General features: G+C 53.5%; 7 protein-coding genes and 1 long non-coding RNA gene across 25 annotated transcripts in view; 5 read left to right on the top strand and 3 right to left on the bottom strand.

The window, feature by feature from the left end:
- The window catches only part of CFAP157 (cilia and flagella associated protein 157), a 14,867-nt gene extending 4,069 nt beyond the window's left edge, over positions 1 to 10,798 (top strand). The window contains exons 3-9 of one of the 2 annotated variants that reach the window (XM_065572265.1): positions 3,679 to 3,832; positions 4,468 to 4,735; positions 5,091 to 5,221; positions 7,050 to 7,200; positions 9,132 to 9,319; positions 10,040 to 10,205; positions 10,397 to 10,798. In XM_065572265.1, the coding sequence (XP_065428337.1) occupies positions 3,679 to 3,832; positions 4,468 to 4,735; positions 5,091 to 5,221; positions 7,050 to 7,200; positions 9,132 to 9,319; positions 10,040 to 10,205; positions 10,397 to 10,492 (1,154 nt within the window). In that variant the 3' untranslated portion in view covers positions 10,493 to 10,798. The remainder of the gene's footprint in view (positions 1 to 3,678; positions 3,833 to 4,467; positions 4,736 to 5,090; positions 5,222 to 7,049; positions 7,201 to 9,131; positions 9,320 to 10,039; positions 10,206 to 10,396) is intronic. The other variant, XM_065572264.1, reaches the window with a different exon arrangement.
- Positions 10,729 to 18,797, bottom strand: PTRH1 (peptidyl-tRNA hydrolase 1 homolog). 5 transcript variants are annotated; one of them, XM_065572268.1, is made up of 5 exons: positions 18,549 to 18,684; positions 14,860 to 15,079; positions 13,790 to 13,889; positions 12,235 to 12,280; positions 10,729 to 11,555 (listed from the first exon to the last, which is right to left on the bottom strand). In XM_065572268.1, the coding sequence occupies exons 2-5, from the start codon at positions 15,026 to 15,028 to the stop codon at positions 11,343 to 11,345; spliced, it is 528 nt and encodes a 175-aa protein (XP_065428340.1). In that variant the 5' UTR covers positions 15,029 to 15,079; positions 18,549 to 18,684; the 3' UTR covers positions 10,729 to 11,342. The 5 variants fall into 5 exon arrangements, with proteins under 5 accessions (XP_065428340.1, XP_023961902.2, XP_065428339.1 ...); XM_024106134.3 differs by having other exon boundaries at positions 18,485 to 18,614; XM_065572267.1 differs by lacking the exons at positions 12,235 to 12,280; positions 18,549 to 18,684 and adding an exon at positions 18,714 to 18,797.
- Positions 18,798 to 18,821: 24 nt separating this feature from the next.
- On the top strand, positions 18,822 to 29,592 carry TTC16 (tetratricopeptide repeat domain 16). Of its 2 annotated transcripts, none has more exons than XM_065572262.1 (12): positions 18,822 to 20,781; positions 21,441 to 21,615; positions 22,988 to 23,078; positions 23,397 to 23,540; positions 24,104 to 24,204; positions 24,304 to 24,433; positions 25,784 to 25,998; positions 26,187 to 26,428; positions 27,498 to 27,639; positions 27,762 to 27,927; positions 28,793 to 28,935; positions 29,235 to 29,592. In XM_065572262.1, the coding sequence occupies exons 1-12, from the start codon at positions 20,631 to 20,633 to the stop codon at positions 29,422 to 29,424; spliced, it is 1,890 nt and encodes a 629-aa protein (XP_065428334.1). In that variant the 5' UTR covers positions 18,822 to 20,630; the 3' UTR covers positions 29,425 to 29,592. The 2 variants fall into 2 exon arrangements, with proteins under 2 accessions (XP_065428334.1, XP_065428335.1); XM_065572263.1 differs by having other exon boundaries at positions 20,057 to 21,140; positions 21,437 to 21,615.
- Positions 29,033 to 37,531, bottom strand: TOR2A (torsin family 2 member A). The gene is made up of 5 exons (XM_065572266.1): positions 37,268 to 37,531; positions 35,059 to 35,324; positions 33,863 to 34,038; positions 33,398 to 33,525; positions 29,033 to 32,557 (listed from the first exon to the last, which is right to left on the bottom strand). The coding sequence occupies exons 1-5, from the start codon at positions 37,401 to 37,403 to the stop codon at positions 32,313 to 32,315; spliced, it is 951 nt and encodes a 316-aa protein (XP_065428338.1). The 5' UTR covers positions 37,404 to 37,531; the 3' UTR covers positions 29,033 to 32,312.
- A 3,545-nt stretch (positions 37,532 to 41,076) lies between these two features.
- On the bottom strand, positions 41,077 to 100,937 carry SH2D3C (SH2 domain containing 3C). 6 transcript variants are annotated; one of them, XR_010593607.1, is made up of 12 exons: positions 100,755 to 100,937; positions 90,075 to 90,738; positions 77,655 to 77,694; positions 54,937 to 55,065; positions 52,032 to 52,480; positions 50,734 to 50,858; positions 48,654 to 49,219; positions 47,285 to 47,400; positions 46,432 to 46,603; positions 45,263 to 45,448; positions 44,049 to 44,255; positions 41,077 to 42,273 (listed from the first exon to the last, which is right to left on the bottom strand). XR_010593607.1 is itself a non-coding variant. In XM_065572260.1 (12 exons), the coding sequence occupies exons 1-12, from the start codon at positions 100,876 to 100,878 to the stop codon at positions 42,098 to 42,100; spliced, it is 2,880 nt and encodes a 959-aa protein (XP_065428332.1). In that variant the 5' UTR covers positions 100,879 to 100,930; the 3' UTR covers positions 41,077 to 42,097. The 6 variants fall into 6 exon arrangements, 4 of the variants coding, with proteins under 4 accessions (XP_065428332.1, XP_042710119.2, XP_042710121.1 ...); XR_010593608.1 differs by lacking the exon at positions 100,755 to 100,937 and adding an exon at positions 95,678 to 95,812; XM_065572260.1 differs by having other exon boundaries at positions 45,337 to 45,448; positions 100,755 to 100,930.
- LOC135976481 (uncharacterized) lies at positions 91,807 to 103,224 on the top strand. The gene is made up of 3 exons (XR_010593609.1): positions 91,807 to 91,945; positions 93,506 to 93,559; positions 103,097 to 103,224. It is a non-coding gene; the product is annotated as an uncharacterized LOC135976481 (long non-coding RNA).
- A 3,850-nt stretch (positions 103,225 to 107,074) lies between these two features.
- On the top strand, positions 107,075 to 116,300 carry CDK9 (cyclin dependent kinase 9). The gene is made up of 7 exons (XM_005293447.4): positions 107,075 to 107,262; positions 108,279 to 108,360; positions 109,174 to 109,264; positions 111,151 to 111,317; positions 112,126 to 112,297; positions 112,460 to 112,608; positions 115,099 to 116,300. The coding sequence occupies exons 1-7, from the start codon at positions 107,171 to 107,173 to the stop codon at positions 115,462 to 115,464; spliced, it is 1,119 nt and encodes a 372-aa protein (XP_005293504.1). The 5' UTR covers positions 107,075 to 107,170; the 3' UTR covers positions 115,465 to 116,300.
- Positions 116,301 to 116,910: 610 nt separating this feature from the next.
- Positions 116,911 to 136,268, top strand: FPGS (folylpolyglutamate synthase). 7 transcript variants are annotated; one of them, XM_065572038.1, is made up of 17 exons: positions 116,975 to 117,043; positions 117,736 to 117,796; positions 117,892 to 117,967; positions 124,374 to 124,502; positions 124,733 to 124,786; positions 125,091 to 125,155; positions 125,269 to 125,383; positions 125,966 to 126,043; positions 126,159 to 126,220; positions 126,676 to 126,778; positions 127,112 to 127,189; positions 127,718 to 127,865; positions 129,452 to 129,553; positions 130,527 to 130,677; positions 131,159 to 131,234; positions 132,183 to 132,249; positions 132,837 to 136,268. In XM_065572038.1, exons 3-17 carry the CDS (start codon positions 117,929 to 117,931, stop codon positions 133,712 to 133,714), a joined length of 2,145 nt encoding a protein of 714 aa, XP_065428110.1. In that variant the 5' UTR covers positions 116,975 to 117,043; positions 117,736 to 117,796; positions 117,892 to 117,928; the 3' UTR covers positions 133,715 to 136,268. The 7 variants fall into 7 exon arrangements, with proteins under 7 accessions (XP_042710124.2, XP_042710125.2, XP_065428110.1 ...); XM_042854191.2 differs by lacking the exon at positions 117,736 to 117,796 and having other exon boundaries at positions 116,954 to 117,043; XM_042854190.2 differs by lacking the exons at positions 117,736 to 117,796; positions 117,892 to 117,967 and having other exon boundaries at positions 116,911 to 117,043.
- The last annotated feature ends 939 nt before the right edge of the window (positions 136,269 to 137,207 follow it).

Raw genomic sequence — 137,207 nt, 5'->3', positions numbered from 1 at the left:
GCCCCTCTCCAACAGTTGAGGCTGTCTGGAGGTGCTGCCTTCCATGCCTTGCTCATTCACACCTCATTCATTCAACAGGGCAATTGATTAAGAGTGGGGGGGGGGGGGAGAGCTCTTGTTCTACTGCTAGCAAAAAGACATTTTCTTCTATCTTATTCTATCCTTAGGGGCTATAATATTATACCAAGGGCAATGCAAAGTTTTTAAATGAGGCTTTGATACAAAGTCCCAGGATACAGAGGTCACACGTGGGTAGACCCACCACAAGGTTATATGAAGAGGCACAATGTAAAGTTATATGAAAATTATCAGAGATTGATCTACATTATCCCCCTTTTGACCTCTCAAGAACAATTCTTGAGTGGTCACCATATAAATCTTTTGTATTTGTTGCAAACAAACCAAACAATTATAACCAGGTTAATATAACTAAAACCATTACAATTGACTAAACACCAGATATAACAAACACAAATGCAAACAATTATAATAATTGGAAATACAACAAAACCATTATCATTACAATAATTGGGTACATTGACAAACAAAATGAGGCCCAAGTTTGATGCTGCAATAGCCATTAAACAATAAAAGTCACTGAGGTCAGGACCTTTTTAAGCACACACAACAAATAAGATTTTGTAGGAGTACCGCAGTTGTTATGCAAGGTTAAGCTGATTTGGACTTAAACTAACATTTAGTTGCTAAAATGTTGTAGAATTCCCTATTTTTAACAGTTGTTCTCAGAGGTTTCTGGGGACCTAAAAGATGGGGCCATACAATTATGGGCCAAGGTCTTACAGGTTATGGGGGCCCAAGAACTACCCTTTAGGGCTTGGGGAAGTAGAATCAGAGTGCATAGAGGAAAGTGTGGAATTAATAATACAAGCAAATGTAACTAACAATACAAATGTATTAATAACAAAAATTAACAACAAAATGACTATTAGAGAACCTAACAAAAAATAAACCTGATGCATTGGGGACCAAAGTTTTTTGGACACAAGTGATGATTGATAAATTGGATGGACATGGGGGAAGTAGAGAGAGGAAAAGACATTTGCCCTGTCTAGTGTAGTATCCCCTCTCTCTCTGGACCCAATGCTAACACAGGACACCACCAGAGACAGACACAGAACATGCAACACAGAACACTGAACACAGACTTTGTCATGACACTATAACCATGGTATTTTATAACTCTTCAGCTGGTACCAGCTCTTCTGATGTTCTGGTTCAGATCCTGAAAGATAGAAGCTTGGAAACAAATTAGCACAGTGCTTTTACCCTGGCAGAACCTGCTTGGTCTCTGCCACAGTGTGTTTGGTACTTGGGGCTGCACAAATGCTAATTAAATGGTGCATTTTTTTGTGAGTGTAAACCCTCCCTTTTTCCCAGTAAAAGGGCGTTAACACTCCATCTAGAAAAAAAATTTCTGTTTTAAAATCTCCAGCCATTTTGCCATGGCCTGGAGATCTGAGGCAGAAGCAGGCACTGTTGTTAACTGTTTCAATGGCATTTTGGCCCTGGGAGGAGGAATTTACCCAAATATCCCAAATATCCCCCTTCCCAATCTCCAGAGGGGTCCCAAAGGTCTGCCCCCTTCTGGGGTGTTAAATGTTTCTTCTCCTGATGTTACTGCTGCTGTAAGATTTGAGAGTGCTGTATTAACTTTCTGTACCCAACCTGTTTTCCAGTTTCTCTATATGTTGCTTGCCTGGGCCCGATCCTGCTTTTTCCAATAAACAGTTCCTTTCCATGGGCACAAGCCTTGTTCCACTACCAATTTAGCAAGGAGGGTGGGCTTTCCAACTAGCCCCCACCCTTCCTGGTTCCGTTTCTTAAACATTTTCTTCAAAATTGTGAAATTACCACAATGTTACTTACAAAAAAAAACCAAAAAACCGCACAAAACAAAACAAACAAACATAAACCACACTACATCGCCCAAACTCCTATATCCTTCAGAGTTTGGTTTAACAGAACAAGATCTGTATCTTATATTTTTAACCCACTCTGGGCCAGAGGGAGAGACACTAAGCCTCCCTCTGTATTACTCGGTCTGCTACCACCGAGGGTTCATACACCAATTATACAAATCCTTCCCCGGATTAGATCCTTCCCCGGATCAGAGTGAGAAACACTAAGTTCTCCTCTTTAGCTCAGTCTTGCTACGGCTGAGGGTGTATGTACCTCTATAACACAATTTAAACCTAAACTCCTATATCCTTCAGAGTTTGGTTAATCCTTCCCCGGATTAGAGTGAGAAACACTAAGTTCTCCTCTTTAGCTCAGTCATGAACACAATTTAAACCTAAACTCCTATATCCTTCAGAGTTTGGTTAATTAACTGAAAGTTTACACTCTTTTTCCTATAGTGCCAGGCTTGCTAAAGCTGGCGGTGTGCACACCAGTTTTATAATAACTGTGGATTTTATGCTTGCTCCCCCTTTCGCATTCTCCACCAAAATGTTGTACTTAAAGTACTGCACAGGATCTTTTTAGGGGGAATAAGGCAAAACGCCACATTTATTAGTAATACATGTATTCATTAACACTGTATTATATGCATATAATATATATTACACTTACACTCACACACACACACAAACACACTCCGTCTTGTTGTTACCAATTAGTTGCTCCCCTTAACTTCACTGGCCAGGTGAGTTAGATGGGGGAGGGGGTGGAGCCGGGCTTCTGCCGATCCGGATCGATGCTCCCATGTTGACAAGACGAGACCCGGGGTCCTCTGCAAGACACCTCACTTTTATAGCAGCTTTTTTCTTATGCAAATCTATACCAGATTCAAACTCTGTGTCTGTGTTCATTGGTTCTTTGTGCTGCTTTCTTTTGAGTGTTGTTCCAATGCTGCAAAAAGGGTGTTTCCAAGAGAAGGTGCTTGCTTCTAACCCCCGAGGACGTCAGTATGTCTGCTTGTCTTTAATGAGCCCACTTGACACGCTTTATTGTCCTTGGGTCTGGCTCCCAGCCCCTCTCCAACAGTTGAGGCTGTCTGGAGGTGCTGCCTTCCATGCCTTGCTCATTCACACCTCATTCATTCAACAGGGCAATTGATTAAGAGTGGGGGGGGGGGGGAGAGCTCTTGTTCTACTGCTAGCAAAAAGACATTTTCTTCTATCTTATTCTATCCTTAGGGGCTATAATATTATACCAAGGGCAATGCAAAGTTTTTAAATGAGGCTTTGATACAAAGTCCCAGGATACAGAGGTCACACGTGGGTAGACCCACCACAAGGTTATATGAAGAGGCACAATGTAAAGTTATATGAAAATTATCAGAGATTGATCTACACCACCACAATGTGGGTTGTGGAAGGCACCTTTCCAGTGCTGGAGGCTCCTGTCTATTGCTGGTCCCCATAGCAGGTACAGCCTGGGCAGCCTCAGGGCAAGCTTTCCTCATATGCTGGCCCTATATTATTGATATTACAGCAGTACCATTGTGCTAGGTGCTGTACAAAAGTACTAAAGAAACAGTCCTGGCCTCACAGAGTTTGCGATCAGGGTGGTTAAGAAGATGCAGAATAGGAGTGTGGTGTGAAGAGCAGTTGGGGAGAATCTCACAGTAGGGTTTGCCGGCTTGAAGCACTTTGCTTCCCCCCACCCCGTGGCTAAGCGTGGTCCTTCTGGGGTCCTAAGTGATCTCTGTGGCAGGTGGGAAACTGGCTGCGCTGGAGGAGTTCAGGATCCAGAAGGATGAGCTCATGGGCAAGTTTGCAGCCCTAGAGGAGCAGCTGAAGAAACAAGAGGACGATCACAAGGAGTATATCTATAACCTGGAGAGAAAAGCTGTGCTGGACAAAGACAGGTCAGTGCCAGACGGAGACTGACTGTGTGTAATTCCCCACTGTAGTCTGAAGGTGGGAGTGTGGTCTCGTGGGTAGTGCCAAGTGTGGGACTTGGGAGCCATGGTTTCTGTTCCTGGCTTTGCCACTGACTTGCTGTGGGACCTTGAGCAGGTCATTTCACCTGTTTCCCATCTGTAAGATGGGGATGATATTCGGGGGGAAGAGTGAGCCTTGATGACTGGGAAGTGGTTTGAGACCCTGGACTGATGGTACTCAAGAAGGGCAGACGGCTGGGATTCAGGGAGGGTTCTCTCCCTTGGGTGAGTGGGATGCCAAGAAAGCTACCTTCTGCAGCCTGGTGGTGGATGGGTGCTGTGCAGGGAGAGTTTCCATCTAGGGAGGTGCTGGGAGAGCTTCCCCAATAGACAGGCAGGAGAGCTCCTTCAGCGGGCCTGGGGGTGAGTGGAATGGTGTGAAAGCTCTCTTAGTGGGTGGAGTGCCAGGAGCACTCCTTCCCTCGGGCTGGTGCTAATCCTTTGGACTGGGGTCCGATTTGCTGGGGCTAAGGCGTTAGCAGCTGCGGTGGGCCCTGCCCCAAGAGTGACGTCCTTCTCTGTGTGTCCTGTGTGCGTACGCGCACGCCCCACCCCTCCAGGCTGAAGAAGGAGATGATGCAGCGTGTTAACGTGGTGGCAGCTGAGTTCCGCAAGGTCTCCAACAGCCAGATGGCCGAGACCACCAAGCGCACCATCCGCGAGAACGTCGCCATCAACGTCCAGCTGGCCAAGATGTCCGATCGCAGCTACGACCTCATCCAGGAGAACGACATGCTGAAGGAGGCCCAGGCCGAGATGCAGAAGCAGCTGGAGATGCTGGAGCACAATGAGAAGCAGATGGCCAAGAACAGCCTCAGCAATCAGAAGGTCAGAGCTCAACCAACGCACAGAGGGATGCGGGGTGCTGAAGCCAGGCTCTGGTTCTGTCACTGCTCCAGCTTGTCTGCACCTAGGGACCATGTGGTGGCTTTCAGGGGCCTGGTCTCCTCATTCCCTGGCAGCGCTATTGCCCTAGAGTTCGCTCAGACCCCCATGTAAGTGCAAGTGGGTCATCACTTGGTTGGCTCATTACCATGGCAGTAGGGACCTGACAGTGGGCATGGGCAACTTGCAGCCTGTGTGTGCAGCAGTGAGGGGGATAGGAAGCCTGGTCTGAGGCTGGTGGCTGAGACGTCCCTCTTGTCTCCTGATCCCGAAGCTGTGTTCCTGCTGCTCATTTCAGATGATTTGGATGCTCACCAATAAATGCAAGGAGCAGCAGGTGCTGGTGGATGAGTACAGGCAGCAGAAGGAGGCCATGCAGCAGCTGAAGGCGGCCCATGAGATGCTGCAGAAGGAGAACCAGGCACTAAGGTACGTGGAGCAGAGCGGAGGTCACAGCAAGCCGTTGGGGTCCCAGCGGCAGAGCTCATTTCCGTGCTGCAGCCGGGTCTTGTTGCAAGGCCATGTAGAGGCAAAGTAGAGTCCTTGTGCTGTGATCCCATCACATTTCCCAGGCTAAGTGTGGCCAGGCCAGGTGGGGTGGGAGACCTTCAAGGAAAACCCAAGTATTACAGGAACTGGGGGCCGTGCTTCAGAAAATGGTGCTCTGCCTTTGGAACGGCAAGCTCAGTGTGGTGCTGTATTGCCAGCTCTTCCACGCCACGCACAATGCAGAGCCTGACTCCAGCGGGCAGGGGCCTGGAAGCTCAGTTCCACGGGAAATTCCCACATTTCGAAAACAGGTTTTGTTCTGAATAAAAAAAATTGAAATTTGTAACAAAACAAAAATTCCAATCGGCGTCTACTTGGGGCTGCGAACATATTTCATTCTGATAATGTGGAATCATTTTGTTTCAATAAGGTCAAACATTTCAGTTTTGACTTTCTCATTTTGATTCACTGAATGTAAACGTTAATGTTCTATTAAAATATTAGTGTTGTAATATCAGGCATTCAACACAGTATAGAATTGAGTAGATATTGAATGTTTTAGGATGTCTACATGAAATTAATCAAAATGAGGAAGCCAAAAGGAAACATTTTGCCTTTTCAAAACACAACAGGAAAGTCAATGGGATTCATTTGGACTTCTTCCCATTGAAAATGTTGTTGAAATCGACACAATTTGATTTTGACGACAGTGCTTTTTTCGATGGAGAACTGTGCTGTGGGAAATGTTTTGACCAGGTCTAGTCCTGACCCCTTGTGCCCATGAACCCCACAGAGTGGGGACTTGGAAGAGTTGTGTTAACCGAGGTATCCTGGCTCAATGCCCTCTGCAATTGCAATTTGACCGGGGATTCTTCTTCACTTCCTGACCTAAACTGCCATGCAGTGTTGTGGTGCGTTTTTAAATAGTTGCCACTTTTCACCCTAGAGGAGGCTCCATTTAAGTGTTGAGGGAAGTGGTCCCTGTATATCCATTCACCTGTTTCACAGGGCCCTTGTGACATTTAACAAAGCAGTATCTGTACAGCACTTGGAGCCCTTTGGATGGGAGAGACTAGGGAAGGGCCGAGTATTATCGGGATTATGCTTCCCCTGAATGTGTCTGTGTCACCTAAACCTGCTCAACCCCCTGACAGACTCAGCAAGGCTCTGTCATGTCCCCCCACCCCTCCAGAAGAGCTGCTGCGCCTGACCCTGCCCAGAGGTCCCCAAAAGGTGTTCCCAGGCACTTCCCAGGGGGTGTAACTCTTGGAAAGTAAACTCTCTAGGAGACCTTGCTTCCATAGATGTGCAGAGGGGGCTTAGCCCACCTCAGCCTCTCTGGGGACCTGACTTAGACACACATCTCCATGGAGACCAGATTTAGACACACCCACCCGTGCTCACGTATCTCCCTGATAGGCTGACTTAGACAGACAGGAAGGCGGACAGAGACATATACATACGTCTCCCTGGGATCTTGGCTTGGATGGCTAGACAGACAGACACGTGCACCTATCTCCCTGGGGACCTGACTTGGCCAATCAGACAGACACATACATGCCTGGGGACCTGACTTGGATGAACAGACAGACAGACCTCTCTGGGAAACCTGATTTAGACAAGTGCATGCGAATGCGCACACAGCTCTCTGGGGCCTGCTGAAGGGGATGAGCACTTCCCTAGAGCACCTGCACTCCAAGCACCCCCAGGTGAAGTGGCTATTTGCTGTTTCACCCCTGGCTGTTCTTGTCTGGCTCCCTCCCGGCAGACAAGAGCTGAAGGAGCTGAAGGAGGAGGTGAGGAGGAAGATGGTCGAAGGGCAGAGGCAGGCCAAGCTCCTGGAGGAAGAGCAGAAGCTCAGGAAGAATGCAGAGAGGATCTTGAACCAGGCTGTCCAAGCCCTTAAGGACCTGCTGCAGGTGAGATTCACACAGTCTCGGGGATTGGGGTGCACGTGTTCTGGTGGCTGCTTGGCATTAAACAGGCCAGAGCCCAGCGTGCTCCTGAGATGGCGACATTTCCTTGGTTTGCGCCCAAAAGCTAGAATAGAACAGACGCACCAATGGACATAAGATCACCGGGATCACGGAGGTCAAAGGTTAGGAAAGACTTGAGAATTAGAAAGGGAGCAATATTGTCTGCAGGAGCCTGGGAACCAGGACTCCTGGGTTCTATTCCCAGCTCTACCACTACGTCGCTGTGGGACATTGCGCAAGGCACGTCGCTGCTCCGTGCCTCGGTTTCCCCAAGTGTAAAATGGAGATGATTATACTGACCTACCCCATGGGCAGCTGTGAGGCTTGGGCTGTTAATGTTTCGAGGTGCTCAGAACTCTTTCCAAGGAGAGTCTGTAGAGAGCAAAGCGGTTCCATTAAGAACCGGGTAACACAGGTACAGGCAGCAAACTGTTGGGAAACTCATGAGCTCTTGTAGGATAAAGGAGCTTGCCCACAATTAGATGCCCCTGACTGAGAACTCTTGAGCCGTATTGTTTATCTTGGGTACTTATATGGCCCCCATTAGTAGGACCTGGGTAATATTCCCCCCCCCAACACTCCAGTGAGGCAGAGCAGTGCTACCATCCCCCTTGTACAGATGGGGACCTGAGGCACAGAGAGACTAAGTGACATGCTCAAACTCACACAGGAAGTCTGCGGCGGAGCTAGGAATTGAACCCAGGCCTCTAGACACTCAGGCTGGCCCCCTAACCACTGGACCATCTGCTGCCCTTGTCCTTGGCTCAGTCCCTATCGTGAGAGGCTGGCTCATGGGGCAATTCCAGAGTCCTGAACTATCTGGGGTTTCACGTCATGGTGCTGTGTTGACTTGGCCGGAATTGATTTTGCATCAGGCAATGAGGATGTTGTGTCAATTAGGGAAGACTTGACATTAATAGGAATGGATTTTGCATCCATTCGGGGATGCTGTGTCACTTAAGGTAGATGCTGTGATAATCTGGGAGAGCACAATGGCCTGACCATGGTGTTGTGCCTCCAAGCACACATTGTGGTGAGACGTCATGGCACATGTGCCGTGCCTCGTGAGGGGTCTGCCCTGACCACACCCAGAACCCTGGACTCTTTCAGATCTGAGCCACCAGCATCTTGCTCTGTACAAACACCCATCCCGGACCTTGGCACTGAATCTTCTGTGGCAGCTGTTCCCAGCTCTTTATTTTGCACCAAACCAGGATGTGTCAGGGCTACATTGGCTGGACTCTCTGTAATTTCCCTTCTCCCCTATAGGGGGTGCTAGACTGTGGTGTATAGTTGGAGGGTAGTCATGGGGGAGGATGGGTCCATGCTGCAGGCTGCTGGGGCAGACGCCCTAACCCAGCACGTAAATGGTGTTTATTGCCGGTGGGGGCTAGAAATCCTCCTGTTATGCCAAGCGCTGAGGCTCTTACTGAACCCCTGGCTGCATCTGAGTGAGGATCCGACGACATGTCCTGTGCTGGGGGACAGGAGGCCTCCAGCTGGGGGGAGGTGGAGTCGGTGGGGAAGAGCCAAGAGATGCTGGGCTACTGTTCTGGGCAACCCCACTAAAGTCTGGCTTCAACCTACAACCAGCCCAACCCCCACCGGCTCCGGCTCCCTGCCCGCTGTTCTGAACGGCCGTAGGGCCTGATCCTTTGTTAGATGGGCACTTCCCTCACCTACTGGAGCTGCCAGGTTCTGGGTGCACTCCGAATGCAGGAGCCAGGGCGATGGTAGTGGAGACTGAACTGTGGGGCTTCCTCTGCCTACAGTGGAGGTCCAACCCCTGTGCTTTCAAGTCATGGGGGGGAGCAGGAGCTGCAGTGCCATTTCCCCTCCCCTCAGTTCACCTCCCCCGCTTCGTCGCCCCACAGGAGAGGCCGTCTGATGAGGAGGATGGCGACTTTGACATGATGTTCCAGCTGCGCCACCAGGAGATGCTGCGGAGCCTGCTTGGGCTGCTGAGGCGGGGGACCACAGCTGGGCCCACGCATCAGGAGCAGGTGTTCGGGCCCCAGAAAACGGCCAACAGGGAGCATGGACTGGAGTCCCCTGCAGAGAGGCGAGTAGGAAATGCAGGGAATAGCCCCACTCCCCATGCAGCCCCTACCCCAGCATCTCTTCGCACCCAAGAGAGGCAGGTCCCAGCTGGAGGCCAGGCCAGACCCCCAGAGGCAAAGGGGAGAGAAATGGGCTTGTACCTTTTTGGCCTCTATAGTCCTGTGTGACACGTGGTTGCGTTTGCGCCTTCCAACTCTGTGATGTCATAAAACCTGCCTCCCTGCTCCTGTGATGTCATGACTCCCATCTCCCCCGACTTCTCCTAGAGCCCTCCAGGGGACGCATGGCAGATGAGACCCTCAGAGATCACCTTTAGCTCATTCCCCACAGGCCACCCACCAGCAATCTGACGGCTGCAACCTCCCACCCGCACTGACCTGCGCTGGCTCCATCTCGCTCTCCTTGCTGATCCCTTGAGCGTGCAGTTCTCCACTCTGGTCTCTGATTGTCTGCTTGCCTCCCCCTCCTCCCCCAAATCTGGCTGATCCTCTCTGGCGACCGCTGTGCACAGTTGCCTTCAGCGCCTGTCCTGGCTAAGTCTGAGCTGGGGAGGCTCGCCCTAGGAGGCACCCTACCCTTACTCTACTTCCCACCTTCTGCAGTATCTTCCCGCCAATGCCGTTCTAGTCTCTGCCTTCAGGGCAGCAGATCAAATCCTGGGCTGCGGCATCCCCCCCCCATGTCCCGTGGTCTAACCCAGCCCCTTTCTCCTCCGCTCCAGCCAGCTGCACCCAGCCCCAGGCCTCAAGACCTCTCCCGTCATCTCGCACCACTTGCTAGTGCAGCGGGGGCAGGGGGCGCAGCTCTTCCACAGCATGAGCAAGACGGGTCTGCTGTCCAAGACCACCCGCATCGGGACCGTCCGCACCTACGCCAGCGCCACGGAGGTGAGGGGGGCTCGGGCCACTGGGGCACGGCTGGCTGCAGGGCAGGGGTATCCTGGGAGGTTAGAAAGCGAGTCGCCCAGGGAGGGCTGGGCAGGCTCAGCAGAGAGGCTGAGGATTGAGGTGAGCACCAAGACTGACTCCCACCCGGCCCCTTGTCCCTGCTCCTAATGGTTCCCTCCATGGACCCACAGGGTCAGGGGAAGCGTATCCAAGCGCCAGAGGCATTGGCCTGCCCTGCCCCGCCCCCAGAGAGGGATGGAGTGACCGACCGGCGTGACAGTGTTTGAATCACTGCCCGTTTCCCAACAGCCACTGATGACTTCCTGGTCGGAGGAGAAACGGGTGAAGCAGCAGCCGATTCTGCCCCTGCCAGAGATAGCGGCCAGACACTCCTTCCAGAGCCTGCTGACCAAATAGGGACACGCTGGGAGGGAGGGAGCTCCCCTTCCTGCCAGCCGATTGCTCCCTCCCCTGCCCCCAGCACCTGCGTAGAGGAGAGGGACTGAACGTAGATGGCAAAGCGTGTGCCGACTGGGCGCCTGGGTTTATTGTACAGTCTATGCAAAACTGCCCTATAAAACCGATGGAGTTACTGAGGTGCCTGGCTGGGGACCAAGGATGGACAAGGCAAAGCTGAGACCAGGCCAGACACCAAGTCCCAGACCTGTTCTGCAGGGGCAGGGACAAGGTGCTGCTGGGACACAGTGATCCCAAGCTGGGCAAGGAGGCAGGCGCCCCTGACCACGACAAGCCTCCAGCTGGGGTCTGGGGTGGAGCCTGGTTGGGGCTTGGATCTCTCTCGGGCTCCTCCTTACTCCCCATGGTGCTGCAGCGCCAGGCACGGGCACTTGGCCAGGTGGAGCCAGGCCATCTACCGGGCTGCCTTTGCCAGCGCTAGTGGGGTTGGGAGAAGCCTGTCACCTGACAGGGGGGTGCGGGGGGGTGCAGGAATAGCACCTGCTTGGCAGTCCGCCACCTCCCCCACCAGTTTCATTGCCAGGAGCTTCCTGGGGTCAGTGCTCTCTGCTTAGCTCCCCCAGCCCACCCCGGCAGCTGTGCCCAGAGGCCCATGAAGGAGTCCAGGACCACTGCTTTCCGTCAGCACCATATTCATAAAAACTCCCCCAGCTCCTGGGGTTAAGGAGGTGTCCTGTCCCCCGTGTCGCCAGGGGGCGTGTGGTCCTTGCCGCTGCTCCTCTGCAGGATGTGTTCCAGCAGGAGGTCGGCCGCCTGCTCCAGGATGCGCTGCAGGACCTCGTGCTCAGCGCTGGTGAACCGGCCCAGCACGTAGCGATCCACCATGGCTTCCCCCACCGGCCGGCCGATGCCAACCCTGAGCCGCACCATGCACTGCAGGGAGAGAAGGGGATGCAGTGTGTGCTGTGTGTAATCTCCCCCTCACCACCTGCATTCACCCGAGCTGGGCTCTCGGGACACCGTGGCAGTCGCTACAAGGTGCTAAACATGCTTGGCACAGCCTGGAGCCAAAGCAGATACTGGAGGCTCTGACGTGGGGCTGGAGGGCAGGGGAGCTTTGAGACCCTGGTTAGCCAGGGACCAGTCAAAGGGGGAGCCTGTGGGGTGACAGGGAATCCTAAGTGCTTCACTAGAGCCCCGAGCCCCACACGGCAGAGATCAGCAGCAGTGGGGGAGCTGGGCTTGTGTCCCGCTCTGTTCCTTTGTCTCCCTGGGTTCAGGCTGGGCTCCAGCTAACATGAGCTTGGAAAGAGTTTTGTCCAACAAACGCAGTTAAGTTGGTGGGCTGAGCTCCCAGCCAGGCCATGTGGTTCCACTTTAGGTAATTGCTTCCACGTTCGGGCTCATGGACAAGTCAGAAACAAGACTCCTGTGAGAAGGGCTGGGCTGGGAGCGGGGGATGAAGGGCCAAGTCTGCTAACACAAACACAAGGGGAGGCTAAGGCCTTGGGGGTGGCTCCCAGGGGGCTCTGGGGCTGGGGAGAGATGGTGCTTTACATATGCACTAAGATGTGTGCATGATAGAGCTCTTCACCCTGCAAGGCCGACTTACGTCTGAGTGCAGGGAGCTGATGCAGGAACGGACCCCGTTATGCCCCCTAAAGAAAGCAGGACAAACCAGCCGTCAGAGTAGGTGAGAACCCCAGAGGGCTCATCCATGGGATACACACTAAACTCTCCCTCCTCTTTGCTCTGTACGAACAGTAACTGCTCCCAAGCCTGGGGCCAGCAGGGACGCCCTGTTATCCCCCTTTACATAAGACCCAGGCACTGGGCTTGTTTACGCAGAGTTGCACTGATTTACCGAGAGGTGTGACATTACCCCAATTTAGTTAAGCTGGTGCAAAGCCCACGCGGACACTTGGATTTCAGTGTAAGAGCAGCCTAGGACGGTTTAGCTTATTCCGGTTTAGACTAAAGCACAAGTCACTCAAAGCAACACTGGGAAACTGATGCAAAGTTGTGCAGAGGAGGCCCCAGGCAGGCTTGCCTTGTCTTGTCGTGCAGCCCGCTGAGCACCAGCGGCTCCCAGTGACTGCACCTGGAGTTCTGGGTGCTCAGCGCTTCTGAAAATCAGACCCTAAGTGGCATGCCCATGGCCAGAGGGGCAATCAGTGTCAGAGAGGAGCTCATGATTCCCAGTCCCATACTCAGAGCAAGCCTCACTCACATGCAGCAGCCTCTGATCTGGGCCAAACCCCCTGGGTGACCCACTGCCACAGGGTATTGCCAAAGAGGGTGCTCGACTAGGGATATGGCTGTGCAGATACAGAGCATCCCTTGCCCTGCACCGAACTCCCCAGCAGGGGCTCTGGCACCCAATGCTTTCAACTGCTGGAGAAGGGCGTATACACTGCACACGCTGTCTGCACTGGGCAGGCCTGAACACAGCCAGGTATGGAACATGTGGTAATAAGAGGGGAGACCCCCAGGGAAAAGTGTGTGGCTAATATAACTAATTCAGAAAGCAACAGAGAGTCCTGTGGCACCTTTAAGACTAACAGATGTACTGGAGCACAAGCTTTCCTGGGTGAATACCCACGTCGTCAGGACTCTCTGTTGCTTTTTACAGATCCAGACTAACACGGCTACCCCTCTGATACTCGATTCAGAAAGGTCACTCTTCAATCAAATATCACTGTCACCACAAACACGGGTCTTGGTTCTGTTAGGTCTCAAGTGTCAATTACGCTAGGATACGTGTGACTCAGGGAGGTTGCCTAACACCACTCTGGGCAGTGTCTACTGTATTTTATCACAGCAGCCTGGGCACCAGTTGTGTTCTGCACACCTAGTGCCAGAGCCCACAATTTGAGGCCATCCCAATGTACTGAAATATCTCTGGTTTAACTGGTGCTTTGAACTAGAAACTGCAGGAGGTTGGGCAGACAGCAGAGTAAACCGATGTCAGTTAAAGCTTGTAAAAGCACTACAGAAGTGACCACAGCTTAGAAAGATTCTGCCACCGATCTGCTGCCACCTCTGCAGTCCTGGGGGTGGAGATGGGACAGTCGCAGCCCCAAATGCCCCTGTTAAAACGCACAAAATAAGATGCAGCTCAATCAAATCTTTCAAGGTCATTTTCCACAGGGGCTTTCCCTTCGTACCTTGCGCTGCCTCCCAGCTTTATCGCCATCTTCCCCAGCGGCTTGTCCAGGTCGTCGTGAACCAGGTAAATGTCTTCTACCCCGAGGTCGTAAGTTTCAGCTTGAGAAAGAAACAACGCACAAGAAGTGAGGGGAAATTAAATCCATCTGTCACCATCCCACAGCCTCGAGGACCTAAAGAAGGACACTGCAGGTGTCAGTGGAAAAAAATGACAGGGGACATGGAGGGCAGGAAGTGCATAGCAGGGATAGGGGGCCTTCTAACCTCAGGAATGCACTATCAGCCATGCTGGCAAACGAGCTGCACACGCTGTCACTGGAGCTGTCTGATGTCTGCACCACATGATACTGCTCTACGCCGCGATTGTCTTTTGGCCAAAAGTACTTTACAGTCCACACCACTGAAACACAGCGGACTGGAAGGTCGTAGCCAACTAGCTTGCAGCAGGCTATGCAACAGTGTGAGGAGCGGAACTCACAGCCCAGCACGCCAGGGAAAAGCCTGACTGTTCTGAAAACTGCCCTGGGATTTCTGATGTCCATGCAGAGCCCTCGGGACCTTGGTTCCGAACCCTGCCACCTGTTTTTTCCTAGCGATGCCAAAATGGCAAATTGCATGGAACTCAGTTAATCTTCTCCACCTCCCAAGGGTGGTGTGAAAAATTAGTAATGGGTTTAGGAGAGTGTGTGTGCACCGCCCTCTACTGGACAGAACCAGATATGGTCTACTGTGTGTCATAAGCCCTATACTGGAAATGGCTATTCTCCTTTAGCTCAAGCGATAGTTTCTTGAGCTTATTGTCATGCTGCCTGAATGGCCATGGAACAACAAGGAAGTCCTAAGAGGCCTCCGAGTTGTTACATCGTTGTCTCCATGGAAAAGAAAAAGGAGACGGACCCTGGCAGGAGCGGGCCCTGTAGTTCCAGGGCAGGTATTTCAGACTTGTTGCTTACAGTCCTGAGTGGTCCCCTGGGGTTAAGAAGATGAAAGGTGAAGCACAAAGGTCCCGGGAAGGCTCGAGTTGTGTGTGTTGCTCAGCTGGCTATTGGAAGTGTTCGGAGTCACTCACCAGCGCTTGCTACACTGAGTCCATTGATGTTCATGAGCCGCCGAGGTTTCATCAGCACCAGCTCTGCTTCCTCCACATTAGCGATGGTCACGTCTGCACAGCAGCGTCTGTCCACTTTCCACTGGGCAGCAACGTTCAACTTCTGGGCCAGATGATTGAGCACCGCCATTCCCACGTTATGTCGGGTTCCTCGCAGCCCATAATTCCCCAGCCCTGCCACCTGCAAAGAGGACCAGCAACCGGTGTTACCGGGACTCTCTCTACATCAGCATCCAACCAACCAGAGTCACTGGAGCCAGCCCTTGTGGTGTAGTGAGGATCATAGTTGCCCTCCCTGCAGCCCTGCTCCTTTCACGACCAGGGCAGGAAATTCACCCAGCAAAACCAGCTGCTTCCCTTTAGAAGCAGCAAGACAATCACCATCGTTGATTACTGTAGGGCCAGACTCTGTAGGCACAAGGGCCTGTTGCTCTCTTGTTAAACAGAACTGAGATGGATTTAGTGCTGAGATTGAGTGAGATGCTCAAAATGAGTTTAGTGACCTAGGTGATCCCTGTCCCCCCACTCATTCCAGCTGTACCGCCCATCTCCAGGAATAAGAAGCCATAGGATGACTAAGAGCCGTATCTGTCCCGTGATTTCTTATCCGTACGTGGGGGAGACAAAGTCCCTTAGGTAACTGCAGTTGGCAGAGCAAAGAGCATAATCCAAAGAAGGTGAGTTCCAGCTGTGAAATCACAGTACATTGACACGGTGTCGTAAGATCATTTTCAAGGAGAAATGGCAACATTTATTACTTGTCTGACTGTAGTGCCGAGGGAAGGACCAAGATCCCATTGTGCTAGGTGCTGTGCAAACAAGTCCCTATCCCAAAGAGTTCACAAACCGATGATACAGTCAGATGGGTAGAGTACAAGAGAACAATGAGATGATACCAAGTATTTTTTAGGCATCAAGGAAAAGGAAAGATTTAAGGAGGGATTTGCATGTGGATAATGAGGTAGCTTTGTGGATGTTTATCGGGGGCGTCTCCTAAGCGTGTGGCACAGCATAGGAGAAAGCGGGCGATAGGCTGGCACCATGGGCCGATCAGAGGTGGGAGTCAACATCTCCATAGTGAAGGATGGAGGATAGGCCATGAAGGGCCTTGAAAGTGAAGACAAGCAGCTTATATTTGAAGAGAGAGAGAACGGGAAGATTCAAAGCCAGGAGTGACGTAGTCAAAGTGACGGACTAAGAAAATGATCTTTGCAGCAGCATTCTGAACAGTTATGAGCGGGGCAAGACTGCATTTGTCAAAGCCAGAGAGAAGGATATTGCAGTAATTTAAATGCAATGATGAAAGCCTGGACAACAGTTTTATGTGTGTGGATGGATAGGAAAGGCTATGTATGAGAGATGTTATGCAGAAAGAATTGGCAAGACAGCCTGGATGTGAGGTCTGAGAGGTCAGAGTCAAAGATGGCACCTGGGTTATGGATCTAAGTGACAGTCAGGATGGTGGTAGTGTCCACCGTGATCAAGAAAGGAGATGGTGGGGAGGGCGTGTGGGGAAAGATTCAGAGCTCTGTTTAGCCGTGTTGAGCTTGAGCTAGATATCCACCAGATGTCCGAGTCAGGATGAGATTTTAGTTTGGAAGAAGAAGACGGGTCTGGAGTAGAAAAGTAGATCTGGGAGTCCTCAGCATAGAGCTGGTAGCTAAATTTGTGTTCACAGATGAGATTACCCAGAGATGAGAAGGGAACCAAGGACACCCACAGAAGGAGTGAGGGTTGAGGAAGATCCTCCAAAGGACACACTGAAGGAGCAATTACAGATCAAGGAGGAGAACCAGGAGTGGATGGAGTCAGACAAGCCAAGGGAGGAGGAGATTCCAACATCCTGGCTGACAGGCGGATGACAGGTCAATGAGGTTGCAGTACTGGTTCTGACTTTTGGCTAGATAGAGGTTATTAAAGACTTTGGTGAGAGTAGTTTCAGTGGAGTGCAAGGTACAGAAGCGGATTGGAGAGGATCTGGGATTGGATTGGAGGGGAGGAACTGTAAACAGCGCATTCGATGAGTTGAGAGATGAAAGAGAGAAGGGGTGGTAGTTGGAGAGGCAAGTATGGTGCACTTCTATACAATATGACATTGGATAGTGACACTATCACATTTGACTATGAGACATTTGCAAAGCTTAATGCAGTTGTGAAAGTGAGAGGTATAAAGATTACCAGGAAATATAGATTGAAGTGTGGGGTAGCAGGCCTGAGTCTTGTTTGTTTTCTGTTCATTATTAGTTTATTAGAAGATGGGTTGTGAATCTATCATCCATGGAACCCTTTGTGGTGGGCAGCAAAATACATTATTTTGGGAACCAAGTAGCGTGTGTATTGTGGGACAGCTGGGAGGGAACATAAAAATTGCCAAAACAGATCAGACCTGTGGTCCCTCTTGATCAGTATACTGCTGCTTATGGGGCTCAGACCCCATACTTCAGAATAAGACATCAAGGTCCTTGTAATAGTGGGCAACTAGAAAATAACCTGATCATGGGGGAAATTTCTTCTTAACCTGTCAAACATTGGCTTTGGTCTTGAATTGTCACTCCCCTTGCATATTTTATCTTATCCAATGTCACTGTGAATGTTCTCATTAGTCATATAAGGGTCAAAGGGAGGAAGGTTCAAGAGATGGAATTGCTCCTACAAAGTACATAGTCTACAGAGTCAGAAAGAGGCTGGAGAATTTATGACTGGATTATGCTATTTGTTAACTTCTATTTTGTTCCACTCAAATACAGTTCTGAATCATGGTTTTAGAATTAAAGGTGTGTATCTATATGCAGATGCAGCGAGTTGGCACATGGGGTCACATCTGAAACTGCTGTCTGCAAATCGGTACAATCTTGGGACCTGTGCACTGATGCTCCCCCCCCAGTATAGAGCCTACTGGGTGCTTCACGACACTTCAGATCTGAGTGTACTTTCTCCATTTCAACAAGGGACAGTATGTGGAACAGAAAACCGGCCTTCCAACAAGTAGCCAGCACGCCCATGGGCTAGCGCTGCCCAGAGCTATTTCTCCTGCAGCTTGGGGAACCTAAGGGGCTGGTCTGGTCTGGTCCATGGGCTGTGCTTACATCCTCCAGCACAATAGTTCTCAACCAGGGGTCTGCGGTCCCCTGGGGGGCTGCCTGCTGGTTTCAGGGGGTCCGCCAAGCATGGCTGGCATTAGACTCGCTAGGGCCCAGGCAGAAAGCTGAAGCCCCACCATGCAGGACTGCAGCCCGGGGCCCCGAGCTCCAACACCTGGGGCTGAAGCCTGACAACTTAAGTTCCATGGTGCCCTTTATGCCGTGGGCCCCAGGCAACTGCCCTGCTTCCTACCCCTTAATGCCAGATCAGATTTTACATGGAGAAAAACAGTTGTTGTGGCACAGGTGGGCCGTGGAGTTTCTACAGCGGGGGGGTGGGGGGGTGTCTGGGGCCCAGGCCCCGTTTCTCTGGCGCTCCTGGCTCCCCCACGGGACCTGCTGCCTTCCATTGACCCCCATCCACCCCGTGACCAGGAAGTGATCCCTCCTCCCGCGCCTGCTCTCCCCCGGTGACCCCGGAAGTGTTCCCTCCGCCCACTCTCTACCAGGACCCGCTTCCCGGCGGCGCGCGGATCGGTCTCGCGGTGGCTCATGGTGCGGCTCAGTAACCTCCCGAGGCGCTTGGGCAGCGGCCGCAGCATCCCCCGCTTTCCCCCAGCCGAGCGGCCGACTGGGCGCCGCTGAGATCTCAGGCCACAAGCACCCCTTAGGAGCAGCCTCGCCGCTTCTAAAGCGTCACGCCCACCGCGACCAATCACAAAGACCGCACCCTACCACGTGGCAGTGCCATCTTGTTTGCGGGCAGAAGGGATTCACACCACGTGGTTTGATGGGCGTTGCCATTTTGATTATGGTGCAGGAAGGGCGCAGGCCACGTGGTCTGCAGACGTGGCCATCTTCCTTGTGGGCGGAAGTGCTCAGCCACTGTAAGCCGGCTGCCCTTGGTTTCCTTTATGATAGGTTGACCAGATATGAGGACCCTTTCGTTTAATCTTTGCTGGTCCCTTTATCAGACTGGAAGAGCTGGTGACTTATGTAACGCACCAAGCGCCTTCAACTGCTTGTTTGTTGGCAGAGCTACCAGGCACAGGATTCATGCCTGGAGGCTGCGTCAAAGCTGGCAGGTCAGACCAACCTCCTTGACCTGTCTGTCCCATGGTGTAATCAGCTTTCATGCATTTGTAGCTGATGAGGGCCGTGTATCACAATATCAGTCACGCTGCATGGCACTAGTACTGGACAAGGATGCCTCAGAAAAGTCTCCCTCAGTTGACATTTGGGCAAGAAAAAAAGTTCCATCACTACTATGGGATGAACATCACGTTGTAATGATCCACATTATGGGATTCCCTTCTCAAATTATTTTACCCATTTGGATCATAGATGTAAATGGCAGCTTTAAACCCAGGTCCACATGGCTGTTGAACATACAGAAGTAATATGGAGCTGGAATCTAAGAGTCAGGACTGCTGGGTTCTATTGTTTTGGTAACATTCCTTTGTGTTTCGGTTTCTATAACATGGGGTTAATACAGATGTAAAGGAGGAAAGTGAGGTTTAATTCATAGTAATATATTTTTTAATGAAACTTCCCTTCTTTTCAACCAAGCATCTTAAAATACTTCACATATATTTAAGAAATGAACTCCCAAACCTATTGTCGTAGGAAATTATTGTCCTGCTTCAGCTGGTAAAATGAATCACAGAGAGATTAAATGACTTGCCCAAGGTCACACCAAAAGTCTGTGGCAAAACCAGGAGTAGAACCTAGGAATCTCAGTGGTATGCCCTAACCACATCTGCACCCATTTTGAGATCCTTGGATGGAAGGTGCTAGAGAAACATAAAGTATTATTAGAGGATAAAAATCCTGGAACTCTGATCACTCTATTACTAACAAAGCTACCCTGGAAATCCCTTACAACTAGTGCGATGTACTGTTACCACTGGTAACAGCTGCTCTGGTGGTAGCAATGGAGGAAAATTATAGAGATAACAGGTTTCTGTAGACATATAACTAGTTTAAATGGCCCATCACCTGCCATCTATTTATCTAAGGTACTTATACAGCCACCATTACAATAGTTCCACTGTTGGTGGAAGCACTAGTGTAGACAAGATTCAAAGTTGGCAACTCTTGTGATTTTCTTATGCTATGATTTTTGGTGTTTATCTTAAAGCCCCAAGTGCCAGACTCAGGTTATTTCCTGATAATTTAATTGAAAAAGGAGTAACTTTATAGCCCTCAGGCTGGGGAGAAAAGCTTGAAAACTTGGCCTCTAAATGTCCCCAAACCAGAAGGCCAAGTGCAAAGAATCCCAAATATATTAGTGTTAAAATCTCCTAATTTTTAAACCAGTTTCATAATTTGGGGCGTGTCTTGTGATTTTTCAAATGTTTGCATTGGCAGTGGAACCAGACTCCTGACGGCTATCGGTATGTTTAACATCATGTCATCTAATCCGTCTCAGAATCCCAGGGGGTAGAGTAGGGTGACCAGCTAGTAGGCGTAAAAAATCAGGACACGCTTTTTTGGAGGGAGGGGATATTTATAGTTCCGTATATAAGACAAAGCCCCTAATAATGGGATGACTGGCCACCCTAGGGTAGAGAACATGGGTGACTGCAAAAGTCTTGTCTGCTCCAGACACCAGTGGAGCAGTGCTGGTGGAAAACAAGTGCCCACAAGCCCATGGTGAGACAGTGGCAGAGCTGGGAATGGAACCCAGGAGACCTGACCCCCATCAGACAAGCCCACCTGCTCAGGGGCAGGTTCACCGCCTCTCCTTCCCAGCTGGCTGCAGTTCGATGGGACACCAGGATTTTGCCCATCACCCAGGTTAGTGACTTCAGCATGGGAGGGGCTGTTGCAAGCCCTGCCCCTCCCTCCCAGGTAGGGTGACCAGACAGCAAGTGTGAAAAATCGGGACGGGGTGGGGGGTAATAGGAGCCTATATAAGAAAAAGACCCAACAATCGGGACTGGCCCTATAAAATCGGGACATCTGGTCACCCTACTCACAGGCCGGGCTCACAGGGTGCCATGCGAGCGCAGCAGGGATCCCGCCTTGGCCACGGAACCTTCTCACTCTAGGCCCACCCCCTCGGCCCCCAGCTGCCTGGATACCGCCTGCCTAGCAACGAGGGACACGACCACTGGGATGGCAGCGGCAGCCCCGCAGGAGGAGCCAGGGCAGAGCAAAGTGAGCACTGCTGCCTGGGCTAGGCGTCGGAGGGCACAGAGCTGGGGGGTAGAGGGAGCTGAGAGGAGAGGGGACAGAGGGCGACTGACGCAGAGTGGGTGGGCAGAGGGAGCTGGGAGGGGGGGCAGAGTGCCAGGTGCAGAGCTGGGGTGAGGGGCAGAGAGAGCTGAGACAGGTCAGAGGTCACTGGGGGTCAGAGGTCACTGGGGACTAGAGCTGTGGGGAGGTGGCCAAGGGCAGAGACCCCTGTCAGGGTGGTGGAGAGGAAGAGTGACCATTAGCCCCTCTTGCTGCAGGTAGGACTGGAGATGAAGACAGAGACTAAAGGACTGTTCCCAACTGCTGTGTCCAAAGAGAATCTCCGGAAGAGATCCCTGCGACAGATCTTTGGGTCCAGCCAGACTTTGCGAGACCTTAAGGACCCCAGCGGAGTGAAGTCCCCAACAGCCATTGTGCAGAACAGGATACAGGAGCAGTGAGTGTCCAGCAGACACTTCTTACATTTTCACTGTTACAAACGCCTGCTTTCTTGTCCATGTCCTGCAAGGAGGCTGGGAACCAAACTTTTAAGAAACCTTACTTAGTGCTGGTTCGAGGTCCTGGAATGACAGCCCTGGGGACTGGTGTCTGATTTATCCACAGATCAGGTACCGCATGGGCTGCAGCTTCCTCTGCCCAGCCATTGTGCCCTAATCCTGCTCTGGAGGGTTCCCTTCTGTGGGCAAGAGGGAGGTCAGGCTGAACAGCCTGCTTGGTCCTTGGTGTCTCTGTTGAGATTGCCAGCTAGGACCCAGTAAGAGCCTGCTGTGATGGTGTTACCTGTCCTCTCTGAACTGAAATGAGACCTAGCAACTTAAGCTGGGAATTTTCACCAGAAATGGCTCCCATGCTAGGTAATTTTCTGAAAGTGAGGGCAGATTATCTGCAGTTGAACTGCCATCTGCCAGTTGGAATACTGTCTGATGTTTCACTGTGCTGACTGCCCCTGGATTTCCTCACATCAGGACAGGCAGAACAGGGACAGTCACCCATAGCCCATCTTACAAGGATAAAATGTAGGAAAATCATAGGTCCTCTAACCTCCATGACAGACTCTCAGCTCTATATGGTGAGGCCACCAAACAACCATCAGATGGCTTCGGTGACTACCAAGCTGAGGAGGATATGAACTAGTGAACTAGAGATGATAGCCTCTTTATCCCATTACTAGTATCTACTGTAAAAAGCAACAGAGGGTCCTGTGGCACCTTTAAGACTAACAGAAGTATTGGGAGCATAAGCTTTTGTGGGTAAGAACAAGTCTTGCATCTGAAGAAGTGAGGTTCTTACCCACGAAAGCTTATGCTCCCAATACTTCTGTTAGTCTTAAAGGTGCCACAGGACCCTCTGTTGCTTTTTATAGATTCAGACTAACACGGCTACCCCTCTGATATTAGTATCTACTGGTAATCCCCAGTTCCTGCATTTTAGAATCTGTTCTCCCTGAGCATATGGGCAGTGGGGTCACCAGAGTGCTGCAGAATCAATAGGTGGCCAGTGCTGGTCAATTAGCAGAGCTGTGGTCCTGCAAATTTTCCTTCTTGATCTTGAGACGGCTCAGAACACTGGCTAGTGTGCTTGTAGACAGTCACCCTCTTTTCTCCTACTTCCACCCAAAGCTCTCCATGTGCTTAACAAATAATGAATTAAGCCTCGTAACACCCTTGCAGATAGAATCGTTATCTCCAGTTTACAGGTGGGGAAACTGAGTCAGCGCTCCCATGGGTCTGTGACTGTCCTAAGGGCTGTGCTGCAGGGAGGGGAAATGTGCTTCTGCATTAGCTCATAATGCTGTCTTCTCATTACAGCTGTCGGAGAGGGAAGGAGTTCTTCTCCCAAGGCGAGTGGGAGAAAGTTGTCATTTGTTATTCCAAAGCCATTAACCTGAACCCCCAACAGGTAAGAGGATCATGATTAGGCAAGGGGGAATGCAGAGCAGGCATAGTTAGGTGAAGGTACAAGCCCACCTCGCATGGCATGGGGAATATGGAGTTCTTCAGCAAGAAGGACAAAGCCTGTAATGCTCTTGCATTTCCAAGATTATCAAATGAAGAATGTCATTGGGGAGGTGAATATTGGCGTATATTAGAATCTGTCTGGGCGGGATTGCGGTGTTGAGTCTCAGGGTTAGTTTCAGTGTGTCTAGATAGAGGATAAACAGGCTAAGAAAGAAAGTTATCCTAAAGGACTGAAGAATGTCTGTGGGTGCATTTGCAGGTGGAGTTCTATGTACAGAAGGCAGAAGCCTTTCTCCAGCTCTGTGATTTCCAGTCTGCTGTGCTGAACCTCAGAAAGGCGTATTCCTTGTCCTCTGCAAAGGAAGAATATGTAGAGCGCATGGCCTTCATTATTTACCTGCAGGTGAAGGGTACAGAATAGCCCCTACCAGCTGGCACCAGCCTTCCCCTTCCCCATCCCCACCCCGTGCCTTTCCTTGATCTCTCAGTATCAGCATTAGAACACTGGGTCTAGTGACTGACCTCTGATCTTGAGGGAAATCTGGAGATGCTACTTGAAGTGGAAGTCAACATGAGCTTGGATTTCCAAGGGAGAGTCCTTTGTGCATATTTATATTTGGGGACAGGGGATTCTGTCCAATCCTTCCTCTCTGAAAGGTTTCATGTTTCTACTGTTCATATTCATGGCTAGTCTGCTGGGGCCCCCTCTCAACATGCTAACTTATTTGCAGTACGGGAAGAGCCAAAAGTCCCGTTTGGGGTTCATGCATGCTCAGTGCTCTCCAGCTAGGAGGGAGTGGTATTTAGTGCAGCTGCATCTCCTCTTAAGCAGCACTTCCATTCCTGGATTGGTTGGAGAGAGAGAGAGAGAAAGAGAACGCTCTGTCTGTCTCTCTCGTTAACCTGGAGCAATGGGCAGGTGGCCTGAGTCAGACTGATTCTGTGCTGTGTGATTTGAATCCGCAGGGCCAATGTCTGTTTGACCAAGAGGTCTATTGGGATGCTTTGGAGTCCTTCACTCGAGCCTCAGAGCTGCAGCCTGACAACTCACTCTATCGCAGGAGGAGGTAAACTGGGGTTTGCGATAGGGAATGTCTTTATCTTAGCCCCTCGAACAACTGTATTCTTCACTGGTACTTTATGGTGCCCTTTCTTTCTCTTTCTAGCATTGCCTGTCTTGCAGCCCTGAACAGATACCATGACTGTTTTCGGCTCGTCAATGAAGAGCTGGATCAAGACTCAAAGAACCCAGATCTGTACATCCTGAGAGCCAAGCTGCATGAGCACTTCTGTCGGGTAGGGGCACCTACTCTGCCCAGGGTGTGCTGGCTGCAGGGAATTGTCACAGAACAGTCATTCCTGTCCCCACGTGGCCGACAGAGTTCTCAATCTGCCGGACAACAGTGGGGCTTAACCCTTTGCTGGGTGAATTGATAGTGACCTAAGTAATGGGAAGCAACAGCATACGTACAAGGCTGCATATGGATTTCATATGGAATTGCTTCCTAAGGACAGAGAAGAGCTAAGTTGCTCTGTGGTTAATCAGTTAGCACAGGGGTCGACAACCTTTCGGAAGTGGTGTGCCGAGTCTTCATTTATTCACTCTAATTTAAGGTTCCGCGTGCCAGTCATACATTTTAAAGTTTTTATAAGGTCTCTTTCTATAAGTCTATAATGTATAACTAAACTATTGTTGTATGTAAAGTAAATAAGGTTTTTAAAATGTTTAAGGAGCTTCATTTAAAATTAAATTAAAATGCAGAGCCCCCCGAACCGGTGGCCAGGACCCGGGCAGTGTGAGTGCCACTGAAAATCAGCTCGCGTGCTGCCTTCGGCACGTGTGCCGTAGGTTGCCTACCCCTGAGTTAGCATAAAGCATCAAATTGGTTTCAAGAGACGTGATTCTAAACCTTTCCAGCTACTCTCACTCCTTTTGGGAAACTGATTGTTTTTATCCGTTCTAGGTGACAGCCTCCTGGGCTGTGGGATTCCACACCTCTGGGGCAGGGCTCTTACCTTCCCCTCCCGTTTGGCCGTGGACTCCTACACCATTTGGGAGCCTTCTCCCTCCTTGGTCTATAAAAAGCAGGGAGAGAAATGAAAGCAGAGCCTCACTCTGGGGGTAGCGTACTCTTCTTTTATGAGCGATCATACATTTCTTGGCTCAGCAGAAGTGAAGTGCCCTCAACCCTGAGAGGATCAGAGATAGTAACTGGAGATCTTATTTCTGTTTTGTATTTCCTGTTAGAAATGGGATTCTTCTTGCCCTGCACCTGCAGAAGCAACTGGTGCCCTCGGTTAGAAACCAGGGTCTGAATGGTAGGATTCTGGAGAATGCATTGAGCCACCTGTTTTATCAGCTGCTCACAGCGGTGTGGCAAATGCATAGACAGAACGAGACAGATCAGAGAAACTGCCTCCTGCCCAGTGTAACCAAGTGGGCAAGCACCAGACTGGGAGTCCGGAGATCTGGGTTTCTAGTGTTGGCTCTGCCACTGATGCAGTGTGTGGCCTTGGGCAAATCGGTGTCTCAAATTCCCTGTCTGCAAAATGGGGATAACCATCCCAAGTTCCCCTTTGTCAAGTGTTCGGTAACAGAGGGAGGAGAGTGCAAGTTCTTAGTATTCTCCTAATCTCTGTTTCCAGGCTACCTTGTGTTACCAGGACGTCCAGGAGGCCATTGTGCTGGAGCCGCGGCACGAAGAAGCTCAGATTCTAATGCAGAGGCTTCTGAAACGAGCACAGCAAGCCAAGAACCAGGCTATGAATAAGGCCTTGAAGGGAAACCTGAAGGATGCCCTGCTCAAAATCACCTTTGCCATAGAGAACAGCCCCTTTGATGCAGGGTACTTCATCTTCAGGTAGAGACCCCATTGTATCCAGTCCTCACTGAGGTGGCTCGCGTTCACATCTGTGACCCACTGAGGGGAGTGGGAGTCTGCACTAGTGATTGGGTGCTGGTTCCAGGTTCTGAACGCCCCAATCATTTTCATTCTCCTTAACTATTGGGCTCTAATCCTCTCTCCCTCCCTTCTTCCCTTCGTGGCAGAGGGACTCTACACAGAAGGGTCAAAGACTTCAACTCAGCCATTGATGATTACCTCAAGGCCACAGAGCTCTGTGAAGAGGAGGGAGCTGTGGCCATGGAGGCGCAACGGCAGCTCCTGCTCACGTACAACGACTTTGCAGTGCACTGCTATACTCAGGGCTTCTTCGAAGAGGCAGTGCTGCTCCTCAACAAAGCCCTGAAAGGGGAGAAGAACGAGAAGGGACTCTATGTCAACAGAGGAGGTAGCAAGGCTCTTCCTGGGTGGCGATTGACTTTGTGGGAGGATATCCTGGTGGGATATCCTCTCTCTCACCTAAGAGTTATCCCAAGGAACATTTCTGGTTCTAAGGGAGTGCATGAGTGAGTGCGCTGACAGCAGTGGAACCATGTAGTTGTGTATGTACGGGTGCACACGTGAGGGGGGATATACAGTGCCTATAGCTACCCTGCCTGGGATGCAATCATGTTGGGTCTCATAAGTAAAGCATAGTCAGTGCTCAAATGGGAGACCTTGAAGGGTGCTGCAGATGGCATTCTTTCCTCCCATTCTCCTGTACCAGGGAGGCAGTGGTGTCTGAGTAAAGGACTGGGAGCTAGATCTCTGGGCTTCTATCCCTAATTCTGTAAATGATTCACTGCAGGATGCAGTCAGTCACTTAACTTCTCTGCACCGTTTTCTCATCTTTAAAACGTAACTAATACCTATTGCATGGGGGGTTGTGAAGATTAATTAGTCAATGCTTGTAAAGCGCTTTGAAAATGGAAAGTGCTGCGTAACTACTAAGTGTTAATGATTATCACTGACTCATTCCCCACCTGTGGTACTGGAAGCACCTTCTTAGCTTGGGCCCTCACATTCCCATCTCATCCAATTTATCACCAGGAAAGATCCCATGGAACTTTTTGCAACAGTTGAGGTTGTCACCTTGTTAATTCCAAATTGGAAACTACATTCTGCCTCCCTAAAATCCCACTGTAGTTTGCTGATTGCTACATGGTGTTTCTAAGCACTGTTGAACTGCTGTTGCATTCCACCCTACAGGTGGCTGCATTTCAGTGAATAATATCTAGATGTCCTATAGCACTGTTTGTTCAGTTGTTTCTCTGTTTCTACAGAGCTTTTGGAGCCTTCAGGATGGGAGGCACTGTAGAGACATGTTGTTGTAGCATTTTATATAGACTTGGAGAGAGACAGAGAGCAAACAGGACAGCATCAATTACTGGCCTTTGTAGCAGCTATAACATCCCAAGACACTCAAATACTGACCTCAGCTTGCTGTTTGCTAAAGTAATCTGTGTGCTCCACTTCAGACTGCCTCTTCAGGCTGGGAGAGCTAACCTTTGCCTTGGCGGATTATCAGCAGGCGCTGGAATTGAGTCCAATGGACTTTAGTTTGCGAAGACGCGTTGGTATGTTGCTGGATGAACTAGGATTGCAGGAGCACAAGCAGAGGTATGTTGGAATGGCTCACTGGACCTTACATCCAGTTGACAGAGTTCTTATCCCCCCTAGCTCACGCTGCCTAGGGATTCAGCAGACGTGACTCTTCTGTTTCCCTGTATCTTTTCCCCCAGAAAATACCAGCGGGCAGTATACTGTTTCTCTGGTGCTATCGAGAGCAACCCTCGCCTGCCACACTATTACCTGCACCGGGCCAAGAGCCGCCTGTTCCTGCAGGATGAGATGAGTGCTAAGGAGGATGTGATCATAGCTCTGTTGCTGGACCCTGAAAACGAAGCGGTACCTCACTGACACTGACCAAGTAGTGAAAATCTGTGACACCCTATTCATTTGGGCCCATAGTCCTTGTGCCGTCTCCTGGACACGCACACTTAGACTGCAAGCTCCTTAGAGCAGAGACAGTCTTTTGTTCTGTGTCTGTACAGTGCCAAGCACAGTGGGGTCCTGGTCTAGGACCAAGGTTCCTTCACACTACAGTAATACAGAGAATGATGATTAGGGTTTGGGGTTTGCAGCATTTATTTGCTAAAATTAAAAACCTAAGGAGGCTTTTTTTCCTGCTGCCTATAAACCAAGAACTCCAGTTTCTTGTCATGTGTTTTCAAGCTGCTCATGATGCATCTGGCTTCAGAGCATGCAGCCCCCTGTGACTAGGAGCTGTCAGGAAACAAGACCAGGGCTTCAGTGGAAAAATAAAACCCCACATCCACCTACCGTGCTAGCTAAACAAAGTACTGCATGCCGTTGAGTATGCCCCTCCCCGAAAGGCTTTGGTGGATTAAATATTTCTTTACATTTAAAACCAGAATTTCTACACTAGCAAGATTTCATTTGGATTAAAAAAAAAAAATTAACACTGAGGCTCATGCCTCATGGCTGTAATACTCTGGTCTGATTCTGGTGGTTGGATTTGGGGTAGGATGGCTATTGGCCCAGGCAATGTACATTAAACTAGATGATCTGATTGTCCCTTCTGGCCAAAAACGCTAGAACTATATTTTTAATGTAACTTATGCAAGTGTTTGGCTGCTCTCATGGGAACTGCACAGCTTAATCCTTGCAGCCCTATCTGGTGATGGAAGGAGGAAGAACGTTTACCTTCAGCACACACCTGGCCATTCAACTGATCTCATTCCCTCTGCAGGTCCTACCTGTTATGACCAGCCTCTTTCCAGGACAGCCCATCCAGGATATTATTAGCAGCAAGATTGCAGAGGTTGCCAAAACAATCTTGGAAAGAAAGCTTCAAGCCTGCCCCTACTCCAACAGTCGAGCTAAACTCAAATGGTACGGAGAAGCCAGTGGGCACAGGTCTGCTAAAGTTGTTTTGAAGATCTAATAAGCAGGACCCAAGTCAACCACAAAATTTGCACTGATTTCAATGGAAGCAGGAGTGACAGATTTATTCCAGATAGTTTTTTTGTCCCTTTGTGATCCTACAAGGACAGTAACTTGCCATCTTTCTGTAGACTGTGAATCTTGTCACAAGGACTAGATCACAACGGTCTCTGAGGGGATCTGTTCATGCATCACTTTTTGCAGCTACTCTGCAAAGTAAGTTCTCTGCCTTATGTGCGCCCCTACAGGCCACCTGGAGCTCTGGAGGATGAACCAAAGGAACCAGGTGCTCAGAGTGAAGATCCTGAGAGAGCCCTGCAGGATTCAGAGAGCGTCATCCGCCCTTGTGCCACAGAACATGAACTGTACAAGCAGATAGCCAGCTCCAGAAGGACAGTGAGTAAAGTAAGTGAACCTGTCTTGGAGGAGAAAAGGTGAGAAGGCAGGAAAAGTCAGAGTACAAAAACTGCTCCAGCTTCATGTTAGAGGCAGCACCTGAGCTGCCTGGGTTACAGACACTAAGCTGTGTTTCAATGGAAAGTAGGTGCATTTAGACTCCTTTCCTGTTACCTCGGCTCTAATAAATATATGGCTTCTCTCGCTTCACTTTCTCTGTAGCCCTCCTGTTTTTTCATCTTTATTTTTTTGGTATCTCCACAGACATCCTTTCTTCCTGCAAGGTGTGGACCCAGCCATTGTCCAGGTAGCCTAGGAGCTGTCTTCCCAAGCAGGAAAGCCAGCTCTGCCAAGAATTTTAGGCAATTTTCCCGGAAGTCACTATATTTCCAGACTTTGCTGTCCTACAACCTAGTGCCACAGAAGGGTGCTGAATTTATAAGGAACTTGTAACACTGCTGCTTTAGAGGTGAACATCTAAGGGGCTGTTCCTACATAGTGATAAGATTTGGACAGGAAAGCAGACGATCTGTGAATGATCTCTGCGCACTGCATTAATCTGAATGCAGGCTGAGCAGGAGGAATGCTTTGATTAGGATAAACTCTTAAACCAGAGGTGTTAATCTAATGCAACTCACGCGGGGTGGCTGACATACATATGCCATGTATTGAAAGTTTTGTGAAGTTATGCCTGTCCCTTGTACCCCAAACTCTCACCTCAATTGCTCTGACTTGGGTGGAGAGGAGAGTGCTAAACCTGGTTTCCAAAACAACAACAAAAAGGTTTCCGTTTCAATTCGTGTTAAAACAGATGAGGAAGTTGACCGTGAGAACCCGAGGAAAAAATGACTGTGGCAACTGGGTTCTCCCTCTTAAGATGAAAATGTCACTGCTAACTCTCTGGTTGTACGGTGAAGTAGAAGATAACATTTGTTCTAATCCCTCTGTTGTGGTTTTAATGGTCTCCTGAGCAACTCCTTGGGCTTTTAAACAAAGGGACGTATGTGGCAGAGAAAACAGATGCCAGTGCTCTCTTGGCGTTTAACTTTGACAGAGAGCAGCTGAGACTTCACCATTCCCTATGCCAGCTGTCCCCACGGAGGATGCATGGGTCCTGCTTATAGTTGAGTATGGCCCTTTCACTGGTCTTTTACACCAGAGGAAGGCCACTACTCTTGTTTTCCATCATCAGACAATAGATATTTCTTCATGTCCCTGCCTGAGTTAGTTTTGTCAGGTCAGGCAGCTGTTCCAATGCATTATGCAGGCTCATAGCTACCTCCTTTCTAACATGACAGCTGGAATCCCAGTAAGGGACTGCTACTCATGCATGGTTTTTCAACAGATTTATTTTAAATTAAAAACAATGAACAGTTTGGAGGAGGCAGAATGTTTGACTGTAAATCTGTATCTTGGTCCAACTCTATCCTGGGCAGGATAGGAACAGAGGTAATAGCACTGGCTCCTTCTCAACCAGACTGTAGGTTGCTCTAATGCTATACTGAAGAGACCTTCCTGCAGCAACTGGCCTGAGAGTTCCTGGAGCACTTTCTGCCTCGACCCAAATCTGTTTGCTCAGATGGAGCTCACACTGTTTCCTCTTACTGGATGCAGGGGAGCCAGCTGCTACACAGCGAAAGGGCAAAGAGTGCCGTGCTGGTCAGTGATAGCAGAGCTTCGGGAAGGAGATTCCTATGAATTATTTCCAACCCCCAGCAGCATTTAAGTATGATACAGTAAGCTGCATCTGAGACACTGAATTGGAATGGAAACTGGCTCTGCCGGGACAACAGGTTCCCAGCAGTGTCCTATCAGAACGACAACCTCCAATATATAATATGCAAGAGGTTCAACACCTCAGCTGGGACACACTCATCCCAGCAATGTAATACCGCACAAGACCAATACCTGGTACTTAAAACTATTAGTTAATGCCTAGTCTCCCTGCGAGGTAGGAATCACCATTTTTATATCTGGAAAGACTGACATGGGTGGCTCCTAATTCTTCCCTGGCAGGATGCAAGTAATTGCCATTGAATCAAAGGGAGTGACCTGGTATTCTGTGGTGAAGAAATGTCCAGGGAGGTTAAAGGCCTGGCTCAAAGTCACACCCCAAGTCATGGGCAAAGCTGGTAGCAGAAATCACACACTCCTTTCCCCCTTATGCTAATGCACTCAGGGATACTGCAGTTGGAATCTTACCTACGAGTACCTATTCACAGTGAAAGAAAACCTGAGAAAAGTTGGCTCTTAACATTTACCCCAGAGATTTAAGATGAGACTCTGGTCAATCTGTTTAGAATGTTCACAGGGCAGTGTGGCAGGCTCTAGGACATTGGGGCCTTCATACTGAGATTCACATTAAAATACATGTTTAAAAATGCCATTAAAAAAGCACTAGAGGGTGAGACTCCCTTGTCTGCAGCCCGGGGAAGATCATTCATTGGAGCTAGGCCAGAGAATCTTGACAGCTGCCCAGAGAGTAACGGGGAAGATCTGCACAGTTCCAGCTATCAAAGGGAGGTGGCAGTAGCCAAGAACCCTTCCCAGCCACTGATACATCCCAGCCTCTTCCCCTTTGGACTCCACATACACATCACGGTGGTATTCTTGGCTGTTCTGTGTTCACCCTCCATCAGGGCAAAGAACAGATTGATAAAGTGCTTAGAATCAGGTCAGTGTGCCCTTTGTTCCCAAGACTGCATCCGGCAGTCTCTGCCTGAGGGCTGGAGGCTGCACTTGTCCTATCAGAGTTCCACAATCTGTTGCTCTTCATAGTCATCCCTGTTGTACTGGGCACAGCAACTTCAAGTATTCTTAAACTCTGCTCCTCTGAATCTGAGCAAGTATATGGGTAAACTTATCCTCCAAGGGCTGCTTACCAGCTCCTCAACTGTGCGCTACTTTGGAGAAAGACTCTTTCTCTCAGGTTAGGAGAAGAAGGTGACGCGAGAGGCCACCGTTTTGCAGCCTGTTGATGAGAACACTCTCTCCTCTTCTGGGAAGTAGGGGATGCTGTCAGCAACTGCCTGAATGATGTCCTGCTGTACCGTTAAGCCTTGCTGGGTGAGTTCATTCACCACACACTGCTTCACGTGGTGTTGCTTCAGTGGGAGAAAGGGCACAAGGAGATCAATGAGGTGCTCCTCGATGATTCCAGACTTCCAAAACCCATCTGCAGGAGAAAAAGGGGAGGCAAAGAGCTTTATCTTCAGAGTCTCTCTCAGTTCTATGGAATTCAACCCTGTTAGCATAAGAGATGCCCCCACCCACTAGGAGGAATCAGCTATCAAAGCCAGCACCACCAGAGCTGGTTTCCAGGAAGTCATAATTAGAGCCTTGTGTGGATACAAAAATTTGGATTTGCATCCAATCCAGAAGCCACAAAGATGGTAAACCATGCGACTGCATCCGGAAATGCAGATATCTGTGGCTATAAAGTGGATATCCACAGATTTCTGGGTACTATGACTAGAGCCCTGCAAGAGACAACAGATCAGATTCAACTGAGGGAGCTGGATCCATCTGTCGTCCACTAATAGTAGTCAAGTCCAGTGTTCTCCAAATACATGGTTCTTAACAGCTGTACTGATACTTCAGATATACCAACCTATGTTATGCCCAATCCCAAGAATTGCCAAGCAGGGAAATAAAGGAAATCTCTACGTACTCAGCACCTCTCAGGATCAGGCCCTTAATAATTAGCTTCTTACTGGGCCCCACTACCCTATCTGCCTCCTATTCAGTCGTGGGTGCCCCTTCTCCCAGTGGAACTCTGTTAAGTATGGTAATGTTTCTGTAGGCTTGACCAGCAGAACCACTCCTTTCATCTGCCAAAGCAATTAATCCAGGTCCTAACTCCACCTCAGGCTTCTCCCTGAAAACTGATAATAGCTTGACACATATCTGTAAAACACTGTATAAATATCATTGGCTTATTTGAAATAGGGTCTGGCTCCCCCTGCTGGTGAGCATGCTCACTGAAAAGCATTTCCCAGTTGATGGAAAGACTTACTATTGGGATTTTCAAACACAGCTTCTGAAACTGCAGATTCCAGATCTTGCAGGCTGATCTCTTCCCGGTCCTTGCGGGCATACCAGAGATCCAGCACCATTCGATTAATTTGTTCACCTCCTCCGTTGCTGAGCAAGACCAAGACAAGAAATTACCAGAAAGTTATCCCATGACATCAATATTGTACTCAGTGGCAGTGCCTCATTCTGCAGTGAGTATGGAAGCAGCCTTAGTTGGCCTATGAAGACTGCTACAGAGGTTGCCAAATAGTGGAAAAGACAGAGCACTATGAGACTATGTACCTTTGCAGACTGAAATGAGTTGAGATCTCATGGATCTGACACACAATACCTGCTCTGGGTGATTAAAATAGGGAGGAACTTACCAACATTTGACCAAATTAGTAGCAATGCATTAGAATTATTCCCAACCCAGTTATACTTGCTGCAGAGGGAGCTCTCTTACCTTATGAAAATGAAGATCGCTTTTCTGTAGTTGGTTCCATACATAACCCAGGAGGGTCCAAGGAATGGTATAATCACATCGATCAGACCTGGGTGCATCTTATCCATCTCATCAAAGAGAAACACTGATCGGCCACAGTTTGTCAAATTCCCCTGGATCCAACTCTTCAGATTTTCCTGGAAAACCAAACCCAACCAACCAAGCCAGTTAGGACCATGAATTTGTTAGAAGAGCTTGAGCTACCAAAGAGCTAAGCTTACATGAGAACTACATTAGCCTGGGCTAATAATGCCAGTAATAGCAACCTCCAAAAGCTGTTGTTCCTTAGAACAGCACTTGTGATGCTCTGGCTGGAAAGAAGGATTCACTTTGTACATTGCAAGACTGACTACCATTGATGAAGGTTCCCTGGTAAACGGTTTTGCTCTTAATTCAACATGGTGAATTTTGCCTAATTTAATATAGTCTTACTAATACAAATCCATTTAAAGAAGAAATATTGAGTGGATTAAACGGCAATTCAAGAGCTCCACAAGTTTAATAGTCAGACCCCAAAAGTTACTGAACATGTACTCGCTCTCCCTTCACTCTATGCTGAGACCAGCCATTAGTATGGACACTTAGGAAAATATACTTTAACCAAATTGAGATCTGGTGTAAGCAGGTGAGACTCTTCTGATGTCAGCTACAGATGTTTACACCACCAAGGCTGCAGCTGGTCCAATATTTATACCATTCCATATTTTAATGTACAGACTTTCTGGTGGAATGCATTAGTCTTCACTGAAGCGCTTTTTCCAACAGAGGATTTTAACTCAAGTTTTTCTTTAGATTCTGGGCAATGCCAAGGTTAATGGGAGTACAATCAAGTAGTTAGAGCAGAGGGCTGGTAATCAGGAGCCTAGGTTGTATGGCCACTTCTTCCACTGACTTGCTGTGTAACCTTGGGCAAGTCACTTGCCCTAGTTATATCTCAGTTTTCCCATCTGTAAAGCTGAGATAGTATCCCACAGGCTTAATTAGTGTTTGGAAAGCACTGGAACAGTTTCAGATAAGAGGTGCTATAAAAATTGCACTTTACAGTATGTGTTGGAAGGTAGGAGAAGAGTCTCAATACTTATCCAATGGCTGACTAGATAATCATAAGAGGAAATAAGTCTTGTAATTTAGCTTTCACAGGCAGCCTCCACTCTTACCTTGTACTGCTCGATCTGTTCAGCGTGAGGAAAGTGCACTATGGGGGAGAACTGGTGGACATATGGACTGCGGAGCCCATCTTGGAACAAGTAGCGGACCAGCATGGAGCTCACGTAGGTTTTGCCTGTGCCAGTCCAGCCATGGAAGGACATCACCAGAGGTTTGACAGGATCATGATTCTGTAAAAACTCTTTCACTCCTTTCACCACCAATTGCCTCACTAGGTGCTGCCCAACCAGGTTCAGGGCCAAGTCACACTCCAGACCTGGAATGAATCCAAAACAAGATTTAGAATATGTTGAATTAAGAGATGGAAGTTATTTGGGCTGTTATTTGAAGCCATCTCTGCCCTCTCCCCTCAGATGCTGGGTTGGGGGATATTTCTTTCTTTGGGATAACTTCAGTTGGCTCAGGACCTGTCTACACTTAGAAATATACTTCTTTTACTTTACCAGTATAGTAAAAACAGTGTGGATGCATTTTTATCAACATAAAACTGCTCCAGGAACTGAAAAGCTATACTGGCATTAAGGCACTTTTATAGCAGTGTAACTGCATTCACACTATAGCTTTTACTGGTATAACTAGTTTAAGCAACAACAAAAATCACACCCCTAACCAACAGTTACATACTGGTAAAACTTAAGTGTAGGCCAGGTCTCACAATGGTAGTAAAAAGTCTAACAGGGAGTAATGGGATGCAGTTAAGAAAAGGAAATACTATGATGAATTTCAGGGGATATTGGGTGGAGGAAAGGTCTCTAGAGGGAAGTTCCATTACTTTAGACATTTGAAAGAAGAGTGAACAGAAACACTGAACAGACTGGAAGGAACTGTCCAGGGAGCAGGGTCCCTATTCAATGCCCGTTGAAGTAGATGGGCATCTTTCCAACAGGCTTTGGAGCAGGCTCTAGTCAACACAAAACGGCAACTCTCTGAACATCTGTATTGCTGTGGCCCTGAAGGAACTGGTTTTAGTGTGAGACCTTAGAGAAGGGGCAGCCTTCCACTTCCTCTCTAGGGATGCTCTCAAAAGGAGCAGCATGTCACAATCATCCAATAGCCACATCTCGCCCTCTGCATCTGTGCTGGGGGCCTGCTGATCTAGTGTCTCCCCAGGGTGCGAGTCACCCCGTAACGGGGGCTCACCGAGCAGCAATCAAATGCACGTTATTCTTCATACAGGCTCCTTAAATGTACAGCACTAGAGCGCTCAGGGGAGGGGTGCGTGAAAAGATCCCCTGCAGCTGGGTGTGCACCCCAGGGGACGGGTCAGGGCAGCCAACACCCCGCCGCTGGAGGAACCATCCTCCCCTGGCCCCTCAGGGACCCCCAAGGGCGGCCCCTCAGTCAGGGATGACCCGCTCCTCAGCTCCCCCGATCCACCCCCTTCCCTAGCTGCTCAGGAGCCCCTGCCCCCTCCCCCTACAGAGACCCTCCCCGGCTCTCCCTCCCCCCCCAGGACCTCCTCCCCCGGCTCTCCCTGCCCCCCCGATCCCCTCCCCGCCCCCCCGGCTCTCCCTGCCCCCCCCGATCCCCTTCCCCCGACAGTCCCTGCCCCCCGGATCTCCTCCCCTGGCTCTCCCTGCCCCCCCGATCCCCTCCCTGCTCCCCCGGACTCCCTCCCCCGGCTCTCCCCGCCCCCCCATCCTCTCCCCCCGGCTCTCTCCCCCCCCCCGGCTCTCCCTGACCCCCCCGATCCCCTCCCCGCTCCCCCGGCTCTCCCTGCCCCCCAGATCCCCTTCCCCCGACAGTCCCTGCCCCCCGGATCTCCTCCCCTGGCTCTCCCTGCCCCCCTCCCTGCTCCCCCGGACCCCGGCTCTCCCTCCCCCCCCGATCCCCTCCCTGCTCCCCCGGACTCCCTCCCCCGGCTCTCCCCGCCCCCCCATCCTCTCCCCCCGGCTCTCCCTGCCCCCCCCCGGGACCTCCTCCCCCGGCTCTCCTTGCCCCGCCGATCCCCTCCCCGCCCCCCCGACAGTCCCTGCCCCCCGGATCTCCTCCCCCGGCTCTCCCTGCCCCCCTCCCTGCTCCCCCGGACCCCGGCTCTCCCTGCCCCCCGATCCCCTCCCTGCTCCCCCGGACCCCTTCCCCCGGCTCTCCCTGCCCCCCGATCCCCTCCCTGCTCCCCCGGACCCCTTCCCCCGGCTCTCCCTGCCCCCCCGGTCCTTCCCTCAGGCGCGCCGCGGAGTCCCGGCTCCCCCCGCTCACCGCGCACGTCGGGCCGGAAGTCGCACTCGCAGGCGGCCGAGAAGCTGCAGCGCAGGGCGCGCAGGTCCCAGGGGGCGGCCGAGCCCGCGGCCCCCAGCAGCAGCAGGAGCCGGAGCAGCACAGAGCCGCCCCCCATCCCGCCGCGCGCCGCCTCCCGTCCCGGACCACAGGTCCCAGCCTGCCCCGCGCGGGGCCCGGCTCCAGGCAGGGCGGGAAGCGACCGCCAGAGCCGCGGCTGCCTCGGCGCTCAGGGGGAGGAGCCAAAGCGGGCGGGGTGGGGCCTGAATGCAGGGAGGGGCGGGGCACCTTGGGGGGGTGGGGGGCAGTGACCAGGGTCCTCGGGGTACAGGGCCCAGGGGGAAGATTCCTCCCGTGGGGCTACCCAGTGCACTTCCTATTGGGGACCCCGTTCTCACAGCAAGCCTTTGAGTGCGCCCCCCCTTATCAATTAAAAATGGGGAGGGGGGGGTAATTTAATCTAACGGGGCTCAGGCTGTCAGCCCCGCACAGGGCTGACAGACAGCTCGTGACACCCACCTAGTAACCTTGCGATCCCCTGAGGGGGCGTGACTCCCAGTTTGAGAACCCCTGATTTCGTGTCTGGTGTCCACACTGCATCCCAAATGAGCAACTTCAATTCCCACAGGTGCCCAGCAGAGCTCTGCCTCTACCCCCAAAAGTGTAAACCACAACGGAGGGAGAGCATTGCAGCAGGGTGGCTTGGTACCAGATCTGGGTATTTCTGGGATCAGCCTGATTTTGGAGTGGTCCAAATGGCTCAGGCCTGGATCATGGGGTCTCAAAATAACTGGGAGCCCAGGTCACGTTGCCCTCTTTAGTCAGTGTTGGGATGCATGTGTTTGCCCCGCCAGACAAACTTGCATTTGTGGGAACCTAAGGCAAGGGCGAGGAGAGAGGTTTTCACCTGACATTTGAAATGAGATGGAGCAGCGATGAGGGGATGAGCTAGAGAGAAGTCACTCCACATGACAGAAGCCGTACAGGGGGAACCAGCACCTGCTGCACTCATGGATGGGTGCAGCTAACAGAGTCTTCCAATACATGCATTCGGCATAGCACAGTGAGGATCTCACTTAAACTCACACCTGGTGATTAGTACACAGGTAAATTTGCTATTTCGGGGTATGGGAGCGCTCCTGGGGGCCCCCATTTTCATCCTCTCATTTTGCCTTGTGCACCTGGGCATTGCAAACAGGTTCCCTTTAACAAAAAAGAGTTTGAAGCAGCTCTTTCTGGAGCCTGTCCATCCGCCCCCCTCCCAGCACTGAACAGAGGAGGTTGCTGGGAAGATCACTGAGCATGCCCCTCTTGACTTAGGACCGAGTATAGTCACTCCTCAGCGCTTGCAAGCCTGCTGGTTTGGGGCAGGAGAGGACTCTAAGGACCTGAGCTCAGGCGGATGGCTGGCAGTGTCAGGCTGTTGCCTTTTTAGCAGCGAGCTTTTACTGGTAAATTACCCCCTCCCCCTGCTGCCACCCCCCCACAAGACACTTTGACAGTTGTTTGCAGTGTTGTTGTAGCCATGTTGGTCCCAGGGTATGAGGCTGTGTCTACGCTAGAGACCTTACAGGGGCACAGCAGTACTGATGCACATGCACTGCTGTAAGATCTCTCGTGTAGCCGCTCTATGCCGATGGGAGAGGACATAATTAAACCACCCCCAGCGAGCGGCGGTAGCTATCTCAGCGGGAGAAGCTGTGTGCTGTGCACATTACCATTTATGCTGGTGAAAATTATGTTGCTCAGGGGTGTGTTTTTTTAAAACCCCTGAGCGCCATAAGTTTTGCTGCCATAAGTGGTAATGTAGATATGAGAGAGACAAGGTAGGTGATGTAAAAGATTCTATTGCCTCACCTGAGTGCTGTGCACAGAGGCGTGTATGTTGGTTTAACTTGTGTTGCTCAGGGCGGTAGTTTATTCATATCCCTAAGCGACATAAATTATACCAGCATAGGCTGAGGTGATAAGACACTTTGAGTTACGCAACTCTAAAAGCACCACGGGGTGGCGCCTTCTCACTAAATCAGTAGCTCTCCAATTTTTTCCAAAAGATGCAGCACATATTGTCTCTTGGCTTCCTCCTCTCCCTGCACAACCTCGTGGATCTTCTTCCATTCCTTTCGCAATCACAGCCGCAGCCGCAGCATTCCAGCAGCAGCCACAGCAATTCCAATGGGATAACAGAATTCCCCAAACCCTAGGTTTTGAGTTGTTTTACTTTAAATCGGCTTTGGAGCCCATAGTCCAACCATTAGCCAGAGCAGGCTGGTGTGGTCACCAGAATTACAGCAAAGCAAAAAAATGTACAAGCCCATCAGGAGTTCTAAGTTCTGGAGAGGTTTTTACCCTGCAGTTGGCTGAAAATGCCAGACCCAGAGGATGGCTGGGTGATAACCAGCAATGATCATTTATGAACGGATGGGTAGACAGCTTGTTCTGGTGTAAAGCAAAGAAGATGAAAAGGTGGATAGGTTTTTAGAGCTAGGTGTTGATGACACCCTCAGGTGTCTGTTACATGCTACAAGTTGTTGCATTCAGGGCTGAGTGGGTTAGTTCCAGCCCTACAGACTGGGCTACTGTTTGATAATGTTTTGAAGCCCTTAGTGGACCTCAAACTCTGGGGACCATCTGAGTTTGAACATAAGCTGATGATCGTCCCCACTAGGCAACAAACGCATTATCAGAAGAAGCCCACTGAACTTTTGAAGGTATGTGACTGCATTGTCCTCAGAAGGAGCGCTGCTGTGCCTAGGATACATCGCAGATCATTTCCCCCATCGTCTTTGAAAGGCATGTGAAATGCTTCCCAAACAGCTCTCCAGCCTCGAAGGATACTCAAGGAGCAGCACTTCACAGTCATCCAATAGCCAAATACAGCCATGAGTACAGAAAGCCCCTAGTTTGAACAGTGGTAGTACCAGCCTTAGGAGGCAATCAGACAAGAGTACCTGACAGCAGGCTTGAAACAAGAGCTGAATTAATTGGATGAAATTTGAGACTATCTTTGTAGAAGTACAGAAGCACTGCTCCACTGGTATAGAGCATGGTGAGAGAGAGGGAGCGTATGTGGGACTTATTCAAGTCTGGCCTGAAACATCTAACCCTCGATCTTGGTGCTACTCCTGATGGGAAAGGATTAAATGGACTCTGCTGACTCATTGTTGCTGGTGGCTCATTGCTCCATTTGGATAAAGGAGGTGGGAGTGACCTTTTGGGGAGACAGGATCTAGGGTGTGGGCTGAACAGTTCTGAAGGAGGAACCCTAGGAGCAGCCAAGTGCAGTGAGAAGGCTTGATGTGAACTCTGTTACGCATTGGGGTGAGGTTTTGACTCTACATTGTGTTTAGACATTTTAGGTTGCGAGCAGACTCCTTACAACCAGGGCAACATTATCGTTTTCCCGCTATAGTTGGCTTGTCTGTTAAGATTGCATTAGCCAAATTAGGACTTAATGGGTCAACTTAACTCCGTTGAGTCAACTGGAGTTACACCAGGAGGGAACAGCAGGAACAAGGTCAGCTTCACTACGTTCCTGCCTCCATCAGGTGCAATTACTATTACTTAATATGTTCTCAAGCTGTTCCCACTGCGACTGTTCTATTTGTATGCCCCAGGTGCATTAAATTTCTTAAGTAATGCCAACAAAAGAAGAAACACCATCGATGCTTGGGGCACAATACATAGACACCACCGACACTTGGGGCGTCAGTACAAACGCACCTTGAATGGTACGAGCTTGTGTCACTATAGAAAAGTATTTTAAAATGTTCTCCAAAGATGTGAGTCCATTGAGGAAGAGCATAAAAGTTTATTGTATGTAAGAACCAAAAACAACAACAAAAATACCCCACTTCCCCCATGATCTATGTACACTTATTTACAAGACGAAATGACGCGAGCATAATTATTTACAAGAACGCCCTCACAAGTCTGTACATCAAGAAGTAAATGTGAAATTTATTTACAGGCAGAATTAAGAGGCCTCAGACAAGACAGAGAAAAGATAAAATATCTGAGGCCAACAGGCTGTACGAGTGGGGGCGGCACTGGGTGATCATAGCAACTGGACCCCACGTGGCTGAGAACCAGCAAGGCTGAATGAAGAACACAACGGTAATGAGATACCTTGTGATTGCAGGGCCAGAGGAGGTGGATTTCTGGCTTCACAGGCATCTTTGTGTAGATCAGCTGGGATGCACACACTGGCCTAAACTACAGCTGAGAATCAGCAGGAGGTATCATGGCTGGGAGTGATCAGCGCTCTCCTTCCTCCATAAATGTGCCGCTCAAAACATTTGCACCGGGACTGCCCAGGGAATTTCGATAGGATGTTAGTGGGGAGGGTCCGTTAGCGAGATTTCACTATTGATTTGTATTGGTGGTTGAGGAGGGGAGATCACTGCTTTGGGTGGAAATTAAAATGCAGCCTCCTGTAGTTTGCATGTGCGGAGCACGGATGGATCTATATCATAATAGCTGTTCTGGGCTCCCTCCCCCATCAGTCTGGCATGCTGGAACTTTTCAGAAGGTTTCTCTTCTCCAGAGAGCTACAGCTGTACCCATCCCAATGCCGCGATTTCACTTCTGGTCAGTTCTTTCCTTTGCAGATGTTAAATGCCAGCTTTCTTCCTCACGCCCTTGCGCCTGGCTGGCTCCCCTTCTGGGTCTGTGGTACCCACAGCTTCCTAGCCCCCATGGCTGCATGAGGAGTGGGCTGGCTTGCAGACTGGGGACCTGGTTACTTGGCCTCTTGAAGGACTGATTGGTGCCACCCTCCCCCTGTGAGTTTAACTCCGAGTCCCACGTCGGTTACAGTTCACTGAACCGCACAGAGGGCTCCAGCTTGTGGGACAATGCAGTGAGGACCTTGTCGAATTTCTCGTAGCGTTCCCGCTGGCTGCTCTCAGCGCCGCGGCTGCCCCACAGGAGACGCATCTGGAACTCAGTGCTGAAGATCTCAAGGAGCTCAGCCTTGCCCTGGAATCCTGCAAAGGACACAAGACCCAAGAGCGTCAGAGAGAAGCCAGCCCACCAGGGGACAAGCTCACCACAAGCATGCTCTGAACCACCCTAGCCTAAATGGGGCAGCAGGAATTCCTCTGCCCTTCCAGGTCTCCGGGAGAAGCAAACTGGCCTGGGGCCATGAGCTCAAGAGAGCACATGGTAAAACGGGTTATTCCAGGAGCAGGGTTGGGAGGTTTATGGTTCAGCCACACAATGCCGGTCTCTATCCTAGAGAGAGATTGGCTGAAACATGGACCTTCTTACTAATAGTCCTGCAATAAGCTACGAGTTATTATCCAGTCCAAGGCCTTAATGACGCTCTGTTCAAAGTCCCTTCAAACACAATGGGCCAGATTCTGACCTGACGTGCAATTCAGGGTGACCAGATGTCCTGATTTTATAGGGACAGTCCCGATATTCGGGGCTTTTTCTTATACAGGTGCCTATTACCCCCTACCCCTATTTTTCACACTTTCTATCTGGTCACCCTACTTGCAACTCACGATTGCTGGGAACCGCTGTGTAACCAGCTTAGGAGAATCTAGGGGGAAGCGTTGGAGGTGTGATGGGTGTTTACCCCATGGAGGCAATGAAAGTTAATGTGGCTTGGAGAGGCCAGTTATGCTACCTGGCTGCACCTGGAGGGTGGGCCAGGCCTATCTGATGATGAAGCCCAGCTGGGTGGTACTACAAAGACAGGAAGTCTGCAGCAGAAGGTGCTGCAGGAAGAGACAGTGAAGAATTCTGCAGTCACTCCCTGGGACCAGAGAGTGTGGGAGGGTCAAGGAGGAACCCAGAGGCAGAATTGGCCCTGGGATCCTCTCCTGAGTAGAGAAGTCTAGCAGGAAGCCAGGAGTTACACAGAACAGCCACTGGGGATGGAGCAGGCTCTGGTGGTGAGGAGCCCTGAAGATAGGGCAGAATATGGACTTCCAAGGAGAGAGCCCAGGGAGGTGTTAAACTGAGGAGCAGAGAAGGATGAAAGGTCAAGCCCAAGGACAGCAGAAGTGGGTTTCCGTTTGTACTTCGATTTTGTTGGGGGATTCCAGCGGGAGCCCTGTATGGCCTGGCCCTGAGAGAAATGTAAACCCGGAGAGGCTGTGGGAGGGGCCAGCTGATAGGCTACAGTAGGAAGGGAGGCAGCAGAAAGGAGTCTGACAGAGCAGACCTTGGCTGCTGGTTATAGAGTCTCTTGGACTGGAACGCAGACTAGAGGGAGGGCCTGGAGTCCCTACCAGTCCCTGGGGAAGGTGGTGTGAGGCCCATTAGATGGGGATAAGGACAGTGGAGAGCCCTAAGAGAAGGGTGTGAGGACCTGGGACTGAAGAGCTTTTGTCAGGATGCTGGACTGTTGTTGAACTTTCTGTTATGCTGGATGGGGTGAAACTGACCTGGCTGGAGCTCTGAGTTGGAAGAGGAGATGGACCACTGCAGGTGGTGCTGATGAGAACCTTTTATGCCACACCCAGCCACAAGGGGGTGCTCCAGTGGTGAGTCCCCTTTTCCACAGGGGTAAATGCAGACCACTTATTTACTGCCAGCAGCCTGGCATCCCCACTTCTGTACAGGAGAACGGCCCCAGTTCTGACAGCGGGGCACCCTCTGTGGTGTGGAACCAACTTCACAGGGATGGGAAGAGGAAGATCTAGTGTTGTGTGGACCTTCCCCTTGCCAGTGGGATATCTGGTGCAGCCTGGAGGGGCTCTTTGGCCCAAAATGAGTTGGATATCACAGATCACTCTCAATGCTTCCTTACCCTGAAGCTTCACCTCTGCGTTGGTATGGTACAGTCCCCCGTGATGCGCCACCATCCGCGCTGCTTCCAGGTGAGCCATGACAACCTCCACGCCATTGTCCGTGTTTTCCCAGGGCTCAGGGCTGTCCAGGAGCGCAGCATCCCGCTCCAGGAGTGTAATAAGGGGCACAATATGAGGGAAGGTGGTGTTGGTCAGCGGAGGGCCTTCTGCGAGAGAACAAGAACACACCCACATCCTGAATTCCCTGGCTACTGCCTGATGTTTCAAGAGCCAAAGGGGCCACTTCATACGCTCACCCTCAAAGTTTCTCATGGTGAGAGGTGCAAGACTGAGAGCCCTGTGGACCGGTGCCCTCCAGATAGCTACAGAACAGGTACAGTCTGGACAAGATTCCCCCAAACAGGCACTTCCCAACATGCCCCAGTCTTTACCCCAGAGAGGAGGGAGACCCTCCCAGGAGCAAGAGGGCAGTCCAGTCCTTGGTCTCTCACTACCAACAAGGGGGTCAGTTAGTACCAGTTATGGCAGTTTGTGTGATGTGGACAACTCTCCTCTACAGACAGGTCTGGGGCAATCAACTCATTTCACCTAGGTCACTAAACAGAGGAGGCAGGACTGGTTGGAACGGGGAGGCAGGCGTTCCGGAGCACACGGGTTGTGGACAAGTGAACAGCTGGACTCCATTAGCTTGGGTTGCAGCTTCTGCAGGGTTTTGCACCTTCTGCATCCTAGCAGCAGTGTGCAAACGCTGACTGTAATGCCCTTGGCCTTGCTAGGCAGGGGGAAGCTCATGGAGGAGGAAGGATGGACAGATCACAGGCAGCAATCCCACCCTGGCAGTCCCAGTGGCGTTTGGTGGCCCATGACTTCAAAGGTCTTGGAAGGAGCTGCTGCTGCCACAGGGTGGAGTTAGGTCCCAAGGGGAGGGGAGGAGTAGAGCCACCAGGGACTGGAATGGGGAAGAGGGGGCAAGGGGAGGGTTGAGTGGGGTAGGAGGGATGTTTTGGGTGACTGGCAGAGAGCCCATGGTGTTGGGGCTGCCCCTTTCCAGGGGGCTCTCACTATGGAAATACCCATCAGGATGACGAAGAGTCTGGCAGGAAGCCAGGTGGATGTAACTGGACACACCTGTTTCCCCTCACTCGTTCAGTGGATGATATGGGAAAATGGGACAGGGGCTAGCCCATCCAGAGCTCCGGGGAATTGTACGGACCTTTGAGAGGGCGATTCAGAGCAGAGCACAGGGGAAAGAGAAATGCCAGGCAAACGACTCTTCCTCCCCGTTACCTTTTCCTTCATTCAGGCTCTTCAGGAAGGGCTTTAGCTTCTTCTCATAGAGGATGGCCCCCTCGGTGTGCCGCTGGCGCAGCGCCATCCAGGTGTGCTCTAGCCGCGAGATCTGGAAGCAGCAGCAAAGGAGGGGTCTGACCACGGGACTGGCAGCAGCATGCTCTCAGCTCTACAGGGACTGTCCCACTAACGCACTGGGATTCCGACTCTCATGAGGGACCAGCAGCACCAGCTAGAGCTGGGGACAGACTAATTCTGGGTGGATCTGCCAAAGCACCTCAGTCCTGAGCTGCAGCCTTCCTGCTATTCCAATCCAAGGACACCCAGGCAGCTCAGCTAACACGCCTCACTCCTACCCTGCCACACCTCCTCCTGCGCCCATCTAGGATCCCCCACAGCTTTGCTATAAACCTCGGCCCTAACTTGCAGCCTCCCCTCCCGGTCCCCTCTGTGGACTCCCTTAGTTGTGCCAGCTCTCTGGGCATCTCTAAGCTTGACCGTGCAGCAGTGGTGAGAAACTTGAGAGCTCATCAAAAGAATTTTTGCTTTGCTGGTATTTTGTCCTTCCTCCGTGGCTGGTGACGGACAGCGAGAGAGATGGGGAGGGCAGGGAGCAGCTCCAGCTCCTTTGAACTAGGGGAAAGTGAGTTCCCAGCCGGGCTTGATTTAAAGTTGAATTCTATCTTCTGAAGGGAGCAGCTTGGATTGCGAGATGCTGGAGCCTTAAAGCAGCGATTGTATCATATTGGACGGCGACTTCATTTCCTCCGAATAATACAGCCCGGCAAAGAATACCAAATCATGGCTGTATGGGACCGGGCCATTTTCGGGGGTTGGGGATGTTCCCATCCTCGCCATTTCCCTATAGCTCTTTTCTACTCTGCTTCAAGCACTGTTCTGAGTTATACCCAGGATGAACTGGACCCCGTGTCCCCCACAATATTCTGTCTCCACTCTTCCCCCACCCCAACGTGCTGGCGTTTGGGGCTCCAGGAGCCTGAGGGATGCAGTGAGGTGTGTGTGATTTGGGGAGCGGGGGTGGGAGAAGAGGCCAGGCTGAGCCGAGCGCTTGCCACAGAGGGGTTTTGCTACCTGGGTCATTTCCAGCGCATTCATCACAGCAGCAAAACTGAACATGTTCCCCAGGGTGCTTTTCAGCTCGGCAGCCAGCTGGATGGTCTTGTGCAGCAGGGCTGCCCTCTCTTCCGTGCTGCCTGTGCAGCCCAGGATATCCACCGCAATCATTATGGACATGGTGTGGAACCTGACGTGAGAGGAAACAGAGAGGCTGAGATGTCAGATGAGGAAGGAAGCAGAGGCAAGGGAGTTAGGAGGTGGCGAGGGGATATGGAGCGTCTTGGCCGCTGGTTCAAATCTGACCCAAGTGGGGAGTGGCCAGAAGATGTCCCCATCATGACGGCTCTGTGGTTCCCCACGTGCAATGCATTGGCTGCCTCAGTCCAGTGGGACACAACTGGAGGCCTCATCCGCAGGTTCAGCAGAGAGGCTGAGGACTGACTGGTGCCATGGAGCCTGGACTCCCTCTAGAGGTGGCCCATCAAGGTCAGGTTTGAGGCCCATCGGGAGGCCAGCACTGGGTGTGATGCTTGCACTGCAGCTGCCTGGGGTGCGTGGCTAAACTGAGGATTTCAGTCTCGAGGGCCATTACTCTGGGGCCTGTCGCTGTCGTTTCAATAATCCACTGAAAGCAGATTGGGGGCAGAGCATTGTACGGCGACGGAAGCTGCATTCGGAACCACAGGCCAAACTTGCCAAATCTGGTGGCAACAGGTAGTCCCCGAGGTCCAGAGCAAGATACCGAACCGAGTGGGGCTGAGCCCCACAGCTTTTCTGGAGTCAGGCAGGGTTGCCTGGGACAGGAGCCAGGGCAGCACTTGCTTTCCCAAGTCCTACGGGCCCCCTGCCCCTTTGCTTCCCAGCCTACCGTTCTAGGAGGTCGAGTCGAAGTTGATGGCCGTGGGGCAGGGTGAGCAGCTCCATGCCTGAGCTCACTCCCATGTGCCTCTGCATCTCCTTGGTAACACCCAGTATCCTAGCAACCTGCAACAAAGAGGGAAAGCAGCTGAAGCTCCTCGGATTGAGGGGAGGGGGCTTGGCTTGGTGCAGAGAAAGTTTTCGCTCTGGACAGGCTCCGCTATGAGGCAGCCACAAGCTTAGGTCTTCCTCCTGCCTCACCACACACCAGGCTCAGCCAGGAAAGCACTGATGCTTGGGACTCCCTGAGCCGCTGCCAGCGCGGGGTTTACACACACAGGGCACGCCAAGAGATGGACAGTACTGCATGGGTGTGTGTGTGAAGGTACTAAACCCTGTGAGCAAGTGGAGATGCACCCAGTTACCCCAAGGGATGAGTTTGGCCCTAAAGCCCAAGATCCCCTGATGTCGAGAACCAGTGTCCAGACCCTAGATGGAAACAAACTCTGGAAGTGAAAGGGCCTGGACGGGGCAGGCCGGTGGCAGGTGTTTGAGGACAGAGTCTCAGCAGTGTCCTTGGTGGGGCATGGCTAGCATGGAGCCTCTTGAGGCACAGGTGGGAGAGTCAGGAGATCTGGCTTCTAATCTTGGCTCTGCCAATGACTGCCTGGCTTGGGGCAGGACACTTCTCCCTGGTCCCCAGATAATCCTGCCCTACCTCACGCACAGGGGCCCGGGAGGAATGTAATGGCTTTGAGAATGGACAGTGCTCTTTGATTACAACCCAGCCCTAAGAAGCTGGCTCCCATCCAGCCCAGGGGTGGTGGTGACCAGGGTGGGCCCAGCTGATCCCCAGTAGATGGCCTGTGCAAAATGAGGTGGATTGTCTCAATCCAATTCTGGGTGCACAAGTCCTCACCTCGCAATGAGCTCTCACGTAATTGGCACTGATTGTCCATTTGTCAGCGGTCTCAGAGAGGCCAGGGCTGAGTGGGACCAAAAGAGACTCAACTCCCCTCATGCCCCTAGAGCACTGGTAATACTAATTTGCCCCCACAACACCCTGAGAGGTCAGCCACACACATGCATTTTACATATTGGGAAACTGAGGCACGGAGCACTGAAGTGACTTGCCAAGGGTTACAGAGTCACTGGTGGATCTGGGATTAAAACTCAAAGATGGTCAATTCCAGCTCCGTGCTCAGTCCACCAGACCCCACTCATCTGCTCAGCTGGCACCAGATAGGTCTCTTTGAGACGCTACATTCTCTAGTTAAATGTCAGCTCTTCCAACAAGCCCAGCAAGGGAGGGGTTAGTTCAAGGCAGCAGGTCATGGGAATGACATCGCCCTCCCCACCCTCCAAATCTCCAGTCATACCAGGCAGTCCACTTTGGTGATGTGTCTGGCAAGGGCCTTGGCATCCACCTCTGCCAGGAGCTCCTTCACCTTCTTAAGCACAGCCATTTCCAGAGGCTTGTTTTCCAGGGGGATCAGCAGGGACTGGAACGCCACAGGGTTGAAAGACGAGCCCATCTCCACAGTGGGTGAGACAAAGCCCACAATGTCCTGCTCCCTTTTCATCCTCTGCCCTGCCTCGCTGGAGCCGTTCTCTGCAGTCACCCTCTGACCCCCCTCCACCTTCAACCTCTCCACATAGCTCTTAGTGGGGAGCGGCTTGGTGTCATGAGTCGGCCTCTCCTGGCCGACAGGAGAGGTGGGGTGGAGCTGGCAGTAATGCCCTGTGTCCGGGTCGCTATAGCTGTTAACAGAGGGGGAAGGAGAGGCCGTGGAGTACCCATGGCAGGGAGTGGAGTGGGTGCTATCAGCCAGGTCTGTCAGGGGGTTGTTTCCTGGACACAGCTGTGGCTCGCTGGATCTTCTTATGACAGGAGAGGCTGGGGTAATGCCACCAGCTTGACCCCCTTGGGGCTTTAGCCGAGTCACTGCAGAGGGAAGAAGAGACCCAGTTACTGTAGATCAGAGAAGAGACATGCATCCCAGGCACACGCATAAACATGCATGCTGCAGGCCAAACCGAGAGATGCAAGAGACCCAGCTCTCAGATAGAACAGACAATCTGGATCGGGACCTATGAAGTTACAAATATCTTTGTCATGATCGTAAGAACTTCTAGCCAGTCAGAGGGCAGAACTTTGAGCCCATGTTATATTTGAGGTTGCCAAGGACTGGCAGAAATTAGAATAGTTTCTAACAGTTGTACCACCCTAGGGTTTAGTCCCCCCGTCTCATTCCAGACTAGCTGATTCTTTTTAAATGGTGGTGTGGTGTAGGTAGTTAGGAAAGATTGAGGCCCTTGTTTTCTGTGTACTATTCCTTTAAGTTTCTAAGATCTGCCTCTGTGCAAAGACAGCAGCCATTGTGTTCTCAGAGTGGCTGCAGCCTGTTACATAGGAGATTCTCACACTCTGCTCTCTCTGACTGGACTTTCATTCTCTCTGGATGTTTTCCCTTACTCTGAAGAGGGGTTATTTTAGACAGTTGGTGTTGCATTAGCAATAAGTGATGCAGCAGGCAGGTAGAGTTGTAGGAAAGAGATCGGTCATAGGGTGACAGGCCTTTTGGAGGAAATTGGGGCCGGTTTACCCATGACTAAAGCTGGTGAGACAGCCTTGGGGCTAATTGATTGCCCAGGGGCTAACTGATCATCCAGCCGGCTGGTTGGTGCTTAACTGCTAGGTAAGTACCGGATTTGAATATAAAGGTCAGCAGAACTCAGTTGGAGAGGAATCAGTATGGTGATCAATTGGGGACAGAGAGCTCTTAGAGAGGAGACCCCACAATGCACAAGGGGAGCGCCTCCTAAACCAGTTATGGGAAGGACTGTTGAGAACTGAACCCCAGTGCTGGGTAGGAGAGATGGGAAAAATAAGCAAAGTCCTGATGACAGCAGTATCCTGAGCTCCAGAAAGGAGGACTGAGGGTTATTTATGTAAAGAGAACTGAAGGACTGGCGAGAACAGTACCCCAGCTTCCAGGAAGCTCTTTATCCACGGAGGATCCAGACACCGTGGAAGAGGGGGCACCCCAACAACAGAGCTAGGAGTGGCATCAGACTCAAATTGAAGGTCGTTCCCTGTTTGGGACATGTTTTCTGTTGATTAGTCGTTCTTTGATACAAAATTGTTTTGGACTTACAAACTCAAATGGGGAAACTGAGGCAGTATCCATAGTGTGGCACCTGGCCACTAGGGCTGAGGAAGGGGTGAAGCCTGACTCATTGACAAGATCTGTATTAAGCATGTAGAGGCCAGTGTTATGTGCCACAGGGCTGGTGTCTATCTAGTAGCAGCCTGGCCCACTTTGCATGCCTGAGCCTCTGGTGTCACACCAAGCGAAGTACCTCCCCTCTTTCCCCAATTCCACTCTTCATACTATGGATAATGCACATTTGAGTCTCTGTGTGTGACTGCTTTCCACGGGGCTGAGGGATTCCTACCGGTGCTGTAGGCCGGAGACAGTGGGCTCTCGGAGATGGGAGACATTGGGGAATGGAGATCTTGGATTTGGTCCACGCTGACTGCGCAGTTCCGGATGACGTCTCGATGATGCGGTAAGGATACGCTGGGGCGGGGTAAAAATAGGTCAAGTCACTGATCCCTCAAAACACATGGCTCCTGTAGACGCTCCAGGGTAGATGCCAAGGGACAAATTCACAGTGTAAACACGTGCAACTGTCAGTGAACTTGTGTCTGTTTGTGCCAGCAGCGAATTTGGTCCCTAGGCTTCAGGGGTGGCTGGGGTAATATGCCCACACCCCAGGAGAGGGCACACAGGACTTGATTTTCAGGAGAGCTCCGCTCCCGTTTACACACCAGCACAAGCAGCCGGACTTTCAGAAGTATGTGGTAGGGAAGCTCTGCTGAAAGTCCAGTCTGTGGGGATGGGCTTTTCAAGAGTGCTGAGCACCTACGACTCCAGCTGAAGTCCATGGGAGCTGCAGCTGTTCAGCACTTCTGGAAAGCAGGCCATGATTCTCTAGGAAATGCTCAGGACCGTCAGCGAATTCAGGCCCAGCGCGTCGGCTCTGTAGGACCAAAGTCAGAAGAGAAAGGTTTGTGCTAGTTGTGTATTAACAGTCAGTGACAGCCGTTTGCGTTTAACCATTCTCCTCTCCCCAGCCTGTCCCCACCCTCCCCTAGAGGGCCAGTAACCCAAACCAGACACATGGGGCTGTGCAGGAGAAATAGCCAAGAAATGAGGGGAAATTGACTCGTTTTGGTTTCACTGCCTACGCTGACCGGAGGGCAGAACTGAGCAGTGAAGAGTAAGTGAGAGTTTGACCGTTCTTTCCATTTCCCATCTCTGGAGTGCTTGGCAAGGCCGGGGTGTGTGTGTTTTTTTTTTTTTTTTAAGATCCAATCAAATGAAATTGGCGGAACGTATAACCCTACCAAGCTGGTCGGGTACCCTGTGCATGCTTGCTGCAGCTTTAACTGATCTGACTCACTGGTGACGCTAAGGGGTGTTCGCTCAAAGCGCTCTGTGGCTCTTAGCGAGGAATGCAACCAGTTGCTGATTATTCTGGTGTGTTGTCCAGCAAGTTGGGGGCTGGGGACTAGGAGTTGGGATTCCTGGGTTCTAGTCTGGGCTCTGCCATTGATTTGCTGTGTGATCTGTGGCTAGTCATTTCCCCTCTTGGTGCTAGTCTCCCCGAATGGAGATAATCCCAGGGATGTGGTGAGATGCCAAGGTCCTCTGAGACCCTTATGTTCCGCCTTTCACTTATCTCGTTACCTGGTGGGGCACCCCTCGCCCCTGGTGATCTTGTCGGCCGTCAATCCGTCCGTCATGGTGATGCTCCGCCTCTTGATGTGCCCCCCTTTCTGGCTGGCGGGGCTGTGGGGCCCGCTGTGCTTCCCATTGGCTAGTCCGTAGCTGGCCTCCAGGTAGCGCAGCGGGAAGGTGCGGTTGATGGGGCAGTAGACGATGGCGCCGCTCTGCTCGGAGACGGCTTTGCGGTTCCCCACGTAGAAGCGCACCAGGGCGGGCACGTTGTCAAAGCTCTCCTGCTCGAACAGGTACTGGATGTGGGTGCGGCCGTCGCTGGACTTCACCATCACCTTGTTGATCTTGAAGTGCAGCGGCTCGTTCCTCCAGCGGCACGTCAGCACGTAGTCCCCCAGGCTGGTGAGCGAGTCACGGATCAGGAAGTCCCCGTTCCTCTGGACCAGGCTCTCCGACACCTGGGGACGCAAGGCGGAGATGATCAGACCTCCCCTGCTCTGGGTGGGGCTGGCCCTGGGGTCAGCAGGGCCTTGGGCCGAGTGAGATATTGGGTGGGCGCCACCAGAAGCAACTTTCCATAACCTGGGTGGGGGATGGGTGTCAGCGGGGGATAGGGATCTGTGGGGGGAGTGGCGGGTGGTGTTTGGATCATGAAATAAATTCATCCTGGAGGGGATGGAGAAGACTTAGGTGCATGGTGAGAAAGAGGGAGATGGCACTAGCCTAGGCCCAGCCCTGGGCCCCGATTCTCCCCTGCCCTGCACCTTGTGCAGTCATTTACAAAAGTGCTGCAGCTCTGACTGGGTTGCGTTTTGCACCATGTTGCACTGGGGTAGGTGATTTCACCAGGTGCACGGCAGTGGTGAATCAGGCCCCTGATCCAGGCCTCTCACGTGGCTGCAAGGAGCTTGGGGGAGCTCTGCTAGCTTCCTTCTCAAAATGCTCCTTGTTGCATGAGCTAGAATCTCAGTCCCATCCCCTGAAACTGTGGGGTGGGAAGAGACCTGCCAGGACACAGAATGGGGGCCAGATTCATGGAGTTTCCTAAGATGGGACCTATGCCCCAGTTTTAGGCTCCGCTGAGATCCACAAAACTCTCACGGAACCCTATAGGAGCCTAAACTCCCTCAGTGCCTAAGTTTTCAGGGTAAAAGTTCCCTTGGCACCTCGGTTTCTGCCTCCGGAAATGTGCACTGCTGCCTCCCTCTAGACCTCCAGGCACCCATCTGCCACCATCAGAGGGAATCCCAAACCAGTGGAAGGCAGGCGTTTGTCAGCCTAAGTCATGCACAGGGCCCGATCTGGTAGGGTGGCCTCTCAGCATGCCGACTGAATCAGGTGCCATTCAAAATCTGGCCAGATGAGGGGATGGGGGTAGTGCCTACCTTCTAATTTTTAGTCCAGTGGTTCGATCGCTCACCTGAGTGGTTCAATTTCTCCCCTGCCACCTAGGTAAGGGGGGGGCAGGCTCTGAACGGGGGTCTTCCCCCTCTCAGGCAAGCACTCTAACCACTGAGCTAGGGGATATTCCGATGTGGGGCGCTCTCAGTATCTCCCGTTGAAGCTGTTCCATGGGGGATAAATAATGAAGAGTGATCAGAGCAGGGGGGCTGGACCCCATCACCCGAACCGCTGAGCCACAGAGTCAGTCTCTCTCTCTCTCTCTCTCGCCCAACGACCGTTCTACTGTGGATAATGACTGAAACAGTCCTTGAGCCAGAGAGAGGCTGACTCTAGAGCCCAGGTACCTACCTGGGAGGTGGGAGACCCAAGGGCCAATCCCCCTGCTCCAATCACTCTTTGCTCTGGGCTAAAAGTTATAAGGTGGGTGGCGGCTCCTCCTCCAGCCATTTGCATATGAAGCAAGGGAGGCGCCTAATTCATTCCTGCAAGAAACCACTTAGGTGCTGAAGCCGTCTGGCTCCAGGCAGTGGGTTCCCATTTGTGGATCACCAGCATGGACAAGTGTTCCCTTCAGCCCTGACATAGGCGCCTATCTTTGACAGAGGGGCGGGGCTTAGCATACATCCCCCTGGTCGGGATCTCCCATTGGTGAGCTCAGATGGCTCCCTGCCTAGCATGCTGGCTTTTATGAATGGCATTGTAAGGTGTCTCTCTCCCCAGGTTACTGCACAGGGAGCCTCGGCGCCAAACTTGTGGATCACTGTCCTTTCTGCCATTTTTTTTTCTAGGCGCCTAAAAGTTAGGCCAATGCCGAGTGTTGCAACACCCATGTCCCTTTGTGCCCACCCCAGAACAGAGCAAGATTGTCTTGTGGGGCACTTGAGTTCCTCCTCCAAGCATTCATCTCCCCATCTGCCCCAAGCTAGACCTAAAGACTATTGGGAGGGGCGGGGGGAAGAGAGGCTGGTTCCACGGCCACTCAAGTGAGTGGAGAGGAGCTGAGGGGACCCTTAACTGGGTGGGGGTATTTGTATCATCAGGGTTCAAGGGAACTGCTTGTGCCCCCAAGTGCTGCTCAGAATGGTCCCATGACCACATGGCCAGGCAGTGTTGCAGCACAGATCCACGGAGGCAATGCAGACTGGCCAGCGACCCTTTCCCAGTGGAGTGGGTTCATGTGAGACCAGCCTGCTCCCTCTCTCTCCACCTCTTCCTGTCACTCTATAGGTCTCTGTCTCTCTTCTCAGCCCCAACCAAGATCATATCCCAAGGCTGCCTGAAGGGGAAATCCAGCCATGAGGTGTCCCAGTGCAGGGGGCAAGAGCGTCCTGCCCTCTCCTTCCAGTCCTGCTGCCAGTGGCAGAATGGGCAAGGTGTTGAGTTCAAAGCCCCACTGCGGAGATGGGCCTTAGGGTGTCTCTTGCTGCGCTAGTGCTTGAGGCCAGCCCGGATTCTCCAGGGCAGGCAGCCAAGGCTTGGGGCTTCCAGCAGCAGCCCAGCTCCCCCTCACCTCTCGGGGGATGCGCCCATGGTACCACACATGGCTGCGCAGGTCCGTGCTGCTCAGTTTCAGCTCCTCCTCCAGCTCTTTATGAAGCTTCTCCGGTGAAGAGTCAAGGATGTACTTCTCCTTGGAGAACTAGAAAGAGCACAAGTGCACATCAGCCACCACTCCGTTCCTCTGGACATGCCAGGAACCACCCGAGAACAGAACCAGCACCCAAGGAGTTGCCCTTGGCCGGAGGAGAGGGCCCATCCTAGACACACCAGATACCCCAAGGAGATAGGAGCCCCACCAGCTGTAGAAGGATCCCCTCCAATACAGAGCTGCCACCGCACAGCAGAGATCCACCAACACCGAGTTACGGATGGCAGCAGTGTAAGGATGGTTTGTCACCAACAGAGATCGGGGCTTGTGGTGGGGGAAGGGGGATGATGTGTAAAGAGAATTGTCAGCTAACATGAGCTGTACAATGATCCTGTGCACCCGGTGACGGGAAGGTGCATGGATGTGCTGTCTGTAGTGGAACCCGAGATGACAGCTGGTTTCACGAGAAGGCTCTTGTGAGGAGCCCTTCACTCTGCACATCCCCTGGGGCCAGCTGTGCTGCTTCACTGCTTTTCTTCCTGGATTGATTGCGCCTGTGTTTGTTCACACACGCGCTCGGGGGAGGAGAGATGTATTGATGCCCCTGTTCCTCCGCTCGGGCAGCATATGCTTCTCTCAATCAAAGCACCTGCAACTCCCCTGCAGTGGACGAGAGGTCCCACTGGACACAGCCTCCTCTCTGCCCTCCCTACTCTGCCACCAAACTGTATGACATCACTGGGTTATTTCTGTCTGTCAGAGTCCCAGCAGGCCAGGAGCCAATGACGCCAGTGCAACAGAAGGCAGAGCTGCTGGAGGAAGAAAGGTCAGAGCCAGCGATCCTGTCTGCAGCAAGCTGCAGGTGACTACAGCACAGTCCTCAATGTAGGTTCCTGCATGTACAGTGCGCTCCCTCTGTTTCCAGTGCATCATCTCAGCTGGCACTGCAGGACCCCGTCGCAATGCAATTCTAAACCCTACACCTGAACTGGGCTACCATGCTCACTACTACAATATTTGCCTGCTCAGTCATGGCTTATCGGGTGAATGAGTCTTAATTTCTAAGTGGGGCTGGGAATTTGATCCGCCAGAAGGTTTTGGACTGAATCAAACCCTTACTCTTCTGGCTTGTTTGGCACTAATTTTTCTGGGCTGTGCACATGGGAGACGCGCACATGTACTATCCACGCATCCCTTGCATTCACATGTTGCCATGAACAATATGGAGACAGCTACATAAGACACCTGTCGAGATGCAAGAGGGATGGCTTTGATTTTGTTCCATCATGGGATAGCAACCAAAATGGTACAAAGCTTCCCTCTGTTTCCAACGGGGTAACATCTTGCAATATGTCTGTTGTGCTTACAGTTAATTTGGCCACACCGGGCTATTGTGCCCGAAGATATTTATGTGGCAGAATTCACTTCCCATTCTTTATAGTGGTCTGTCTGTCTATCTGTATTGTTGTTGCAGAAATATTCAATGTTCTCTATCTGGCCCTCTTCACCATAGTATCTGAGCTCTTCACACTTTAATGGATGTTGTCCCTGTAAAATAAAGAGGCTGTCGCAACTGGCTCTTTAAGAAGGAAGAGGCCAGCTCACCTGTGACTGAGAAGCCAACCCTCAACTGGGCTTAAAAGGATGCCTGGCTGGGACCTAGAGGGAAGGAGAGAGACCTGGAGAGTCCCCCAGCTGCCTGTGAGCACAGAGCGAAAGAACAAGGAAAGGGGCAGGTGAGAGCTACCTGAGCGTGTCAGGAAAGGGGCTAGCCTGCTGACCTTCCTGAGCTGGAGAGCCAATGAGGGGAGGCTGAAAAGGGCTGAATCACTGGCTGGTGTTTGGGTCTAAGTCACGAGACTGGTGATTTTCATGTGGATGGTCTAGAGAGTGGGGCTCTGGAACAAGGGCAGAAAGGGACTGGGAGGGAACCAAGTGCTGGTGGGTGACCTGGAAGTGAGATCCCTAGGGGGAGAATGAAAAAAATCTCACTACCTTTGTATGTTTTACTGTGGGAAGTGGGAGAACAGTTTTACCATGGCGGTTCTATGGACTATTGTACCTCTACATCAATTATGCCCAAAGATGGGACTTTGTATCGGACAGTAGTAGACTGTGTTCCTTTTTATGGTTGGAGCATGGGGAAACTGAGGCAGATGCACCTGTTGTGCCATGACCTGACTTTGGAGGGTGCCCTGGGGAGGGGTTGCCTTGTCACAGAGGTATTCTCCCCCATGTATAGATGAGGAACCAAGGCTCACCTACTTCAAGGCAGGTCTTTAGCAGACCATCCTTCTTCCCTGGTTGGAGCAGCTTCTCGTGTCACTTCTATTGGAAAGTAGTTTGACTGCCACCAAGATGCTAGGCTGCAACCAGCTTTCCATTATAAAAGCACTGCCCGTTCCTGGGTCGAGTCCGCCCTGTCCCCCAGCCATCCCCCTACTCCCCACGCTAGGTGTAGTTCCATGTTTCTACAGGCTCGTGCATAGGCTCTAATGCTATCCTTTCTCTAGATGTAAAGAGATGCTTTTTCCTTGCAAAGCTATTCAGCATTTCAGCTGTTTCCCCCCCCCCCCCCCACACACACACACACAACTGTGAGGTTGGAACAATCAGCATATTTGGATGTCACCTCCCAGCGGGAGGCCAGAGAAGTGAGTGGCATTGTGGTCAGGATTTGAAGGGGGGAGGGGTTGAGTCTGGGCCAGAGCAACTCAAATTAAAAAGAAATAAAATCAAATAAAAAAAGCCACTTCATCTGATCTGTAATCAGTGCACTGTTGGGGAAAGCTCACCCTGCGGGGAAGGATGGATCACGTAGGAGTAACACAAGAGACCCATCCACGAAAGGGTTAACTCCACTCTGTTAGTCTGCTAGTATCATGAATAATAATGACAGATTTAAAGGGAATCTTTTGCATAAAAATGAGCTTTTTACTAACACTCCTGCACCTGAGCCTAAAACCTCCAATCCTCCCCTCCCCCCGCCCCTAGAGAGACACAAGGGAATGACGTAATGTCTCGGCTCAGCTGAAGCTGGGACTCAGGCCCAGGACCACCCTGCTCAGACTCCGCGTCAGGGAGAGGTGACAGGATTCCCAGAGGGCTGCAGGGGATGCCCAGTCACAAATGCCCAGTGGAGCTCCATAATCCCAGCCGGACATGCCCGCACCTACACAAGCCTAGACCTTGGATCCCTCTTCCTGCGAGGGCAGGCTGGGCTCTCCCATATACCAGTGCAGCATCTCAAAGGAGTTGCTCTGGATTTACACCTGGGAGTGCCACTGGCCCCCCCCATTGCATTCTTTTGCACAACACACACTCATGCAGGCTTCTTTTGTATAGAAAGAACCTGGAGCACCACTTAAGACAGGCATGACCCACAGCCCCGCAGTTCAGGGTTAGTTGCACATTCTGGGCCAGCGCTGAAATATCTAGTGCAGAGGGGCCTGGGAGTTAAGACTCCTGGGTTCCATTCTCATTTATCACATCAGGCAAATAATGCCATCTGTTTCCTCATCTGTAATGCAGATACAAGACCCATTTTGTCCAGTTAGAAATTACTCTGATGGGGTTCCCACCACTTCATATAAGAGTCTGAAGCATCTCACTATTACAAAGTTTCCTTTGTTTAATTTCCACCTTTTCCTCCTCCTCCTTATTATACTTACTGGCCCACATTCCCAGGTACAATGATGCAAGTGCACTGCAATCCAGGGTGTAACTGACAGCAAAGTTTGGCTCACTCCAGTGGTTAGAGGTTTGAAGCCCCTTGTCACCCCTTTTGATTATGGGATGCTAAATGCTAACACACCGAATAACTGTGATTGCCACATCCATTTATGGCCAGGGTCTCGCATTCCTACTCTGACAGAATTCCCATTGAAACCAATGGGGATTTGGAAAAATTGTGGTTCTATTTCCCCCCCACCCCCCCTCCCCCATGTCTCTGATCTGGATATATGGTATAAGGGCTGCCTTGCCCCAGCACCAGCAGAGTTCATTGAGGTGTTTGGTGGCTGAAGTTAGAGGTGAACCACTAGCCATGGTCCAGCTGGTAGGATATTAAAGGGTCACACACACACACATCTACAGGCAAATGCTTCAGACCTGCACTTGCATGACAGCTGGCCTTGGTTCATTAGAATGTTGCCCCCATGCCCAACACCTTCCTGTCTACTCCCCTTCCACTCCTTCTGTTGCCACAGGTCTACGTGCTCTCCAGACCTTCTCTGTAGGTTAGCTCCTTTATCCGTTCCTGCCCCAGTTCTTTTACATCCGTCACCAGCCACCCTCTCCTTTCTTAGTAAAGCACTAGAGCGTTGCTCCAGCTCAGCTCTCCAACCACCTTCCTGGTGGGCTATTCTCACTCTGGCCAGAGGCTGGAAGCCACATTACAGTGAGTATGGCTTCTCTTCCGCTGATGAAGCTTTCTCCCGCCTCGCTATCCTGGACCATAGCGAAGCCTTTGACACCATGGAGGACGACTCCTCCTGGGTCCCTTCCGTAGCTGTGTAACATATCAAGTGCTCTCTGGTCACGGATCTGGTCCTACCTATCAGACTCTTTCGCTGGTGGAGATGCCTTCTCTACGGAGTCCCAGAAGGTTCATTTCCTCCTCCTGTTCTCTACCACCTCAATCCTTTTTCGGTTTTTTAACCTGAAACATCTCTACCCTGACGATACTCGATGCTCCATCTCTTGACACCTTTAATGATTCCTCCCCATCCATCTTGACCAAGTAAACTTGTGGTTTCCTCCCAGCTTCCTTCAGCTAATTGTCTCAGGCAGACTATTCTCTCTTGGGCAATCAGACCTCCCATGTGCCTTCCACGTAGGCATCATCCTAAACCACAAGCTTTCCATCTGCAAATCTGCCTGTCATCACCTCCCAGGAATTCCCTCTGTGTACATTATGTCACCTCTGCTGAAGTCCCGAGCTAAGCTTTCATCTCCTCTTACAACCCCATTCTCTATGGCTTCCCCAGCTACCTCAAGTACACAGATGCATGATTACACCCTCCTATCCTCTGCTCTGCTGGCAGCATGTTCATTTGTCCTGGAACTGGAAAACTGCCCTTCTTGTTTTGAACTCCTCCCTCGGCTTGCCCTAGCTAATCCACAGACCTTCCCACTCCATGCTCAACAGGAACTTGCCTTTTTTCTGTCCCCAAGCCCACCACTGCATGCACTAGTCGCTTGTGGTGCAAGTGCCTTCTGCTCTGCAGCCACGGCCTTCTGGAACAGCTGCCTTCTCTCTTGCTCCATCCAGCCTTCCTCCTGATTTAAAGTCTCTCTTCTCCCTTTCCTCTGTCTCCGACATTTTATTTGAACTCTCCCGACTCAAACAACAGTTACCAAGTATTTTGGGGATCCTAGATACAGCCTCAGACCAGAAGGGGCCAACTCCAGACCTGTCACCAGCAGGTGAAACTCCATTGATTTCAGGGGATCTGGATTGCTCACAGCAGCTTCAAATTCATGTGTGCTCTGTGAAGCTGTACTGTACTGTGCTGCCCAGTGGCATACTGGGCCGAGATGGGGCTGACAACCTTGCTCCTGACATTCCCCAGAGTATCCCAGAATCCTTTGTACTAACTGCACTGGCACGGGCTCCAACCAGATCCCACACACCAGACCCTTTCTTCTCCCACCTGCTGGTGGCTCCTGGGAACCTGCAGCAGAGTGCTTGGAGTGAGCCCTGCACTCTTCTGGAGCCCTCGAGACATGGCACCCCATGTGTCTGCCTGTGCTCAGCTATGTCTCTACCACTGGACTGGAGCGGTGGATGTGAATTCCTCTGACGGCACTGGGGCCCAATCCTGTGAGGTTCAGAGCACTCAGAACTCCCACTGACTTGAGGGGGAGCAGCAGGTATCCTGCGGACTCCCCGTTAGCTGGGGTTCTCCTGCCCTCAAGTCCTTAAACACACAGGCAAACCCATGCAACACGGCTGAACTTTATTAGCAATGAATGGTAGCCAGGGGATGCAGCCAAAGTCCAGCTCCCTCCCAGGGGGCCTAGGCCTGAGCAGATACCGTTGCCATGACAACCCCATCCTCTGACATGGAGCCGCCCGCATCTCTCCATGTGAGTGGCGGCAGCAGCTTGTTCATGGCGGCTCCCTCCCCTGCAGCAAAGGCTTCCAATAAAACACCTCCCAAACTAGCTTCTAGGGCAGAAGGGGATGCGGAGCGGAAGGATGTACACTGAGGTGCAGCCTGCAGGGCCCACCTGGCAGTACATGAGCCACACAGAGGGGGTGGAGCAGTGGGGGTCTGGGGTGGGACTCCCCACAGTGGGGGGATCCTATTGAAGTCACTAGTGCCTGAGAGTGGGAGGGCTCGGGGGGGGGGGGGCAGGGGGTGTGTGGAATTGGTGATTATGTCATTTCCATCCCCTCTGTTCTCTGCCGATGCAGCCGCTCTCAGAGCGGCCCGAAGTGGGGGGAAAACAGCTCTCCCGGCTGTTTCATTCCCGCTTTAGTTTTCCCCCCTTTCCCAGCGGTACCTTGGAGAATAACAGGGAGTTGTATTGAGAATTGGGGGCAATCCAGAGCAATTGGGGGGGTATGGGAGTGACCCCAGCTCAGCATGCACAGAGGAAGAAGAGGAAGCGCTGCTGAGGGTCAGAAAGTGCCAGCAAGAGCTTTTTCAAAGCTGTTTGCTGCCTAGAATTAGTCATTGCATCATTTAGCTGGGAGAATGGCCCTTCCCTCTCCCCATTAGCTTGCTCCAGAGATCTCTCTCCAACCCCCTCAGGCACACACCTCATTCTCGCCAGAGAGACTCCGGGAGGCTCTTTAACCTTTGCCACTAACCTAAATAGACAGACAGTCAATGGACTGCGTGGGCACGTGCAGCAGAGCCCCCAGGATCCCATCACAACTCCATCCACGCAATGAAAGCTTCCCCCCTGCCCTTCCTCCTGGAAATACAGCAGGACCCACACCACAGTACGTTAGGTTTGTAGAGTCAGCTCACCCCATATAGAGTGGGAGCACGCTATCTCACCTCTCGGTGCATCAGTTCCCCCTGCAGGCGATAGCCATCTCCCCCTCAACCCCCTCATGCACCTCATCCCCGATGTACCCTTACACATGGCAGAAGACAAGCCACAGGGATGCAGCGCCTGGTGTGATGGGGCACCAACTTGGGTGGCAGCAAGATGCTACCACAATATCAGTTTTCAATAGCAATCATCCAGAAATCGTCTTTTTTTTTAAAGCAAGGAATAAGTGAGAGGAGTGCGTTTGGTCTATTTCAGTCTGTTTGATAAGAAACTGGCATTAGTCAGCCTGAGGACCTCCAATGTTACGCCCGCAATAAATAGATTAGTCTTGGATTTGTTTCCCCCTCCCCCCCGGATTAGTGACTGTTCCAGCCAATATCGTACATGTGGGCTTTCCCCAAATCCTCACCATCCACATATGCAAATATGCAGGATAACAAAACCAAACAAGCCCAGCCAAGCAGCACCCACTGTCCCTGAGACTGGATTTGGCCAGAGGCCAGGACAGCATTAGTGCTGTTGGCCAAGTGCTAAACTAGCAGAAAAAAGGGATAGTGTTGAATGAGCAGGAGACTCTTGCCTTAGGGGTGGGGAGGGGGGAGAGCAGAGAGCACCCTGAGCTGCCCTGCTGATTGGATGGAGAGATCCCACCATTGCAGGGGCTCTGCCATGCTTTCCAGCCCTGTGCTGTGCACTGTTTATTCCCTAGCTGTCCCTGGATGGCCTTGTCTACACTAGAGTGTGCTGCATTAGCCTCCACTTGGTCCCCTTTGCACGCCTGTGACGCGCTGTACATCCATGTGCAGACGTGCTAGCAGTGCACCATCTGCATTAGACATGCTTGGAATCAGCCCGCATGGTCCTTCAGTGTGCAGTGCCAGCATGGATGGGGATTGCTGGTGTGAGAGCATCGTTGGTGCATGCAGCCCTCCTTCTCCCACTGTCGCTGCTTAAATTGCCTGTCTGGTCTGCCTTCTGCACAGGGTCATGTGTGCCAGACGCCATGTGCACAACCAGCCCTGTGCACACCATGGAGTTATGCACCATTATCCCAGCAATCAGCTTGATTCTGCCTCAGTCACTAGCGCGTCTCAGAGGAGGCCTTCCCATGAGCGTGCTGCCAGCTGGCCAGGAGCCGACAAGCAGGCGCTGGCAAGATGAGGAGATCCAAGGCCAGCTGAATGCTGTCATAGGAACACTCTGGTGTGTAACCGGGCATTCTGGTTGACTAGCTGAGAAGGGCAGCACCCAGAGCAGTTAGCAATGCCAAGAGATCAAGAGACTTACGGTCCCGCACAAGGACCAGGACAATAACAGTACATCTGGTGCAGGGTAAAGAACATGCGTGTTCCAGAAGTACCTGGACCAAGTGCTTGGCACTTGCCCTTCCATGCAGCCCAGTATGCTACTAGAGAGCAGGGAGGCAACTCGCAGCACAGTGGGGAGGAAGGAGGAGGTGAAACGGTCACGCCAGAACTAGACAATAGTAGGAGCTGCCACAGACATTACCAGGATCTGCTCGGGGAGTCCAACACAGCAGCCATGCTGGCTCAGCAGGAGGAAGAGAACCTTCTGCCCAAGCTCTATGGGGGCTGAGACGGTCTTCCAGGTTCCTGGGAATGCTGCCATTACTGCTTGGAAGAAGGCAGGGGGAGTCCTCCTCTCCCTGCTTCCCTCCCCCGTCCCTGCGCAGCACAGCACCGGCTGCCGAATGCCATCAGCCAGATGAGCGGGTTAGTTCCCCAGGGTTGGCATCCCCGCAGTAGTAGGCCAGCTTCCAGCCGGGGTGAGAATGCCCAGTTCGGCGACTGGCTGAGCCATGCTATTCGGCTGGACTAGAAGGGGCAGAGAGAGGCTGAGAATCAGAGAATTTTATTGAAAGGAATTACAGGGGGGCCCTGTAGCCAAGACACTTACACTCCATTTTCTCTTTCTGCCCTAGGCCAGACATGGCAATAAGAGACACGTTTCTCTTACCCACCTGCAGTCCCATTTCATTCTTTCTAGCTAATGCACGAAAGACAATCCTGGGCATATTTTCTATGTACAACTAGTACAGGCCATGAGAGTTAGCTTACGCCACATGTCCTCCTGCTGTCAGGCACAAGATACCTTTTTATCAGTCTAGCCGAGAGAATTAATCTTAGCCCTTATTTCCCCCTCGCCCCCAGATCCTCGGCAGTTGTGTCTGAAAATGCAAATCAGTTGCAGGAGTAATGCATGTTTCCATCAAACCCCACAGAACTTCTTTTAGCCTCTCCATCCAGGGAGTGGTTCCTTTGATACAATCCATGTGAGTAACTCTAATTTCCTCATGAACTCAAGAATTGCCTGACAGTCCCTTGCTGGAACCCTCTGCACAGGGATGCTGTCAACTCCACTTCTTTTTCTTTGTAGCACCTGCTACAGATGTGGGGCCGGAGGATGCGATCCATGGTGGAACGGCTAAGAAGCCCAAGGACCAGGAAAAGCAAGGAAAACCAATACTTGGGACACGTAGAGGGACGTGAGAAGGGTCTTGGAGTGAATGATGGAAGGAGGTAAAAATGATGCCCGCTTTTAAGAGACTGGACAGGTTCAGGCAGAAGTGGAATGATTGGGGAAGGAGACCTGAGATCAGGCAATTCTAATGAGAGTTTTTCCAAGGACTCAGGCATCACATTGAACCTAATAACTGGCCCCTGCACCTGCCAGATACAGGTTAATTGTGCTCTTTGGAGCACCTCCTACTCTCCAGCTCCTTCATAGCCCTCACTCCAGGTATTGCACCCCTCTGCCACAGTCACCTAAGAGGACTAGAATCCCCAGTTAGATGGACAAGATGCACCTGTAAAATATTCAGTTACCATTGTTCATGTAACTACGTTACCCTGGTTTGCCATTGCAGCTGGCCTGAATTTTTGTTTGTGTATAATAAAGTAGAATCTGGGGGAAAGCCTGTGTAATGAGCACAATCAATCATACTGGTCTTTAATACCAAAACCAACAACACTTCACTCCTCCATTCCATCTAGGAACGAAGCCACACATCCCGAAAGAGCGCCCACTGGTACGGAACGCACCAGCCCGTCTGTTTAGCAACATAGGTCACTGAACACATCACTCAAGTAGACCACTCTCTGCTCTGGCTCCCCACTGAGGTCAGACTCCAGTTCAAGGTCTCTGTCCTGATATTCAAAGCCCTCTTTTGGAATTGCTCCTGGCTACATGACCTCTCACGGCAGCTGTGTTCTGTTGGAACAATGAAACATGAGCGTGGGATGGGGGGTGGGGGGGGACTCTGAAATGTTAGGGGGCTGTACTATGGAATAGCAGTTAGTGCAACTGCAGATAGTTGTATGGATGTCGGGCAAAGCTGAAGGCAAGTCAGCATGGCTATGATGGACATGTTGCAGTGTTGGTACTTAGATGGGTGCTATGCTACTGGTTCAGTCTCTAGTGTAGACACAGCCAGGGCATGAGTATGCACATCCATCTATCTAGATATTCGTTATCTCACTCCAAGGCTGCAGCTGCATCCCTTTGCTGAGCTGCCATTGGTCAGAAATGATGTCATTGCTTCCAGTGCTGGGTGGCGGTTCATTGCTATTGGTGGAGGGGCAGAGATGCTGTTGTCAGCTGGAAAGGCTCCAGTCATTCATGTGGAGTTCAGTGCGTGTTCCCTCTGGGGGCTTGGACAGATAGATGGAAATAAAGATCCGGCAGAGCCAGGTGAGCACTTGGGGCTCTTAACCCTGCATTGCTGGGACGTAATGCCACATCCCCTGCAGGGTCCCAGCAAGAGAGACTGTAGCTGGTTTAACTCTTGCAGTGCTGGGTCAGAGTGCCTAAAGCCCCTTTCTTTAACCCATGCACTGAGGAGCCAGAGCTGTATGTCCTGTGGATGTTCCCTCAGCAAGGCTCTGCAACAATCAAGAGAGAAGCTGTCCCCAGAAAATCCTGCCCAGGTTTTAGGTTGAGATCAGTGCTTGCATTGACAGGGCTTCTGGGCTTTAGACTGCTCTGCCTACACTCAGGCAGTGCAGATAGGATCACTAAAACTCAGGACTATACCTCACAGGTCTGGAGAGTCCTCCTGATTTAAGGAGCTCCAAGTTACCTGGGACATAAGCAGTGGACTTGTGATATGGTGCCTACCCCACACAGCTGATGAAAGGACTAAAGAGGACCGGAGAGTCCACACAATTAACCCACCTGGTTGCACCTGGAGGGTTGGCCAGGCCTAATTAATGATGAAACCCAGTGGGGAGGGACTGTGTGATGCTATAAATAGAGGAAGTGTAGCACATAAAGGGGGAGGGGTACAGGGAGAAACTCTGCAACCACTCTTTTGGTAGCAGGGAGAGACCAGACCAGTAAGATCAGGCTTCTGGAGGATGAGGACAAAGGCTTGGTAGGAATACCTCCAGGGAGGTAGTAGTAGGGAGTCTGGTGGAATGACCCTTCACTGCCTGTCCTAGGGTACCTGGACTGGAGCCTAGTGTGGAGGGTGGGCCTGCATTCCCCTGCCAGCCCCTGGTAAGGTGTACAAAGCCCAAGAAAAGTGTGTACAACCTACTGGGCTCAGACTCAAGAGTGGCAGACCAGGCAGAGGGATTGGACATTTGTTTGTTACCCTATTACCCTAGAAGGGGTGAGACATCATGTGACTCAGCTGGGGGGCTGAATCCTGAGAAGAAGTAGACCACCTCAGGGCCAGACTGGCTGTTAGTAGAGGCCGCTACAGGAGAAGATGCTGCTACACTATGCCTAGCCTGGAGGGAGCATGCCAGTGGTAAGTCATCCCTTCTACCGTGCTCTTGGGTTTGTCTTTTTTTAACCCCTCCTGTACTAGATTACTCTCCTCTGAATTTCCAGTCAAATACAGCTGGACTCTTACAATGCTGTGTTCCACTCCTGTCATTTGCCAGACACCTAGTGTATCCTTGGTGCGATGGGAAACAGATACTGAAGGGACCTGCTTCTCCACTGCTTGCTACCGCCCCAGCACCAACACAGGTAGCATTTCACACCTGCTCTGCACAAGTGTAAGTGGTGACCCCAGCTGTAAGGTGGTAAGAACCCAAGCATGCTTTAGCTGAAGTCCGGCCCAGCCAATGCAGTAGCGTAGGCCAAGCAGCTGAACTTCAAACCATAGAGACTTTTTGGTGCAAGTCTCTAGCTGACGCTGGGTGGGTTCTCACCACAAGGCTTTCGGGAAGAAGTGTGTTTTGTAAGAAGGGATTTAAATGCACCCTTGCACGTAGTGAGCTGCAGGGGAGAGGGTGCCCCCCTGGGCCAATGGTGGTAGTGGAGCACAGGTAACACCTGGTAGAAGCATCATACGTGTCTGATTCAGGTGTCTTAGGTTTTGCATTGTATCTGCTCACCAGCCAACCTCAACACCGCACATTGACGACACTGCTGTAACTACATGTCAGCTTTGCTCTTCCTACGTCTCTGACTGCCCAGCATGTTGCATGGTCAGACGCGGTGGGGTGGGCAAGTGACAGAAAGGAGGTGACAAAGGCAGGGGGCAAAGAGGCTTTTCTTATGAGGCTCAGACTCTATGTTGCTTTTTTGGGCTGTGTGGAAAAATATTCACTGCAAAAGCCTAGAAACTGGGGGTTCTGTGCTCAGATTAGATTGTATTCAGCTACTCCTGTTTGGTGAAGGGGGGAGGGGAGAGAGAACGGCCGCAGGGAAAGGTTGCTTGAAAACAGGACCAAGTGTGGAGTATTCCTCTGTAGTGTTTGTAGTCCAGCTGAGGGCAGGGCCCTGTTGTGCTAGGTGCTGTACATGCCCCTAGTGGGAGACTGCCCCTGCTCCAGAGAGTTCACAGTCCAGCCTAACTAGACAAGGCAAAGGGGGGGGGGAGAAAGGAGGGATGATTATTCCAATCTTACAGCTGTTGTCAACCCACAATGAAAAACTGCAATACTGCCAAAAAACTGGCCCCATGCTCTTGGCAAAGGGGTTTTGGTTTTTGAGTCCCAACCAGACTGATTCAGTTTTCATGGAATTGTGTTTAAAAAGCTCCTGTTAGACAAAAGGGAACATCTTCCTCTTCTCCCCCCGCCCCCCCCAGTCTCCCTCCAGGCTCTCTCAGGGCTCTGGAGCCCCCCAATGCCAGCCCTGCTGCCAGCGCAGGTACCCAGCAAGTGGCACACACATGCATTAGGACCTGGCTACTTTCCCTGCTGCATCCCTGTGGCAGGCAGCTGCTGCTGAGCCGGCAAAGCAGATTGTGTCTGAAAGCACGGGGAATCCTCCCCGCTCCCCCAGCTGGGGTGGGGGCAGCACACACAAGGCGGCAACTGCAGCAGGAGTGGGGGCTGGATTTAGCTCCCAGTCCTTGACCTGACTTCGTTGTGCCAGGTGAGCCTTTGCAGCCCTGTCTCGATTGCTCGGCAGGGCTCTGCAGAGCAAGTGGCTGCAACAGCGTTAGCACTAGCCTGACTCAGTCGCTCTCCAGAGCTGAGTGTGGCCAACAAGTGCTGAAGCCGGGGGCAGATCTGCATTACCAGGGGGGAACAGACCTAGCTGGCCCCCTGCTGCTGACACACAGCCTGGGGAGGAGGGGGGAAGAGTTGACTATCAAGCCCCAAGAGCTATGTTCCCCAAAGCAGCAGCCTAGCAAGGTTCAGCCAGGCAGTGGGGGGTGACTGACCCACTTTCCCTCACCTTGCAGCGGACAGCAGCTCAGTGCCCCCTCCCCATATCCCTGCTTGCACTTGCATCTTCTTCCTGTGCTGCCAAGTCCAGCCCAGGGGGCTGCCTCTGCCCCCCTGGCACTGAGACATGGGGTGCTCCCTGCTCCATGGCACCCCAGAGACCAGCCAGGCAGAGGGGTGATTCACCCCCCCCCAAACCCTGAGTCACTGTTTCCCTCCACACCTGTGCTACCTCTCCTGCTCAATGAGTCAGAGCTGGGGATGGGGACCCCCCCCTCACCCAGCTCAGCACCTGCCCTACAGGGATGTCTAGCTCCAACCCCCCACCCCAGGAGCAGTCCCCAGTCTGGAGTGGCTAGTGGAATTGACCTCTGCCCCCCCCCGCAAGTCAGGGTCTGCATGAGGGGGTGCCCAGCTCCATCACTGACCTCAAGAGTGAGTGCCCAGCACCATGCCCCCCACTAGCCAGCCAGTGTCCTGCACTGTCATGCCCAGCCCCATGCCCCCCAGCAGCTAGCCACTGTCCCACGCTGCCAGCTGCCCCCTGCCATGCCCAGCCCTGTGCCCCCCAGCAGCCAGCCGGTGTCCTACACTGCCAGGTGCCCCACACTGTGCCCAGCCCCATGCCCCCCAGCAGCCAGCCGGTGTCCTACGCTGCCAGGTGCCCTGCGCCCAGCCCCGTGCCCCCCAGCAGCCAGCCGGTGTCCTACGCTGCCAGGTGCCCCACACTGTGCCCAGCCCCGTGCCCCCCAGCAGCCAGCCGGTGTCCTATGCTGCCAGGTGCCCTGCGCCGTGCCCAGCCCCATGCCCCCCAGCAGCCAGCCGGTGTCCTATGCTGCCAGGTGCCCTGCGCCGTGCCCAGCCCCATGCCCCCCAGCAGCCAGCCGGTGTCCTATGCTGCCAGGTGCCCTGCGCCGTGCCCAGCCCCGTGCCCCCCAGCAGCCAGCCGGTGTCCCCCGGCCGTGCCCAGCCCCTCACCTGCACTTGCATGAAGGATCCCCGGTAGAAGCAGCAGGCGGCCGCCGACAGGGCGCTCCAGAGGCTGCACCGCTCGGTCATGGCGCCTCCCCGGGGCCCGGCGCTGCAGCCAGGACCGGCCCCCGCTGCACCTGCCGCTCCCGGCTCCCTCCTGCAGCCGCCGCGGCCGGGCTTCAATTTCAGCCGCTTCCCCGATTACCTCATCCCTTGTCAGGCTGGGGGCGGGGCTCCGGCTCGGTCCCGCCCCCGGCCCGCCCCCACCCAGCCAGCCGGGAGCTTGTGGGGAGCTTGGCACGGCGGGGCCCTGGCCCTGCTAACCCCGGCTGGGACCCCGCCCCCCCGGGGCGCCCGGCCCCCCCCCCCCCCGGAGCCTGCCAGCCCCCCCCCCGCAGCCTGCCAGCCCTCCCACCCCCACGGGGCGCCCGCCCCCCCAAGCCTGCCAGCCCCCCCACCCCACGGGGCACCCGGCCCCCCTAGAGTCTGCCTGCCCCCACCCTACACTCCAGGGGGGGCCGGGCGCCCTGTGGGGGTGGTGGGGGGCTGGCAGGCTCCAGGGTGGTGGCGGGTGCCCCTTGTGGGGCGCGGCTGGCAGGCTCCAGGGGTGGTGGGGTGCCCCTTGGGGTGGTGGGGGCGCGGCAGACAGGCTCTCCCCCCCCCAATAATTTTGACAGCCTGCCAGCCCATCCCTGCCTCCAGGCGTCTTCCCACCCGGCTCTCCAGCCAATCACATTGCAGGGCATCTTTGCCTCTCCACAGGGCACTTGATCCAGATCTGCCAGTCCCCTGGTTACAGCCAGGAGGCCCAGCTGCCCCATGCAGGATAGTCTCCCACATTGGCTGTGCTAACCAGCCTCCCAGAAGGGCTGGTTCACAGGGGACAAGCTCTGAGAAGGGAGCCGGCTTTAATTGGCACCAGCTCTGTTTTCTCACATTTACACTCTCTAATCAAAGGAGTAACTAAACCCAGGGGGAAGGAAGGGGACTCCGGTTCACACCTTGTTTAACCCTCTCCAGCCCAAGCACCCCCTCCCCCAGGCCCATTCACACTTCCCTGCATCCCAAACCCTCCCCCAGGCCAAGCACAATCCCCTTCAATTCAACAAACTCCAGGGTCCATTTGGTACCATTGTTTTTTCTTCCCTAGCCCCACAGGCCAGGCACAGCCCTGCACTCTCTTTTGGTGCTCTCCAAACTAGGCTGACTTTTGTTTGTTTTTCCCTTCACTCTTTAATGGGAGGTTTCTTGGCTTTCTCAGGAGAAAGGAGACCTGGCCCTGGGAGAGGCGCAGGTCCCAGCCAGCAGGAAGCCACCCCTCTGCACAGCTGCCATCAGTGTCAGCTGCCCTGTATTGAAAGCCAAATGTGGAGTCCCATTTGGTTATCCAAGGGAAATCGAATCTTAGGCTACAAGGTGGCTCGCAAGGGATGGGAGGAATTCTCTACCCATCCTGTAACCCACGCGTGGGGCATCCTGGGAGGTTCTCCACGTTCTCCTGAGTGATTATGTTTTGCCGCTGCCAGCATTAGACTAGATGGAACAGAGCAGGATTAGAGGCCCAGATTGATCAAAACTTTGGGGGTGAGACAAGGCAGGTGTGTGGGAGGGGATAGGGGAGAAGCATGAGCCTGCAAGTTACTTACAAACGTCTGGAGCTCCAAATGCTGCAGGGAGATATAATAATCCCCACCCATGCAATTGCCAACCATGCCCCCATCCCCAAAGTCCCGGGAAGCAGATGCACCTGGGCAACAGTGGTGCAGAAGTTCTTGGTATTTAACAGTAGGTGTTAATTGCTGCCTTGAAGGAGCTAGGTAACTGCTAACACACAAAGGTATTTCTGCTGCAGTTAACATATGAACAGTACATTTTCGGATGTAATTAATTCAAACAAGTCCCTCGCATCCTGAGGAGAGGACAAAGCAAATGCTGCTGAAGAGACACACTTCTCCAGAGTGGCAGCTCCACACACAACCATGTGTGGGAAGATCAGAAAGGAAACAGATACAATGTGGGACCTGTCTGTGGACCTGTGGCTGCCTCAGTCATAGGGGTTTTGTTCTGTGATGTTTCAATGGGCAGTGCTTTTATCCCAGTGGTGCCACCTCCTCTCGGGGACTCCTGTAAGGTAGGGAAGCTTTATCATGCCATTTCTCAGAAGAGAAACTGAGGCTCAGTGACTTGCCTGAGGTAAGGCAGGAAGTCCAGGGTGGAACAGGGAATTGAATCTGGGTCTTCCACGTCTCAAGCCAGTGCCCTACCCATGAGGCTGGCCTTCCTCCCCAGCATGGGACATGGCACATCCATACTGTGCACCTTTCAAGCAAGCGGTAACTGGGGCAGGAAGAGCAGCACGGGGCAGAGTCCCGGGATCCTAGGGGCTATGAGTGAATGGTTGGCTGTGGTGAGCCAGGTCTCAGCAGACTGGAGTATAGCGCACAATGCCACGTACTTGTGAAAATGCCCTCGATGGCGGAGTGCAGCGTGTGTGTTTGAAATCTGCCACATGAACCTGGAACTGAATTCCCTTCTCGTCTTTGTTTGATAATGGAGACAGCGACACACACGCATTCCTATAGGCATTTCCAGCCCTTCACTGCTGGAAGGGGAGAGCACAGCCTCCTCTTTCATCCTGAATGAGATCGAGGGACGGAACAGATGGTGGTTTACAGGGAGACGCTGAACTGAAAGAATCTGATTGTGATTCGTCTTCCTGAAAAGCCTGTTCCTCCTTGAAGGATTTTGTTGCTTTCCTTAGACAGAGCTGGAGCTTTGGCAGGACTCGGCTCCTCTCTGGGGAAGTAGCACTGGTTGGTACAGCTCTGAGCTCCTATGCTGATGGGCACATAGCCTATGTCTAGCTATCTCCCATCTCTTATCTGCCTCCCTTTCTAGGGGCGGACCTGATCTGTACCACCATGCAGCTCTCTGAAGAGCCTGGGATTGCATACAGAGTGACATTTGGATTGTGGCCTGCAATTCTGGCCTTCGGCACTCCCTCTTTTCACAGTACCAGACATTCCCCTGGGCCTTGGGGGGCCCGTCTCTTCCTCAGGATGGGAAGGGGAGTAGTCAGGGCTCAAAGTGGGCCAGACCAGGACGGTAGCACTCTGCACGTGTGTTAGTGACCACACAGGGTGTAAGCAATGGAGATTCGGGCCCAGCCTGTCCAATGAGATGCCAGCCACCTCCTGTTCCACTGGCCCCCTGCTGTCCGGTGTTTACACTAGCTCAGGTGGCATGTGGTTTGCTACTTGACTGTGTCATTTCCGCGCTGCTGCTGCACACAGGAGTGCATCAGCCAGTGGCAGCAGCTGCTCCCACATCAGAACGAAACTGTGAATGAGAGCAAACAGGGCCAGCAAATAAAGCACTCAGCTCCCCCGGGGACGCTGGCACACTCACTTTTGTATGCCCAGGGCTCCTCAAGGGACACTGCCCAGCCTGCCTGCTTTCTCACTTCAGCAACCTGGACTCTAAATAGATTCAGTAAGCAGACCTGGGTTCTGGGCTGCAGTCTAAGTGCTCCATCCTTGCTCTGCTTGGCTGCATGAGGACCTGTTGAGGCTTCATTTCCCAGTCCAGATGCTCTCCATGGTGCTGGTGAATGGACTGGGCTGTGACAACAGCTCTGGTGGTAGCAGGAGCAAACCCACTGGGGGTTAAGAGCTGATGAAAAGTCAGCCCCAGCCAGGTCTTGTAGTCAGTGAGTGCCAAGCTTGGCCGATTCTCTTAGGAACTCTAGGCCTTGTTAGCACTGAACTGTGCCTGCACCTTCATTCGCCGGGTGTAAGCCGGGAGGTGTGCATGCCCCCCTCTGTCTCTTTCTCTCTCTCTTTCTTCGCTTGGTTGCTGCAGAACAGCTGGGCTGGTTCATTCTATTTGCTTGTCACTTTACTTGCACCACAGTCAGACATACAGAAATCTGAGTCCCTGGCTGAGAACCAGGGTTGTACCAATGCAGATTCCCAACAGGCCAGCGCTGCTACCCTGTTCCCAATCATACCTCTTTCTGAGAGAGGCTGGAGCTGGGAGCTCTCCCACAACTACTGCAGCGCCACCATTCGCTACAGCGACTCCTGCTGGTGACCCTGATTAGCTGGGTGCTCTCCCACAGGCAGTACTAGTGCACCATTGCTTTCAGTGACACCTGCAGGGAGAAGCTGGGACTGAAGGATCTGATCTGGTCACAGGAGGTGGGGGAGTGATGATGGGGAAGCAGGAGAGCAAGCCAAAGGCGGTCAGCGCGTCTAGGTTACGTGGAGCCCACACTGGAGACAGACCAATGTCCCGCACTGATGGAGAAGACATGGCTATGCAGTTAGGTTTATTACGGTCATTTGGACTGACAATGCCTTTAACCCCTTAGCAGCTAGGAAGGGGAATCTCTCTGCCTGGAATTGACACTACTCTCTTGCTGGAATGAAAGAACACCAGTTGTCCCAGCTGGTAACACTCCAGCCAGGAGAATGCATTATACCCGGCAACGGAAATGATCAGGGGGCTGGGGCACATGACTGATGAGGAGAGGCTGAGGGAACTGGCCTTATTTAGTAGAAGAGAAGAGTGAGGGGGGATTTGATAGCAGCCTTCAACTACCTGAAGGGGGGGTTCCAAAGAGGATGGAGCTCGGCTGTTCTCAGTGGTGGCAGGTGACAGAACAAGGAGCAATGGTCTCAAGTTGCAGCGGGGGAGGTCTAGGTTGGATATTAGGAAACACTTTCACTAGGAGGGTGGTGAAGCACTGGAATGGGTTACCTAGGGAGGTGGTGGAATCTCCATCCTTAGAGGTTTTTAAGGCCCAGCTTGACAAAGCCCTGGGTGGGATGATTTAGTTGGGGTTGGTCCTGCTTTGAGGATGACCTAGATGACCTCCTGAGGTCCCCTCCAACCCTGATATTCTATGTGCAGCACCAGCTCCTGAAAGGGGCCAAGGACTCACTGACTTTAGGGGGGTGTTGACTCCCAGAAGGGGGGGGGGGGAAGAGTATTGCAGACAGGCAGAAAGGATTAACGGCAGCAGCAAACAGTTCCCACCTGGGGGCAGTGAAATTCTCGCTGTGGAACTCAAGGCTGCTGGGTGCCTGGCTGGGGATCAGGCTGTCTGCGTGTGCAACTGACTTTCATCTAGATGAGAAGGTTCTGGGCACAGGGATCTTGTCTTATTTGCCTGTAAAGCACCATATACCCCTGTGCCACTGTATGAATAACCACATGAGACGGGGCTCTTTGGATAAGTGCACGTGGGTGACAGGTGTGAGGGAAAGTCACCCCTGTGCGAGGGCCCAGCATGAAGCCTTTGCATCACTTTAGTCCCACTTAAGGCCTCAAGCTAGGGTTTAAATGGGTGCGTAGGCCTCAAACTGGCCCTCTGTCCGGGGTGACTGCACCCTGGTGAGGATGTAAGGTGCACAGCGGCAAGTTACCTGTCTGTGCATGTAAATCTCTGCAATGGCTCTGTCTGTATGGAGCTGACTTCACTAGCTCCTATCACCACAGCTGTTAGAGGATGTCTATGTGTGGAGCTGGGGGTGACATACCCACCCTGGCTCTCTGTGACCTCGCACGCTAACCGTTCAAAGCGAATCATGGACCACCCAGCATCAGACAAAATACAAACCAGCCCAGTACAACGCCACACCAAAAATAACTGACCCAAATGGTGAACAAGCTCAATCGGGACCGGAACCCTGGCACCTGGGCCTTCTGTTGGCTCACCACGCTGAAGGCCCAACATGGCTTATACCCAGGTCTCTGTTTTAGTTAGTTCATGATTTATAAAATGCTCCCATCACTGAGGCTCTGGTGCATGAACAAATCGAACAAGAGCAACAATAATCAACATCGGCTAAAGCGAATTCCTTCATTGCCTCCCCAGCATGTCTTCCCACCCCCCCACCCCATCATCACCACGCTCAGGACAACGCCTGTGTGAACAGAGGGGCCTCGCTGGTGCCCTGATGCTGAACAAACGTGGACACTAACATGAGGAGCCAATTCTAGAGCCAAGGACTTCCTGCTTCTGGCTGTGTAGATTTCCAACGTGGGGGCTGTTGGTTGGTCTTGGCTGCCCTAATGGCCTGCAGCCACCTGCCTCTCCCATATTGCTAGCTGGGAGTGGGGTCTCACTATGGAGAAAGTCAAGAACAACTGCCTTCAAAAAATGTTCAGTGCTGGCGAAAGGTTCTGGACTGAGGGTCCTACAACCTGGAGTCTTCGCCCTTAGTGATGAACAATGGCAATGCTACCGTTCCCCCTCACTGCCTCAGCCCTGACCTGGGGGGGACCACCTCCAAGAGCAGGCGCGTAGCTCAGACTCCATCATCTCTGCCTCATGAACCTGCCACCTAGTGCCACTGTCAAGATTTTCAAGAGCAGCTCCTGACTTTGGCGCCCAACTGGCCACCCCTCCAAAGGACCTGATTCTTCTAGAGACTCCACTACGGTGTCTCCAGCTGGGCACCCAAAATCACTAGCCAGTTTGGAACCCTGGGCCTGCGGCTGGGAACACTGACCCACTGGGAACTGGCCTGAGACAGCAGCTCCTATAACAGGCCATCAAACAGACAGCGGCTGGGGGCAACTTCCATTCACGACTGAGCTGGGTTGGATTTGAACTGCTGGTGTAGAGGTAAAGACTCTCTGTCCCATGGAAAAACTCTGCATCCCCATCCCCTGAGCCAAGCATTTCCAGCCCTGCCTCTTTGAATAACTTCACAGGAAGCCCGCTGAAAGAGGTTCGCTCTTCCATAAAGCCAGGCATCTCCCGAGTGAATTCCTGGCACTGCGCGAAGAGCCCTCAGGAATGTGACTAGTTTGCTGGAGGATAAGCAGGGTCTTTGCAGAGGATTTGGAGAGATTTGCACCAACTTTCATGTGACCGCTCCAAAGTGGCTGAAATGCTGCATTTCCCCTATTAAGGCTGAGTGAGGAGATGGCACACTGTCTGTGTCCCCGAGAGAGCGGACACCCCTCCCATTGCCCAGAGCATGAAACGAAGGCAGCTCCCGCTCTGAGGGCTGCTTGGGAGGAGGGAGGGGATGCCCTCTACTGTCTCCCTTTGGTGCACCCACCTACCAGCCTCAAAGGCCTCTTGTGTCAGCAAAGTTACCCTCCATCTGCCGAGAGTTTGGCACAGCTCCTCGCCTCAGAGATTGGTCTGAACCAAAGCCCTGGATCCAGGCCTGGGTGCATCTGAGGGCATGTTCACACTGTAACCAGAGGGGCGATTGCAGCCCTACCTGAGCTAGCTTTAATCTAGCTAGGGCGGGTATTCACCGCAGTGAAGCTGGAGCGGTATGAGCTTCAGCATGGCCTGTACAAGCCAACCTGGGCCCCTAGATACTTGGGCAGCTAGTCCATGCTAAACGCTGCTGCGGCTTCACTGCAGCTGGTACCTGAGTGAGCTTGGGTATGTCTACACACGCTGCCCAGCCCTACTCCATCTCTGAAGAGGGAATCTACAATGGGCTGAACGTGGGTTGGGAGCAGGGGTGACCTGCCGCTCTGGATTCACGTGCAATGGCTCAGGCTCGTCTCTATCCATGAAAAGTCCTGCTGGCAGCCGCAGGGTGCTTATCACCACTCTCCAGACCCCAAAAGGGAGCAGCAGGACGCTCCCACTGGGGAAACTCAGCCCTACACAGGCGAGGAGGATGGAGCAGTATAAATAGCAAATGAGGTTCCCAAGCCCTGCATGCAATAAGACACCATCCACAGGCTGATACCTCAGCATCTCTCACTCTGATATTAATGCACCTACTGGAGCAAATGGAATAGGAGAAACAACCAACTTCCTGCAGCGCTGATGGATTTCGACAGAACATAAAGATGCTCCACTCTAGGGGCTCCTGAGAGCAGGCTGCACACTCCGCCCTGCTGCTGGATCTGAAACGTGGATGCAGCTGATCTTTAAAGGAGAAGCCGGGCTCCTAAGAGGCCATGCTCGCCCATCAGGACAGCAGTGAAAAGACACACAGTAGAAAGGGGAGGGTTTCTTACCTTAACGTATTCACTGCAGGATTCCGGGCCATCAGCGGGGCTAGAAGAAACCAAAAGGCGGTAATGACGATCAGAGAGTGACCGCAGAAAAACATGGTCAGTGTGTCCCCAGGCAAGTCCTTTGGTCACCCCGTGACAGACCATCTTGGGGCTGGCATCAGGGCTTGGGGAAAATGTCCTGGGCTCACCCTGACTCATCCCCCGTCAGGTCACTTCCTGGGCAATGCTCCACCAGCAGCTCTGCTTTTGAGCAGCCTAAAGCGTGGTTACAGGGTAATCCCGGCTGGGACTTCCCTCTAGGATGGCTACGTATAGAAGGCGTGCAAAGGGCAAGTTCATGATATAGTACATGCTATATACCGATGGGGCTGTAAGGACAACAAAAAGTCCTAACCGTTGCAGCTACAGGGACTGTGCACATGTTTATTCCCTCTGTTCCCTGTAACACTGAAGACGGACAGGGCTGTTCCTGTCTGAGGCCATGTACTGCCTGAAGGAGGAGGGGGAAGCCCTGGGTCACTCAAGGCTACAGGGCTTTTCCCAGTTGGGGGAACGACCTGACACTCGCAGGCACCAGAAGTCCTTGTTAAACAGCTAAGAGAACAAACGTGTTTTCATGTGACGTTCCCAGAGCTCTGGCATCCCCTCCCCCTGCCCCATCCCTGAGCTCCGGGCGTGGGGCTTAGCATCCCTAATGCAATAGGAGAAGAATGAGGTCTTTCTTGCAGGATCTCTCCTCAAATCAGCTTGGATGGCATGAGCCGGGTCAGGCTCCATACGTCTGCTGGGCTCAGTGGGGTCTCTGGAGTTCATGGCCGTTGAGCCAGAACCTTGGGGAGGTGACGCTATTGGGTGGAATCCTTCCAGACCCATAAGGGCTGGGACTGAGGGGGAGAGGAGCAGGCAGACCAGGTGTGGGGGCTCCTTGTGTTTACTGGAGGGGTTGAGGGGGGAATGTTCTTGTAATCCCTGATGCCCCCTCCTTACCAGGAGAGGGATGCTCATTTTCCCGTTACTCAGGCCTGGATTTCCATCCTGTTCTGGGAACAGAGAGTCACTGGGACACATGGGCTCACACCAGTGTTTCCTGTACACCTTCCTGCCCTGCTCGGGCCCCAGCTGCTTCCAGCCGGAGCACAGGGGAGCTCTGAAGGGCGGAAAGGGATGGGACGGCAGGCCCAGAATAACTCGCAGGATCAGGGGTCAGCAGCCAGACAGACGGTGCCTCCACCCGGCCTAGGAAGGTTGGTCAGGAAACGCCCGCCCCCCCTCTCTTTCTACACTGTGCCCTGCAAGGATTCAGCCCCACAAGCCAATCTGCTTTCTCGGCTACAGCCTCCTGTTTCTGCTTGGCTTGATGGGACTGCTGGCAGGAGAGGGGTGCAGAGATGGGTATTCACAGGCTCTGTGATGAGCACGCAGCAAGGGCTAGATCCTGCTCCCCTTGACATCAGTGGTGCAGGATGAGGCTCTGTGATGGCTACAGAGAGAGAGAATACTCCCTCCTTCCCATCTGTAACCGGACCCTTGACAGAAGAGTTGCCCTGGGAGGGAGTATTTGCTTAAATACCTAATGAATGAATTAATCAGTGAGCAGGATGGGGACTGAGCCCTGCTGGCTAACACCCCATAATTAACACTTCTTTACTGGCCCCATGTAATCCTGCAGAATTTAAACCTTCACTGAAGTTCCTTGCCCGTATGGCTGCAAAAAGAAACCATTCTGGGTGTGACTCGGTGCACTTCTGTCTGGGTGAGGTTGCACTCAGAGAAAAGCACCAGCCCCTCCACCACATGAGGAAGTTACCCCCTTGAATCTTAAACCTCCACACCCAAAACCTCCACATGGTAACTGTGTGACAGATTCCCAGATGCTGTAAAGTATCAGGGGGTAGCCATGTTAGTCTGTAGCTACAAAAACAACAAGGAGTCTGGTGGCACCTTAAAGACTAACCGATTTATTTGGGCATAAGCTTTCGTGGGTAAAAAAACACACTTCTTTGTGAGGTTTTTTACCCACGAAAGCTTATGCCCAAATAAATCTATTAGTCTTTAAGGTGCCACCAGCTGCTATAGTTATTCTCTTGACACGTCACCACCTACTAAAGTGCTTCCACCTTTGGGCTGTAATGCTGCTGTTGTTTAACAGCTCATGGCAACAGCCTACAAGCTTAGGCTAAGTGGAGCAGGATGCTGTATCCAGTTGAAACGGCAGGGGTAGTTTAGGGGCATGGAATATGATGACCTGAGCGGGAATTTGGCCAGGACATTGGCGTGAGCACCCCAATTCTTACCAGCAGCAGGGGCTTAGCACTGCAAAAAAATCCAAAACTTCAGTTTAGTTTCTTACCTAACAGGTGGCACCTCCAGCACCCCCTAACATTGTGCTGGAGCACTGGGTAGGGAACAAAGAACACCCCCAACCCCACTTCTGGGGGTCTCTTTAGAGGTCTCCCATCCAAGTCCTGAGCTATCGCAACTGGCCTTAGCTTGTCAGAGCTGTCAGGGTCACAAGGTAACACAGCTGCAAGGCGTGGGACGTGCCCTATAAACTCTCTGGCTTTGCCTACGCTTAAAACTTCACAGCGTAGCTATGGTGGTTGGGGCCTGAAAACGCACCCTCCCGCCCGATGTAGCTGTGCTGACAGAAGCGTGCTTCTGTCGCTGTAGCGAACGGTGTTTGGGGAGGTGGTGGTCCTATGCCCGCCGAAATAGGGGCGGGTACGTCTGCATGGGCTCTGGAGCGCACCCATAGCCTGGGACTCGCTGCTGCTTCCAGTTTAATTTTCCTCTGCAAATCACTGTCCGGCGCCAACTAGTGATCAGTTGGGAAACAGCAGTTTATTAAGAATTCCGGCTGGTCAAGGGCAGCAGCCTGACAGCTCTGAAGCGTGGTGCTGGGAGTTACCTTGGAAGGTGGCTATGTGGCCCCCAGGGCATTCTGCTACTCTGCTCTACGATCCTTGTTGGCTAGAAGTTCTGGGAACAAACAGACTGTTGGTTTTAGCTGCCCATGCAGCAGGGGCAAGGCACGACAGGGTCAGTTAGCGGAGGTTTAAGGGAGGAGAACCACTCGTTAAGGGCACAGTCCATGCGTGACCCTGGCATCTTGACAGGATCCGTGCATGGCCTTGGCATCTTTGCCCGTATGGAGCCACACGTCTGTTAGTCAGTAAAGTGCAGCTCCAGATCCCCTCCCATCTCCAGCAAACCAAGGAGTGATCCGAAAGACCAGAGCTTTTAATCCCAATCAGACTCACTGAGCCGGGCCAAGGGGGGCGGCCATTTTAATCTTTAAATGGTGCCGCTCTCTGCACCCCAGCAGCAGGAGAGGTCAGCTCCCACTCTTTCTGCAGACGGGACCAGTAACCAGGAGAAGCACTGGGGCATTCCATAGTGAAACGTAGCGGTTTAATTTTTAAAGAGTAACATCTTATGAATGTTGGAACAATAACTCAACCGGGAAAAATCATCGGTGGAGTCTTGCATTAGGCATCCACAGTGCCAGAGTCTCCCTCTGGGATGCCAGGTTCCTTAACTGTACGTGCGGACAGAAAGCAAACACAGACGTGTGCTGTAGAGACACACACCCCTCCCCGCAATCGGCTGGGAAGTGCCCATTGTAAAAGCTGGCTTTCCAAGCCGAGATCAAGGGGCCAGTTCTAGCCCCTGCCTCTCTGTGCTGCTTTGAAGGTGTACAAGGGGCTGCACGGGAACTGCAAGGTCTGGGAAGAATTCTATGGGTGCAAAAGCAGCACAGGGCCCTACACTGCCTCCCCGCCCAGGGCCCAGCATAGCAGGTGTGTGCGCCTGGCATGGGCCGGTGCAGGGTTCCGGGCTGCGATGCTGCCGTAAGTTAGAGCAGCCCCAGAGCCGGGCATTTTAGCTCCTGCAGCAGCCTAGAATCTAGAGGGCGCTTAAAGCTATCTTTCCCCATCCCACTCCTCCTGGGCTGTTTTTTCCACAGGCTGAGAAATGCTTCTTCCCCTTGCACCACCGTCCTGATCCAGCAAAGCACATGAGTAACCCCAGTGAAGTCAGTGTCACTACTCACAAGCTTAAATTCAAGCAAGCCCCTAAGCACTTTGCAGTGACCGGAGCTGTATCCTCACAGGCCAGTGGCAAACGGAGCCTGCCGTAGCAGACAAACTGCCCATCTTCTGGAGCCGAGAGGGGGAGGCGAATGAGCAGGATTTTTGCTCTACGTTTGCTATCCTGCTCTCTCACACACCCGTACAAAGGGGGAATCCTTAAAATCAATGGAGTCACACGAGGGGGGGGGGGAGTCAGGCCCAATATTTTACACTGGTTTGTGAACTTTTAATGGTGTAAATGCTCGAGAGTTCCATTTTCCACGTGCCTTGGAGCGTTCGTGGCGGGTGGAGCGATGGCAGGGAATTGTTAGCGCTTTGTCTATGCTTAGGGCCGGCTCTAACTTTTTTGCCGCCCCAAGCAAAAAAAACCAAACCAAAACAAAAACGAGCACCGCCCCGCCGAAACAACCCCTCCCCCGGGCACCGCCCCGCTGAACCAACCCCCCCCCCCCGAAACAAAATAAAACAAAAAAAACGGAGCGCTGCCTCACCACCCCAAGATTGGCCGCCCCTTAGAAGGTGCCGCTCTAAGCACGTGCTTGGTTGGCTGGTGCCTGGAGCCGGCCCTGTCTATACTGCACCTTTCATTTTGCAGGGAGTCTGCCTCTCTGCAGTGGCTATTTTGTGAGGCAGAGATGACGCAGACCGTTAGAGACGAGATACGCATGTTGCACTCTCTCAGGGAGACTTTAGTTTTGTTTTTTCCTGTATTATTTTCCCTAATCCCTTCAGGCTAAAAGCAAAGGTTTGTTCTTTGTATGTGGGAAACATCATATCTGGTCTCCCAACACTACTACTACTAATTAATAAGCTAATCAGAGCCCCTGACTCCACTGGGAGGTAGGTGAGGATTATTACCCTCTTTTACAGATGGGGGAATGAGTCAGAAGTGAAATGACTTGCCCAAAGCCACAGAGAGTCTGGGGCAGAGGCTGTGTTAGCCCGCTGGAGTTCCTGGCTCCCAGTCCTATGCTCTTTCCACTAGACCACACTGCCTTGCAGCAGTTGTGACATATACTTAGGGTCAGGTACCTGCTAGTCTGTACTGCAGCTGTTAGGAGATAGTGGACATTCTGCCAGGAATCTCTGCAGCCTGTGAGAGCCAGGCATGGGATCTATGCTATGCGCCAGGGATCCTTGCAGTGCCTGCCTCATCCATATGTTTATCTCCTGGCTCCAGACTACCACAAAGACTGAATTTAATTCATGTTAAACATTGGGCTTAATATCCACAACAAACCTTCCTGATGGTGGAGGAGTCTCCTTCCTTGGAGGTTTTTAAGGCCCGGCTTGACAAAGCCCTGGCTGGGATGATTTAGTTGGGAATTGGTCCTGCTTTGAGCAGGGGGTTGGACTAGATGACCTCTTGAGGTCCCTTCCAACCCTGAGATTCTATGATTCTATGACAGGGAAATCTACTGGACTGGGGCCCCATCTCCAGGGGGCGTGAAGGAAGCGCCGGTGCTTGGACGCCAGAGCTAGACTGCACAAAACACGAATTGCTGCCCAATAGGACCCCATACTGCACCGACCCCTGGGACACAGGATCTCCCTGACAGGCTGTGACTGAGCAAGGGTTTCCCTACTGACCAGCAGCAGCACCCTAGCAGGTTGTGGGGGATTAGCGCCATCCACCCAGCTGGCCACAGAGCAAGCCTCAGTTCCCAGGCTGGTTTCCCTCGGACGCTGGAGCAGGAGCGAGCCGTGGATAACGCTCCTGGAAGAAGGCACAGCCGCAAGCAGGAGAGGACATTTCCCTTCTCGCTGCCAGCCCAGCTGGCATTTTCCAGGTGATTCCAGGATGTCAGGGCAAGGCTGGGCCTGGGCTGGTGGGGTGTCTACAAATCTGCCCCCTCCCTGCACCAGCTGCGAGCTGGCCTCCTGAGGTGCCGGGTCAGAGAGAGACCGGCTGGGGCTTGGGAATCTGTGAGAAAAAACAAAGGGTGGGGGAAGGGAGACTCCAGGCAGGAAATTGGGAGCATGAGAGCAGCTGGGAAGTGGAATTTAGGAGGGTCTTGCAAGCTTCTCCAGTGCTCTGCAAAGCCATCAGGGCCTATGGCTAATGAACGACAACACTCACATCCCAGCATCCGGTGCCAGAGAGCCCCCACTTCCACTCAGCGCTGGGGAAGAATGAAACCACTATAAATAACCCCTTCTCCTAACTGCAAGCAGATGCAGTGCCTGCGCCTTGGCCCTGGGAGAGGCAGAGGGACGCTAGCGGCCGCAATATGCAGGGAGCTGTGCGACTGAATGGCCAGAGGATTCTTGAATGAGACTCAAACATTCTTGCAGCTTGTCAGAGCGCCTGGGAGAAATTCCAGCGCTCCCTTTGGAATGAGTCCCTGCGGCCCGGGAGCCCCTTCCGACTGGCCTGAAATGCCTCGCAGGAGGGAGGGGCAGGCTCAGTGGCACTGCCCCAACGCTTGCAGGGATGCCATTCAGTGGAAGGCTGAGGCGTGTTGGCTTTAGCCCCTCAGCATGGCGCCGTTGGTTCCGAAATTGATTCATATTTACTTCCAACAGCTCCCACTTCGGCTCCTGGCTTTTCACCACGTCCAGGTGCTCCAGCTACAAGCCGCTCCTTGCCTCACCTGCATTTCACAGCCAAAGAGTATTCTTAACATTGTGTGTTCCTCTTCTGCTCTGCGGCATGCTCCAATGGACAGGGCATTGGACTGGAACGCAGGAGACTCTGCTACTGGCTGGCCGGGTGACCTTGGCCAAGTCACTTTACTGTTGAGTGCCTCGGTTTCCCCATCTATGAAAATGGAATAACGCTCATTGCCTCCTTTATAATGCACTTTAAGATCCATTGATGAAAAGTGCCATGTATTTGTACCAGGGATTTTGCATTGCAATACAGCTTCTGCAGAGGGCTAGCTAACTGTGTGCTATCACTTTCCTCTGGGAAGCACAGTTTTCACTAGCCCTGTGCGTATCCACTCTTCTCAGAAAAGTCAAATCCCTTTCTTCCAGTAACCTCCTTTTTTTTGCTGCTCGTCAATTGCACCATGAATAATTCGGTCTCTAATTCGTCCATCTGGTCACAGTTCACATTCAGGGTGTTGCTACATGTGTCACCAGGCAGTGGTCTCAGCTGGTTTCTTGTAAAGAAAACATGCTCGCCCGAGTCACAGTCACGCCTGGCTCAGTCTTCGGGGAATTTCCGAAAGGCTTTGCCCAGCCCTTTGCAGTCCCCTCCGTGCTCCCGTAGGAATGGATCGTGGCTCTGCAATGCCACAGGTAGCAGCCCGGAGGATTTCACCCTCTGACTCCTCTTTCAGCACCACTTGCTCCAAGAAGAAGGTGGACTCATGGCAGTCACTCCTCCAGTTCAGGAAGCTGCACTTGCTCCATTCGTGTGAACGCTTCAGCTTCCCACCACGTACTAAAGCAGGGCCCACAAGCATGCTGGGGAGAGCCTGAACTTTTCTGGACCCACTCACCTGACAATGGTCAGCGTTACAAAGATTAAAAGCCCCTGACACGTGACAGGAACCACTGACTCGGGTGGCTACTGTTACAGGACATGCCCCTGAGGACTATCTATGGGAAGAGGTGTATATAAATGTTGTTTATACAGGCTCAGCTAGGAAGGATCAATTCCACCGTTGTAGGATAATACACCAGGGGGAAATGCTGGTCCATATTTCTTTAGGTGGATTATTCCCAGATGGTGTCTTGCCCCTGGTGCAAGAGGAGTGGAGGTGATCCACGTAGGATGGAGAATTTTCCTGATCAGCAGCCTTCCTGGGCTTCCTTCCAGTGGGAATGCTTCAAGGTGAGCTCCAGAACCCAGCATGACTGATAAATCCTCGGCTGCGTCCTCAGCGTACTGGGAGCAGAGATGGATCCAAAATATGGAGCTGCCCCATGTCACATGGGTGCTTGAGAGTGACACTCGGGAAGTAAGACCTTTGGGCATATGGGCTCAAAGGAGAGCATCACCATTCCTAGCTATGGAACTACAGGAGGACCTGTCTGGAAACTGCACTCCACTTGGCACACCTGCTTAACGCACCCACCTTTCTCCTCTGCTCTGATCCCAGGTTACACAAGAACGATGGTCGCAGCCTAACGCTTGGTGAACATTTGTCCACACTGCAGAACTATGCCACAGTTTGACACCACTCAGGAGGGGACCAGGATCAGAACAGCAGGGGCTGCTGCAGGGCAGGATGGAGGTGCACTAGCAGAGCAGGGCATGGCCCCCCAGAGGAACAGCAGGAGGCGCCGTAGGTCAAGATTAGGGTCCAGTGCTCAAGCTAGGTGCGATCATGCCTGCACTAACAAGGGGTGTGGCAGTATTAAGCTCTAGTGGCAGCGCTGCGGGTAGATAGCGGGTATGGTCCCTTCCTGCACTGTCCACTGTAGCTTGTATCCTGGAGCTTAGATGCTGCAGTGAGCTCAGATCAGTGCATTAAATCATGGACTATCTGGTGCAATCCTCAGGCACAACGGGGTGAGTTACAGCTGGAGAGTTCACCTTACAGCTGAGCTCCTAGTTAGCATCAGCCAGTACAGGGGAAAGGTGCCTTTGGTATCCAGGGCAGGGACAGCCCGTCACAGCCAGGTATCCCTGGCCTCCTCTCCCCTTCACCGGGGAAGTGAGACATTCCAAAAAGACCGGGGGGGGGCAGCTCCGGCTGCAGTTGTCTATGGAATATCTTCCTCTGCGTCCTCACCCAGGGCCCAGCTGCAGCACGCGCCAGTGGCCTTGTGGATAACACCGGGCTTTGTGTGCTCACGGGAGGCACTCAAGAGTCTGGTGTTTCCATGACCTGCCCGTGCCCAGCTCGGGAGAGAGCGAGATGCTCCCACCCGCCCGACATCCTGCTCTCCCGTATTCCCTAGCAACCCAGGGAACCCAGCAGCTTCCCCCGTCACACTGGCTCACCCCTCTCCCTGCCCTGGCAATGGGCTCTAGGGGCATGAGCCGCTGAGAGACAAGAATTCCTGCCTCATACCAGCGCTGCCGCCACCTTACCTAGGATGCTGGGCAGAGTCACTGAAATTGTGACGGGCCTCAGTTTCCCCAGGAAACTGGGACCAGTCATACCTGCAGGGCTGGCCAGCACTAACCAGCTCGGCCCGGGTCCTGCTCCTGTTTAAGTTAAAGCGACTTTTGCCTTTAATGTCAAAGGGACCCCACTGGGCCGCATCCGGGCCATGTCAGGGGCTAGTGCTGGGGAATTCTCCTTTCCGCCTGCTCGGATCCATTCCTAGCCCAAATCCCCGGGCTAGCAGCCTCTGCCCTGCCTCCTTGGCTGGGCTGGGCCAGGCCCACAGCAAACCCCGGCAGGCGAAGGGAGGGGGCTGCAGCCGGAAAGGGCTCAAGTTCCCCCTTCTGGCTGGGCGCCCTAGGGAGTGACGAGGGGGGGGGTGTCTGCAGGGCAACCCCCACCCCACTCAGCTCCACACGGGGCTCTGGGCAGGGCGCAGGGAGCCGGGCAGGGGTTGGTGCCAGGGTGACTTCACCCCAGGCCAGCGCCCCACAGCCCCGCCCGCCAGGGGTTGCCCTCCTGCGCTTTTCGCCCCCCCACGGGTTTGCGCGTCCCACGAGCGAACCTGCTGCCCCGTGGGGTGGGGACAGGCAGGGCCCCCGCCGCAGCCCGGGACGGCCCCCCACCCCCGCTTTGCGCTGTGGTTTGCAGCCCCCTCCTCCGCCCCTGCCCACGGGACACGCTCACCTGCCATGGCCCGGCCCGTGGGGCCTCCTGCCCACCTCGGTCATCGGTGCCGGCTGCCTGCGCTCCGAGCCCGCCAGCCGGAGAGGAAGTTTGAGCGCTGCCCCCTGCGAGCGCTGAACTTGGGGAGGGCTGAGCCGGCCCAGGCCCGCCCCGCTGCCTCTGGCCCGGCCTCCCTCCCTCCCCTCGCCCGGCTCCCACAGGCTGGGAGAAATTCCTCCCCATTCCCATGCTCCTGGCAGCCCCTTCCCTACCGCACACCGCCTGAGCAAACAAACCCCAGAGCCCTGGGAATGGGACCGGCCCCGGCAGGGGGGCAGGCAGGCGTCTGGGCCAAGCTCCCTGGGAATCAGGAGTGACTCCGCTGGTGTCAAACCGGCACAACAGAATCAGGCCTGGCTCAAGCAGGAGAAGCAACGGGCCGGAGAAGGAGCTGGTGTAAACCGGTGTCTCTCCACTGGCTTGGCACCAGGGAGCCTGGGACATCAGCTGCCGCCGGATCCTGCGGGGACGGGCGGGCGGCAGTACAAACCCCTCCGACTGGGCCGGAGCTCAGAACCCTCTGAACAAGCAAACCCAGTTCCAGGGAGACGGCTGCTGAGTTAGAGACAAGCAATGGGGCTGAATCCCCTAAACCGAGGCCAGTGCCCCTCGTGTCACGTCCACACAGGCCTCCCTCGCACCCGAATCGGGTGGCACCTCGCTCTGCCGTCGACAGGGGAACGCTGAGCGGCGGCACTGGGAGGGTGGTATTGATGCTAAAGAGATGGATCCTGCGCAGCGCTGGGACCTCCTGCTGCGGTTGGGGTGGGTTGTGTTCTCCCCCGCAAGCTGTGCCCTATGGCTGGGCTTCAGGGAGTTGCGGGGCAGGGGAGCAGCCAGAGCCCAGCAAGGCAAGAGAGCCCAGTTCCCAGGGAGAAGGGTTCTGGCTCACACCCACAGGCTGTGGTGGTAGAGCCCAGCACTGCAGTGCAGGCGTGTGTGTTAGGATGACCAGACAGCAAGGGTGAAATATCGGGACAGGGGGTGGGGGGCTATATAAGAAAAAGACCCCAAAATCGGGACTGTGCCTATAAAATCGGGACATCTGGTCACCCTAGTGCGTGTTCACGGGCATGTGCGTTCACAGGCGTGTGTAGTGGGATCAGATGGCCTCAGGGCAGCCAGCCCTCAAAGTGGAGAAGACAAGGCATAGTGCAGCTCCCATTAGAAGGTCTCCTCTTTGGGCTGAGTTAAAGGTGAGGGAGGCTTCCCAGGCAGGGGCTGAAATGGGGAGGGCAGGGGGTTGCTGTCCTTTAGGGCTTTGGGGGCCAGGCTGACAAGATCCTACAGTCATCACAAAAGCATGGCGGGCGCCAGCCAGTGCCAGCTGTAACTCCCAGCAGCCGCCCACCCGGCCCAGCTCATCCCCTCCCCGCATTCCAAGCGCGTTCCCAAGCAGAGGCCTCCTTTACAGATTCCACATGGGCTCTAACAGTCGTGGTGGAGCCCAGGGCCGGCTCCAGGCACCAGCTTAACAAGCAGGTGCTTGGGGCAGCCAAGGGAGAGGGGCGGCACCTGTGGCAATTCGGGGGCAGCAGGTCCCTCACTCCCTCTAGGAGCGAAGGACCTGCCGCTGAACTGCCGCCGCCAATCGCGGCTTTTTTTTTTTTTTTTGCTTGGAGCCGGCCCTGGTGGAGCCGAGAGGCACTGGGGTGAGGCCCAGGGGCAGCGCTGTCCCTGCAGCAGCTGCAAGTGCCGTCCCCCGAGCTGGTCGAGCTGGTCGGCTGAACCAGAGACTGGGTACTTATGAAAGTGACACTCCTCTCCCAGGAGGAGAGGGAGAGGGAGAGAGAAAGGAAAGAGAAAAGGATAGTGCTATGCAATGGAGCTCTCCAAATCCCGCTCCCCCCTTCCAACTCTGCTCCCAGACACGGCGCCCCCAACTCCTGGTGTATTTCTCTAGTGGATCAAACCGACAAAGCCACGACTTGAAACTAAACTGAGAACAAGGCAACGGGAAGCCTGGGCTAAACCAGGCTGCCTGAGACGTTTCCGTCCCGACCGGAAGCAGGAAAGACCAGAAATCCCACGGGAAGCTTGTTCTCATGAAGCCGCCAGCCCCAGGCGGCGGATGCGAAAGGTTAAGCGGCCCCACTTTCCCAGGTGTTTATGTAAGGGAGTGGTGCCTAGGGACTGGGCGACCAGCCTCCTGGGTTCTAGGCTAGCTGCGTGACCGGGGGCAAGTCACTTTGCCTCTTTGTGGCTCAGGTTCCCTTGTTGGTAAAATGAGGATAATACCCCCCTGTTCCCTGGGGGAGGGTGTGGGAAATAGCTGGCAAGCGCTGGGCAGGCAGAATACAGCGTTATTATTACCTCCGGAGAAAATCCATCACTAAATGCAAAGGAAGTTGACCCGAGGGGATGCCTCGGAGGGGCTCGATCCTGCAAGGCGCTGAGCGCTCTGGCCCTGATCCAGCCGAGCACTTCAGCGTGCACTCGATTTTGAGCATGTGCTTAGTCCAGGACCATTCAGGGGCTTAAATGCTTTGCTGGGTTGGGGCCAGAGTCCTCGGCACCCTGCAGGCTTGAACCCTCGTTCAGCAGCAGAACAAGGCTGCACTGGAGTAGCTGAGCACGCTCACGCTGTGTCTTACCTCCATTGTGGGCTCTCCCAGGAGGCAGGCGGCAGCTCCTCCTTCGCTCCTTTTCCTTCCAACAGGACGGGCTCTTGCAACAGTTCTGCTTTGGTACAACCAGTTCTAGGAGCTTGGCTAGGCTCCTGGGCTGGGCTGGCAGCGTGTCCCTCTCCCACGCCCCCAGGTGCCTGCCCAGGAGGGGGGTCGTTCCCCGAGGCGTCAGATCCCACCCTGGGCTCTGTTGTGATTGACTCCCCCAGGCTGGGGCCGTTCTTTGATGGCAAAGTCCCCGAGGAAGCATCTGCTGCTGGGGCAGGGTCAGCGGGCGCCGCTGACTCTGGGATGGCCGCTGGGGACGTGCCAGGGGCTCTGCCACCTGTGGTCCCTCTGGCGTGGGAGCTTTCGGAGCTCTTGGTCCGTTTCCCTGCCCCGCTGGGGGTGGTCCTGGGCATCGTCCCCATGTGGCTGTACATGTCGCATGACCTGGCGTAGGGGGATGGGCTCTTGGGCATGGTGTTCAAGTCATCCTGAGTGCTCTCCAGGGTGTCCTCCAGGAAGCTGTTGGGATGCAGGGTCCCCTCCCGCAGGCTCTCTGTGGGGCTGGCGGGGGCGGACACTCGCCGGAGGGTGAAGGTTCGAGGGATGTTGCTCAGGCTTCCGAAGCCTTTGAACTTAAAGAACTCTGGAAAGGAAAAGGAATCGTGAGCTGGGGTTACTCCTGGGGTGGGGTGGCGGCGGGTGATAGGGTCTTGGCATGGGATTGAGAGGGTGCTGAAGGCAGTCTCTGCAGTGGGGTTCTGCCCTCTGGTGTGGGTGTAGCTGAATGGCGTTGCACCCTGAGAGAGAAGAGTCAGACCCAGCCAGCCTGACACCCCTCTGGCCTGCACCTTGGGTTGTCAGTGAGGTAGCATGGCCTAATGGCTAGATCACTGGACTGGGGTCAGGAGCTCGGCTCAGTTCCTGAGTCTGCCACTTTGCTGAGCCGAGGCTTCGGATCTGGCCATCATTTCGCTGATGGAGAAAGGGAGGCACAAGGCGATGACGTGACTGTGCCTAGAACAGCCTCTCACGCCCGCTGGCAGAACCTGGTTCTTTTCGGCCCTCCTCTTGTTGCCTTTCTCAGCGAGGTTTCTCCCCCCCCCCCCCCCCCCCCCGTGGTGAGAACAGTGGTGAGTCCCAGGGCTGCTCGGCACCATTGTGGTTTTGCGTGTGCTCTGCACAAGTGTGTAATAATCCAGGACTTTAAGGGGCTGTTCAGCTCAGAGCCTGTGCACATTAGTTAAACCGGAGTCCGTGCGGGGGGGACGGGGACGCAGCCTGTGAGCAGACGCATCTTCTGTGGGAGGGGCTGGTCATGCTCCAGCAGGGACGTCATGGGTGTCAATTGCAGAGTGCTGGCACTCACCCCCACCTCGTACTCCATCAGGCCCCAATCCTGCCCTCAATGACATCGGGGCAGCACCCCCCTGCATCAGTGGCATAACACCCGTGTCACTGGGGGCGGGATTGGGGCCCTACTAAGGGCCTGATTCTCCTCTGCCTTGCACCCTGTCTCATCGACATGCCCATACTCAGTTGGTGCCTGGGATCAGGTATACCAACCCCACAGAGGCCACCACTACCACCTGTGAACTCCATTTAGGGCCATAACCCAACGAGCCCTCTCTGCTGGACGAGAGCCTTAGCCCAGTTTTGGGATGAATGATTTGTAATTCCCTTGTTTCTGTTCGTTGGCTGCCCTGGACAGGGAGAGACTTTAACGTGACCTGGCCAGAGGGCCAAGTCACAGGAAGATGCAGACTACTCCAGTGTTGGAGTGACCGTCGGCAGGAGGTGCCCGACAGGGAGAGAGCTGCTACACCACGCTTGGCCATGAGGAGGCACTAGTGGTGAGTCAACCCCTTCACGGTGTGAAATGTAACAGCTCTAATTTGGCAGCATTTTACACCCAGTTTGCATTTCAGTCACCCTGCACCTAAGAGACTATTTCAGTCAGAGAGTGACTCAGCCTTGTGATATGCTCAGCTTCCACATAGAACAGCACCACATTTCTCCAAGATCTAGCTGCCCATACATTCAGCCAGACAGAAATTGAAACGCTCTCTGTAATACCCGGTCACTCCTGATGATATAATACCCAGGGGTATGTAGGTATGTGGCAGCAGGTGTCCATGAGTGTGTCTATATTTCTGAAGGGGGGAGGGGAGTGTATGTGTGTCTGTCTTTGGTACATGATGCACCATGATTGCATATATCAGGGCGAGCGAGACGGTGTAGCTGTGTGTGTGTGTGATAGCGTGTGCGTATGTCAGTGTGTGGGGGACCCTGTGCCTGTGTGTGTATGAGCATGAGTGTATGTTAATGTGGGTGGGACCATGTGCCCGTGAGTGTGTATGTGGGTACGTGTGAGGCCGGGTTGCTGTGTGGATGGGACCATGTGACCATGAGTGTGTATGTTGGTACATGTGGGGTTGGTTTGCTGTGTGCATTGGACTGTGTGACCGTGAGTGTGTATGTCAGTACGTGTGATGCTGGGTTGCTGTGTGGATGGGACCATGTGACCATGAGTGTGTATGTTGGTACATGTGGGGTTGGTTTGCTGTGTGCATTGGACTGTGTGACCGTGAGTGTGTATGTCAGTACGTGTGAGGCCGGGTTGCTGTGTGGATGGGGACCATGTGACCGTGAGTGTGTCTGTCGGTACGTGAGGGGCCGGGTTGCTGTGCGGGTGCCCATATCTATGAGTGTTTTCCTCGGAACTAGTTCAGGGCCCCTTTGCACTCCAGCGCTCGCAGTTCGGCCTGTGTTCAACGAGAAGCGTGTGCTGTGGGAAGGATATTCATCTACCCACTTCCTAAGCGAAGCGAGCGAGCAATTAGAGCCTCTCGATCGCTGTTTTAATCTCCCAGCTGCCACCTGCTACTGCTGAGTGCAGAGCGTTAACCGAAGTCATATTTATAACCCTCACAGGATGAGTTTGCGTTTCACACCCCAGCCCTTTCCCCCCAGCTCTGCTCTGTAGGGTGGCGCAGCACAGGGTCAGAATATCACCCCCCCTTCTCCTTGTGCCCCCCACAAATGAGGGCAGAACACAATCTCGCTGATGTACCCTCAGTGCCAGGGTTGTGCTCTTCCTGTAGCATTACTGTCTCTGCATGCCACACGCATGGTTCAGGGAGCAGGTAATTGGCCTCCCTCTGGGATTGCTGTTTCCCTTCTAGGAGGCTGCAGTGCTGTGCCAATGCAGCATAGCTTTATGTAATGCTGTTACAGGGTTTGGGGCCAGGACACAAGGCAGGAATCACCGGGTGAAAGTCTCTGGCCTGGGTTAGCAGGAAATCAGACTAGTCCCAATGGTCCTTTCTGGCCTCAGAGTCTATGGAACCCTGGTTGTAGCATTATGAATGCGAAGCTTTGTCCTTCTCTACCACCATTTTTTTTTTTTGCAGGATCTCAAAGCGTTTGGCAAACAAGACTTGGAAAACCCCAGCAGGAAAACTCAGGTACAAAGAGAGGAAGTGATGTGCCCAAGGTCAGGCAGTAAATTAAGTGGCACAACCACGAGTGACACCAGTTGTCCTGACTCTCAGGCCTGAATTTCACTCCTAGATCAAGCCACTTATAATCTCTTAGTCCATTTCAGAGAAGGGGCTAGCATACGAGGAGAAGGGATTTAACTCACTTTTCTGGTTTATTTGCATTATGGTAGCAGTTAGAGACCCCCACTGAAATTGTGCTGGGGCTGGACAAACACTTAGTGGGATGGTCCCTGCCCTGACACCGTCCAATCTGGACAGATGAAGGCTGGGACATGGAAGCACAGAGAGAGAAAGGGGAAGGCTGCAAGTCAAAGGGAGCGGGGCAGCTAACTGCCTTTGAAATCTCCCCCTAAGCGACTTGCCCAGGGTCATGCAGGAAGCCTGTAGCAGAGCTGAGAAGGGAACCTAGATCTCCTGAGTCCCAGTGCAATGCCTTAACCTCCAGACCATCCTTCTCCTCTGTCAGCTGGGGGAGGGGGCCCTATTGACGGGGAATTGATGGATTTGTTGACAGGGGGCATCCAAAAACCGCTGTGCCCCAGGATGGTTGAGTGGTAAATGCAGCTCTGCTACAGACATCACGTCATGACACCGTGCCTCAGTTTCCCTTGTCTCTAAATCAGGGATAATCCTGATTTGACGGGGATGCTGTGAGGCTGGATTAGTACATGTTTGCAAAGCACTGAGTGATCCTGTGGGGGAAGGACAATTCTATGCACAGTCTCAGGGTGGGCACTGAGCATTTGGAAATGAGGAAAATGCAAATTTAAATTCTAGCATCATCATCTCAGGCCAAGTTACATGCGAGGGAGGCTTGCTGGGAAGGAAGTGTTTGAGGGGGCAGAAAATTAAATTATGCTGGGGTGGCTGCTTTTAAGGGCTTCGGGGAAAACCCCAGGTCTTTGGGAAAGAAGAGAGTTCAACCCACAGCTGCTGCTGATTAGTTTCCTCTGAGACCAACTCCAAAGAGCTTATTAGCCCTGTGCACACATCGGGTGAGATCCTGGCCCCAGTGAAGTCGGTGGGAAAACCCCCATTGCAATGAGGCCAGGATTTCAGCCATAGCCTAGACCAGGGGCAGGCAACCTATGGCATGCGTGCCAAAGGCGGCACGCGAGCTGATGTTCAGTGGCACTCACACTGCCCGGGTCCTGGCCACCGGTCCGGTGGCCTCTGCATTTTAATTGAATTTTAAATGAAGCGTCTTAAACATTTTAAAAACCTTATTTACTTTACATACAATAGTTTAGTTCTATATTATAGACCTATAGAAAGAGACCTTCTAAAAACGTTAAAATGTATGACTGCCACGCGGAACCTTAAATCAGAGTGAATAAATGAAGACTTGGCACAGCACTTCTGAAAGGTTGCTGACCCCTGGCCTAGACACACTGGAGTCAGTCTGGGTTCACTCCATTGTTCCACACAGTCCCACCACGACCCGTGGCTGGGGTCCCACCTGCTGCTCCGTCCAGGTGCGGGATTAAGGGCGGTTCAGGAGCCCCCATGGTGCTCAGGGAGGCAGGCGGGGGGGGGGGGGGGCAGGAGGAGAAACACCTGTCCTGTACTTCTCTTTGCACCCGATTTCACACTGGATTAAACCAAACTGGTCCCAGCTCAACAGTTCAGTTCAATTAGGGGCTTATCAAGTGGATTATTTTGTATACCTCAACCTGCGAGAGGTGGGACTAGACACCCACTCGGCCCCATCGAAGCAAATCCAGCCCCATCCCAATCAGCCCAACCGAGAGCGAAACAAAAGCGGCTCTTGCTCTGAAAGGCCAGTGAGAACCTGGCAGCCACGAAACCCACGGACAATATGGGCCGTTTGCATCCTCCGCTGGTGCGGTTGGGAGCAGCCCCTGGGCCAGCTCCCACCGGACCAGTGCACAGCCCCACGGGGAATGGGGGGGCGGGCTGAGACACACACACGCACACACACACACACACACACACACACACACACACACAGAGGCTCCCCACATGCAGCGCTCTCCCCCCACAGCCCCTCCAGTCCGCCTCGCCCTGCTTTAAAGCTCTGGCTGTCAGGCTCAGACAGGCGCGTTCCCCGGAGCGACTTACTGAATTTTTTGAAGGCCCCTTTCTTCTGGCCCTCTGCCATCGTCAGCTTCTGATGGAGCCACCAAAACGAAGCAGGTCTAAGTTTATAACTTTCCCTACGCCCTCCCCTCCCTTCCTCTTCCCCCGCCCCCCCCCCCTCTCTCACTCAGCATTTCCTCTATCTTTAATAAATGTCATCATGCATCACCTACTCACAGCCCCTGTCCCCTCCCCTTGCTGTCACCACAGGGGATAACACCCCCTGTTGTCGCCGGCTGCTCTGCCTTGACTCAACCACAGCCACCAGAGGAATCGTGATCTGTATTTTGCTCACACCCGATTAGGACCAGGGCCCCATACAAACACATAGGAAGACAGGGTCCAGGCCCCATATCTGCTCTTGCGTTGGCCAGGAATCAAAGCAGGGTCTTCCAGGCTGAGGTGGGGGAGGGGGGAAGGTTATCCTGCAACAACCAGGGCTTTTTAACCCCAACCCTGCAAAGTGATGTCCCTGCCCTCGAGGATCCAGCTAGCTGGATTACAGCCAGCTGCGCAGATAGTGAGAGATCCTCCCGACCCTCGATTGCTCTGGCCACCAGGGCGCAAGAGGGGTTTCTGCGGAGAGAATGTGTCGTCCGGCTAGTGACACTGGACAAGGGGGAATCCCGACAGCTCCTCTTCGGGCCGGATCCCATTCCCACTGCGCTTGGCCCTGCACAGCGGAGGGTTGCTGCTTGGGAGGAGATTGCTGTTGGCTGGGCAGAGGAGGTGTTGACATTTGTCAGGTTGATATTGCCCTTCTGAGCCCAGGGATTAAGCCATCTGGCCCCGTCATTGTGGTCTGAGTTGCAAAACAAGACAAGGGTGACAATGCGGGCAATGACAGTGTAATAAAAATGCACATTCTCAATGGGTCCCTAAGTGCTTTTACAAGCTTTACTTACTGATTGCACCTTGCAAACAATGGGACCTTGCTCCTTTACACTGGAGTACATCTGGAGTGACTGGGTACCCATATTGACTGGGTACAAGTCACCTCAGGATGCGATGCAGAGAGAAAGTTTCATGACACCTTAAATGACTGCTTCTTGGAGCAGCTGGTCCTGGAACCCACCAGAGGAGAGGCAATTCTTGATTTATTCCTAAGTGGAGCCCAGGATCTGGTCCAAGAGGTGAATGTAGCTGGACCGCTTGGTAATAGTGACCATAATATAATTAAATTGAATATCCCTGTGGCAGGAAAAACACCACAGCGGCCCAACACTGTAGCATTTAATTTCAGAAAGGGGAACTATACAAAAATGAGGAGGTTAGTTAAACAGAAATGAAAGGTTTCAGAGGGGTAGCCGTGTTAGTCTGTATCAGCAAAAACAACGAGGAGTCCTTGTGGCACCTTAGCGACTAACACATTTATTTGGGCACAAGCTTTTGTGGGCTAGAATCCACTTCATCAGATGCATGGAGTGGAAAATCTGTAGGGAGGTATAAATACACGTCAACTGTTGAGAATAGCCCACTTCCACCTTAATTGAATTGGCTCGTTAGCACTGACCCCCCCACTTGGTAAGGCAACTCCCATCTTTTCATATGAGGTGTATTTATGCCTCCCTACTATATTTTTCACTCCATGCATCTGATGAAGTGGGTTTTAGCCCACGAAAGCTTATGTCCAAATAAATGTGTTAGTCTCTAAGGTGCCACAAGGACTCCTCGTTTTTTTTTAGAAATTAAAGGGTACAGTGCCAAAAGTGAAATCCCTGCAAGCTGCGTGGAAACTTTTTAAAGACACCATAATAGAGGCTCAACTTAAATGTATCCCCCAAATTCAAAAACATAGTAAGAGAATGAAAAAAGAGCCACCGTGGCTAAACAACAAAGTAAAAGAAGCAGTGAGAGGCAAAAGGCATCCTTTGAAAAGTGGAAGTTAAATCCTAGTGAGGAAAATCAAAAGGAGCAAAAAAACCCTGATTTTGTTCATACCCATCAATCTTAATGAGGCTTTAATTCAGCCCATACCCAGGTTTCAGCCAGCACATAACAGTATTTTGAACCCTGAAGGGATGGCAGGTGAGGAGGACAATCTAATCCACATTCTACCCACCCAGATGCCCACAGTGGAGTGGTTTGCACGGGTAGAACAGTATTTAGCCCATTTAGTGGAACCAGGCGGTGAATCTGATCTCGCTTCGATGGTTCGGTCCGTGAGTTCCTACAGTGGAAGTAGGTGTGAACCATTGAGCCCAGTTATGGTCCCAGGAGATGATGCCTCACAGCCGGCTCTCTGTGCACCCGAACGGAATCAAGTTTTACACGAGTGGCCAGCTCAGCAGAGATCAGAAACGGGGCTTCCTGGGCGGCAGCGAAGGGTGGCCAGTGGCGAGGTTGAAGTGAAGGTTGGTTAGGCAGGAATCGATCCAACAGGACTGTAATCGGAGGAGCGTTTTGCGCCGTCTCCGGGGGCCAGACGCGGGGGCTGTGTTCCCCACAGCTGGGGCGCCTCATCTTGTCTGTGCAGTTTAAACAGCATCCGGCTGCAGCAACAGCCGCGCTGCGTGGAAAGAGAGCGTGGCATTCCAGCATGCCGAGTGCTTACCCATCCCCAGGGGAGCAGTAGCCCTGGAACGATCCAGATGCACAGTGCATGGGGGAAAGGGAGACCAGCCCTTCTGGTCCAAAGGTCCAAGCTGGTGGGATTAGGCTCCTGCTCTCTGCAAACCCGGCCTGGGTAGTGTAGGTCAGAGCCAGGCTTAACACCAGAGCATTGCTGGGCCTGGGGAATGGGGGAGGCTTTGTACCAGGTGCGATGGCAGTGCAGAGTGGGGGATGCAAACTCCTCTGGACATTAGGGCCAAAGAATTATCCACAGGACACTCTGGCCAGAGACTGTAGGGGAAAGGACAGTGTCTGGGAACCAGCCTCCAGCTTTTCTTTGGCAGTTGGGTGGGGAGAACACTTTGGGGCGGGGCGGGGGAAGGTGTGTTCATGCAGATGGGGTCGAGACAGATACCTCAGACGGGGCCTTTGGGAGGGTGGTGCTGAGAAGACAGGGCCATGTGGTGGATGGAGGGTTGTGTGTGGGGTGGGGTGGGCCAGGAGGCAGGAGAAGGAGGTGGATGTGGGTGCATGGGAGGGGGCTGGTGTGGTGTTTGGAGCGCTAGGGGGCTGGTGTAGCCCATGAGAGGGCTGGGCATCACCCCTTTTGGTAGCACGCTGTTGTGGCTGGCGGGCAGAGTTGCCGTTGCCAGAGAGCGCTCGTTCATTATTAGCATGCCAAGAGGTGGGCGTCACCTGCGACCCCCCACATACCACAGTCACCCGCTCTGTCCTGATGGCTGCACGTGCTCCCTGGGACACTGAACTTCGTCCGCCTGCTCTCCTTCTCCTTGCTGGGAAAGTGGCCTGTGCGCTCCTTGCCTCTCAGAGCCAGGCCCGGTATGCACACACAGCTGCCGAGCGGCAGCTGGGCTGGCCGGGATTGAAAGGGCCTGTAACCCGATCGGCATTTCCCACGCTGGGTCAGAGCCGGGCAGGGCTAAACCCACAGGCCAAACGCTGGGGAATGTGTTACTGAGACGGGAGGGCAAAGCAGCTGTTGTGGGCTAGGATATCTGCCAAGCCGACCTGTTAGAGAGCAGAGTGGGGCACCTGGAGAGGGCCTGGGCTGCAAATATCCATGGCTGGGCTGGGCGGAGCTATTGCTGGTCATATCAGGGCTGTCACCACACCAGACACAGTCACAGTAGCTCACTGCTACCTGTGGGACACCTGGTGTGTGGAAGATGCTTCCATCACACTGGGTTCTAGGCTGAATCTGGGGAGGCCCCTGGAGCGCTGTGGGATTCTTTTATTGGACTTGGATTAGATTGTCCTCACCTGCCATCCCTTCAGGGTTCAAAATACTGTTATTTGCTGGCTGAAACCTGGGTATGGGCTGAATTAAAGCCTCGTTAAGATTGATGGGTATGCACAAAACCCTTCAATTAACATAACGATAAGGATAATTAGTCACAGTCCCCCACCTAAGACAAAAGGGTTACGTGAACCCACCTAGGAGATTTGGACTGTGTGGGCAGAGCGTTTTTTGCGGCTGAGTATTGTTTTGCATAAGGGGATGGGAAGGGGAATGTTAGGAAAAGTTGAACATAGAACCAGACAGAGAGCCTGAAGCAGCAGCAGAAGCCTGTAAGCATGGTTTGACCCTGAGATAAACTGGCATGTCTACACATACAGCACTGCAGCGGCACAGCTGCACCGGGTCTGGTGAGGATGCTGTAAGCTGAAGGGAGAGAGCTCTGCTGTCGGCATAATAAAACCACCTCTGTGAACGGCAGACGCTCTGGCAGTGGGAGAAGCTCTCCCACCGAGCACTTATGTCGGTATAACTCACATCACTCAGGAAGTGGTTTATTCACATCCCTGAGGCTACATCTACACTACGGGGGGTGGGGTCGATTTAAGATACGCAAATTCAGCTACGCGAATAGCGTAGCTGAATTCGACGTATCGCAGCCGACTTACCCCCCTGTAGGGACGGCGGCAAAATCGACCTCTGCGGCTTCCCGTCGACGGCGCTTACTCCCACCTCCGCTGGTGGAGTAAGAGCGTCGATTCGGGGATCGATTGTCGTGTATCCCCGAGAGGTCGATTTCTACCCGCCGATTCAGGCGGGTAGTGTAGACCTAGCCTGAGTGACATAAGTTATACCGACATAACATGCGGTGTGTAGACATAGCCATAGAGAGAGGTTCTGGAGCTGGGCTGCAAAGAGGCTAAGAAATTGCTCCTTTTGCCTTTGGTTCCTCCTGCACTCGGAGCAGCAGGACTTTGTTTATTCCTTGTAAAGAAGCAAGATGTGTCAAAGCAAAGCCAGATTCCAGAAGCAATTTCTGTTCCCAGCTTGGGCATCCCCAGGGCTCCAAACTCGGGTCAAAAAGAGGCAACTATACTTAGTAAATAACAGCAAGACTTTGCATTTCTCCACCACCTTTGATCGGAGGCTGTCCATGTGATTTACAAAACCAGGAATTCATCCTTGCTAGGCTCCCCTTGAGAGAGCTAATAAATGGCTAAGTGGAGGAACAGAGGTTAAGTGACTTACCCAAGGTCATGCAGGGAATTTGTGGCAGGATTGGGACTTGAACCCAGAGCGCCTGAGTCCTAAAGGAATGCCTTGAACACAAGGCACTCCATGCCACTTTCCGCATATACAGTTTTGGTGTCATGGCATGAAAGTCTTGGCATAAGTGGTGCTTTCAAACAGCCTCGTTTGCCCAGGACTCAGCCTGCAATCTGTATATGTCACAGCTCTGATTTATGCAGGTGAGGTGAGTCAAAGAGGAGGTAGTACAGTGCTTTCCATTTGCAGGGCGATCGATGGCCTCTCAGTCCGTGGCACCTAAACCTACAAAGCTGCTGAAAGCACCAGGACAATGAAAGGCAGGTCGTTCAGCTGAGTGTCGCTCAGCCCCAGGGCAGATTGGATTTTGGTGGATAATATCCACGTTTGTCAACCAGTCCTCTCCACCTCCCCGTTCCTGACCTGAACGTTTGCACTTGGCGGCTGGGGGACCCGTTGTGCCCTACGTGCGATGACCCGTGACTGAGTCAGAAAGCAAAGCACGGGGGGAGGGCGGGGGCAGAAGCAGGAGATTTGATCCTTCTGTCATCGTTCGCTGCAGGTCTCCTGAGCTGCGAATGAGCAGGTGCTCGCGGGGCCCTCTGGGATCCGGGTGCCCGGGTGCCCTGCTCCTCAGCCTTGCTCTCGAGCCCAGGTGTTAGATCTGGGCTCACACCTGCCTCTGTGGCTGTGAAGGATTCTGTGCCAGCCAGTCTGGTTCTTCTGTGCCAGGCGGGTGTGGGAGCACCCCGTGGCGGGGGGTCACAGAGCTTCTCCCTGCACTGGTTGTGCCTGGGCTAGATCTGCTGTCTGGTTAAACAGACAACATCAGAGCCCAGGCCCTGGCAACCGGGCACTTCTCCCCAGCACGACATTAACACAAGGTTGTTACATTTTCCTCTCTCTGTTTCTGGACATGCATCTGAGGAGTCGCCTCCCCCACGAGCTGAGCTCACTCTCTGCTCCTGTTTATTGTGGCTTTTCCTGCCAAAATCCCCAGAGGCGATGGAAGAAAGCCACTCACCGGCCCCTGGCAGGGAAATGATACAACAGGCTGGAGAGTGGACGGCTCACTCCTGCATCTCAATGAAACGCCCGCGCCTGCTCCTCTCCTGGCGTTGATTCCGTTAAATGAGGGGGGCCCAACATTCTCCCGAGCCAGGAGAGGGGATGATTCATTGGGCAGCGGCTCGAGTGTGTGTGCCAGGGGAGCTGGCACACCGTGTTCCTGATGTAAGCGCTCTCCCCACGGACTATTGTTCATGAACAAGCAGCCTTATCAGCCGGCCAGGCTCAGAAGAGCGACTTGTTGCTCTGTGTCCACAAAGTTCTTTGTCTCTGCAGAGATATGGGAAGCCCAGATATTGCTAGGACGGTTCTGGGGCGTGAACTGCCAAGCCAAACAACAGGCCTGGGTCACAATGGGGTGTCAGTCACTGGTGTCCTTCTCAGGGCTCTCTCTGTCCCTTGCACACCCACTCTCCCGCTCCCGGTTCACTCACAGATCTCAAAGGACCCGGCGAAGGCGAGGGGAAGCTGAGGCACTCAGAGGGCCTGCGTTTGCAAGAGTAGCTGCTATTTTGGGGTGGGAAAGGGCCTTGATTTTTGGATGCCCAGCGTTAGATAAGTTAGTGTTGATTTTAAGAGGAACCGAGCACCCAGGGTTCCCCTGGCATCACCTGGTTGCTCAGCATCTCCAAAACCCAGGCTCGAGTCTCTTAAGCCAGGCACACAAAGCACTTTTGAAAATTTCCCCCTAAGTTACACCACTGCTCAGTGGCCGAGCCACTATAGAAGAGGAGTCTGGCCGCGCAGGCCCCTGCTCTTCCCACTAGGCCACACTTCCTAAATAACACGAATGATTTCACCACCTCCCACCTGGAAGAGGAGATTGGATTTTGCACCATTGTGGAATCTGCAAATCATCCTGCAGGGAGGAGCCAGCCTGGAGGCCAGACGAGCGGGAGGACTTTTGCACATGCAAAGACTATTTCTGCTCAGTGTAGCAATGTGAACGGGGCCGGCTCCAGGCACCAGCAAAGGAAGCAGGTGCTTGGGGCGGCCAATGGAAAGGGGCGGCGCTCTGTCCGGTATCGGGGCGGCACGGCCAGGTCTTCGGCGGCGGGTCCCTCAGTCCCTCAGTCCCTTTCTTCCTCTTTGAGCTGCCGCCGAAGTGCCGCTGAAGAGGAAGAGAGGGAGTGAAGGACCCGCTGCCGAAAAATTAAGTGCCGCCGATCGGCTTTTTTTTTTTTTTCTTTTTTTTCTGCTTGGGGTGGCAGAAAAGCTGGAGCCGGCCCTGAATGTGAAATCCTTGTTTATTGCAGGAAAATTTCTCCTTGGCCAGGAGAGCAACGACCATTGAGTCATAAGAACAAGGTCACATCTCATCCATCCCCCTGGGCCAGGGCAGGACTGTTCCCTACAATGTGTATTGCACATGTTGTGCTTTGACAGGAAGAGAAGACTGGAGCAGCTAATTCTGCAGGGCATGTGAACTGACCTGAGGGGGGAGTTTCCTCAAGGAAGGTGTAAAGTTATTTTATTCCTTAGCGCTGTCAAGAGGCTCATCAGGCCTGCTGATTATGTCACTCTCCTTTCCTAATGCCTGGGTCACTCAGGAGGCCGGATGGATCTGGTGGACAGCTGCAACGAACCCTACAAATTGCCTGCTCCCCTGCAGGGCCAGTGCCCATGGTGCAACTGCGTAAGGTTGGTCCAAAAATTGGGTTTGTTTAGTCTTGAAAAGAGAAGACTGAGGGGCGACATTATAACAGTTTTCAAGTATGTAAAAGGTTACAAGGAGAAGGGAGAAAAATTGTTCTCCTTAACCTCGGAGGCTAGGACAAGAAGCAATGGGCTTAAATTGCAGCAAGGGAGGTTTAGGTTGGACATTAGGAAAAACTTCCTAACTGGCAGGGTGGTTAAGCACTGGAATAAATTGCCTAGGGAGGTTGTGGAATATCCATCTTTGGAGATTTTTAAGAGCAAGTTGGACAAACACCTGTCAGGGATGGTCTAGATCAGTGTTCCCAAACTTTTCGGCATCACGCCCCCTTTTTAATTTTTGAGAAACCCTCACGCCCCTCACCTCTCCTTTACCATCATCCAACCCCCCCGATCCTTGTCTCCTGACCGCACCCTCCCGGGACCCCCACCCCTATCCAACCCCCCCTGCTCCTTGTCCCCTGACCGCCCCCTCCCGGGACCCTGCCCCCTATCCAACCCCCCCGATCCTTGTCTCCTGACCACCCCCTCCCGGGACCCCCCGCCCCTAACCGCCCCCCTGGGACCTCTCCCTATCCAACCCCCCCTGCTCCTTGTCCCCTGACCGCCCCCTCCCAGGACCCTGCCCCCTATCCAACCCCTCCTGCTCCCTGTCTCCTGACTGCCCCCGGGACCTCCTGCCCCTTATCCAACCTCCCCTCCTCCCCCCCCCCCTTACTAGGCTGCTCAGAGCGGCAGGACTGGCTTATTGGAAAGTCTGGGAGGTGGGCGGGTGCCAGCTGTGCTGCCCACACGGTGGCGTGGCTGCGGGGGAGGGGGGACAGGAGGGGAGGGGCCGGGGGCTAGCCTCCCCGGCCGGGAGCTCAAGGGCCAGGCAGCCTTGCGCTCCTCTTGGAATTTCTTCACACCTCCCCAGGGGGGCGTGCCCCCCCGTTTGGGAACCAGTGGGCTAGATAATCCTTAGTCCTGCCATGAGTGCAGGGGACTGGACTAGATGCCCTCTTGAGGTCCCTTCCAGTCCCATGATTCTATGAAAGCCATGCTGCCTTGCTAGCGGGCTGAGGGAACTGCAGACTTCCCTCCCTCCCTAATACAAACCACTCCACTGCTATGCAGCTTGCCTGGCGAAAGGGCAGCGCCTGACTTGGAAATTAGTATATATCAGCACATGGTGTCCAGAATGAAAAGGAACCACTCAAGCAGGCAAACTGCATCACAGGACACAGCCTGCTCAAGGGTCAGGCAAGCACAGAGCCTGTGTCCCCGAGGAAAGGCCAGTGATGGAGGGCTGGGAAGAGGCAATGGGAAATACCGGGGGCTGATGGCATCGAATTCTCCTTGGAATTATTTATTCAGGGGCTTCCGCTTGGAGTTGGGAGGAGAGGGGATCAGCCACCTTCATTTCTGGTCTTGGGAAAAACTAACCCCCTTCTCCCCTAATAACGGCTCCCAGAAGCACTGATAGACAAACCTCCAGGCCAGCTCGGAACTCATCCCCCAGACCTTCTGTGTGCCTGGTACCAATGGACATTAGAATCGCCTGTGCTGGTAGGGCCTGGTAGTGAGTTTGGGGCATTGGTGCCAGTGCTGCTACCTACAGATGGAGATACCCTTTGTATTGCCCTGATTTTGAATAGGGACTAAAACTGTTTCCCCTTCAGCTCACGCCACCCCTAGAGGGCAGGAAACGAGCATGCTGCCCCATCTGTAAGCGACCTAGCCTACTGGCACCGAACAGCAAGCCGTCAAAACTTTCAGGGACAGATCTTCAGATGGTGTAACTGACATAGGTCGGTGAAGTCAATAGAGCAATGCCACTTTATACCCACTGAGGATCTGGCCCCAGATGTACGCAGGAATGCATTTGACACAGCCTCCAATGGATCAGAGAACAGATATAGGGCCCAGAGTCTGAGGAATCAGACAGCACATAAGGAATGCGTTGGATGCAGTATGTGAGGGCTCAAAGAGTAGCCAAGGGTCAGGACGCCACAGCATGCCAGCCAGGGCAAAATGCAAACGGACTCCCTCCTGAATGCCTCTACGACAACTGATCAGTGTGTTTTGCTCTCTCTCGGGGGCCATGCAAATTGTCCCTCATTGCTGGTTCTCCTGCATCCTGGACTATAAGTGAATACTGTGTATCACTGCCAGTGGGATAGGCTTTTGACACTGGTCCTCTAGGCTCCCCTTTTAATCTTAATCATAGAGCTGAGGCTCCGAGAGGAAAAATGACTTACCTAAGGCCACACCAGCAGACAGTGGCAAAGTCAGGCCTGACTCCTAATTGCCCGTCCTAACCACTCCAGTGATCTAGTCCCTCTCCTTTCCCAGCGACAGGATTAGTGTTTCTGTTCTCTCAGCAGGCCCATTTCTGTTGCCTGAAATCTTGGCTTGACTTTGTCTCCGGACTCCCGAGAGTGCTAAGTCTCTCTCTCTCTGCCTTCCCCTGGCTGCTAATACCATCGGCTTGTCTCAAAGCCCCCCCTGCTGGCATTCTGCTCTTATATCCATCAGCGCCTCTGAGATAGATGGTGCCGGGAGCTGCATCTGAAAATGCTGCTGAGTTGTGAATAATTGGTGCATCAGGCACATACGATAGGAAGTGTGTATTGGGGGGGATGAGAAAGCCAGTGATGGAAAGGTGCTGAGAAGATAGACAATGTGCATCTGATTCATATGCATGAAGAGAGAGTGTGTGTAGGGGGTGGGGGAATGAAAGACAGTTGATTTAACTTTGTGATGCAATTTGATGCTTTGACATGCCAGTGCTGTTTTGGGTGCAATGTAAGGACCTGATGGGGATGTTGCAGAGGGATGTGATGGTGCTGAGACGGGATGTGGTAATGTTCTGATGCTTTCGTGTTATTGCGGGCATCCAGGAAGTTCTGGAGTGATGCAAGGGCACACGTTGGTGATGCAAATATTATTAGAGCAACACCTGGTAGCCAGGCCTCCGCGCCAGGTCCTATTGGGATCCAGGAAGTGGGCGGGCGAGGATCCCCCCCAGCCTAAGGGGGGGGGGGGTCCACAGGACCTGGAGTCCAAAAAATTACGGGGGACAACTAATAAAAGAACAGGGACAGGAGTGAGGTCAAAGGGTCAAACAAAGGGAACCAGACGGGGACACGGAGCAGAGAAACCCCGGACTCCGCCAGGTGCAAGGCACTGAACACACATATACTAAAGACAAAGTTCCTGCCCCAAAGAGATGAGAAACAAACAGACAGGGGAGCACGAGGCAAGGGTGAGACGGTTCACATGGCAAAGCAGGAGGCGGCTTTCATGGGCGAGGCGCACATGGCAAAACTCCACAAGGCTCTTGGCTCCATGGGAGCCTGTGTGGCCAATGCAGACGCCTGGGGAGATGAAGCGGAGGCGGTGCAAGGACACGCAGCGATGGCCTGAAGACACACACAGCCGTGGTGCTGGGGCAGACCCGGGGGACCCTTGGCGCTGCGACCCCCGGAGAAGACGCGCGGGGCCGCTGAGCGCCTCCGAGCTCAATCGTGAGCGTTCCGCGCCCGTCCAGAACTACAACTCCCAGGCGGCACCGCGGCGCAGGAAGGGGCGGGGCATGGCTAGCGAGACCGGAAGCTCCCGGGGTAACACGTCACCAAACGCGCCGTCGCTTGGGGCGACGGAGACCTAGTGAGGGCAGGGACGGCCGCGGCATGGCCAAGCAGTACGACACGGTGGAGTGCCCCTTCTGCGACGAGGTGTCCAAGTACGAGAAGCTGGCGAAGATCGGGCAGGGCACGTTCGGGTGAGAGCCGGACCCTCCCGGGCCTGCCCCCCCCCCACCATGGGGTTTGAGGGACCCGGCGCCTTGCCCCCCCCGCCTACCCTGGGGGTCTGCGGGCCGGGCCCCCTAATGCCCCGATACCCTCCCCCCCCGGGCCCTGGGATCTGAGAGAGAGTCCCCCCCTCCCCCTCCAGGGCCCTGGGATCTGAGAGAGAGACTCCCGCCCGCCTCTTCTCCCCCCGCCCCGAGTCCTGGGATCTGAGAGAGAGACTCCCGCCCGCCTCTTCTCCCCCCGCCCCGAGTCCTGGGATCTGAGAGAGAGACTCCCGCCCGCCTCTTCCCTCCCCAGGGCCCTGGGATCTGAGAGAGACACTCCCGCCCGCCTCTCTCCCCCCCCCCCCCCCCCGAGTCCTGGATCTGAGAGAGAGACTCCCCCCCCGCCTCTTCCCTCCCCAGGGCCCTGGGATCTGAGAGAGAGACTCCCCCCCGCCTCCCCCTCCCAGAGCCCTGGGATCTGAGAGACTCCCCCCCCCCCCCCCGCCTCCCGCTCCCAGAGCCTTGGGATCTGAGAGAGAGACTCCCCCCCGCCTCTTCCCTCCCCAGGGCCCTGGGATCTGAGAGAGAGACTCCCCCCTCCCCAGGGCCCTGGGATCTGAGAGAGAGACTCCCCCCTCCCCCGAGCCCTGGGATCTGAGAGAGAGACTCCCTCCTGAATGCCTCTGAGATTCCCCCTGTACCCTTCCTGCCGCCTCTTGGAATCTGCAAGGCTTGCTCCCAGTAGTCTCCTGGGGATCTGTGAGAGTCCTGTCCCATTGCCATTCTCTCACATGCCCTGGAATCTGAGAGCCTGCTCTCTAGTGGAGATCATGGTGGTTCTTGGCATGAAGCTGGAAGACCTGGCTTCGGCAGAGGGTCAGCACAGAGCTGTCTGTGTGGAAGCATAGAAATGTCTTGTTTGGTCTTGCCTGGCTGTGCCTGCTCCACTTGGCCACCTCAGCTCCTCCAGGATTGTTCATGTATTTCCGTCCTCTCTGCAGGGAAGTGTTCAAAGCAAAACATCGACAGACTGGCAAGAAAGTGGCTCTGAAGAAAGTGTTGATGGAAAATGAGAAGGAGGGGGTAAGATTGATGGGAATGTGCCTGTCCTTTGTATGGTGTGGGAGAACGGGAGTTTGAGAGCTGGGCATATGTCTAGTAGACAAAGACTGAATCTTTGTCTGGGATGACAAGGAAATTCATAGTGTGTGTAACTTTGCAGGACCTACTGCAGTAAAAACCGGTATGGAAATGGATGAAGTAATATACAAGACTGTTTCCATTTAGAAAGTGTTGTGTTTCCCTATGTATCAGGAAAGTAATTTGTTTAAAAAAAAAAAAAAAAACCTCTTTCCATATTGCCTTGTGTGTCTGAGTCACATCTCTGTTGTTCCCAATAAGATTTTACTTCTGTTAACATGGTAGTATTGATACACTGAGGAGATGGGGAGCTGCATTCTAATCAGGATCACACATAATACAATGTGTCCATATTCTGATGACAAACTTCCATATTGCTGGTGATCTCATAAGAAGCAAAACCAGACTGGATTCTCTTCCACCTCTCACTTTGGTTTTTTTGAGTAGCTGTTGCCGCACCCTAAGGGCCTGATCTGGTGTGGTGGTAAGGACACTCAACTTCTACTTAAGTTTCTAGGTGCTAAGAGTTGTAAACTGAGCAGACTGGAACTGCACAACGTTGCTTTTAGCCTCTGTTCTGACCCTAGCTGCACTTTGTCCACATTTAATTCTGCTTGAATACATCTCCTCTTTGAGATTTCTGCCATGACTTTCTCTCTTCCCTCCTCCGCCACCCCCTACCCCCACACCTGCTTTAGACTAGATTGGGATATTTTCTTGCAATTCTGACGTGTGGCTCTCTTATATCCTTGTTAGTTCCCCATCACAGCCCTACGTGAGATCAAAATCCTTCAGCTGCTCAAGCATGAGAATGTGGTGAACCTCATAGAAATCTGCAGGACCAAAGGTAGCATGTTTTAGTTCCCCCTTTTTGTTTTGTTCACTCACATCAGTTGATCTCTAGTGTGCCCTTTTATTTTTCTTTCAGCGAGATGCACTTGCCCAATACAAAATAGCCTGGTTTGTCCAAAGATTTTGGTGGATACCTGTCTCCTTTGGATAACAGTGGCCTGCTGAGCCCTTGGGCAAGTCACTGCCCCTCCCTGCGCCTCAGTTTCCCATCTGTAAAACTGGGATAAATGATACTGACCTGCTTTGTAAAGTGTGTTGAGATCTATGGATGAAAAGAGCTACATGGTGGTGTTATTATATATGAGAGTTAACACCTGATGTGCTAGGGATGTAGCCGTGCCTTGGTTAGCGTAGCTTTGACTGCATCGCAGCTCAACTAGAAGACGCCTTTGTAAGCTCCTTTGAAATACCGTGCTACTACAGTCGAAAGTGTGTGTGAGAGATTATAAAACTCGTGTTTCTGGGTTTATTTAACAACAACAACAACAACAAAAGACACTGGAGAGAAACTTGACATACAAGTTTCTCAGCCTGAAAGTGGTTGGGTTTTTTTACATTTGTCCTTTCTTTAAAAAACAAACAAAACCCAATGGTGTAACTATCCCATTGATAGCTGGAGCTCTCCCTCTTCTTGTTTAACACGTTGCTCAGCACAGGTTGGCTCCTTTTATAAACTTTGTATTAATGACATGCTCTGCGGCTGGTTTGCTCAGAGTTCCCCAACCGTGGCTGGTAACTGTGAGCACTTTGGTAAATGGATTCAAAGGCTTTCTGGTTCCATGGTGCAGTCACTTGAATGCCTGGTTGTCCTCCCACTGCATTGCAAGCTGTCTCTTTGGGGCAGCCTCCTCTGTGTTCGTGTGGTGCCAGCATCTGCGCTCCTGGAAGCAAATCGTATCCTCTGAGGCTGTGTAAAACCTTCTACTGTGTAATACAGCATTTGAGAGAGAGAGGAGTCCTTGGTTTTGCTCACTGTTGTTCACTCTCCTGGGCTTCATTTTGGATGTGCCCCCCAGCATATTAATTAAATCTTAAAAAAACATAAGAACATGCCTGGAAGGGTCCTTCTGGGTGATCAAGTCCAGTCCTCTGCTATGAGCAGGCAGCCCTGTCATATCATCTTACTCATAAACTTATCAAGCTCCATCTTAAAGCCAGATAGGTGTCTTGCCCTCACTACTATTGTTGAGAGGCTGTTCCAGAACCTCATTCCTCTGATGGTTTGTAGACCTTCTAATCTCCAGCCCAAGTTTCCCTATGGCCAGTTTATCCCCCTTTGTTCTTGTACAGCATTGTCCTTTAGCTTCGGTAGCTCTTCTCTCTCCTTTGTGTATTTATAGAGAGCAGTCATTCCTTCCCAGCCTTCACTTGTAGGTTAAACATTCCTTCTCAGAAGACAGGTCACCCTAGTAAACCCAATCTGTGCAAATTGAATTCATCTTTTTTGAACATGGGTGACCGCAAGAAACAATGTGCTTTGTTATGTACACATGCCATGATCTTCACTGCTGTAACCCTCCTCCTGCATTCCCCCGACTTCTCCTTTGGATAGCCTTCTGGGTATCTAGATGCTGAGGTTCTTGGTGGCCAGGGATGTCCCCATTTCTCTATATAGCTATGGCTGTGTGATTGAAGACTCTGGGGGTACGTGGTGAAAGGGGGCAGGCTTGTGTGTTCACCCTGACGCTCGATTGTGACCTTAAGATAGAGTTACGTCGTGTTTTCGATTTCTTGGTTACGGGGCAATATTTAACCTCCTAAGTTGAATGGTGCTTGAACTAAGGCTGGCCAGCATCCGGTGCTAGAAGTTGACAGTGGGAAAGCTAGCCGTCAGTGTGGGGGAGAGACCTCCTTAACGACCTCACGTTGCTTCTCTTGTAGCCTCCCCCTACAATCGCTGCAAGGGCAGCATCTACCTGGTGTTCGATTTCTGTGAGCACGACCTCGCAGGCCTCCTCAGCAACGCCCACGTGAAGTTCACGCTGTCGGAGATCAAGAAAGTGATGCAGATGCTGCTAAATGGACTTTACTACATCCACAGGAATAAGGTAAAGGGCAGGATCTGTATTTCCTTGCTGCATGGCTTGAGGGCTGAGGCGGCAATGGCCTTGTGTGTGCCCTGCTGTGAGCACAGGCCAGTGTCTCTAGCTGGGCTGCTCGTTCTGCACGCTGGCACTCTGGGACGTGTGTACTTTTCAGGGTGGCTCAGCACTGAATCAGTAATGATTATTCTCAGTCTCAGGGTTTGATGCTGGGAGGCTCCTTTTTATAGGCTGGGGGAGCGGGAAGCTTTAGCAGAGCCAGTGATGGCCAAGTAAAAAGCTTAAGATGTATTTTCAAAAGAGGAAGAACGATGCGCTGAAGGATCCTTATCGAGTCCTCCCAACCCACCATGGTGTTTGTAACACTGCAGAATAGAGTGTCCAAGGAAACGATACACCTGAAAACCAAATGTAAGGGTGACCTGTGTTCTAAGTTCAGGAGCTAATGCAGAGCTGTGCTGTGACTGCTAACCTGAGAGCCCAGGACTGACTGGGCCCTGTAATCTGAACTCACCCTGGCTCTCCCAGGGCAGGGGTGAGGCACATTAGCTGCTGTGGGGATGCTTGTCATGCTACTGCCTGTGCTCTCTCTGTCCCCCTCCAGCCAACTCCATGCTCGGTGAGATGCTCCCAATGGGTTTATTTTCTGTTGTGTTCATCCACGTCCAATCCTAGACTTTTCGATGTTTCTTTTCCAGGGTCTGAATGCCCCATTCACCTTCCTGGTGGTGGGGATCTTTGTGATGAAGATAGAGCTGGATCCAGCGGAACATGACTGAATGGCTTAACCTTTCAATTTCCCTCCTTTGTGCAGATCTTGCACCGGGATATGAAAGCTGCAAATGTACTGATCACCCGAGATGGGGTCCTGAAACTGGCGGACTTTGGTTTGGCTCGAGCCTTCAGCCTGGCAAAAAACAGTCAGCCCAACCGCTACACCAACCGGGTGGTGACTCTGTGGTATCGGCCTCCTGAGCTTCTCTTAGGTAGGTGGGAGGCTTGGCTAGAGGAGAAATTGCACAGGGAATTCTCCCATCTTCGGTTTTTCTCTTTCCCCGTCCCCTTTACTATTTTGTTCTCTCAGTCTGGCGCATGCAAAGCTCTTAATATTAGAGTCTAAGTGGTTGATCTGGTGCCGCTCTCTTTAGGGGAACGGGACTATGGCCCCCCCATTGATCTCTGGGGTGCAGGCTGCATCATGGCAGAGATGTGGACTCGCAGCCCCATCATGCAGGGGAACACGGAACAACACCAGCTCACTCTCATCAGCCAGCTCTGTGGATCCATCACTCCGGAGGTAGGGGCCCCAAAGCACGGGAATGCAGCACCTGTGGGAAACTGTAAGGGCATGGGCTTAGAAACCTGGAATCCTGAGTTCTAATCCTGCCTCTGAGACAGACCTGCTGGGTGACCTTGAGCAAGTAATATACCTATCAGCTGCATTTAAAGGGGGCATCCTTACAGCCCAAGAGTGGTGAGAGGTGTGCTCAAGGTGTGCGTTGCTCCCTGAAGAGATCAAGCATGTTTACTGTATCCAGAATGATACACTGCCCTGCTCTAGCACCTCTACCAAAGATAAACAATGAATTTAACCTCTCCCCCTGTGAGGTGAGTATCAGCCTCTGTGACGGGCTGGACCCCCGGGATGTCACGTGATGTGCTGGGATGCCACTGAGTCAGACTATTCTCCCTCCCCCGCCAGTTAGAAATCACATCAACTGGGTTATATTGTAAACCAGGATTAACTATAAGAGGTGTATTTTAAATAGTTAAGGAGGTAGCAGACAGAACAAGGCAGATTACTAAGAAAATAAAACAGAGCACGCAAACTAAGCCGAATATACTAAAGAAATTGGTTACATGTAAGTTCTCACACTAAATGTGGTTCTAATAATCTTCACAGGCCACACGCCCTTCCAGCCTGTGTCCAGTTCTTTCCCCCGTTCTATCTTAGTTGTTTCCAACAGTCATCTTGGGTGGGGTAGCAGGGGAGAACTGCTGACCTGGATTACCTCACTCCCCACCCTTAAATAGGATTTGCATACGGTGGGAGTCCTTTGTTTCCTAGTTTGACTCCCTTCCCTTTCAGCGGAAAATTACAAGAAGTCCGAGGTCATGTTTTAGTATCAGGTGACAAGACCACCTGACCCTGTAGGGCCCGGTAGTCATTCTTCACAGGCTGACCCACAGGAAGACTAAGCTCTTTTACTGTCCATTGTCTCTTCTGATGGGCCTGTTGTACCTGAAGTGTTAGCAGTGGGCGTCACCCAAAGTAACAGTTGAAACAGATACATAGTCAATATTCCTAATTTCAGATACAGAAATGATACATGCATACAAATTGGATAATCGCATTCAGTATATCATAACCTTTCCAATGATATCTCCCATGAGCCATCTTGCATAAAGTATATCTGTTATGTCATATTCATATCATAAGCATATTTTCATAAAGAATATGGAATGACACGTCACACCCCCATTTTACAGCTGGGGAAATTGAGGCACAGAGCTGAAGTGATTTGCTCAGGGTTTTTCAACAAGTCAGTGAGAGAACTGAGAATTGAACCCCGGTGTCTCAGCTTCCAGTCCTGCGCTTTAGCCACAAGACAATCCTCAACAGCTATCCTATTATGGGGTTGGTAATAGGCTATTACTTAATATTACAGCGAGAGAGAAGGTGCTTTTCATTTCTAGGTTGTGGGTCTGAATCTGTCTGATATGTGGCACCAATCACACTGGTAAACTTGTCACCATCTTGTGGCTATTGAGAGGTCTGTGTGAAATGACTTTGGTGCCAGCCTAGTTGCTAGTTGGCCATTCTTTCTCAGAACACCACCATTTTTGGCTCTAGTTTTTTCAGAAGAGAGGCCATTGTCTTGAATTGCATCTGAACCCCTAGAGATGGTCCCTTCAAGTCTGGATTGTGGCACAGTGGGGCAGTGATAGATAGACTTACACCAGGGGTTCTCAAACTGGGGGTCGGGACCCCTCCGGGGGCTGTGAGGTTATTACATGGTGGGGTTGCGAGCTGTCAACCTCCGCCCCAAACTCCGCTTTGCCTCCAGCGTTTATAATGGTGTTAAATATATAAAAGTGTTTTTAATTTATAAAGGGGGTCGCACTCAGAGGCTTGCTATGTGAAAGGGGTCACCAGGACAAAAGTTTGAGAGCCACTGACTTACCCTGCTGCTGCCTGATTATACCTGTGCTATGGATAAATATGACTGTCAGACTGTGACCTTCACTTGTATGTAGGTGAATGTATTACCCCTTTAAAATAAACAAAAGCTTGCCATGTTCCACCCAGAGCTGGACTGATGGGGAGGAGGTTTGTTTGCAGAGGTCTCTGGGTTCAGCTGGGATGAAAGGTGCTGTATACATTTGTTATTTGGTTAGCTTTTTCTTTTGTGTATTCTCATAATTGACAGCCCATGTTACTGTACAGAGAATTATCTCTCCTAGAGCAGCTTAAAGGGACACTGCTAGATTTTCCCCGCTGACTTTTCCCCCCATGTATCTCCAAGTGCAATATCTGCCTTACGGTTCTGTACTGCTGCTCGTCTGTGTAGCATCTGTATGCATTCCACTTTGGACTGCAAGAGTAAAATCCCTAATGGATGTCATGGGGCCCCAGAGGGTGTGTAGTGAAAGAACTGGTTTGTTTGTTTCTCCACTACAGCTGAATGCAGCATGCATGTGGGGTTTAGTTAGGGCACCAACATCAGGCTCTAAAATGGTTTAGCTGTCTTCTCTCTAAGGCTAATCTCCCTTGTGCCCACTCTAGGTTTGGCCAAATGTGGATAAGTATGAGCTGTACCAGAAACTGGACCTGCCCAAGGGCCAAAAGCGCAAGGTTAAAGATCGCCTGAAAGCCTATGTCAAAGACCCATACGCTCTGGATCTCATAGACAAACTGCTCGTTCTGGATCCTGCCCAAAGAATAGACAGTGACGATGCACTGAATCATGACTTCTTCTGGTCGGACCCGATGCCCTCTGATCTCAAGAACATGCTCTCCACGCACAATCAATCCATGTTTGAGTATCTGGCTCCACCCAGGAGAAGAGGTGGACACATGCCGCAGCAGCCAGCCAATCAGGGCAGGAATCCAGCTGCAACCAATCAGACAGAGTTTGACAGAGTGTTTTGACTGCTTGGGCCTCCCGAAAAGCGAGTAGGGAGCAGGCTTTTTCTTTGAAATACCCTTACGTTCTGCAGTCTCTTGTAGCAGCAGCTCTGATGGAAAGGAGGTGCAGGCCCTGGTCTGAGATGTTGGGCTGGACGAGCTGTCTAATAGTTGTGTGCATAAAGGAAGGGGGCTTACGTACCTAGACGTCCTTGGGAGCTGTTTCCAAGGGCCTGGGATCATCTCTCAGCCCATCTGGCACAGAGTTTCTGCCTCCGCCCCCAGAAATAGCATCTCTTTACCAGTAGCTGGCTCAATGGGTCATTTCTGCTGGGGAGCCACTGTTGGAGAAGGTTTTGTCACTGCCCAAGCTTTACAGCACTGGAGGAGATGACTGGGTGACTCATTAACTGAACTGCGGATGCAGCTGGCAGGATAGATTGGCCCACATTGGGAACTGCCTCAAATCTCTTCTGAATTGCTCCTCTGTGGCTGCAGTTCCCCATGTGGTCCTTCCTTCTGCTTGTTGTGTGTAGGGTGAGTGCCACTGAGCTTTGTGTGCGCGTGTGTCTTCCTGGTGTGGAGCCAGTGGGATTGGTACAGACAAAACGCCTCCAAATTCGAGAACTAGCTCGCACCATGTTCAAGACTGCAGCAAGTCCTGGTTCAGACAGGGTCAGAGCCTAGGAAAAACAAAGGGTCTCAGTGATTAATCAGGAGGGAGTGAGGGTGCTCGTTACTGTTGCTCTGAGCAGGAGGATCTGTCCGAGTCGTTGCTGTCAATAAACGTTCATCATGCTTTCTGTTCAGCCTACTGCCACTTTTGGTTGTAATCTGCAATTAAAGTTCCCTTTCTTAGACCCCTGGTCTGCTGTGTATTCCTCTGACTCACTAACCAGTGCGGCAACAGCACCAGTTCAGATCTGAAGGGAGCTGGACGCATTCTGCTCCTAGTCTGAGGGTGGATGTGACTGGAGGATGGCAGGTGTCTGTCCAACTCTCCTGGGTGCTGACCATAGCGACAGAGCACCAATGAGCTATTACTACTGCGACACCTGGCCCAGATGGACACTTGGCTGTATTTACAAGCATTCCTGTGTCTGTCGCTTTACCTGGGTTTGCTTACGTGGCTCTAGTTTGAGAGCAGTAACCTTTTCCAAGTGCAGAGGGCAAATGCACTACATGTTCAATGGACTGCACGTAACTTCGGCAACGTGTATCCTGTATATACCTTTTCCTGCCAACAAGAGCTTATTAAGCCTGATATGCACCTAATAGAAACTCTCTATGGAGATCTTAATGGATTCCTGTGCTGAAGGGAAATTCTCTCTTTCCTCAGGCTCCTGCCAGGGGTTGTTCAGTGGTTGCAGCAGCTCTTGTGAATTTGTTTGAGAAGGTGCAGCTGCTTTGTGGTGCTGGCAAACCAGAGTAAAACCCTGAGCCTTTGAAATAAGAGTAATGTGTGCAGAGTGCAGCTGCTGATAACCTTTGTCCTTCAACTGGGCTAGTAGCAACACGCCAGCGTGAGGTCTGTAAACAGCAGGCAGCAGAGATGAAACTGGCTTCAGAGCAGAAAGTAAGGATGATAAAGGACATGTGTAAGGTAAATCTCTTCTCTGGGATGGAGTTTGGAAACCATGGGGAGTTTTGGGAAGCTTTTGGTGTTAAAGGGATATGAATTAAGTTAGCTGCAGGGAATACACTGGCCCTGGTGCCCTCTGCCAGTTGTTGTGAAGAAACAATCATATGTCTCGTTTTTAAATTATTTCTCTCCCTTGTGTGAATTTTTGAACAAATGGGGGAAAATGGAACAGCAGCTCTTTGATGTGCTCTATGAGAAAGTAGGTAACAGTTCCCACACCTGTAATTAAGTTGGTGATGTCCCCTTTAACGGCTAGGCTGGAGCTGTTTGCTCTGTCCTTACACTGATAAAAATAGTTTTATAAAGTAATGGGGATTTACTGTGCTTAATTTTTGAATAAGAACAGGTGTTGCTGTAGATGAGGTTAGCGGCCCAGGCAGTGATAACTCAAATCTCTTTGTTAGAGAATAGTTTGGATGCAGAAACCAGTATTTTTCTTGTGATAAATCCGCGTTGACAAAGATAATGCTGAACAGTGTTAACAAGTTAGCTCCTGCATCAAGACATGAGCAAGAACAAAATCTGGCTGAACTGCTGATTCCTTTCTCTCCAGAGCAGTGGCCACTTTAGAGTAATGATTCCTACCCTTTCCCTGCATGTTTTCCACTGAGGCACTTTGGGGCAGTGACTGTCTTTGTTGTGTGTTTGTACAGTGCCTAGCACAATGGGACCCTGCTCCCTGACTTGGGGCTTCTAGGTGCTACCACGATACAGGCAAGTAGATGATAATCCTGAACGGGAACAAATGGCTCCTGTACTAAAAACTGGTCTTTGCGACAGTTGTAATCTCTTGTAATCTCCACACTTAGCAACAGCCCTGCGAACTGTAGGAGGGAGACTGGCTGAATGTGGTGGAGCTGCCCCTACACTCGAAGAATTGAGATGGTAATTTAATTTTGTTTTAAATTGGCCATGATACTAACTTCACTGCTAAAGCTATAAATGTCGTTAAGAGTTGGGAATGGTGAGCGGGAGGTAGAGCTGCCCGCACCTCCAGCTGTTGGTTAACGGAGGCTTTAGTTGGAATATGCCGACTATGGTGTATCTGGCTTGGGTGTGTTTAAAGCTTGCTATTAAATTATCGTTTAGGTCCTCGCCAAAATCCTTTTAAAAAAGACCTTCGCATGTGTCTATTTAAATGGGATGGAATGCACAGCTTGCCTAGGTACACCTCTACCCCGATATAACGCTGTCCTCGGAAGCCAAAAAATCTTACTGCGTTATAGGTGAAACCGCGTTATATTGAACTTGCTTTGATCCACCGGAGTGTGCAGCCCCCCCCGGAGTGCTGCTTTACCGTGTTAGATCCAAATTCGTGTTAGATCGGGTCGTGTTGTATCTGGATAGAGGTGTATTTGCACCATGAGGAGAAAACAGTGCAGGAACGGTGTTTAGCTCAACTAAAAAGCGGAGCATCTGCTGTGTATTTTTGTGGGGAGTGGGTTAGGCCCTGAAATATCCTGACTGTAGTTGATCGTTTCCTTCAGTGGGGGGTGTGATGTTTTCATAGGAAGACACTGCTGTGACATTCCATTTTGTAATAAAAGCAGCTTTTATTGAACTGGCAGGATTGCTTGAACTTTGCGCTGCCTCTCTGTGCCAGCTGACCTTGAAGTCCACAACACACAGTACGCCCCCTGTGTAGTGGCGGTTTTTCCTCGCCATGTGCACTGGAAAGCTTTAGATGAGGGGTGGGCAAACTTTTTGGCCCGAGGGCCACATCTGGGTATGGAAATTATATGGCGGGCCATGAATGCTTACGAATTGGGGGTTGGAGTGTGGGAGGGGGGTGAGGGCTCCGGCTCGGGGTGTGGACTGTGGGGTGGGGCCAGAAATGCATTCAGGGTGCAGGAGGGGGCTCTGGGCTGGGGCAGGGCATTGGGGTGTGTGTGTGGGGGGGGTGAGGGCTCCGACTGGGGGTGCTGGCTCTGAGGTAGGGCTGGGGATGAGGGGTTGGGGTTACAGAAGGGTGCTCTGGGCTGGGACTGAGGGTTCAGAGGATGGGAGGGGAATCAGGGCCGGGACAGGGGGTTGGGGCATGTGAGGGGGCAGGGGCGCAGGCTCTGGGTGGCGCATAGCTCAAGCAGCTCCCAGAAGCAGCGGCATATCCCCCTTCCACCTCCTACGTGGAGATGTGGCCAAGCGGCTCTGCACGCTGCCCTGTCCGCAAGCACCGCCCCTGCAGCTCCCATTAGCCGCGGTTCACGGCCTTGGCATGCACGGAGCGGGGCAAGTCATGGACCCCGCTCCCCGGTGGAAGCTTGAGGGCCGGATTAAAATGTCTGAAGGGCTGGATGTGGCCCCCGGGCCGTAGTTTGCCCACCCCTGCTTTAGGTACTAAGCAGTGTGTGTGCAAACATGAATTTATCTGGGGATGTTCCCCTGCAGACGCTATGGGAACATGGGCCCTCTCCAATGTGGGACCTGACACGTCTTTTCTAATGCAGTTGGTGGGGGTTGGACGGCCCTTCAGGAGCACTGTGTGTAGCACTTGGCAGAGTGCTGGGGGGGAGGGAGGAAGGCTGCTGCATCTGTAGGAGATCAGTTCTGTGTCCCCTCCCCCGCTTGCTGTAGGGGACATAGTAGCCACAATCAGTAAATGAAAGACAGTGTTGCCCTTTAAGAGAATAAGGTGCCCCTCACAATGATGGCGGCCGTCGCCCTTCCCGGGCTCGCTCTCCCCACGGATTGCCCCTCACAAAGAGGGCGGGCCCACGCTGCCGCGCGCTGGCGGTGGGCGGTGGCTCCAGGGGCGGGGCGCCGCCGCACGTACGTGGGAGGGGTGCGGGGCTGCGCCGGTCGGTGGCGGCGGGGGCCGCCTGTCAGCAGGAGGCGGGATGGGCTTTCGCGGGCTCCGCGGGCTGCACTCCGCGCTGCGGCTCGTGGCGGAGGCGGCCGGCGGGCAGCGCTGCTTCAGCACCAGGCCGGCCCGCGTGCCCAGGATGGAGTATCAGGTACCGGCGCGGGGGCGGCCCGGCCCGGTTACATCAGCCGGGACACGTGGGATCTGGGGCCTGGCGGGGGGCCGGGCAGCCTGTTCCATGGGCACATGTCTTTAGTTGGGGGGCAGGGCGGATGGGGGGGCGGGTCTGGGCCGGGCAGCCTGTTCCATGGGCACATGTCTTTAGCTGGGGGGCAGGGCGGATGGGGGTGCGGGTCTGGGCCGGGCAGCCTGTTCCATGGGCACATGTCTTTAGCTGGGGGGGGGGGGCAGGCTTGTGGGGGGGCTGCAATAGGGTGGAGGTGGATGGGAGGCTGGTATGGGCACATCCTATTTGATATGCAGGTTTTCAGTGGGGGGAGAATCGAGGGGGGTTCAGGCATGTGGGGGGAGGATCGAGGGCTTTTTTTGGGGGGGCATCTGGGACATGTGGAGGCAGGGGGCTGTGCTGGGGGTTGGTGCTATTTATAAATTGCTTTTGATGCTGTTTGGGGGACTTGGCCCTCATCCCAGTTCTGGTGCAAACCTTAGTGGGTCACCCCCAACCCCTTTGCCCGTTCTGACTTTTATTTTCCGTGATGCGCCTCATACCGACACTGCGTAGGGCTTTATGGGCTCAAAAGTAGTTACAGGGTGACTGGGGTAGGGCTCTCTCTTCCTAGTAGGTTCTAATAGCCAAGCTTGCCTAACAGTTTCTACTTAACAATTCCCTGTCTTCCTTCTTTCATAACTTTCTTCCCATTGATTGAACTCAATGGAAAGACGCCATTGATTTCAATGGGCTTGCGGCACAGTACTTCAAACAAAGGTTGGGAAGTACTTGGGAAAAATCATTCAACCAACTTTGGTTTTGTGGGGGAAACCACTGAATAAATGAAATCACCCTTATCCCATCAATTTGGGTTGGATTACATAAGAACGGCCATACTGGGTCAGACCAAAGTCCATCCAGCCCAGTATCCTGTCTACCGACAGTGGCCAGTGGCAGGTGCCCCAGAGGGAGTGAACCTAACAGATAATGATCAAGTGATCTCTCTCCTGCCATCAGTCTGTGACAAACAGAGGCATAAGATTGTCATGCAAGCATCCACTGTCTTTGTCTGAGGCAGCACTGAGGTCCACCTGCTTACCATCTTCTTTGATGCAATCCAGCCATCACTTCCTCAGCATCTCTTTCCTATCACCCTCTTCTGCTCTGGTGCTTTCACCAGGTGCCCTTCCTTCATCCTCTGCCTGCATCCAAACCAGCAAAGCTGCACTTCCTGCATTTTGTCAAATTCAATGAAGTCACTTCTGTACAAATAACAATCTCACTTTTTTTTCATCACAACAGCTTACATTTGAATCTTAACGTAGAAAACGGTTGGCACTGATTGATAGGATGTCCCTGACTTAAGTTTGGGGCGGGAAACTGATCAAGTGTCAACTATCAGGTAGTTACATTTGAAAATTGCATCCTGAGACTGTCCTGTAGAAAAGGTCTCTAAATCTTTTCTATGTAGCTGAAGATCTGTGTGGGTGGGTGTGTGTTTTCTCTTCAAAAGAATGGGCTTTGAATATGTGGAAATCAGTGACTGTTGGATGATCTTAGAGGAGTGAAATGCATAAAGCACTGCTAAAGCAATATGAAGGTAGCTGAATTGGAATCAGAATGTCCGATGATGCAAACGATAATGTTCCAAAGCACATGGCTGGCTGCACCCGGCTAATGTCTTTGTTCACGTTTTGTGGCGCTTGCTGGGTTGCTCACTCAGTTCCTCCTGTAAAGTCAAAAGGATCTGGGCTGTGGCCATGTTCAACATTGATTTTTACACTTCGTTACTTTTGTTTTAAAACCAACTCTGACCGTGCAGCTTCATGTGGCATGAACATAATGTGGGGAGGGGGGGGGGGCTTTGTGTCTAATTAAATGATGTTGGGGCAGGAAGTGAGTCAGGATCACATGTGATTCACAGTCTTAACACCTGGCTGAGTTCTGAGTAGTGTCAGTTTTGTGATTTGGGTGCCCCGGTGTCAGTAGTCATCGGTAATAGTGATGAAGGATGGAGGTGAGTTTCGGTCCCTGGGGCAGGGACTGTCTCTTCATTAATGACAGGTTTCAGAGTAGCAGCCGTGTTAGTCTGTATCCGCAAAAAGAAGAACAGGAGTACTGTTCTTGCATATGCATCCGAAGAAGTGGGCTGTAGTCCACGAAAGCTTATGCTCTAATAAATTTGTTAGTCTCTAATGTGCCACAAGTACTCCTGTTCTTCTCTTCAATTAAGTGTTTGTACAGCACTTAGCACAACAGGGCCTGGTTTATGACGGGAGTCCCTTGTATTGTGATAGTGCCTTATAATAATCTACATGAGCTACTGTGTGCCTGGGTCTAGCTGGGAAGTGCTTGGGGTAACCATAGGTAGCGGGCTGGCTTCTTGTCCCTGTTGGAGAAGGGGAGCAATGCATGATGTGGTGCAGTGTGGGGAAGACCTGATTCCATCCAGTTCTGGCTCAGCTGAGAGAAGGCAAGAAGCGGATTGTGCGTTCAGTGTCTTTGGTCCCAGGAAACCCAGGGAGATACAGTGTCCCACCCAGTATAAATAGCCACATGTATCTGGAGGAGCGTGGCCAGTGCTTTTTATAGAGGTGAATTGCGGGGAGTATATCTGGTTACTGTCCAGCCCCTGCCAGAGCTGCACAGTCTACCCCCGGAGGTACTTTAAGAAACCCCAATAAATTGCTACTCTGCACGAGGCATACTGGAACTAAAGCCATCCCTGGGAAATGTGTTAATCAGCATTTAAAGAGGCTATTCTGGGCCTTGGAAAACCGGCACCTTAAAACACAGTGACGCAGACAGTGCAACCATCGAAGCGTGTGAGACTATATAGCCCTTAAATGCTCTGCTCCAGATACTACTACTGGGGTCCCGGGGTTGGGGCACAGAACTGGAAGTCAGGAACCCTGGGTACTGATTCTGCCACAGTGAGGCACTCTCTGTGCCTCAGTTTCCCTTCTCACCCTCTGACTGTCTTGTCTGCTTAGATTGTAAACTCTTTGGTGCAGAGGGTCTCTCTCATGAATATCTGCCCTGCCTAGTACAATGGGAGCCCAGTCTCTGTCGGGCTTTCTAGGCACTACTGCAATAGAACCAATATTAGTAATGGCAAGGGGTGAAAATATATTGCACTTAAAGTGTTCTGGTGCTGACGGTGGGTGGATTGTACTGCCTGTGGATCCACCCAACACACCCTGGGGCTCTGTTACACCAGTGCTCCAGCTTGTGTTCCTGGGGCTTGTCTCGTGATCGGCGTACGCTCTGTCCCCGCTCCCCGTGCCTTGGAAATAGTTATCAGGGCTGATTTCACGCACCTTCCCCTCTCCTCCCTCGTCTGGCAGCTGCTTTTGGAATTACCACTGAGACTCTTCCTCTCCAGTGCTTCCTCGGTGGGGATTTCCCGTCTGGGATGTCGCTTGTGGTCCTTCATCGTGTGTATTTGTAAAGAGTTCTCAGTCGTCTCTCTTGCCCCGGCCCCCGAGTCTGGTCTGAGCAGGAGGCAGGGAGATGCATTGCCAAACACCTAGCTAGCTAAAAGACACTGGATTTCAGTTCCCCCTGCTCCAAGCACCATACCTTGGACTGTGGCTTTGCAGTCCCATAACTGTAGCAGGGCAAGACAAGCTAGCCGTGTGCAAGTCCTGCTGTTCTGAATGCAGCCCGTGATCCGAAGGCCACTGTGGAGCAGTCGGAGCTAGTGGCTGGTTCTGGCCTGGCCGCTATGTTTCGCCCTCCAGTGCGTGAGTGACCAGTGGTGCAGCGTGGTGCCCCCCCTCCGGGCCCTGAGCTCAGCCTTTGTTTGCTCTGGCTGGAAGCGAAAGCTGGGGTTGGTGTGCTCTGATCAGCGCTCACCTGGCAGGGAGGGAGTGAGCTCCTACTGCTCCCCTTTGTCACGCTCCAGCACTGCTCTTGGTGCAGGGCAGACGAGGTTTTTGGCACAGGGCGGCAGCTGATGAGCCCCCTCCCTCACCGTGGAGGGCCCTGGGCGCGGAGATGGACTGGGTGGGTGGCACTGGAGGTGGCTATCTTCCCACCCGTGATGGGGGCTCTGACGGCGGGGGAGCCTGGTCGGTAATGTTGCCCTCCCCCAGAAGAGCAAAGGTTGGCAGCTGTGTGTTGGGAGCCAGGGATGGGTGGGGGCTTGGGCTGCCTGACACCCGTGAGCTTAGTATGTAGAGCCAGGGGCTCCTCTGTGGGCGAGCAGGAGACCCCCTTCCGGCACACACAGGGGGCTGGAGCGTTGGCTCTTGGCCACCATCCCCTCCTACGAGCGGAGAGCTGATCTGTGCCTCATCTGGTGAGTCTCATTCCAGGATGCCATCCGGACTCTGAACACCCTCCAGACCAATGCCAATTACCTGGAGCAGGTGAAGCGGGAGCGTGGAGACCCCCAGGTGCAGCTGGAGGCCATGAAAGGCTTCTTGGAGCGAAGTGGGTTAAAGGTGAGAGTTGTCACGTCCCCTTCCCTGGCTGAGCAGAGCCCTCTCAGCGCTGCTCCCTGCCGGGTGGGAGGGATGGATGGAGGGTGGGGGTGGCATCCCAGGCTGTACTGGCCTCTCCGCTTGGTGGGACTGGCTGTGAGCCCTCCCGCCAGCCCGGCGCAGTGCCGGGCGAGGGTGTCTTCCCCAGCTCTGACCCCCCTCTCATGTGTTTGTTAACCTCTGTCTGGCAGGTCGAAGACCTGGATCAACTGAACATTATCCACGTAACTGGGACAAAGGGCAAGGTAAGCGGGGGCGTTGGGGTGGGGTTGCGTGGGGCACTGCAGGGGTGTGTGGAACGAGGCATGTGGGGGCAAGGGGAGTCTGTGGGGCGCAGGGCTCGGGGGAAATGATGGGCGAGCATGCCGCAGGATGGGGTGAGTGGGGAAATAACTAGGCCGTGGGATGGGTCATGGGACACTCAGGGTGGGGGTGCTGGAGGTTTAGGAGAGCAGCTCTGGCGCTGTGGGGGTGGAGGGCAATCCAGGGAGTTCCCTTTTGCTGGGGAGGGCTGGCTCCATGTTTAATGCTGCTGACTTCTTCTTCCAGGGCTCGACGTGTGCCTTCACGGAGCGCATCCTCCGCAACTACGGCCTGAAGACGGGCTTCTACAGGTGGGCGGCCCGAGGGTTCCTGGGGGACGGATTCAGTCGGCCGCTGCCGGGTGCTGAGTGGCACCCTGGGGAGGGTGGAATGGTGCTGACTGTCTGTTCTCCCATCACCCCAGCTCTCCCCACCTGGTCCAGGTGCGCGAGAGGATCCGCATCAACGGGCAGCCGATCAGCAAGGAGCTCTTCAGCAAGTACTTCTGGCAGGTGTATAACCGGCTGGAGGAGACCAAGGTGTGTGTGGTGGGAGCTCTGGGCAGGGAGCTGCTGCCACCCTGGGGTGGGGGGGGTATAAGCCGCTGCTGCCTCCTGCAGCCCGTACGAGCAGAGCGCCTGTTCCTCGGCAGGAATGTGCCCTGTGACCAGGCCAGTAGGATCTCACGCTAGGGGAGTCACCCGGAGCGGTACAGTAACCGAGTTTCTGCTCCTGGGTCCAGAGGGGGACCAGGCAAAGTCAGATCGCTGCCCCGAGGCCGGCTCCTTGTAAGGATTGGGTGTGGGCGGGTTATCTAGTGCTTAGAGCAGGGGATCCCTAGTTCTACTCTGCCACTGCCTTGCTGGGTGTCCTTGGGCAAGTCAGTTTCCCCGCTCCGTGCCTCGGTTTCCCCAGCTGCGTGGTGAAGTCGACTATTCGTGTAAAACTCTCAGATGAGCTGGGCCCTGCACATGCCGTGTCCCTGCTCCTGCCCTGGGGAGTGGGCCAGAGCCCCGCAGCGCAGGGAGGAGGGTCTGTCCCTTGCTGTCCTGTGGCTTAGCAATCGGGCTGGGGTAGAGCTGCTGCCCTGGAGTCCCCTCAGGTAACTGTCTGTCATGCAGGACCCCGGCCACGCCAGCATGCCCGCCTACTTCCGCTTCCTCACCATCATGGCCTTCCACGTCTTCCTGCAGGAGAAGGTATGATGCTCCCTCTGTCCCTGCTCAGGGCTGTGCCATGGGACTGTTTTGTTTCCTGTGTGTTGGGCACAGATGCCACAGGTGGCCCCTTAACACACTCTTGTCTCCCGTCCAGGTGGATCTGGCTGTGGTGGAAGTTGGCATTGGGGGTGCCTACGACTGCACCAACATCATCAGGTAGGAGCAGGCTGGGCCTGGCATGGGGACCAGGCGCCCGCCTCCTTATTGCCTCTGTGGGAAACTAGCGTGTGGAGGCCACTAGCTGTCCCCAGAGCAGGGACTGCCTGGGCAGGGGCAGGTGAGCCAACGGGCCTCAACCCAGCTGGGCCTGGTAGGGGAGTTCGGTCAGTTCTTGACTCCTCTGCTGACAAAGGGGCCTAGTCCTGGTGGCTGTGATGGGGACGCCTGGCCAGGGAAGCCGTTGACCGTCCCTGAGGTGCTAGGGGCTTCCAGCCATGCTGGGCTCAGTGTCAGCCGTGGGCCGGGAGGTGAAAGGTTCTGTGCCGATCCCATGAGCCAGCCGGTGCCCTGAGTTCAGGGACCTCCTGGGTGCTGGCTGGCCACAGAGCTGGGGAGAGGAGCCGCCCTCTGGGAGTCCTGGCGCTGGGCTCTCACCTTCTCTCTGTCTCCAGGAAGCCGATCGTGTGCGGGGTCTCCTCTCTGGGGATCGACCACACCAGCATCCTGGGGGACACCATTGAGAAAATCGCCTGGCAGAAAGGGGGCATCTTCAAGGTAGAGACCGCGGGGCTCTGTGGGGACGGGGGGTCTCTGACAGCCTTGAGTGGGCTGGTCCAGATTCCTGGTTCAGCAGGACCAAGTCTGTTTGCTGTGATCTGGGAAGTGAAACTCCCCTGGTGCAGGAGGCCACAGGGCAGCATGGGGGTGGGGGCCCATCTGAGGGGCAAGCTCTGAACCTGAGTGAGGGGTCCCAGCTCGCCCCTGGGCGTCCGGGTCTGCCCCTGACCAGCAGCCTGTCACTGGAGTCCAGGTGTCTGCGTGGGGATGGGGGGGCAGCCTGGGAGGCCGTGGATCCGGGGCCCGTGACTACATCTGCGTTGCTTTCAGCCTGGTGTGCCGGCGTTCACAGTGCCACAGCCTGAGCGGCCCCTGGAGGTGCTGCGGGAGCGAGCCAGGGAGAGCCCGGTGAGTTCTTGTTGGATACATGCCCCCTCTGAGCGCATCCTGCTGCTGTCACTAGGTCGGGGAGGCGACTCTCCCTGCTGCACCCACGCCAGGAGCAGGGGGTGGGATGTCAGATGGCTCCTGCCCCCTTGGATCGTGCTGGCCAGGGGCCTTGGGTCCCAATCCCCTCCCTCCCGCCCCAGGGAGGGTTGGGCTCCTGTGGCCCCTCCTCACTCTGCATCCTTTGCAGGGTGGTCCCAGACCTGTGATCCCAGGGGCTCCCCCGTTTCTCCTGGGCAGCACCTGAGTTTGGGCACTGCTGGTGCCGGCGCCCCTCGGGGTCCATCCCTGGAGAGGCAGGGCCAGATGGAAACATGACGGCCCATGAATATGAGCCACGGGGCCCTGGGGCGGGGTTGCCTCAGTTGCTGCTGCCTGGTCTGTAGGTCGGCAGAACCCACCGGGGGGCTCTCGGCCAGCTGGCGGAGCTGCCCCGGGGAGATGGGTGAGCTGGGCAGGGCTCACCCTCTGCCCCCTCTCTCCGTGCAGTGCCCGCTTTACCTGTGCCCTGACTTGGAGGCCTTCGAAGAGGACGATAAGGCACTTCAGCTGGGGCTGGCGGGCGAGCACCAGCGATCCAATGCCACTCTAGCCCTGCAGCTCTCCCGGGCCTGGCTGCAGCAGCAGGGGTATCAGGGTAAGGAGCATGGCCCCGGCACGAGAGAGCTTGTGTGTATGGGGAGGAGGCCGTCCCTCCCTGCGCTGAACGGCACATTCCAGCCCTTGCTCTAGTTCCTGGGTTGGGGCGTCTCTCCGAGGAGATTCTGGGAAAGTCCTGATTGGGCTGCACTTCAGTCTCCCGGCGGGCCGGGTACGCAGCATGTGACCGTCCAGCCTGGCGCTGCTCCCCACAGCCTGGCACCTAGGATGTGAAGCCGGCACTCCGGCTTTGTGTTCCCAGCCGCAACTCCCTGGAGATGCCCTGATTGGTGTTTTCCCAAGTGCCGCGTGTGGAACTCTGGCTGGGAGCCCCTTGGCGCTTCAGGGGAGACTGGGGGGTGGGTGGGCGGGCTCTCTGCACCCTGCAAATACAAGCCAGCAAGTTACCAACGTGCTGGGGGCTAAGCTAAGGGGGGGGGGCCCTGCTGGGGAGGCAGGTGGGATTCTTGGGATAGTTTTTATTTTATTTAAATTATAAGTTTTTCTTTTTAAAAATAAACCTGTTTTAAAATGAATTGTGACATAATACAAAATATGTTAAGGTCTAAACCTATTACGCCCTTTTAAAACATTTCAATTCAAAATCAGTGTGGATGAGGCTCTATAAAGACTTTGAGTTCAAGGCTGCTTTTCTGTGTAGAGAGAGAACCAGGGGAAAACATCTAACTGGAGCTTTATCAATGTGCTAGGTCACATACTGTGCTAAGGGCTGGATCCTGGGGGGGTGGGCAGGGGCTGTGCTGCTGGGTGCAAGAGACTGGCAAAGTCATCACAGGCATTGGGACCCAGCCTCTGGCTCCAGGAGACACCATCGTGTAGCTCCTCAGGATCTCCACCTCGGAGGTCTCAGACTCCTATTTTATAGCTCCTCCCTACCTGAGCTCTGATTGGCTCAGTTTTCAAATTATGAATATTTATGACTCCACCCACCCTGGAAACTTACTCTTCAGCTCATGGAAAAACCCTGCAGTTTGTGTATCCAAAGCATTGAAGGTGGTTTTTGTTTAGAACGAAATGTGACGTGCTGCTTTGTGTGTAACGCGATTCCAGTTACCATCTGAATGCAGCTTGACACAAATCATGAGTAAAATGCTAATTCTCTAGTATAGAAGCAATGCACCAGACACCATTTTCTAACCTACTAAAAATGTACAATTAACAAGAATATGAAAATATGACGCTATAAAATGGCTTAAGTAAATGTGCAGAGTTCACATGTACTCTCCTGGGGGGCACAAAGAGCTACCAAATGTTGTGTGAAAGTTCCTTGATGCTTGTATCAATCCATGAGGATGCACCTTTCGCTAGAAAAGCACAGAAGTGCAAATGGAAACCTTGATGAAAATCCATGATTTAAATTGAGGTTTTCCACTCGGTGATTTCAATCGCCTTGATTTAAATCAATCCACCCTGGTTTCTATGGCACGTACCCCGGGGCGGCTCCCCCAGGCTGACTGGAGTCCAGTTGTGTGTGAGGAGGGAAGGCCGAGTGACAGGAGGGCTACAGGCGGCCACGTGGGGCTGTTAGAACGGTGACTCAGCCCAGCTTCCATCTCCTTGCAGGTACTGGGGAGCTGAAGGACTTGCAGCCAGGCGCGGAGCTACTAGGCAAGAGACCTGTGCCCCTGGCACCTGCATTCAGGCCCAGCGGTTCCATGGTGCAGGGTAAGGATGTGGGTGTGTCCCGCCCCACTGCTGCTCCGGTGCCCCCTGCCTGCCCTGGGCATTTCCTGGGTGCTCTGTTGTGGTTCCCTGGCTAGTGCCTGCCCTTGGCTTTGGCTAGCTGGGATCAGGCCGGAACTGCTGCTCGTTGGAGATAACAAAGCGCTATGGGCAGTAACCACTCGTGCGTCGGTCCCAAGGCCAAGGCCCTGGACTCTGTCCCCGGCCCACCCCGTGCGTTGACATTTTGAACTCGCTGCCCTTTAGCTCTTCCTGTTTCCTCAGTTTTAACACTTAGGAGCCTGGTGCTTCCTGGGCTGCCAGAAAGTGCTGAGGGTGATTGTACAGCACCAGCCTCCAGCACCAACCCGTCCCAGGCCGGCCCTTCACCCTCCTACCTCCCCTGGGGTCACTGGGCCGGCCCACACCCCGGTCCCAGCCGCTGGCCTGAGGGCAGGAGCCCAGGCAGGTTGGGCTGGGTGAGGTCTCTGGAATCCGTATCCGTCCCGTTGGGAACTAGCACCACTGTGAGGTGGGCAGGCCACGGGCGTAATGAGTCACTGACCGGCTCCTTGCCTCTGTGGCACAGGGGCGGTGGTACCGGAATAAGGGGAAGGGGGGGGGGGTCTGGTGGTGGTGTTGGGGTCTCCCCAGTGAAATGCTCCAGGAAGGTTTTGTTGCAGGAATGGCTCTGGGTGGGTTTAACGTACCTATGTGCGGGCCCCAGGGTGGATGGGTCACTGTGCTGTCAGCGGGGCCCCATGCCAGACCCCTAACAAGCCAAGCCTGCTCTATGACACCAGCACCCTCCGATCTTGGATCCCTTTGTCCCCACTCCCCTCATGCTGCCATAACTTAGCTGAGTCGGGCCCACCAGGGAGCTGGTAACTCGGCTGACGGCAGGGGCTGGTGAAGGGGGCAGCAAGTCCCTGCCGGGTGGGCCTGGCCCCTCTCATAGCCCCCTTTCCCCTCCCAGGTTTACAGGACACGGAGTGGCTGGGCCGCACCCAGGTGCTGCAGCACGGGGCGGTGACGTGGTTCATCGACGGGGCTCACACCACCAGCAGCGTGCAGGCCTGTGTGCGCTGGTTCCGCCAGGCAGCCCTCAACGAGGAGAAGCCTGTGGAGTAAGGAGGCGCCAGGCAGGGAGGGGGATCCATTGCTCTGCTGTCACAGGCTTTGCCTGAGCCCCACCCAGCACAGCTGGAGGGAGATTTCCCAGAGAGGTGCCGGTTGGGTTGAGAATGAGGCTCCTGTGGCCCATCTGGGGGAGGAGCTTCCCCATCAGCCATGCCAAGGGTGGGAGCAGCACCTGCCTTTTCCTGCTGGAGAGAGGTGGGCCCCAGACCAGCAGGCCGTGTTTGGGGGTGGTAGGCAGGGAAGGGGAGGAGGCCTGAGGCTTTGTACCAGCAACCTGCATGGTCCCAGGACACCAGGGCGGAAGGGGACGGGACCCTGTTGTCCTATCAAGGGTGGGACAGGCCTTGGGTTGGGGTTGCTGGACTTCCTGGGCCTTGCGCGGTGGCAGCAGCTAGCCCAGCCCGCTCCGGAGCGGGGCTGGGAGCGAGAGTCCCTCAGCTGACCAGCCTGGGCCCGTCTCGTCTGCAGCGGCTCCGAGCTCCGGGTGCTTCTCTTCAACGCCACGGGGGACCGGGACATGGGTGCGCTGCTCAAGCTGCTAGTGGTGAGAGGCTGTGCCTTGGGGCAGTGGGGGGCTGGGGCCGGCCGGGCAGGCGGGTTTGTAAGGGCAGAAAATGGGCTGGCGGCAGATTGGGGGGGAGGGGAGGGCTGCTGGACCATGTGGGGAGAGCGGATCAAATGGATTTAAATTGGGGGAGGGTGGTTACAGATGATGGATGCTGGCAGCCTCGGATACCTGCATGCATCTCAGGCTGGGGGCCCGGACTCCTGGGTTCTATTCCCAGCTCTGCCCCGACCCTTGGCTAAGTTGTTTCCCTCGGTTCCTCATTCTCCCCTTCCGTGCCATGGGGTAACGCTGGCCTTGGGCAGGCGCTGGCAGAGGGCTCTGAAGTGTCAGGTGGGTTCAGAGCCGTGGGGCCTGCAGTGGTGTCTGACCCCTCCCCTGCACCCGCCTGGCTGTTCAGGGCCTGCTTTGACACATCCCACAGAGTGCCACCAGGTGGTGCTAGTGCCCCGCTCTTGTCCCCCAGCCATGCCCCTTAGAGTCCAGTCCACCTCTGTCTCCTATAACAGCCCTTCCCCGGGGACTCAGGGTCTTCCAGCCTTCCTGCGCAGTGGCTGGGGGCGATCCCGGGAGCGAGTCTTGGGGGCTGGATTAGTTTAGTGGCAGAAGTGAAAATAGAAGGGGGAGGGGCGGTTTCTAGTGACTGGTTGGCTGCTTTCCCCAGTAGCCTCTGCAGGAATAGAACCCAGGCATCCTGGCTACCTGGTCCCTGCTTAAGCTCTAGACCAAATGTGCCCCTGTTGGTTTGTAATGGTTCCAGCAGGAATAGTGACGGATGCTGAGCCAGTAGCCAAGGTCCTTCCTGTAAGGAGCTGAATCCCCCCTTGTCCTCCTCCCCCTTTCCCCCCGTGCGGCCGCCCAAGGCTGCAGTACCCAGCCCCTTGCTGGCGTGGACGTTGTGCTGATGCTGTGTCTCTTGTGCCCCAGCCCTGCCGGTTTGACTACGCCGTCTTCTGCCCCAACTTCACGGAGGTGTCTGCGGTGGGGAACGCAGGTCAGTACCCGGGGACGGGGAGCTCCACTGGGAATCTGCTCAGGAACTTGCCCTAGAGCAGACATGCCCCGTCTGGCTCGGATTCTGCCCTGCCCGTGCTGTTGGGGGATGTCTGTGTGGGGAATATTCCTGCCCCAGGGGCCCGGGTTGGCTCGATGCTTGGGGTGGGGGCAAGTTGTCCCTGGAAACCTCCTCGCTGGATTTTTCTGCAGGGGGTCGGGGTCTCTTGCGGATTCTTGGGCGCTGTCCGCAGTGCTGGTCAGATAGCTTTGATCAGGGTTCTCGAGGATGCGCGTGCTGCTTCCCCAGGCTGTGGGGCTGGGCAGGCTCCCCCATGTACCAGGCCAGCCCACCAGCCAATCTCACGGCCCCACAAAGCCAGGGCTGGTGTCACGGGTCCCTCCACTGGCTCCACAGCGCTGCTCTGTCGGCCCATGCCAGGAGTCCCCTCTCATCTGTGACCCTCCTGCTCTGTAGGGTTGGATTTGCCGGCTGGTGGGGTGCAGCGGCCTGGTGTCCCCCTGGGGCCCGGCTCTCTGGAGACGGAGAGGCCATTAAAACGGGCAGGTTGGGAGCGTCTGATGCAGTTCGTTGTTCTCCCCTTTGCAGACCAACAGAACTTCAACGTCACCCTGGAGAACATGCTGACCCGCTGCCTGGAGAACCAGAAGAAGTGGAACCGGCTGATGGAGGAGAAGGTGGGGCAGGACCTCTGGCTGTCTCCCCCCATGCAGGTGGAGGGGGTGGGTGGCCTGCTGAAGCCAGACCCCTTGCGCGGCCCCCTGCTCTTCGTGCCCTCCTCCGAGCGCCCTCTCAACTCCAACTCGCTGGTGTTCCCCTGCATCTCTCACGCCCTGCAGTGGATCACCCAGGGCAGGGACCCGCACTTCCAGGCACCCGCCACCAAGGGGCTCCACCTGCACCCCGTGGCGGGCACCGGCGCTGTCTTGCTCAAGGAAGCGGCTGCCATCCGTGTGCTGGTCACGGGAAGCCTGCACCTGGTGGGCGGTGTCTTGAAGCTGCTCGACCAATCGCTCTCGCAGTAGCAGGTGCCTGTGGGCGGGGCCTCCGTGCCGCTCTTTGCTGTTTACTTGAATATTCCCAGGCACCTTTTACCAGGTGTTCCCTGAGCCTGCTGCCCCCCGAGTGGGATGCTTCCAGCTCAGGGGCTGGGCACTGCACGTGCTGCTGGGGTTCTCCTGCTGAGACCTTCGCGGCAGCTGGATCCACCCCTAGGACTGGAATTGGTACAGCCAGCGTCCACGCCCCGGCACCGGGATCTCGTGCTGAGCCCCTCACGGCAGCGCCAACTGCACCCGGGCACCAGGACTCTCCCGTTCAGCCTCAGGCCACCCCCCTTCCCCCCCGCAGCAGGATCCTTTCGTCAGTGCCGGGATTTGGTCACTGCCCTCATGCTGGTGGGGTGACGGGCACCTTCCCTGCAGGCCTGGGGGGCCTGGGGTGAGGACCCAGCAGCTGATCTCAGCCCGAGGGGACCGGCTGCACCGTACATTTACTTGATGTTCCGTGGCGCTGCCCTTCCTGGGAGCTCACCGTCCCTGGCCTGGCCAAGTAGAGACAGGCGGGGAGCTCTTGCTTGGCCGGGGTGGAATTCCTGGTCTCTGGGTCCCACGGGGGGGCTGAGGAGGGCAGTGTTCATCTGCCATGGTGAGGCCTTCCCCTGCCAGGCATTCAGAGGGAAGCGTGAGCCTCACGGGCAGACACCCAACTGAGCATCAGCCTCCGTTGGCTGGTGCGTTGCCTTTACTGGGAGCTGCCTCAGCCCCCCGCCGAACGAGTCCCGTCCCCCCCACCCTGGTGCCTTTATCTCCTCCCTGGATCTGTTCCGTTGAGCCACCAGAGCCAAGCGGTGCCCGATCCAGGGATGGGTTTGAGTCTCGCTACTTCAGGCCCTTCTGGCTGCCCTGGGGCTGAATGCAGCCAGGTCCTGCCACCGGCGTGTGGCATCGGCTCCGGAAGCTCTGGCTGGGTGTTCGTCAGAGGCCGTTAGTGCTGGGGTGTGTCTGGCGCGGGGTCCGGTGGAACTGCCTGTGATCGAAGGCCAGGGGTGCGCTGGGAGCCGCAGGTTGTGCTCACTCCCACCCATTGGTGCTGCTGGGCCGGTTCACGCAGCCCGGGGGGTGAGAGCCAGGCACTGTAGCGCTGAGTCTCTCTCAGTGCCCCAATGTGTGAGCTTCTCTCAGGCCCATGCCGGGGCAGTGGGGCCCATGGGCGCTAGTGCCAGTGTTGTGTAGGCAGGTCGGCCCTGAGTGCAGAGGGGCCTTATGCAGGAATTGTCCCTGTCCGCCGCCCCTCCCCCTTCCGGTGCAGAGATCTGTGCCCTGGGGCGGAAACTCCTGCCTCTCTCCAATGCTGGGCAGCGGGACGTGAGGGCTCTGCATGCCATTTGCAAAGTGGGTAATCCCCCCGACCCGCTCTGTTGGCGCCCAGGTGGGCCAGGCAGCAGGCCCGGCTCGCGCTCTGCTGGACAGTAACTATGGCAGGGCATATGGGGCTGGGGGTCGGGAAGCCCTAGCAGCTGAGGAGCTGGGCTGCTTTCTGGACCTTAGGCAGTTCTTGGCAGCTGCCCCGCTGCCCGGGTTGCTTTCAGAGTGACAGCTTCATCTGGGCAAACACTGGGTGCTGGGGGTCGGCCTGAGCTCTCAGGCTGAGCTGCGAGGGCCCCTTGTTGAGCAGGGACTTCAGGAAACACCTGTCTGGAGGAGCAGAGTCCCTCTGGTGCAAGGGCTGTGGAAACTGGCTCCCAGCCCCATGGCCGTGAGCCGCCTGGTGTCGTCACAGCTCAGCCAGCGTCTCTTGCGGTCCTCTGGGGGCGCGCTCCAGGCCAGGCTGGGGCAAGCGTGTTCCCAGAGATCGGTACTTGAAAGCCACTTGTAAGCAGGGCAGCTGTGAGGGGGTGTTTGGGGCGGGGGAGATGCTCTTGCGAAGGTCTTGGTTGCACTGGGTGCACTACATGGTCTGTCTGTGCTCCCTGGAGTGCCCAGACGCATGGCACGGTCAGGATGTGCCAGGCTCTGCTCACACTAGAGTACCCAGTTGTGCCAGCCCAGCCATGTCCTGACCCAGTGATTAACAGCCACCTGTCTGCTGTATCCCTGTATCCTGATTTCTGTTGCCCGAGTGCCCGGGCATTGGCTGGTCCCACTCCGGACATAGGCCAGGCTGTGGGGTTGGGTTTTGAACCCCATCCTCGAACGCATGCAGTGCTGGGGTGCTTGGGCAGGCAGTGTGGGGTCTGTCCTCCCCCTCCCCCTTTACTGCCCCAGTGCCTGTTTCTGTGTATGACCTGGCCGTGTCTAGGGGCGTGTGTGGCTGATGCCCTAACCCCTCCCCAGTGAGGGGGGTTCAGGGGTTGATTTGGGTAAATCTCAGACTGCTGAAAGCTTGGGCCCAGCACGTCCCCCTCTCAGCAAACCCAACGGACTGCCTTTGGCCCAGCCACTCGGCGTGGGGGTCTGGGCGACGGAATAATGCTGCTGCTGCCTGATCCACGGACTTCCTGTGCAGCTGGTCTAGCGGCAGACGACTGACCCACGGCCTGCTGCACTGGGCCCTTCTCCCGGGGGCTGGGCTACGACGCCGGCCCTGGCAGTGGAGACGGGGAGAAGCCTGCTGGGCCCCTCTGCACTGCCACAGAGCCTCCGGGCCCTGCTGTGATACAGGATCGTTGGAGCCAGGTCGCTGGCTTCATAGTGGAGCCTGGCCCACCTCTGGTTGCAGCCTGGAGAGTCTGGGTCCAAGCAGGAAGGGAGGTTGGAAGTCGCTCCCCGTGTCCAGCCTCAGATGATGTTTAAAGACTAAATGTTACTGAGTCTCCAATAATTTAACTAGCAATAGGGTTTTTATGAAATCTTCTGTAATTTACGAAACGATATTGATGACCTTTCCAGACTGCTTTCTGGGAGGTTAGAGTTTTGAAAGTGAAGCAATGGTGCTGCTGTTCCATGAGCGTCCGCTCCATTGACCTGTTGATGTAAATAAACAGCGTGCTCACTGTAGTGTCGTCTCCTTCCTGGGCGTGTGGGGCCTGGCGGGGGTGAGGCCGGAGCTGTGCTGCCAGGCAGCGCTGGAGTTCTTTGTAAAGCCCCTTATCTAGCCTAATCCCCATGGTCATGGTGGGGGCTGGAAGATTACCCTCACTCCGCCAGTGGGGAAACCGAGGCAGGCTAAGGGCCTGCTCCTGAAAGAGCAGCGTTCTCCTCGGCTGCTCATTTCAAAGGGCTCTTCGCCTTCCAGGCATGGGCCTCACCTGGGCTGCCCAAGACAACACAGCAGGGGCTGGTGCGCGCCCCACGGCTCTGCCAAGCTCAGAACGGGCATTAGTTAATGTTTGGATGATGAAATTCTTTGTGTCTGAGCCCTGGATGGGTTCCACCTGCTGGTTACTCCAGCTCTGCCCTGCTGATCTGCTCCGGAGCCTGGCGCTGAGCGTGCCACCAGCCTGGCTGAGCCAGAAACTGGATTGCACCCAGCTCTTGATTTTTAAACCTCGCTCACTGCTCCGCTTTCTCAGGAGGGAGGTTTCCAGCAGGGCTGGGGGGGCTTCAGCTGCGAGGCTGCCGGCTGCTCTGATGCCCGTCGCAGGCTGGTGTGTGCTGGGAAGGGCATGAGAGAGATGCTGGCCTAGGGAAGGGGCCAGGCCTGGGCGGGCATGCGGTGAAATGGTGGAACTGGAACAGCTGCGGAGTGAGGGCTCCCCGCCCCAGCCTGGCTGAAAGGGGCTGCTGGCCGTGTCACTGCGTTCGGCACGGGGCACTGGGGCAGGGGCTGGGCTGGCCGGGTGGAGTCACGGGCAGGGCTGAAGCTGCTGCTGAGAGAGCACTGTGGCTTTTGGCTATTAATAAATCTTGGCTGGGTCCTTTTTTTAGGTTTTTGCCTAGGGGACGGCCATCTGCTCACAGGTGTTTCCTGCAGGGCTTAGCCAAGCTGGGTTCATC

Source organism: Chrysemys picta, chromosome 18 (genome assembly GCF_011386835.1).
Source record: "Chrysemys picta bellii isolate R12L10 chromosome 18, ASM1138683v2, whole genome shotgun sequence".
In the NCBI taxonomy this organism is placed as follows: Eukaryota; Metazoa; Chordata; order Testudines; family Emydidae; genus Chrysemys; species Chrysemys picta.
The sequence above is the reverse complement of the archived record's forward strand: the minus strand, read 5'-3'. Positions and strand labels throughout refer to the sequence as shown.

Excerpts from the sequence above, each read along its gene's own strand:
- PTRH1 (XM_024106132.3), bottom strand. The coding sequence starts at position 18,580 with ATGCTGCGGCCGCTGCCCAAGCGCCTCGGGAGGTTACTGAGCCGCACC. Across the intron at positions 13,890-14,859 it reads ACTCAGTGTAGCAAGCGCTG|CTGAAACTTACGACCTCGGG; the intron begins GTGAGTGACTCC and ends TTCTTTCTCAAG. Across the intron at positions 11,556-13,789 it reads AAGCTGGGAGGCAGCGCAAG|TGCATGGTGCGGCTCAGGGT; the intron begins GTACGAAGGGAA and ends CTCTCCCTGCAG.
- TTC16 (XM_065572262.1), top strand. The coding sequence starts at position 20,631 with ATGGTGAGACAGTGGCAGAGCTGGGAATGGAACCCAGGAGACCTGACC. Across the intron at positions 20,782-21,440 it reads TTTGCCCATCACCCAGGTTA|GACTGGAGATGAAGACAGAG; the intron begins GTGACTTCAGCA and ends TGCTGCAGGTAG. Across the intron at positions 27,928-28,792 it reads TGGACCCTGAAAACGAAGCG|GTCCTACCTGTTATGACCAG; the intron begins GTACCTCACTGA and ends TTCCCTCTGCAG.
- TOR2A (XM_065572266.1), bottom strand. The coding sequence starts at position 37,403 with ATGGGGGGCGGCTCTGTGCTGCTCCGGCTCCTGCTGCTGCTGGGGGCC. Across the intron at positions 35,325-37,267 it reads CTTCCGGCCCGACGTGCGCG|GTCTGGAGTGTGACTTGGCC; the intron begins GTGAGCGGGGGG and ends GATTCATTCCAG. Across the intron at positions 33,526-33,862 it reads GCGATCTTCATTTTCATAAG|CAACGGAGGAGGTGAACAAA; the intron begins GTAAGAGAGCTC and ends GGTCTTGCTCAG.
- SH2D3C (XM_065572260.1), bottom strand. The coding sequence starts at position 100,878 with ATGACACCAAAACTGTATATGCGGAAAGTGGCATGGAGTGCCTTGTGT. Across the intron at positions 49,220-50,733 it reads GTCTCCGGCCTACAGCACCG|TGACTCGGCTAAAGCCCCAA; the intron begins GTAGGAATCCCT and ends TTCCCTCTGCAG. Across the intron at positions 46,604-47,284 it reads CGACTCGACCTCCTAGAACG|GTTCCACACCATGTCCATAA; the intron begins GTAGGCTGGGAA and ends CTCTCACGTCAG.
- CDK9 (XM_005293447.4), top strand. The coding sequence starts at position 107,171 with ATGGCCAAGCAGTACGACACGGTGGAGTGCCCCTTCTGCGACGAGGTG. Across the intron at positions 107,263-108,278 it reads ATCGGGCAGGGCACGTTCGG|GGAAGTGTTCAAAGCAAAAC; the intron begins GTGAGAGCCGGA and ends TCCTCTCTGCAG. Across the intron at positions 109,265-111,150 it reads AGAAATCTGCAGGACCAAAG|CCTCCCCCTACAATCGCTGC; the intron begins GTAGCATGTTTT and ends CTTCTCTTGTAG.
- FPGS (XM_042854189.2), top strand. The coding sequence starts at position 119,920 with ATGGGCTTTCGCGGGCTCCGCGGGCTGCACTCCGCGCTGCGGCTCGTG. Across the intron at positions 120,037-124,373 it reads TGCCCAGGATGGAGTATCAG|GATGCCATCCGGACTCTGAA; the intron begins GTACCGGCGCGG and ends GTCTCATTCCAG. Across the intron at positions 130,678-131,158 it reads AACGAGGAGAAGCCTGTGGA|CGGCTCCGAGCTCCGGGTGC; the intron begins GTAAGGAGGCGC and ends TCTCGTCTGCAG.